Source organism: Acipenser ruthenus, chromosome 19 (genome assembly GCF_902713425.1).
Source record: "Acipenser ruthenus chromosome 19, fAciRut3.2 maternal haplotype, whole genome shotgun sequence".
Classification (NCBI taxonomy): Eukaryota; Metazoa; Chordata; class Actinopteri; order Acipenseriformes; family Acipenseridae; genus Acipenser; species Acipenser ruthenus.
Genome location: NC_081207.1, coordinates 19,507,839 through 19,621,871, shown reverse-complemented (window position 1 = coordinate 19,621,871; position 114,033 = coordinate 19,507,839). Strand labels below are relative to the sequence as shown.

The 114,033-nt window shown below is 39.9% G+C and overlaps 3 protein-coding genes across 11 annotated transcripts in view; 1 reads left to right on the top strand and 2 right to left on the bottom strand.

Moving 5' to 3' along the window:
• Positions 1 to 12,929, bottom strand: part of LOC117424245 (transcription initiation factor TFIID subunit 4-like) — a 90,217-nt gene extending 77,288 nt beyond the window's left edge. The window contains exons 1-2 of one of the 2 annotated variants that reach the window (XM_034040424.3): positions 11,474 to 12,929; positions 2,528 to 2,730 (exon numbers count right to left, since the gene is read on the bottom strand). In XM_034040424.3, coding sequence (XP_033896315.2) covers positions 2,528 to 2,730; positions 11,474 to 12,842 — 1,572 coding nt within the window. In that variant the 5' untranslated portion in view covers positions 12,843 to 12,929. The remainder of the gene's footprint in view (positions 1 to 2,527; positions 2,731 to 11,473) is intronic. The other variant, XM_034040423.3, reaches the window with a different exon arrangement.
• A 7,027-nt stretch (positions 12,930 to 19,956) lies between these two features.
• Positions 19,957 to 35,587, top strand: LOC117424550 (protein LSM14 homolog A-like). Of its 4 annotated transcripts, XM_034040984.3 has the most exons (12): positions 19,959 to 20,291; positions 23,916 to 24,079; positions 24,563 to 24,695; positions 25,823 to 25,942; positions 26,350 to 26,451; positions 29,276 to 29,455; positions 29,720 to 29,806; positions 30,651 to 30,821; positions 31,171 to 31,342; positions 31,887 to 31,925; positions 32,346 to 32,577; positions 33,051 to 35,587. In XM_034040984.3, exons 1-12 carry the CDS (start codon positions 20,171 to 20,173, stop codon positions 33,069 to 33,071), a joined length of 1,542 nt encoding a protein of 513 aa, XP_033896875.1. In that variant the 5' UTR covers positions 19,959 to 20,170; the 3' UTR covers positions 33,072 to 35,587. The 4 variants fall into 4 exon arrangements, with proteins under 4 accessions (XP_033896877.1, XP_058848557.1, XP_033896875.1 ...); XM_034040986.3 differs by lacking the exon at positions 25,823 to 25,942 and having other exon boundaries at positions 19,957 to 20,291; XM_034040985.3 differs by lacking the exon at positions 26,350 to 26,451 and having other exon boundaries at positions 19,961 to 20,291.
• Positions 35,588 to 51,091: 15,504 nt separating this feature from the next.
• LOC117424582 (granule associated Rac and RHOG effector protein 1-like) lies at positions 51,092 to 108,939 on the bottom strand. Of its 5 annotated transcripts, XM_058992569.1 has the most exons (15): positions 108,800 to 108,939; positions 86,054 to 86,406; positions 85,021 to 85,616; positions 67,808 to 68,008; positions 65,317 to 65,457; positions 65,040 to 65,135; positions 63,986 to 64,147; positions 62,073 to 62,231; positions 60,638 to 60,735; positions 59,138 to 59,263; positions 56,928 to 58,132; positions 56,254 to 56,419; positions 55,325 to 55,462; positions 54,687 to 54,765; positions 51,092 to 53,725 (listed from the first exon to the last, which is right to left on the bottom strand). In XM_058992569.1, exons 3-15 carry the CDS (start codon positions 85,552 to 85,554, stop codon positions 53,381 to 53,383), a joined length of 3,450 nt encoding a protein of 1,149 aa, XP_058848552.1. In that variant the 5' UTR covers positions 85,555 to 85,616; positions 86,054 to 86,406; positions 108,800 to 108,939; the 3' UTR covers positions 51,092 to 53,380. The 5 variants fall into 5 exon arrangements, with proteins under 5 accessions (XP_058848552.1, XP_033896950.3, XP_058848555.1 ...); XM_034041059.3 differs by having other exon boundaries at positions 85,021 to 86,406; XM_058992572.1 differs by lacking the exon at positions 86,054 to 86,406.
• Between the last annotated feature and the right edge of the window lie 5,094 nt (positions 108,940 to 114,033).

Here is a 114,033-nt window from a genome sequence, read left to right as displayed (position 1 = left end):
AATACAGTGGCTTACATATTACAGAAACCATATGTCTAAAGCTATGGCCAAAAGTTTTACATCATGGGGCTCCCGAGTGGCGCATCCAGTAAAAGCACTCGCTAGAGTGGATGTCGCGAGTTCGAATCCAGGCTATTCCACAGCCGACCGTGGATGGGAGCTCCCAGGGGGCGGCGCTCAATTGGCCGAGCGTCGCCCGGGGGGGTAGGGTTAGGTCGGCCAGGGTGTCCTCAGCTCACCGCACACCAGCGACCCCTGTAGTCTGGCCGGGCGCCTGCGGGCTTGCCTGTAAGCTACCCAGAGCTGCGTTGTCCTCCGACGCTGTAGCTCTGAGGCAGCTGCACGGTGAGTCTGCAGAGTGTAAAGAAGCGGGCGGCTGACGGCACACACTTCGGAGGACAGCGTGTGTTCATCTTCGCCCCTCCCGAGTCAGCGCAGGGGTGGTAGCGGTGAGCTGAGCCTACAAATAATTGGGCATTTAAAATTGGGGAGAAAACAATAATAATAAAAAAAAAATAATAATAGGCAACGACTAAATTAAAAAAAAAAAAAAAAGTTTTACATCACCCTATAGAATTAACAAATTTTGCTTCATAAAGTCGAATGAAATCTGTTGAATAATGTTCTTTAACATATTGAATTACATACCGCTTTGTAGTTTCCCATATACTTCACAAAAAGCTTACAAATTGAAAAATGTGAAATTTCAAAATGTAACATGAAATACTGTACTACTATTATGGCTTTCGTTAGTAGTTTATTTCATGACATGATGCAATTATGTCTCAATCCTAAAATTCTAGGTGATGCAAAACTTTTGGCCATGGCTGTATATTTTCTTAATTTTTAATATGTTTATTAAAATCTGTGCCGACTATCTGGCACACGCGTTGTTCTGCAGTAAGGGGGCAGCAGCCTCGTAAGAGCTGCCTGTCAATCATGGCAATGACACGGAGAGGTTGGGAGGAAGGTGTGTTGGCTTTCCCTCTTTCCGAGTGGTTGAGACGCAGGCCTTGGGGGGGTTGCTCAGCCCATAAGAACCGCGCTTGGTTGTGCATTCGGGTGTCCATGACTGGGGGAAACCCAGTGACGCTAGCTGAGGAAGCGAGCGTAAACAAACACCAGGCAGGAATGCCAGTGGTAGGAACGAGAGAATAAAATCAGGCAAGCATGGCTGAGGAAGACAGCCAGCCTTAAATAACCTATTAATTAAAATATATGGTTACGTACCCGAGGGGACGTGTAGTGATAGGGGAACATTGGCCACCCCAGTGTATAGTGAACAGCGAAGCGCAGTGGGGGCACTGCGTAAGCACTTTTCTTTTGTAGTTTTATTACTGCGTTTTATTTTCCCTTTTCATTTCACCTTTTCATTATTATTTTTGAGCACCTGTGAGTGCGCCTGCATTTACCTGTGTTGGTAACATGTGGTCCTGATTACCGTTGCCGGTATACAGGCCACAGACAACAGCGCCCTCTGCGGGCTAAAATAAATAAAAAAAGGAAAATAAAACTGGGCACCTGCACAGTGTTTTCAAGTACAATCTTCTGTCTCCCGTGTCAGTGAATACCCCCACCCTTCCACAATGTTATACTAAATCAGAAGTGTGGCAACCAGTAAATGTTGGTAGCTAAACTACGAGGCCACCAAAACATTTGGTTTGAGAATCACGGCATGAAATCATTGAAAATAATAAAATAGCCTTCATTATTTTTGTAACAGATTCTACTGTGTAGATTTTAACTACACCTTCTCTGGAAGTAGTCCTTAACCCTTTGCGGTCCTATGTCGGACCTGGTCCAATATTGCAATTATTCCTATCGAGTCCAATGTCGGACCCTGTCCGACATCATAAAAAAAAACACAAAAAACGGGTTTCTAGTCGTTTTTTCTCCAGAAAAAGCAGAGAAAACCATTCAATGGCCGAGTGGGAGCGACAGGAGCCGAGACAAGCCGGAAAAAAAAAAAAGGGCGTATCTCATGAATAGTCATACTTGCCCCTGGCATCAGACAGGGGCGGCCATAAGGAAACAAGCTAGCTGTTACTGAATCAGCACACAGAGAATATCACGGACATTTGCAGAGCTTTTTTGAGATGTTATAGTAATAAAATAATGACTTGGATCGCATTATTGAGGAGTTTGGTGATAAAACAAGTGATCAGGAGATGATTGATCGGTATGTACGACTATTATTATTATTATTATTTATTTCTCTTTCTGTGAAAGCGATAGCGAACGAAAGGGTGGGGCGGGGCTGGAGATGCCTAGTGAGTGCTTTGTTGATATGCAGGGCCTTTTAAACCCGTTTGACTGTGGAAAAAAAATACTTTTAAACAGCGCGTCTAAAATTAACTGCGCGTGTGAAAATAAATTGGACCCGACGCGCCTGACACACACTTAATAAATGGACAGCAAAGGGTTAAATCTTGTTGTTCATGCCTTTGGTGTCTCCACATCACTCTGTGATTAACAGCAGAGACCAAGTGACTTCAACTATTCTGTATGTCACAGTGAATGTTCTTACCTGTGTTGTTGCCAGTCGGAAGGTGGGCCCGCTGGTGGGTGCAGATGGCCTGGGAGAGATGCTGTTTTGAGCCTGAGCTTGCGCTTGGGCTTGGGCTTGGGCCTGTGCTTGAGCCTGTGCTTGGGCATGAGCCTGGGCCTGGGCCAGCGCTTGCTGAGGAACCATGACCAGTTGTCCAGTCTCTGTCCGGACCAGAACCATTCCTGGAAGAGAAAGGATGCATTTTAGATTCAGCTAGAATAGATTTAAAATATTAAAGACACACTATTAAATATTCAGTTATTTATACTGCATTTATAACAACAAAAAAATAACGTACTACTGGGGTTTTGATTGCAGGGGCACTTCCCAGGTTCCATGATTTTGCATGGTCCACCATGCAACCTTTTACTCGACAGCACATAAGTCTGTGGTCTCAAGCACTATAGATGGGTGACCGGAATGGTGTTTTATTTTTTTCCCATTCATTGGTTTCAAACTGGAATGTCAGCCCTTCCCTATATGTCATTATAACACTTGTTCAGTTTAAGTACAATAAAACATGATTTTTTTTAGACACTGCTGCAAGGAGCATGGTAAAACAGCAGAAAAATGGCATATAAACTGTGAGATTCGAAAGACTACCATTACTTATGCTATTATGTTGTTCTTGTCTTATTAAAGGGTATGACTTTGTTCCAGCCAGTTTCTTAATGGTTTAATTGACCCTGCTGAATGGAATTCAAAGGAATTAACTGGAAAAGTGAAGGTTAATGACCTCTGTCTTATAGTCACAATCAGAACTGCAGCCTTCAGTCAATTCAGTCTGCACAAAACAGTATGAAAAAGTCTCCTGAAAGTTGGAGCTGGGCAGCTTGCATCTTGACATTCAATTTGGTATCGTGCATGTCACAAACTTAATTGAAACAGAATATAGTGCAGAGGCTGCAATTACTACATTTTAGGTGCTAGTAGGCAATGCAGATATAAAATAAATATTTAGGTCTGGGTACTGGAAATGAGGTAACTAGTCAAACATAAAACACTGCAGTACTATGCTTTTTCTGTCTGGCATGTGTTTCTGTTTCACCTTGACAGGGAACTACTCTGTATTCTTTATATGAAGCCTTTAAAACTGTCCGGATCAAATTTAACAGGTGCCAGAACATGTATCACTTTCCACTAATGTCTCTGGAGCACCCACAGTTAAATGTATGGCTTAAATCTTCATATAAAAGTAAAGAGATTTTCAAAGACGAACAATAGCGTATGTTAAAGCAGGTTTCTCTAGAAAAAAGAATCATTACCTAAAATAGTTTCTGCCCAGCATGAAATCTAATTGTTTGTTTCATGCAAAAGCATTTAAAAAAAAGAAAAATCTAATTAGTGAAATGGTAGTCAGGGTGCCGCAGTCAAAAAGAAGGGGCCTTCTAGTATGTTGCACCATGACTCCATTGGATGATTCTCATATATACATTGAAATCAACTGCCTTATTTAGAAGAAACCTTTGTTAAACAAACATTCGGCAAAAATATTGGATTTTATCCCAACATAAATTGATTCTAAGGTAATTTCATAATTACATCTACTACAAACAATTCCAGCTCTACAAATCAAATGCAATAGCAATTCTTAATTGAAATAATTTACCTTGTTTCCATTCCCATTTCAATAGTCTGCTTCGATACAATTGTAAGCATTTGCATTTTGTACCAAGTTGCAGAAAAGAAAAAAATAAAGTAATGAAGCTTAAAGACTGGCATAAGGTAATGCAAGGTTTGTTGACATAAGGGTTAAGCCTATAGTTGGATTGACAGGATTTATTTTATTTCAACCTGACTTTTCAGGTTAAAATTACAATGATCTAGACAGCATTCAGAACTGGGCAGACAGACGGCAAATGACATTGAATAAAGAAAAGTGTAAGGTACTGCACGCAGGCAATAAAAATGTGCATTATAAATTCCATATGGGAGATACTGAAATTGAAGAAGGAATCTATGAAAAAGACCTAGGAGTTTATGTTGACACAGAAATGTCTTCATCTAGACAATGTGGGGAAGCTATAAAAAAAAAAGGCCAACAAGATGCTCGGATATATAGTGAAAAGTGTTGAATTTAAATCAAGGGAAGTAATGTTAAAACTTTACAATCCATTAGTAAGACCTCATATAGAATATTGTCTTCAGTTCTGGTCACCTTGCTACAAAAAAAGGATATTGCTGCTCTAGAAAGAGTGCAAAGAAGAGCGACTAGAATTATTCTGGGTTTAAAAGGCATGTCATATGCAGACAGGCTAAAATAACTGAATCTATTCAGTCTTGAACAAAGACGACTACGCGGCGATCTGATTCAAGCATTCAAAATTCTAAAAGGTATTGACAATGTCGACCCAAGGGACTTTTTCGACCTGAAAAAGAAACAAGGACCAGGGGTCACAAATGGAGATTAGATAAAGGAGCATTCAGAACAGAAAATAGGAGGCACCTAATTTATTTATTTATTTATTTATTTTAAAAAAAAAAACAGAATTGTCTGGAACCAACTCCCCAGTAATGCTGTTGAAGCTGACACCCTGGGATCCTTCAAGAAGCTGCTTGATGAGATTCTGGGAATAATAAGCTACTAACAAATAAACGAGCAAGATGGGCCGAATGGCCTCCTGTCGTTTGTAAACTTTATGTTCTTACAAGCAACCAAACATAAGCAAAGGCCTGACATGGGAAATTATAAAGAACTCATGTTTCAAAATCATTTAAAATGATTTATGAAATGTTATGGAAATAGTCTTTAGGAATGTACTTCACATCAGTTAAAAACCAAACGACACCTGCTGTAGAGTCATATTCGCTTGCAACATCTAGATTCAGTCTTGGCCCCTCCCTACCACTACTAGCCAATTTATATTAGTTCTGCATAATATTTCTACATTTGTCCAGGTCCACAGTAAATAATCCTGCCTACAAAATGTATCCTACAAAATCAATCAAAAAATCCAAAATGATACTGGAAAGGCAATGAAAATTAAATACAACACAGTCTATTAACTTTAGCAAAGAATAAAAGGCAGTACAACAGTATAAATAACCCAATTAATGACTGGCAGACAGAAAACGCCACAGCCAAACGCAGGTAATGGTTCAGGGTGGATTTTTATTTTTTTATATATAGTTTAGGACTACAAAGCAGATCAGTGTCGTCAGGCAACTCTGGCCTCTGCAATTAGTTAGACTGAAAATTAGATACAAGCAGGGTTGGCGATTTTTTCCTTGAGAAACTATATAAAATAGGTAGTAAATGAAAAAAAATAATTAAATAAATGATTCTTTTTTAATCAAGTGATTTAAAAAATTGGATTTATGATTAAATCAGATTTTTTTTTTTTATTTAAATTGATTTCTCTTTTTTTTTTGTAGTAGTACCGTAGTCATACCTCTACAGTACCTCCAAACTGTAAAGTTAAGGATGCTGGAAATGGTTTGTGAATAGTTACATTACTCAATCTTAAATGAACATAAATAAAGCAAATTTATTATTGTGGCATCCTCTAAATGTGAACTACAATATGTGAACTAGAAGAATTTAGCGATGGAGTACGCCACAGAAATCCCCCTCACTCATCCCAGTCATTCTTTTCTTTTACTTTTCTTTCTTTGATTTCCTCTTTCTGTGTCAGTCCAAACACACACATTTGCTACTTAGGACTACTTTGCGTTTCATAGTGTGTTCAATTGTTAAAGTTCCTGATTGCACCACTAAATAAACCTGGTTTCAGTGGGTATTAACACAGTAATCAATTGTCTATTTGGGACCCCATTGCACTTCAGCAAAATGTTAATAACGGGGCAAGCCAGGTCTTCAGAATACCATTTCAGTGCAGTGTCTTCACTCCATTTATGTGCCACAGAATCGGGGGGCAAGCGCCGTTCACACTTGCTGTGATCAGAATACAGCCCTAAGAGTTCTTGTTTATAGACAGTAAGAGATGAAGATGTTTGTGTTAATAAAAGGTTTTTAAAACATACTTTTCATGTATTTTCCTTGAGAAACTATATAAAATAGGTAGTAAATGAAAGTTATTTAAAATCAATGATTTTTTTTTTTAATCAATTGATTTAAAACAGCTAACCCTGGATACAAGACTCCTGTTTTGTTTTGTTTGTCTGCACAAGTTATGATGGGTAAATCTTTGGGTTGGAGTTTCTGCTGAAGAAAGTAAGCAAATTGTGGCTCTGAAAATGTGAAGTTCTTTAAATGTGCAAGTTGTACTTTGCCCTGACCTTTTTAAAAAAAAAAAAAAAAAAAATGGGCTACCTTCATTTCTGTACAAGAAATTAATGTAAACCGTACTCTGTCTAATGCAAATTAATCTGTGGTATTAAAGAGATCAGGGAAATTGGTAGAAAAGTACATGCTACACCTACAGGGCATAGTCAGCAGAAAATATCTGTGCAGACTGTGTGTGTGCTTGTTTACAAAATATACAGTTGGACTAAGAGAAACAGCAAAAAAATAAAACTTATGATATTGCACAACACGGTTGTCATAGCATCAGGAACCATATGACCAATATTTAATTTGTCAAACGCTCTTGTAATAAATATAGATCTAAAAGTTGGGAAGCTAGCAATGAGCTACTGAAAATACTTTCCATCACTTTCATGTACTGCCTCTCTTTTGTGACTTAAGCCCTGACCGCTCTTGCCCTGTCACGCTTCTTTCTCTGATATGTGTCTCCAGGTTAGGCCATTGTTTCTTTACTTCCTTGACTACAATTGAAATAAAAAGTATATGCTTGTAATAAGCTGTACTGCACAAAATCCACGTTTTCAAGTTTTATAATACATATCATTTATGCCCAAGTCCACAGCAATGTCTTTCCATATGTGTTCTTTTTTTACAAAGTCTTTGTAATCTTTGTTGGATTTATCATAAAGTAATTTTTGTTTGGCGGCACACACAATTAGAAGTGTCTTCCCAGTCATTTTTCATTGGTCAATGTCATTTAACGCATGTCAAATCAGATCAAATCGAACTTGTTTCGATTCCAAAATTGACGCATCACTGTCGTACGACAATTGGGGATCATTTCTTTCTGTTTAGACGCACATTAAATTTGGATGCATCCAGTGTGTGATGGCCTTTACACTTAAATTTTCATTATCTTTAGTGAATACAACTATATCCTCATTTTTCCTAACAGTACATTAGAGGTAGCCTACCCTTTCCTGCAACGGAACTTTCCACAGCAACACATTCTCCAGTTGATCATTTTATTTTGCATCTCCATACTTGAATATGTAGAATATCTCTTTCATACACGTATATGGATTTTTTATTAATTGATTTACCATGTTTCGCCCACATGGATTCACTCACATACATTACCAAGCCCTTCCTATTTCACGGCCGTGAAAAATGTGACACTGACCGTGAAATTCATTCTTCACCATGGAAACTGTCTATTTTGTGTACTTTTACCTGCACTTAAATCCAATTAAGTTAAGTGTACCGGTGCAGGTTCCTGATGTGATTATAAGCTTTTTTCAATTTCAAAAAGAAAACTGAACAGGATTTATTGATTGTTCAGAGACGCATATTCTCAGTAGCTTTTAGAAGCAACAACACAGGTTACGTTCTTGACGGTAAGTTAATATATACAAGACAAGTTTTTAATTTCGTGGAATATTCCATTTCATTAAAATATTATCAATTTGTTATCGTGGGGTCCCAATCAATAGATAATTCGATTAGTATTGTTACCGTTACAAGCCTAACAGTAACGTTGCAGGACGTACAGAAGAGCTTACCTCCATCGCTGTGTAAAACTCCTGCTGGATACTGTTTTACGTGATCTGCTGCATACACATTTTTAGCCTTTTTAGAGACATCCATTTTCTTGTTTAGTGTGCAATATTTTAATTTCCCGCCTAGACTGCCTATAGTCACATGACAAACACTGCACAGCACTATGTTCGTGGTGAATAGTACACGCAGGCACACAGCGGAGCTGTACAGTTTCGTTAATTTTTTTTTTTATTTCTTAAGAATATTGTAAAAATCGCGGTATTGGGCTAATTTCACTATTTCCGCGCAGCCCGTGAAATCGCGATTTACACAGGGCCTTACTCATGGCACCTTACTGTCAGCCAGTGCCATTGACTCTTACCTTAAGTTTCATGACGCACAAGAAGTTTAATGTCCACTTAACTGCTCAAATTACAATTCCCATCAATTTTTTCACTGCCATTTGTTAGTATACGTCAGTATTTCCAGAATACATATTTGGTTTGTCGTGTTCAGAAGCAATTGGAATTAGGGTTGGGATGATTCACGATAACTCGGTAATATCGTATCAAACAGAATTCACAATAAAAAAATAATTCTAAAAATATTTATTAACATTAACATTATCGGAAATGTACGATATAGTATTCATTCTGATGATTTTTAATGACAGCTGAATTTGTTTACTCTTTTTCATTTACAGGTAATTCCAAGTTTTCCATCTGATCTAGTAATATTTAATTGGTACGTCTTGTAGTGTATTAGCGCAGCCGGCACTTCCGCCCTAACGATGACTCTGTCGTTGTGAGGCTTTTGCGAGGCGAAAAGGCGGCAAGATAAAGCAGCCAAAAACAGCTTAACAAAAAAGAAAAACGCTACAAGTGTCTATTTCGGTATTCTTGGAGAAAACGGAGGTACCCTATGTGCAAAACATGCTACACTAAGGTTATCATACCAACAGAAAACAATTGGACTATTTTAGAAAATAGCAGGTAGGCTATGTGTTTTTCTTGCAGCCATGCATACACTGTAAACTCTATGTACATTTTAAATTGATTTATTATTTCTTGTGTGCAGTATACGTCCTCAGTTTAGCGAGGGACTACTGTATTTTATATTGTATAACCAGTGGAATCTAAATGAGCAAACACCATGAGAATTATAATTATCACAATTTATCATTTCAGAGAGTTTCAATATTGTCCCAACCCTAATTGGAATTTTGATTCTGAAATTACTCTCTATATAATGTGACAGTATCCTTGAAACACTAAAGTATAAACATGTTTATTACTATTTGCTTCTGCCTCAGTCCTCCAACATTGGTAAAAATATAAAACTGACATAATTGCATCTGTAATGTTCTTTAAGATGCTACCAGGACATCATTTGTATATCACAAACAAATGCAGCATCTTTTGACATTTTCAAAGACTCCAGCTGCTGGTTTGGTTTTGCTGAATGCCAGTTTTATTGTGATGGGAGGCGAATTCAAAAGAAGATCACTTGTCAAGTTTTGGACCAATAACGATCTAGAGCAGCCAGTATACTTGATGAAAAACGCATTAAAATGTGGCAAACTGTCCTTCTCTCCATCCGCAATTTGTGTTTGTTGAGGTCCTCACAAAACGGCAAATAAAGCCATTTCAATGCAGGCTGAACTGCCAGCAGTCAGGGTTTAACAAAAATCAGGAAGGGGTCTACCCATAATGAAATGTAATTTCTCATATGGTCTGCACTTCAAAGTAGGCAGGGGCGTCTACTGCATTGGAGATGGAAAGGATTACTTGGAAACATAGCTCAAGAGTTTCTCATTTACTACTGTAGCCACTGCTCTCTGAAATTTATTGCTGCAGTATCACAGCAGCAAAACGTTAATAACCCTATGCCTCAAAATGCATCCATCACAGTATGTTTAAAAATGATCAGAGTATACAGGCAGGGTGAACCAAGATGCTTTTGAGAGTGTCTTCTCGCTCAGTGGATTTTGTGAACCCCTCCTTTATTTATTTGGTATTCTATGTGTATCATTGTTGTTCAATGAGTATGATTAGCAGCAACACTTGTAATAAAGTTTAAACATGTGTTTAACAAGCTATATCTTTTACTGCATCTGTATTACTGCAGTTTGAAACCATGTAAATCCTCCTATACTTTAAACCCTAGGTCATTTGAAACCATTTCAACAAGAGTTACAGATTTGATGTGGTGGTATTGATTCAGCAAATGAACTAGTAAACAACAGTAATTTTATCTTTTCATATTTGGCAAGATTATTTTTGGTTAGATCAAAATGTTCACCCTGGAAAACCCATAACTACTTTAAACAAGAACCCACACTAGAAAACTATATTCAATACCTCTGTCTGTGGGAACTGTTTTGCACCTTCAAAAAACTGCACATATCCTTACATCTACCCCTTAGGAGTATACATATTTATAGAAAGGGTTATAGAAAACCAACTTATTTGTGTTTTAGGGACTCACAAAGTGAGTAAAATATGCCCAATACAGTACACTGACCTTTTATTATAAAAAAAAAAGTTATCAACCTGAACTGTAAGTACACAAATCCTTTTCCTTTGTTCAGAACGCCCACACTTTTTCTAATTCACTTTCCCTACTCTAGGGGAAAGGTTTGTATTACTATATTGTTGATGGGGCCAAGAATGGTTTAAAAAGTTCCAAGAGCGCCCGTGCCCTATAAAACCTTCCAAGGATTACAAGCACTACCACTGCACAGCTGTTTAAGCCATTCCTGGTTATTAAGTTAGATATCCCTGGCTCAATACAATGTTGCTACCCAATACCACAGTATTACCTGTATTGAATCTAAATGCTGCAGAATCAGAATGTCTTATTGCCATCCCTAATTTGTAACTGACTCCTGAGTAAATAAACAAACACACACACAGAGAGAGGTCTAGGACTTTCTTCCCTTCAATTCCTAGATCAGTCTCTACAATATTGACTGTTGCAGTTCTAGTGATCCAGCACATTCCAAAATACGACTGAGGAAAGTGCGGGGGGAGACACTGTACAGGTTTTGATAGGATTTTTAAGTGACATTCCATATTAATAAATATATTATGGTTAGCTACCAATGCTTACAGTTCAAAGAGTTGAGCAATTTAAAAAAAAAAAAAAAAAAAGTTTATTTCATAGCATTACTAACTCACCCTGCGGAATAGTAAAACCAGGAGGCAGCTGAATAGTGGTCTGTTGAGGTGGTCTTACAATCAGCTGTGGAGCTACAAGCCGCTGCTGAGGTGCGCCTACTCCGGGTCGAGGCTGCTGGGGATGAGCGGGAGTGGGCATAACCTGTGAAGGTGACGGGGTACCAGGTCTGACCACCCCGACAGGGGCTCCAAGTGGCGGTCCTACAATGTTCACAGTAGCAGGCTTAGCCACGGTATTGAGAGGAACAGGACTGCTTACTGCGGGCACGGAGTTCGCTATTGAACTGTGTGGCTGACTCGTGGGAGGGTTCATTACAGGTGCAGAAGTGGTAGGGTTCATTAATGAATTCACTACACACGGTTGAGTTGACATAATGATCTTAGACTGTGCTAGGGAGTCTGTTTTAGGAATACTGCTGGCATCCGCACTCTTATGGTTTACTAGTTGCGTTCCCGCAGCTGCAGGGGTACCTGCCCTTGCACCAGACTGGATCAAAGTAGAAGTTGTAGTACCATTCCCGTTCTGTGCAATGTTCGTAATGTGGCTTGGAGGAGGTCTCTGTAGCGCTATAGTAGGAGTGCCTGCCCGGTCGGCTTGACCAGCGGGGAACACAGTTTGTGTTGCACTAAAAGCGGTAGTATTTACACTAGATGCCACAGTCAAATTAGAATTGACGGTGCTACTAGTACTAGCAACGGAGTTTACTACGTTATTAAGGAGCTGTACTGTACCACTGGCTCCGGCAGAGAAATGTACACTGGCAGCAGAGTTCACGACAACTCCTCCGTTCCCATTTAAACTCTGTATCCCTGGAGGAGCAGTCCTTATGGTTGAAGCAATGTGGTTTTTCAAAGGATCTGCTGTTGCTGCTGCTCCTGCCGGCCCCAAAACAGAGCTCCTGTTGGCAGGGTTTATGCTCACCAGCGGAGGTGGCAAAGTTAAACCAGGTGCAGCCAGTGCTGCAATGTTAGATGCTCCGTGTGACTGTAAACCGCTACTATTCGCGTTTACCCCGGTCCCAGGAGTGATGGAAGCCCCTTCAAAAGGCGGAATGGAACTAAGAGAAGACGGTATCACAGTTTTCCCGGAGCTAAGTGCTTTGGAGCTGGGCTCCTGGTTTAGCACAGCTTTATGTTGTCCTTCTTGTTGTTGTTGCTGTAGTATAGTGCCCACTTGGACAGGTAGCATTCTTCCTAAGTGGTGATTAGCGGCGCCAGCGGCTGCAGTACTCCTAATTTCGGTGTGGGGAGCTGCTGGGTTGCTTTGGCCAGTTAGTTCTGACTCTAACGAGCCCACCAGATCGCTAACAGCTTTTTCGTCCACCTCGGAGAACAGCATATCTTCCAGAGGGTCGGAACCGCCCGCCATCTTTGCATTCAGAATCGCTGCTAAAATTTGTCGTAGCTACTGCGCAGGCGTAGAACAGGGAATTATGGGGATGATTCTGACGTCAGAGCGCCAAAATTCATCTTGCTGTGTGTGTCTTGATTCAGACTGAGAAGCGCTCTGTTGAGCTTTGGGCGGTTGTTGTTTTGTTAAGAAGGCGGTAGGGATCAGAAATACAACACTGTACTTGTTGTGTTGTTTTTAAGGGTCTGTTGTTTCTTCAGTTTGTAGACCTTAACAAAACAACATTGTTTGTTTATATAACACTGACCTATATTTTGCTGCTATGTTTTTATTTAATTCATTTTGAAGCGTTGTTGGCTCACTGGTATTTTGCCTGCATTGCATTTTTGTATGGTGTGAGGATTCAAATTCTGTATCACGTGTTTGACTGCTTCATCAGCTACACTTGACCTGAATCAGTTATTCGACCATGTGACCATGGGCTTCAACAGTGCGTTATTAACAGTTAATAACACAAACGTAGCCATTAAAATCACCACAATTATGAACATCTTGTACCAGTATATGGAACACCAGACTAACTACACTTTTGTTCCAGTTTTTACAACTTTTATACATTTTTTTAAAGTGATTGTGGCTAACAAAATAGTTCCTTAATTCTTACAAGTTGTGTAATTCCAATTGTTATATCTGTCTAGTTTTGAAAGAAACACCTTTTATAGTAAACTTGTATTTTTATTTTAAAACATTTTTAAAATAAATGCTTCCAGTTAGTGTTGCACTGGCTTGCTCATTTCACCTGAAGGGTGAAATTCTTCCCACTCCTTCAATGGCATCTTTTCTACCATTAACAAACCAGCTGTTTTCACAATAGACTGACATGCTGTCATCCAGTAACATACTTTGACCAAGACGACACTGCTTGGGTGAAATGACCCAGAAAGTGTAAGTGTAAACAGATAACCCGAGAATAAGACATTATTGTTATTATTATTTATTTATTTATTTAGCAGACGCCTTTATCCAAGGCGACTTGCAGAGACTAGGGTGTGTGAACTATACATCAGCTGCAGAGTCACTTACAACTACGTCTCACCCGAAAGATGGAGCACAAGGAGGTTAAGTGACTTGCTCAGGGTCACACAATGAGTCAGTGGCTGAGGTGGGATTTGAACCGGGGACCTCCTGGTTACAAGCCCCTTTCTTTAACCACTGGACCACACGGCCTCATATATATATATATATATATATATATATATATATATATATATATATATATATATATATATATATATATATATATATATATATATATATATATATATATATATATATATATATATATATATATATAGCGCTTCCTTTAACCTAAAGTAGTGCCAGATTTTAAAATGAAAATGCATGTGTGCTATAGCAGCATGTGTGTCTTTCAGAAATGCACATTTGAGACCTATATAGATAATGGAAGTGCAAAATAGGTAAGATGTATGAAATTATTTCGTTATCTACAATTAAAGACTCGTGGAAGGTGAGGGACAGTCAGGCATGCCACTGGTGTACCAACAGAATTTGCTACCAACAGAATCTGATCCCCAATGGCTCAACCAGTAAAGGCACTACCATGCTGGAGTTCAGGGTGTCATGCAGTCAGGAGCTTGCTAGTTTGAATCCTGGCTGCGCCGAGTTTCCCATCTTGCCTGGGCCCTGGCACGGCCATTGGTTGGGAGGGAAAATAATCTGGTCATAGTTCACCTCATCAGCGCTTCAAGAGGCCAGGTAGAGACTTCCCAGAGTTCAGTAACTGGTCCAGTAGGGAAAAAATTACAAATGGCCCAATGGAGGTTGCCATGGGTGAGGTGGCGTCTATATTGGTCATTTAAAATTTGTGTAGAAAAATGAGTAAAACTGATACACAGTTGGTCAAAAAATGGGTTAGAAAATTGCTTCTTTATCTTTATAGGTTTGAAGGGAGGTATAACTACAGTGTACAAAAATTGAATATCAGAAAAGTAATAATAGCCCAGACCGAATCTAGTCAAGCAACATGGATTGAGTTGAAGAGGCTGATGAAAAGAAGACAGTCTTCAAATATTGAGCACCTGAAACTGATCTGTTGAGGACAATGACAAAATCTGTCACACAAAAAGCTTGTACATGCTATGGCAACTGGTCTAGAAACTAAATCCAAATGAGGTAATTTAGTTAAAAATACAGTCGATGTGTGTCAAGACATTACTAAATCTGTTTCTCTGATTAGCGCTAATCCTGGACAACCCTACCTAACATTAGGTAGTTCCAAAATTGGTGCTAATGGGGGTCTGTGAAACCAGACAATCATTGTTCTTTATTATATAGATCTATTAGCAGCCTCCTATGGTACAAGTCTATCAAGTCCCATATGTGTTCTATTTTATCCCTGTTAGATTTTCTTCTGTAACTCAAAGCATAAGGTCAATGCAGTGCTCCATGAGCCATGTTTGGCAACTCTGCGCAAAAAGGATTCAAACATGACTTGCAGTGCATTTCAAGCAGTGGTGATTGTAAGAAAACCCTGACTGATTTAATCTCTGACTGGAAGCACCACCAAGCCCCCTTGGAAATGCAGCTGTTTTGTTGTCATGCATTCTTATGTGTGATGCGACCTACAAAATTCACAGCAGCTGTGAAGGTTTTTGACATAAACTAACAGAAAACATCTTCACAGCTGACTTTAGAAAAAAAAATACAACTACAATTTGTAAGATTCTAACTTTCAAAATGTTTGCTCTTTTGGTCTTGAACAGTGATAGGCAACCTACAAAAACACCTGGGATTTCCATTAAATTCCATGCAATTCAACCTTTCACCATTCAACACACATCTTATGTACTAGAATAAATGACAGTATAGTGGTGAAAAAGAATGTCCAAAAAAGGTACAATGTGTTAATATTATAGTTTGATAAATCTAATTGACAAGAATATCTACATTATAGTAGACTATACCCAATACATCACTGATACCAACATCTGCACGATGCAGTTATCACAAGAACTACTATAAAAAAAAGGAAGTGTCCAACTTTCAGTTTCATTTGCCCATAGTTTATTACTACTATTATTACTATCCCCAGCTGATCAAAGATCAGCACTCTTTGGGCCCGCTGCCGTGATCCCCAACTCAGTACAACAGTAGAGTCCTGACTCACCCTTAACTCTGTGACAGTGCTTTGAGTAGGTGAGCAACTGCAGCCTATGACTGAAGATGTTTGAGTAAGGAAAGGTAGAGATCTAACATGTCCTTCTACTAGAGCTTGTTTCAAGATCCTACTTCCCTATAAGGTGTTAGAAGGCCTTGTTCCATTATATCTCACTGAATTATTATCTCCTTACATCCTTGGCCATACACTACTTTCCCAGGGTGCCAGTTTCCTGTGTTTAAAATGTGTACCAGGGGTAAAAGGACATTCTCTTACTTCCTCACAACCTTTGGTCAGACAAGCAGAGTCTGTTCCTAAAACTCATTTAAAAACATACCTCTTTGAAAAGGATTTTTTTGGTACATTGCCTTAACGGTGTGAAGGGACTTTAAATAACTGACTAACAACTAAATGTTTCTCATTCATTTTAAACAATTACTTTTAGTCATATTTTCACTGCTAAAATGTGTTCAGCGCTTTGAGAGGACCTGGCCTTGGAAGGCTCTATAGAAGTGCAATGTTGTTGTTGTTGTTGTTGTGTAGAAAAAATGTTTTTGCAAAAACAAAAGTATTCGCTACCAAAACTGAATGTTGAAAAAGAAAACTGAACTATATGAAATTATCCAGCAGTTTCTGTTTATTCTCCTGCAAAAGCCTTAATGAATATCACAAAATCCCTCAATTTTCCACAATCCACACATGCTAATTACCTTCTAACAAGGCTACTCGATTAAGACTCTGCACTTCATTAAGCACCATTACAGTAATTGTTATTATAGCATCCATGACAATATGTTGCCAAAGCCTTGATTTTCAACGAGTGGAAAAACAAAGTTGGTGTTTTACATTAAATTTGATGGCAAATTGAACTGTATTGGTTGCAGTTTAAATTTATGATTTTTGTTTCACTTCATGGGGAGGCCATTAACACAGTAACATAACCCAGCTACCCCTTAGTCCAACTTGCAGGACAGTGAGTCAGTTTTATCATGTATAATACAATTTATACATTTCTGAAGATGTATGACCAATGCAACATAATTTTCTCTGTAAAATAAAGAATGAATATTCATATTGTAGTCTTCTACTAAAAAAGTAGTCACTTTAAAAAATAAATTTAAAGTTGACCCTAAATACAAACTATACCCAAGGGATAATGGTGTTCCGTGGCATGTTAAAAATGCAACTTCCAACTCAATAAAGCCACAGACTGAGGAACACTCCACAACACTGGCATTTTCAAGTGTTTTATTTATTTATTTATTTATTTACCATTTTTTGTCTGGAATAAGAATTGTAGTCCATTGAAGGAGTTATCTTTTTGCAAGCAGGGCTAGAGCATTTCAATGTGAAGTGTTTCATCAGTAAGCCTTTTAGAACAGGTGTCACTAATTAACATAATCTCAGCTGTGCTTTATTTGTCGTTCTGTTATGAGTAAAAACAAAACGGCTGACCTCTGTAATATAATAGAGATTATGTCATAATGAATTTAGTGTCAAGCCATCGGGGATGCATCAAACTTCAATACTGCATTGACTTGCAAGACTTTGGACGGACATAACTCCAGGGTCAGGTCCAATGTGGTGCAAATTGAGGTCTGTTCTTCTTTGTAAGGAGGTGAGAGCACTACAACACCCTCTATCAATTTCATTCCACTTGGAGGAAATAAGGCCCTCAACAACCCTGAATGTTTCAGGTATTGTTAACACTTGAGGCCCCAAATCCAGCCAAATAAAACCTCTTTATATTTCTAGGCTTTTAGCAGATTCACAAGGCAGATCTGCATGGGCTTGGCTGGTGTACTCGTAATATCCAGGTCCACTGCAAATGGCTCCTGCCACTTCACCAATAATTTGCACTCCGAGCTTACAAGGACTACAAGATTCTAGGCTCCCGAGTGGCGCACCCAGTAAAGGTGCTCCGTGTGGAGTGCAGGATGCACCCTATAACCTGGAGATCGCAGGTACTAATTGGATAAGTAGTAGATATTTGTAAAAATGACACACAGATGGAGAATACACAGTCTGCTTATATACCCCCATATCATTATACACTCAATAACTTGTGCCAAAAAATGTCCACATCTCAATTGGGTATATGCAAAACTATGAGGTATGGCCTAAGTACTGTACGTACATATGGCCGTCAATGTACACTTTCAAAAGTAAAAAGGTAAAAAACTGAATCAGAAAAAGACTTGTCTTCATTGAGAGTTGGTAAAAGCAGATGGATTTGCCTAATAATACCCAGACAAGTAGACATAACCTCGGTAGCCATTTAGAGACTGAAGCAACATGATATATGATGGCTGCCAGCCGGTCCTGTGGTTTGTTGTGGCATGCTTGGCATTTGGGGATGGGCAGTACTGGATACTGATCTACAATATTCAGTGCATTCTAAAATTATGGAGATAATGAATGGGAGTGTCAAAGCTAACGTTGAGTATGTCTGAATTATATTTTTTGAAATGATCATGCTCGTTACATGCAAATGTCGCCTTATGCACACTTGGCTGAGTGGGGTATACCCCTCCCTCCTTTTGTTGTTTTGGGGAGTTAGACCAAGTGTTCACTACAAGGCCATTGCTTGTTGCAAATGAAAACAAAAAAAGAAATTAAAAGGCAACTGGCTTATTTTCAAAGGTTATGGGTTAATGTGGTTATACCTTATGAAATAATTCCTGAAATCTTACCTGTTGAGCACTTACAATTGTTATATATACCTCACACATGCAGTTTTGAAATACACATATTACAGCAAATATATATTTAAATAAATGTTATCTTGTACCATAGTAAGAAGGCTCTGTACGTAAGCCTTACAAAAGTTTCAGGTAGTCTTGCCCTTTCACCTAAGAATGCTATTGTCCCTACGTCTTCAATGCCTTTTATCCTGTCATTAACCAACCAGCTGCTTCCCCTAAATATTTAAGATGAATTGCTTTTCCATCATACATTATAAGCCTGTCTATTTCAGTTGGCTTGAAGCTTGTATAAAAGGTTATCTAACTCCTTATCTTCACTCTCCTACTGGTGTCTGGTTAGTAATAATGATCTGTTACAGAGTTGTCAGTATTTTCTGCACAGCATTAGTTGTTTGCTTCCCTGAGCTAAAGCTAAGAGGCAGATGCCAATCACATTCTGCCTAACACAGGTAGTAGATGTATTTTATTTTTGTATCCAATTATTTAATTTCATCACTGCAGAAATTACAGTGCAAATGAGTGACATATTGAGGAACACGAGAACAAAAAAAAAATACAATAGACATTACCAGGGGTTGATACATTACATTCAGATTGCATTAATGACATGTTAAGGAGAGGAATAACATGAAGAAATTGTAAACTGTTTAACCTCGTTTAACAAGGAGGTATTAGGTTATCAAATCATGTGACTTACATGCTAGTTTAGAATTGACCATTTTAGAGAAGGCAGTAGAAGTACCAATAGGGGTTTGTTATTCTGTTCCCCCGAGATTAAAAAAAAAAAAAAAAAGCTAGGCTGTGTCTTTTGTGGGGGACTATGAAAGCCGAGTCTGTAAAATATTTTATCTAAAGAAAAAGAGATACAGGTCCGCTGGTAAGTGCAAGTAATTTGAATGTACAGTTGAAAACAAACCTCAATCCAATCTAGAAAAATTGGGACATAATTCAATGGCATTGTTCAAAATTACTAATTTCGTTAATACAGTAATCCGTCGCATATCCGCCATGATCAAGCTCTTCAGCAACGATAGTTTATTACTGAACAGAGAATATTAGTTCAGGGATTGTAGATCCCACCAAAGTTTTCGTACACTGTGTTGTATGTGTTTCGTACACTGCCAGTAATGTTACGTGAGTTGTTCAGTGTGTCGATATGTAATAAATCCTGCTCGCCTGCGGGGAGCGTATCAACTTCAACCTCGATCCCCTGCCTGGTGTCACTCAGCAGCGGATGCACGCATCCATACGGCAGACGGTTACCCAGTAACAATCATGAATACCCTTTATCTTTCTAAACAAGGGATTTATGGGAGCTCCTTAACAAGGCAGCCATGTTGTTGTAGCATCTCTGAGGGTAGGGGCGACAGAGAGACACTTAGAGACCTGAAAAACTAACCGATTCCGACTCCAAATCCACATCCATCCGCTGCCAGAGGAGACTAGCAGCGCCCGGAACAACCATGAGCGGGGGGACCCCATATATCGGCAGCAAAATCAGCCTCATCTCGAAGGCTGAGATACGCTACGAAGGGATTTTATACACTATCGACACTGAGAACTCGACCGTCGCACTCGCCAAAGGTAACCGGGGGAGGAGAGAGTGAGTGAAGGGGGAGAATAGTAAAGAGAAAGGGAGGCACGGAAGGCGACTCAAGTGCAAAAAAATATAGAGTCAGTAAATATAGTATTACTTTAGCATCTCAAGTGTTTACAAACGCTAAACGAGCGACATACGTACGGTAATTGAATTCAGATTCTCGCAAAATAAGGCTATATGGTCGTTTATATCGTCACAGTACTACCAGTAGCCATTTTCAATGTTCACTGTGTAGAGTACTGCTGCACAAAACAGTTTATAAACCAATTGATGTGTATATTTACTCATCTTAAGCGATAAAGTTTGACAGCTTGCAAATTAGGCAACGTACAGTAACACAATGTATAATGTTGCATACTGTTAAGTGGGCTGTAGTGCTACGACCAGCAGATGCTGTAATTCAACCTATTTAGGTAAAAATAAAAAAATTGCAGTCAGCATTTTTTTTTGTTGGATTTAATATTCGTAAGCTTTGATTTGAACCGATACTTTACGGTACATTTTATTAAGTAGCTGAAACAATTAGGCTACACGCGAGGCTTTAATTTTCTTTGTGTACTCATTGCATTCTAGCACTACATATATTCAATGTAGGCCTCGTCAGTGGATAGTTCATCCGAGTTAACGGGAGTGATTTGCTGTAACTAAAATGGCGGTAAACATTAAAATAGAAGAGAGTTCTGTGTACTATTAAGACTTTAAAGGGTTCTAATCGCTTTTACACATTTGACACCTAGCGCAGCTTGTGAGTAGCCACGTTGTTACTGAGAAGCGTATAACAAAGTGCTGATCCGTCATGGCAGTTCGCGTTTTACCCGTACGTTTTCATTGTGCATTTGTTAATTTTGGGTATTATTATGATGTAAAGTAATGACGAGTTGTGAATTCCTCCTCTGGGCTAGAGCAGTGTTTAGCCTTGCCCTTGTTTTGCGCGTTGTATTGCGCTCGTATTATTCCCAGTGATATAGCATTTTGTTTGTGCCAGAGCGAGTTAAATTCATATACGGTTTTATATACAGGGTCCTTAGTAAGTTTACCACATCAACGCACCCTGTAGTTAGTATTTTGGCCAACAAGAATTTCTCATTGTTTAAGAATGCAGATGGCTAATAAAATATTTACATTTTTTTAGTCAGGAAAAGTATATTTAATTCTGTTTAGGGAGGAAATGTCAAACGCTAATTTTACTCCACCAAATTACTTTAAATAAGAGCGACTGTTGTACAGTAATACGTTTTATTGGTTTCAGACATGGCCGTATACAGCTTAAAAGCTGAGTATTTGTCGTACATGAATAATTTTCTTGTGCACCCAGTCCATATAATTTGCAATGCAGTGTTGTTTACGCTGGATAGTAGAATAATCTATTTAGCTTAACTTAATAGTTTTTCATAATTATGCATCTATCATCGCCATTATAGTCTCTTAAAAGTTCAATTTAGTTGTAAACACAAACTGGACAGCAGCATAGTCTAATCTATATTTTTTCTTTAAAGCAGTGGTTTTCAAACTGGGGGGCTCAAGTATGCTCAAAATATTAATCGCAGTCTTACATTTTCACCAGGTACTCGCTAGTTGTGCCACATTCTGGTTTAAAATCAGGGAGTAAGTGTGGTGTCAGTGTCTTTAGCACAGAGGTGCAAACCAAAATTAAAAAGGCAAAGGGGGTTCCAGTGCAGTTGGTACATTTAAAAGCTATGAGGAAAAAAAAGTATACCAATCTACACTGTTCTGTTTGCTTCTTCTGTGGAATACGAGTATACCGCTAGTAACTTTGACCTGATTTCAAGCAATGTTTTTATTTCATATTTGTTGGCGCGCTGGTGTCAAATGAAGAGGGACATCAGTTATGTTTGCGAATTCCTTCTACAGTAACATTTATATTTACTGTAATAACCAGTGCAATTTGATATTCGTATTGTATATTTGAGTAATTAAATATATGAATAAAACATTTTTAAAAAGAGATTGTGTGGGGCTCCCGAGTGGCACATCCGGTAAAGGCACTCCGCGTGGAGTGCAGGATGCGTCCTATAGCCTGGAGGTCGCCAGTTCGAGTCCAGGCTATTCCACTGCCGTCCGTGGACAGGTGTTTCCAGGGGACGCCGCACAATTAGCCGAGCGCCACCCGGAGGGGGGGGGCCTTTGGTCGGCCACGGTATGCTCGGCTCACCACGCACCAGCGACCCCTGTAGACTGGCTGGGCGCCTGTGGGCCTGCCTGTAAGTTGCCCAGAGCTGCGTGGTCCTCCAACGCTGTAGCTCCAAGGTGGTGAAAAGAAAAGGACGTGTGTGTCCGTCATCGCCTCTCCCGAGTCAGCGCGGGGGTGGCAATGGTGGGCCGGGTTGAAATAAACAATAATTGGCTTATCAAATTGTGGAGAAAACAAGAAAAATAACTGGCGATTCCAAATTTATAAAAAAAAAAAAAAAAAAATAAATAATAAAAGCATGTTGTTAAAATGCTCCCAACCTGACTTTTTTTGCAGTAAACTTTATTTAATCTAAAACTTAATTTGAAATTACAGTACCTGGGTGCTCACTGATCCTAAAAACTGTTTACACAAATGTTGGTCCAAGAAAGCAGACTCAAAATGAATGTATTTTAACAATGTGCATGAATTACTGAATAACTCTTTGACCCCAATACATTTTACAGCAGCCCTGTGTGTCTATTATGCAAATTACCTTAATTGTGTCTTATTGTTGGGCTCCCGAGTGGCGCATCCAGTAAAAGCACTCGCTAGAGTGCAGGATGCGCTCTATAGCCTGGACGTCGCGAGTTCGAGTCCAGGCTATTCTACAGCCGACCGTGGACGGGAGCTTCCAGGGGGCGGCACTCAATTGGCCGAGCGTCGCCCGGGGGGAGGGAGGGTTAGGTCGGCCAGGGTGTCCTTGGCTCACCGCGCACCAGCGACCCCCTGTAGTCTGGCCAGGCGCCTGCGGGCTTGCCTGTAAGCTGACCAGAGCTGCGTTGTCCTCCGACGCTGTAGCTCTGAGGCGGCTGCACGGTGAGTTCGCAGTGTGTAAAGAAGCGGGCGGCTGACGGCACACGCTTCGGAGGACAGCGTGTGTTCATCTTCGCCCCTCCCGAGTCAGCGCAGGGGTGGTAGCGGTGAGCTGAGCCTAAAAAAAAATAATTGGGCATTTCAAATTGGGGAGAAAATAATAAATAAATAAAAAACTAATTGGCAACGACTAAATTTAAAAAAAATAAATAAATAAATTGTGTCTTATTGGTACATTTTAATTTATTTGTTGAGGATGTACCTTTAGTTATACTGTTGGCTCTAGTTTTGTGTTAATAGTTTTCTGTTTTTTGTTCTTACCATTTTATGTGGACTGTACACTTTGTCTAGCGTATTCTGATACAATTGAACATATTAGTAATGGCTTTTAATGCAAGTATATTTGCAAATTGCTTCTGCTTATGTATATTGACATACAACGCAAACATTTCGGTGAATTTATTTTATCAGTAGTGGCTGAATTATTTTTTCTACCCAGAAGGACTGAACATTAACAGACCACATCCATTTACACTGCCAAGCCAATTACATTTTTTAACTTTATTAATGTTTGTACTTTGTTAATTTTTATATATTTCAGTCCGTTCATTTGGTACGGAGGATCGACCAACTGACAGACCTATTCCTCCTCGAGATGAAGTGTTTGAATACATAATTTTCCGCGGCAGCGACATCAAAGATCTCACTGTATGTGAGCCACCCAAACCCCAGTGCTCGCTGCCTCAGGATCCTGCAATTGTCCAGGTAAGATAACAAACACTGCTGACTCTCCATCTATGTTGCAAATTTTATTGATGGCCCTTAATTGTGATTTTACTGCAGTATAAACGTACATGTGCCTTTAGTGTGGCCTTTGTGGAAGGTTTTTCAGATTTGCTTGCTTGACTAAATTGCAACCCAGTCAAATCCATGGCTTGCTGGTATGTGTATTGGAAAGCATCAACTCATTTGCTGTAATCACATACTTCCATAGACATGGTGGTACTTTTGCAACCAGACAGAATTAATTGTATTATTTATTTCCAGGATATTTAGATACCTATTGTAACAACATAAATGTCACAATGTACACTACATACTTTTCACCAGTTAAAGGGGCATATGTAGTGAATGCTTGTGCATATTTTGTATTTAACATTCTAAGCAGCTTCATATAAAAATAAACCACAACGATGAGATCCTTGTTATAAACTAAGAAAAAAGCTATCTTTTCCTTCCTTGTCATAGTCATCGCTTGGGACCTCCACAGCTTCTTCATTCCAGTCTGTAGGATCTTATGCGCCATTCAGCAGGATGCCTGCCTACAGTCAGTTTAGCCCCAGCCCGTTAGTGGGACAGCAGTTTGGGGCTGTAGGAGTGGGTATGTATTTCAACAGAAATCTGAACTTTCTGTGGTTGAACACTAAGTTGCATTATCCTTTTTGCATCCCCATCTTTTCATGAATATACAAACTATAACTACATGACTGATAACATAATGCATCTGGTACACTTTTTTGTGATTGTTTTGCAATTAATACAATCCAATCACCATTTTGTATGAACCATCACAAAAGGGATCATGCAACTTTGTTACATGTTTGTGTAAGTTAACATATTGTGTCCTACAAATCAGTTTTTGATATAGGTGACTATTTGCTGTAGTTTAAACACATTCAAATACACTGAATAAACAAATTGACAATATAAAAAGAGGAAATTTTAAATGATCTATTTTGCTTTGCAAAGATGTACTGCATACATTATTTACTTTTATCCAATTCCACTCTCCCATGATGCCCTTTAATTAAAAACAGTTGTAAAATGTTCCATAAGATAAGAATGCACAAGGAGGCATTTCAGTTACTTTTTACATACATGAGTCTTCAGGTTCAGGCCCTCATATAGAAACTAAATAAATAATTATTTTTTTAGAAAAGACTTGGAAGCCCCTTCTCTTCACGGTTTTGACACATTGAGTCAGGTAGCTGGAAATTGGCAACCCAGAAAACCACTTGCTGGATTTATTTTAAATGCTGTCAGTAGCAATATTCATTTTACTGTGTGTGTGTATATATATATATATATATATATATATATATATATATATATATATATATATATATATATATAATATATGTGTGTGTGTATATATGTGTATATGTGTGTGTGTATATATGTGTATATGTGTGTATATATATATGTATATATATATGTGTGTATGTGTATATGTGTGTATATATATATGTGTGTGTGTATATATATGTATATATATGTATATGTATATGTGTGTGTGTATATATATATATATATATATATATATATATATATATATATATATATATATATATATGTATATATATATACATAATATATATGTATATATAATGTGTGTATGTGACATACTGTACAGCACCAATGCAGCAAAGTGGTTGATTTCAATTGTATTGTGCCAAAGGGTTTAAATAACAATCCCAAGACTTACATTTTCTGTTCCTCTCCACACAGGAAGCTCTTTGACATCTTTTGGTACAGACACTACTGCCCCTGCACCACTCTCCCAGAGCAATACAATTGGTTCTGCTTTTTCCCCTGACACACGTTCACTGAAAACACAATTATCTCAAGGTAAAAAAGAATTCATGCAAAAACTGATTTGTTCTGTGCCTTACAGATATTTGATCTTTTGGTTACACAAGATTGCTGATATTCTGAGGTCTAGAGTGATTTCCAAAGATCTAAAACACAGCTGTCATTTACAAAATGTCAGTGCTATCATGCCACCTCTTAAATTCATCCAACAACTAATAAATGACATGCAGTGGTTTTAAAGTACGAGTAATACTCGTAATATTAAGATTCTGTATTGAATTCCATTATAAAAATCCCTTTGATGCGTAAAATGTCTGCAATCTTAGTACCTTGATTGACAGAATTGTTAAATGTTGTGGCTTAATTTGATATAGAAACTTGAATATTTGTCATCTAGCATCGCTTATTTAATTATTTTTTTTGTATTAAAATTATTTATACAGGAGGATCTACTGAGACTTCCGTTCCATTTGCAGGGATGTCGTATCGGCAGGCAGCAGCAAAGCATTTGGTCAATAAGCAACAGAAGACAAATATACATAAAAGTACAAATTACAGTATTCCATAGCATAGTTATCATAAACATTAATGGTTATGTAAACTCCTTGTTAATAGACTTTGTTGTCCTTTTTGTTTTGCTAATTTTTTTAATTCCATTTATTTAATTTCTTTTTAACCTCCTAGAGTTGTTGGTAACAATATTAAGGTCAATGTAGATCATATTAGGTAATGTTGGCAGTAACTGCTAATAAATGTACTGCACAGGCTCCAAATAGTGTCTCTCAGCAAAGGTTACTGTCTGGATGCTGATGGTTCCGGAGCCCCTTGAACAGTGCAGTATGAGATTCAAACCAGTGGTTTGGAAGGAGAACATTGCTAATACACATGATTAGTGCTGAATTTGGTTTTCATTAAGTTATTTGGTACTAAAATATATATATATATTATGGACCGTTGCCATAATGCCCGGGCAGTTGGTGAAGAAGTGCCCAGCTGCGACGGGCAGATGCCGAATTAGCTTAGAATTTTATTTAAATAACTTACATACTTTCTGACAATGCTATAGCAACGGAACTAAACAAAGTATACCGAGCATCAAAAGAAACTTCTCACTAGTATAACACATTTATTTTTTAAAAAATAAGGTATATAAATGATGGACATTGACAAAATATTTTTGGCTTCTTTTTGATCACTCGTGTCATTCATCCTTGACCATGACACGCTTGAGTGACTATGACAAGCATATGCACTTAATCACCTAATTAGTGAGGCAGTTGATTGGACACTGGATATGGAGTGATTTCAGCTGTTGAATTGCAAACCTGAATAAAAGCAATAAAGAAAATCACAGAAAAAAAGCAATATGCCACGTCTGTCAAGAGAGCTGCTCCTTCGTGCAATCGGCATGTTGGAGACTGGACTAGGGCAGCATACTGTGGCTCGCCGTCTTGGGTGTTCACAGCCAGCAATTTCAAACCTGGTGAGATGATATGACCAGACACACTCTGTCAATGACAGGCCATGAACTGGGAGACCAAGAGTTAGAACACCTGCCCAAGATCGACAGATCATTTTGCAGCATATTCGTGATGTCAGTTGTTAATCAGTACAATAAAAAGTTACTGCACCTGCTCTAAAACAGAGTTTGTCATTTTTCGGTCACATCTAGTGAATTTTATCCAAATATAAGTGATATGTTTCTTTTGATGCTCAGTATCTCAGTGCACAGTTTATTTTCATCATGGGTTAGCAGTTTGGAGTAGTGGTTAGGGCTCTGGGCTCTTGACCGGAGAGTTGTGGGTTCAATCCCTGGTAGGGGACACTGCTGCTGTACCCTTGAGCAAGGTACTTTGCCTAGATTGCTCCAGTAAAAACCCAACTGTATAAAATGGGTAATTGGATGTAAAAAATAATATGATATCTTGTAACAATTGTAAGTCGCCCTGGATAAGGGCGTCTGCTAAGAAATAAATAATAGGGGGGGGGGGGGGGGGGGGAGTCCAAAATAAAATGCAACAATGTTTTATTGTTATTGCAGTAATACAGTACAGATTTCTGAGCAGAGTTGCGTTGTTTGAATGAGAGATCATTCAATATCAGCAAGAGACTAATAATCACAGTTAAGTTTAAACGTGTAAAAGCCACCCAGTAAATAGTTACCTGAAACTCAGGAAGAACGCACTGCCAAAACTAATTTCTCATAGAAATATTAATTAATCATTAATCAACAGCATAAAGTTTATATTTTTCTTATTTAGAAATATGAACAATTTGACTCGGAAGAAAACATTTTCTTATAAAAAGTTTAGCTTTCATTCTGTAGAAAATATTGTTTGATAATATTATTTCATGTCTAACATTAGTTGACGTAAGATCTCGGACAATTGGACATTTGCCTCAGCATTTCATTAAAATAAATAAATAAACGATTCAGTCGGTCTAATGATTAAATAAAGTTATTTGACTGACAAACTATTATTGAGAACTGCAGTAGATACCCAGAGGATGAACACTGCTGTGTTACTTTCCATTAGCCTTTCATTTGTTACAACAGGGCGCATTAAAGTCTTCGCCACCAGCCCAGGTGGCTGTGGGCAGTCGACAAAATGCCCGGGCAGATGCCGAAATGACATAAAATTCAAAGCTAATTCGGCATCTACCCGCTGCAGCTGGGCACTTTGGCAACTGCCCAATTTCGGCAATGGTCCATAACATTATATATAAATTAAATTAATTCGTGAAGCCCATGAAAAATGAGGTAACTAGCAGCAACTTGTTGCTGAAAGTTGTTCAGGTGGTGTAGTAATACCAGGAATTGGGAAAAGTGGCTTCACTTGAGTCAGTCTGGGGTGGGGAGATTAACGGCAAAATAGTAAGGGACCTGCATAGTATAGTTTTGACCCTCTCCCTTTTGTATTTATTTTATTTAATTTTGAATAACTTTTTAAAATGCTTCAACAAATCTCATTTTTAAAATATTCTAGGTAAATGCATGATCACTACCACATTGACTGCTTGAGCTATAGTGTTTTTATGTTGCTGACAATTGATGACAAATGTTATTTTGCATTTTATAAATGTAGATCATGGTACAGTCCCCTGTAATGTGGTGGTTATGTTCTTGGTGGGGCTATTGTTTGCTATTCATTTTTAGCATATTCTGCACATTTCTGCAGATATCCAAGATACATTGAGGTATCTGTGGTTACGTATGAATGTCCCACTTCATTTTTACTCGTACGATATCCGTGGTGCAAGTTACTTAAATGTTTTGTAGTGGTCAGTGTGTTTTTTATAGATTTTTCACATGCCCCTTATGATTAGATTGTAAGGACTTGACATAAACAAGCATGCCTTGCCTTGCAGGTCGCTCGAGCCCCCCACTTGACCCTCTAAGGAAAAGCCCGACCCTGGAACAGGGGGTACAGACTGCCCCTGCCGCTGCCCCTGCTCCCCCAGCACCTGTGAGCAGGAGGAGCCCAGCACCAGCCCGGCCTGTTCCCTCCACCAACCAGAAACCAGCAGATACCCAGGAACAGAGACGGGGTAGGAATTTACAATGCTGTCTACCGCACATTTAAGCACCTTGCTTTTTGTGGTGAGCTTTAATATGTGGATACCCACATACCAAAGATTTGGCTTTTTTGATTTAACAGTAATTTAGTGCTTACAACTTACGCCTTTACCCAATGCGCCACTCGGGAGCCCCCAGTGTTAACTTTTTATTATTATTGTAAGGTGTTTTAGCTGTAAACAATTTGAATGTATTAAGCATATTAAATATAATGCTTTTAAACCATCTTTCTACAGAGGCACAGAAAATGGCAAGGCCTGATGCAGATCAAGTCAGGAATGAAAACCGTGAGCCCAACAAGAGGCAACCAGGCATATTTGATGGTATTTGTTTTTTATATATATACGAGTGTGCGTTTATGTATATGTGTGTGTGTGATTTTTTTATATATATATATATATATATATATATATATATATGTGTGTGTGTGTGTATATATATATATATATATATATATATGTGTGTGTGTGTGTATATATATATATGTGTTTATATATGTGTGCATATATAGTGCCGTGAAAGTATTTGCCCCCTGTCTGATTTTCTGCATTTTTGCATATTTTTGACACTGAATGTTATCAGATCTTCAACCAAAACCTAATATTAGCTAAAAGAGACCCTGAGTAAACAAATAACACAAATTTGATACATATTTCATTTATTTATTAAAGAAAGTTATGCAACACCCAATGCCCCCATGTGAAAAAGTAATTGCCTCCTTAGACTCAATAACTGGTTACACCACCTTTTTAGCAGCAATAACTGCAACGCTTCCTGTAGTTATTGATTAGTCTCTCTGCTAATCCAGATCCTGAAATGTTATAATCTGATCATGACTGTTAATGGATTCGCAAGACTACTGCATTTTATTTATTTAGAATAATTCTACCGGGTTTAACGATTCCGGTCTTTGTGGTGTTGCTAGGTTTCTGCATTGTACTACCATTATCTAAGACAAATAAGAATCCCTAAGAGAAATGTATTTTGCTGTACTAAGATACTCTTTAAGGCAGTGTCTGTTGTGCATTTGGCTTTACATTTTGAAATATTTAAATGAGATGACGATCCATAATGTGTATTTTTTAATCTGCATTTCATGCCCAGCATCTCATGGTGCTGTATTCGAGTATCAGTCTAATGTATTAAATGTGATTGTATATTTTTTAGGGCCTCCTTCTGCAAGGCGGGGCCGTGGTGGACATCGTGGCAGAGGCAGATTTGGTGTCAGGAGAGATGGCCCGATGAAGTTTGAGAAAGACTTCGACTTTGAAAGCGCCAATGCCCAATTCAATAAGGAGGAAATTGACAGAGAATTCCAGAATAAACTCAAATTAAAAGGTACCTATCATTCTCTTGGTATAGCAAGCGGTTTAACCAGGTCTACTTAAATCAGCACCAAACCTGTTCTTTGAGAAGACAAAAAAAAGGTTATTGCATGACTTCTGCAATGCCCTGTTTCCTAAAGTCTTAATCACAGCTGTTGCAAATTCTTTTGTAAAGCAGCAGCCAATATTTCTGCTAAATTTGTAGTCTAAATGCATATGTGAAAATACAGCAATGAAAAACTGTTCAAGTAATCAAATAATAACTTGTTGAATTAAATGATTTGCATGCCCAAAGTAGTAAAACTAGACACTCCTAAGTCCCACAGTTCTTAGTTTTTCATTTGTGCTTCTTTTAAAATGAGATGAGAAGCCTGAAAAGCCAGAAAAGGCAGTTAATGGTGAAGACAAAGGAGACTCTGGGGTTGAAACTCAGAACAGTGAGGGGAATGCAGATGAAGAGGAGGCACCGGGACCCCATTGTTACTATGACAAATCCAAATCCTTCTTCGACAACATCTCCTGCGATGATACAAGGTAGGACCGATTTTTTAAGTGTATTTATACCCTATGTTGTTACATCTGCCACCTCTGAGAGCACACCACTGACAAGTTTGCATGTATAGCCAACAAGTTAGCATTTTAACTGGTTTCCGGATTCCATAAAACTTTAGAAAACTTTGAAAGCTCTGAGACATGATCAGATCAGCATGCTAAGCCTAAACTTGCAGTTGTTTTTGTCTAGCACATTTACCTGGGTGTTTCATATTTAAAAGTTTATTGATGAATGTAAAAATTACACAAAATTAAAACATGAAATGGTATAACAACATTTTTCATTATTCACCGCATGATACTTGAAAGCGTTAAAGGTGTCTGTTAAAATGCACTTTAAGCATAGACCTTCCTTAGCACAAGTTCCAGAGTATCCGACCGGGTCTAGCTCACAGTGACTTGCTTGTGCAAATTAAGATGGTTTCGAACAGATATGTTAATCAGTGTTTTGTTTTTAAAATACAAAATGTGTACACTGAATTTAAATTGATCAACAGCAAATTAAATCCTACCTTCAATTTTTCAGGAAAGCGGCTGAAAAATCAGGAGTACCATCTTTTCCAAGGTAAGCCTATTGGTGTTGAACCGAGTGGCGCCCCGTCTTGATTATTGTCAATTATTTTGTTAGAATTGATCAAACTGTTAATGACTGAAATTGCACGTGGGAATATTTATTGTATGGTGGGAAGTAGCTGCACCCTTCATGCATAAAGACGATAGTTAATTTAATATCTGTTGTTTATGTACTTTTTAGTATTATAATAATATACTTGTATAGGTTTCACTTGCACCGAATCTACCATGTATCAGACTGGTTTGCCAACTGAGGGAAAAGGAAAGACAATTTATTGAACAGGGAGGCAAAATTCAAGGCAATTTAAGTCTAATGCTAATTTTTTTTTGTATTGGAGTATTCTGATTGTAAAACGTTAGCACTTTTGAAGGGTTCACATAAGTTATGACCTTTGTCAAATCAAACTTTCAGGGAGAGGCGACAGACCTGGGCAGAAGAAAGGCGGATGAACGCAGAGACCTTTGGTATCCCATTGCGACACAATCGCGGTCGTGGAGGTTTCCGAGGCCGTGGAGGAATGGGGTTCCGTGGGGGGCGGGGCCGCGGCGGGGGACGTGGAATGTTCGGAGCCCCGCGTGGTGCTTTCCGTGGAGGATTCAGTAGAGGACGTGGAGGAAGAGAGTTCTCAGACTTTGAATACCGGGTAACTTTCTCCTAATGCCTTTACACTCTCCTGAAGAGCTTGGTTTTAACATGTGTCTGATCCCATCATCTTGGTACTGTTTTTGAAGTCTCTTGGGGGAATAAATGGCAAAAGTTGTGAATATTGAGTACATCTACCAACCTTCTTTCAATGATTTATGGCTATTTTCTTTTCTCATCCATTGCTGGTTCCTCCCCAAGGGCCTTTATAACCACTGTGTACAACTGCATTTGCCTAATTTGATTGTACTTGACCACAAGATCAGGTGACTTGTCGGTGAGCTGATGGTTGAGCTGGGATTTAAATCCCATATCTTGTCTAAGCCTGTTTAACACTGCAACAAATATGCTTTCTTGTATTAACTGTTAAACAAAAAATGGTAGATAGAGACCTGGTCTTGTCTGAAATACATGCATTACTATGTCTACATAATTCTAACTTTTTTATTATTATTTTTTTTCCCTCTCTTGTAGAAGGACAACAAAGTTGCATAGTATACTGGAAGATAGATCCAAAAGAAATTCAGCTCTTCATGGTCCAGAGAATTTTGTTCAGTTTAACTTTTTGACAATAAGAATGAAGAAATGTTTTTGCTGTATATTTGTCACCAGCACTGGGGTAGTCTGCTTGACTTCAAAGGGTTGTAATGCAGTTATTGTTTTTATGATAAAAGGCGGTCTTTAAAATGTTAAGCTACATTTTTGAATATCAGCAGAAGGATAAATACATTTATTCTGTATAGATACAGTACTTCAGTAAAACTATTCAGTATTTTTGCATCAATATTGAAGTTTTTTTCTTATTAAAAATGTATTTGATAACCTGTTAGTTGTAAAGAAATGTATGCAGAAGGCCGTTGATACTGTGATGAAAGTACTTTGATCACTGAAATAGCTTTATTTTTGGATATATCCTGTAATGTACCTTAGAAGCACCACATTTCTGTATATAGCTACTGGCTTACATCTTTCTAAAAAAAAAAAAAGTTTAACTTCAAGTGTCATTGTTCCCTTTATAAAATAGCCTGGTTCTTATAGGTTGAGGTTATTCGGTACGTTGGTCCAAAAAATAAAAAAAGATCATGGATGTAGTTTGTGGATACTAGTAGCTATTATGATAGGTTCTATAAAGGTGTCTTTGTTTTTGTTTAGTTTCTTATAGCAAAACAGTGTAGAAATGTATGCTTCTGTGGAACCCTCATATTTGGTATATGATGATATTGTGGACAGAAATTCATTTAACTAGGTTTTGAATTTTGGCAAAAGGCTTATTCACACTGCATGCAAAGGGGGCAATATGGTGCTCACACTGAAAGTAATTAGCTATTGGTTTTGGCTAGCAAAGTATGAGTAGTTGCCTTTTTATATTTGCATAGTTTTTATTGTGTTTATGTAACTTATCAGTAAAATAAAATTCCTGTTAAATTAATTCAGGTGTTTAGTTTTCATGTCTTCTGTTAGTCTTTCTAACCAGGTAAAGAGGAATTCCTATAATTAACAACTGGCTTGCACTGCTAAATTTATTGGCCCAGTTCTACTCCACTTCCACAGTGTTTTGGTGCTCCAAATGCTTAATTCTTGAGCTTTGTTGTAAAAAATATGTAGCTGCCTTGGCACACAGTGTGAATGGGCCTTTAGAAGTGGTATTCTCTTTGGCTTTCAATTTAAGTTGGATGTTGGGTTTAGTTGCGGTACCCTAAACTAACTGTATAGTAAGTATTGGTGGAAAACGAAAGATTGACTTTTAATGTTAATGTGAGCCAGTTTAGTAAAACACTATTTGGATGCAGCTAGTGACTGTTTTACCAGATTAGCAGACCTTTTGTAAGTAGATAGTTTTTATTAAAAGTAGCCTCTGTGGCACATAACAGGATTTTTTCAAAAAGAAGTGTAGTACAGATAATAGTTGCTTATGAAAAGGTCTTCAACATCTGTGGAAAGATGCAATTAGCTTTAATTGGTAGGACAATGCTATGTTAATGGGATCAGAACATACTGCATAACGAGACTTGACAAATGTTCCTTCTGCCGCCGTGTGTGATTTGAATGATACAGCCCTAAGGTTTTGTCTCTTGTTTTGTTACAGTTTGCATAGGTGTTCTACTTAGACATTCAATACTTGCTTTGAACAAGTCCCCTAATGTTTGGAACTGCTTATGTTTTTAAATATTACAGATAAGATAAAGCACTGGTATTCTGAGCTGCCCATAAAAATGGTTCTGTCCAGCATCTGAATTCTTCTAAAAGTATGTTGAAGCATTTGTTATGTGGTCCCCCCCCCCCCCAAAAGACCACTGGAATAATAAAGGGATCCAAAGATATATTTAAAAGAAAGAAGAGAAAAAAGTTGTAATTAAATACTTTGTGTATAACATTGTCCTCAAAAAAGTTGGTTCAGTAGGGGGATTGGGGTGTGGTGGAATATATGCATCGTGGTTGACTGGACACTTGAAATAAATATTTTAAATAAGTTTAATAGCTGATAAAAATTAACTAGACAGACTTAAAAGCACTACAAGGAAAACTACGCTAGGTAAGGAAGAAAAATAGGGCAGCTAGTAAAAATGTCCAGTAGTTTAGTAAATAAACAGCTTGACTGGATTTAGTAGTGAGCACATGAAACACTGCATGTTAACAACCATGCCCTGTGAGTTGCCACAATCATGATACTGAACAACTTTGAGGTTTTCGGCTATAGAGGCTGTATGTTGTCGCAATAACTATGTATAATATTACTGAAATGTCCCATGCTAATTTAAGCAAGATTTAGAGCTGTAAATAATACCAAAATGCTGTATGCTGTGAAGAAGATATGAATATAAGCGTTTCTTCTCCTAAACGCTGGATGAGTTGCCAGATGTGTTGGTGTTTTTAAAAAAAAATAAAAAAAATAAAAAAATAAATAAAAACAGAACAAGAACATTTACAGCATGGTGTACTTTCGGTGTGCCTCACCAGACTGACAAGTGAGGTTTTTATTCAGTGCTGAGAATAAACAGTTGTTCAATGTGTTGACTGTCTTTTTGTAGTTTGTTTACATGACTGGAAATGACCGAGCTGCAGTACAAACCAGTGGTCCTCCAAAACTGGTCACTGGGCACCCATGGTGCTTCCAGACCCCCCCCCCCCCCCCCCCCCAGTCCTGCTTGCCACCCTTTAACACTTGCATTTGTTTTTTCTAGGCAGCAGGCACATTAATCTGCCTACAAATCTCAAGCATTACTGCTGAAGGAGGAAAGATTTTGTAATAAGTTTGAAAAACTATTTGTGTTTGGGCAATCAAGGTGATTTATAGTATCGCACCAGAGCCCACAATGACTTTGTTTTAGTAGATGTGGCCCTCGACAAGTTTTTAGTGAGGACCACTGGTATAGACAACTGCTGCAAAGAGATTTTGTTCTCAACATTTTGATCTTCAGGTATCTTGAATATAGCAGCTGATGCACCTCACCCAGCAGCTCAACACATTTTATAAGTGTTCTCTCTCTTTTTTTTTTTTCCATAAATGGAATTTGAACTAATTTGGGGGGAGGGGGTGTTTGACGAGATCTAAACAAATGTATATATAAATAAACCTTAAAGCATTGGATAAAGGTGTAATGTCATTGTTTTGTGGGTTATTTGCCTATGTTCTTAAAGTTAACCCAAGTCACTGCTTCAAGTTATTGCAGCATAAAAAACGGGACATAAATGGAAGCAGGGTAAAAGTATGTTTATAACCGCTGGTAGGAAGCACTGTTTTCTTCCAGTTAAAAATGTTTGTAATAGTTCCCAGGTAGGATGTATAACACTATTGGACCAGATCCCTGTGCCATCCCAGGTAACTATTTAGGGAAGTGATGTGTGTTTGTCACATACTAGTCTTACCAAAGTAACCACACTTGAGTGCTGTACTGTACATCTGCATAATTTTTTGGTTGTTCTGCCGAAAGGCCAATAATAATAATATTATATTAGAACTGACTCAGTCAACAGGTTTTAAGCACTGTACTGCACTTCCTGCCTGGTGAGCCTATTTGTACCGTTTCATGCAGTGATGGGCAGACCATTACACTGATTTCTGAGATGGGATGTGGCATTTTTATTCAATTTGGGGATTAAATTGGGGATTCGTTACTAGGGATAAAAGGTTTTTTTTTAGCCAATCGACTTGAATGTTTTCAGGTCATTGACATAATTGGGATTACTGATGTGTCTATTCCAGTGCCATGGTTTAATTACAAAGTCATTGCCTGTCTAATACATACATCTACAGGATGCAGCATTGCCTTCAAAGTTTCACCAAACTTGAAGGCTTCCTCACATTCTTAAAAGTTAGCTGATGTTGTGTCTGAGATTTTACAAATAACTTTTTGGTAGCTTCTGTACCATTTCCACTGCTCACCTTATATAGGTCAAGTTCAAGTTTTCATTCCCAATACAGTACAAATTATTCAAGTTGCAAAGATACGTTGGCTATATCTGCACCAATTACAGTCCCCTATGCTTCCTTTGCACATGCTATGCCATCCAGCTTCACATGAACTGTAGGAATGGTAATAGTATTGGGGCTCTCAATAGAGATGAACACTGCTGTATAATGTTGTTCCTTGAGAGGCATTAGAAAGTTAAGATGTTTCCATGAATACTAGCTCCAGGTCTCAGATAACAGCAAGAGAACATTCAAAGAGGAGGTTAAATGTCTAAGAGACACAAATGGCAAAATCATAGATGAAGAATTCCATTACACAAGAGTAGATGTTAAAACTTGCTGATTTGAACTCTGCTCTCGCCAAGATAAGCACCAACTAAGACGTAGCTTTACAGTAAACTAATGTGATCCATATGTGTCTCCATCCATTTACGTTTCCTTCCATATGATGATGTAGATATCCTTCTGTCTGGTGTTAATGGCTGAAGTGTAATGCTGGCTCCAGGGATCAGCTTATTTTGCCTCCCTGGCGCATCAGCACACGCAACGGCTGCGATGCTGGCTCCGGGGATCAACCACAGTGCAGCCTCCCCAGCGCATCAGCATGACAACCGTCTGGATTGAGCCAAGTAGGGTACATCTCTGGGGTCTTCAAGTGGGCACCTTCCATCCTCAGTGTTTCGTCTAGCCCACGACACCTCAAGAGGGCTCGACGGTGATTCTGGCGTCCCAGCATCACCCCCCTCTGTCCCCCACTCAACTCAGCCCAGCTTACTTACCTGTACATCAGCGTTTCTTTCTATTGTGCTTGAGATCCCCAGCCAGAATCTTTCCGTCTCAAACACAGCCAGTTGCTGCTCCTCTATGCTGCTTCAGATAAGTTCTTCACTGTGCGACGCAACTCTTGGCCACTGAATCCGACGTCTCTGAGAAACCGGGTTGTAGAGTGTGCCACAAATCCTCGACAACCCACCTCCACTGGGTAAACCCGAACTCTCCATCCTCGCTGTTCCGCTTCAGTGGCTAGTTGAGCATACCGCAGTTTCTTCCTCTCATACGCCTCATCTACAGCATCCTCCCATGGCACTGTTAACTCTACCAGGTGAACAAGGCGTGCTGATCCAGACCACAAGACAATATCTGGTCGAAAGTTAGTGGTGGCAATCTCAGGTGGAAAAATAAGCCATTGACCAACATCTGCCAGCATTTTCCAGTCTCTAGCAGCTTCCAGTTGTCCTGGGCGAGGATTGGTTTTAACACCTTTTCTTGGTGGTTGCTCTCCTGGGCGGAGGAATGTTGTCTTTTGTGTGTAATGTTTTGATGGAACAGGTGGCAACTTATTGGTCCTGTTACGCTTGTCTTCCAATGCTAAGGCCAAACATCGCAGCACCTGGTCATGGCGCCAAGTAAACCGTCCTTGGCTAAGAGCCACCTTACATCCTGTCAAAATGTGCCTTAATGTTGCAGGTGATGAACACAAAGGACATGAGGGATCCTCTCCTACCCAGAGGTTTAGGTTCTGTGGTGATGGAAGAACATCATATGTTGACCTGATGAGGAAACTGATCCTGCTCTGTTCCATTGACCATAGGTCTTGCCAGCCAATCTTGCGTTGTTCCACACTCTCCCATCTCATCCATTCTCCCTGCTTGGCCTGGGAAATGGCCTTTATACACCTCATCCTCTCCTCCTGCTTTTGCACCTCGTTGACTACCAGCTTCCTCCTTTGAGCTGGGGCTGCCTTGTGCCATGTAGGAGGAGCTGAACTAAGTCCAAGACCCCCTCTTCCATGCTGAACTTGCCCCATGATATCAACAATTCGAAGGGCAGCCTTTGCATCTTCCACAGCTTTCTTTGCCGCCCACTTTCTTCCAGTTTTCAACACAGGTGCTGCCTCCCTTACGCATTTGTCGCGTGACTCAACTAATGTCATTTCCAGTCTGACCTTGGCGCACTTAAACTCCTTGGTTAGAGCGGAGACTGGTAGCTGCAGTATTCTTTTACCATAAAGTCCCACTCTGCTGAGGCAGCCTGGAACTCCCAACCATTTCCTGATGTATGAACTGATTAAAGCTTCCAGCTTCTCTACTGTTGTCAAAGAAACCTTGTACAGAGTCAGTGGCCACAGCAACCTCGGCAGTAGACCAAACTGAAAGCACCAGAGTTTTAGTTTGCCTGATAGAGCGCAGCTGTCTATGCTCTTCAAACCTTCCACTGCTTGTTGTCTAACTTCTCCCACACGAACTGTGTCCTTTAGATCCCCGTCGTACCATCTCCCAAGACTCTTCACTGGCTTCTCAGACACTTCTGGTATTGCCTCACCCTTAATGAAGAATGTTTTATCTACTACTTTGCCTTTAATTATAGAGATGCTCCTTGATTTAGTGGGCTTGAATTGCATTCGGGCCCATTCAATGTTATTGGTTAATTTGCCCAATAACCGATTAGTACAGGCTACTGTTGTAGTCATGGTTGTCATGTCATCCATGTATGCTCGAATTGGTGGTAGTCGCATTCCAGAAGCCAAGCGCTCTCCTCCTACTACCCATTTTGATGCCCTAATGATTACTTCCATTAAGAAAAAAAATAGCAAATATATTAAATGATTACTTTTCACAGGTTTTTGCAAAGGAGGACACGGACAACATGCCCCACATGTCGACCTGTTCCTATCCAATTTTAAATAACTTTAGCATAACAGAGGGACTAGGAGCTCTTAAAATAAACAAATCCCCTGGGCCAGATGAGATCCTCCCAATAGTACTCAAAGAAATGAAAGAAGTTATTTACAAACCGCTAACCAAGATCATGCAACAGTCTCTTGACACGGGTTGTACCGACAGACTGGAAAATTGCAAACGTAATCGTAACCGATCCACAAAAAGGGAGACAAAACCGAACCAGGTAACTACAGACCAATAAGCCTGACTTCTATTATATGTAAACTTATGGAAACTATAATAAGATCTAAAATGGAAAATTACCTATATGGTAACAATATCCTGGGAGACAGTGAGCATGGTTTTAGGAAAGGGAGATTGTGTCTAACTAACCTGCTTGACTTTTTTGAGGATGCAACATTGACAATGGATAATTGCAAAGCATACGATATGGTTTATTTAGATTTCCAGAAAGCTTTTGACAAAGTCCTGCATAAAAGATTAATTCTCAAACTGAACGCAGTAGGGATTCAAGGAAATGCATGCACATGGATTAGGGAGTAGTTAACATGTAGAAAACAAAAAGTACTGATTAGAGGAGAAACCTCAAAATGGAGCGAGGTAACCAGTGGTGTACCACAAGGATCAGTATTAGGTCCTATGCTATTACTAATCTACATTAATGATTTAGATTCTGATACAGTAAGCAAACTTGTTAAATTTGCAGACAACACAAAAATAGGAGGAGTGGCAAACACTGGTGGAGCAGCAAAGGTCATTCAAAATGATCTAGACAGCATTCAGAACTGGGCAGTCAAATGGCAAATGACATTTAATACCGAAAAGTGTAAAGTATTGCATGCAGGCAATAAAAATGTGCATTATAAATATGACATGGGAGATACTGAAATTGAAGAAGGGAACTATGAAAAAGACCTAGGAGTTTACGTTGACTCAGAAATGTCTTCATCTAGACAATGTGGGGAAGCTATAAAAAAGGCCAACAAGATGCTCGGATATATTGTGAGAAGTGTTGAATTTAAATCAAGGGAAGTAATGTTAAAACTTTACAATACATTAGTAAGACCTCACCTAGAATATTGTGTTCAGTTCTGGTCACCTCGTTACAAAAAGGATATTGCTGCTCTAGAAAGAGTGCAAAGAAGAGCAACCAGAATTATCCCGAGTTTAAAAGGCATGTCGTATGCAGACAGGCTAAAATAATTGAATCTATTCAGTCTTGAACAAAGAAGACTACGTGGCGATCTGATTCAAACATTCAAAATCCTAAAAGGTATAGACAATGTCGACCCAGGGGACTTTTTTTACCTGAAAAAAGAAACAAGGACCAGGGGTCACAAATGGAGATTAGATAAAGGGGCATTCAGAACAGAAAATAGGAGGCACTTTTTTACACAGAGAACTGTGAGGGTCTGGAACCAACTCCCCAGTAATGTTGAAGCTGACACCATGGGATCCTTCAAGAAGCTGCTTGATGAGATTCTGGGATCAATAAGCTACTAACAACCAAACGAGCAAGATGGGCGGAATGGCCTCCTGTCGTTTGTAAACTTTCTTATGTTCTTATGTTCTTATTCCCGGTAGGTTCTCTGTAAGATCTCCTCCACGGCTGGCCCAAAGGTATGTCCTGGGGATATAGGCGAGGCCTTATCCGCATCAGGAACTCTGGCTTGTGACAGCCACAGCTGTCTTCGAGCCACAGTCAAGCTAGCCAGGCTCCGGCCAAGAGCTTGCCCTTGGAGACCGGAGATCTGCAGCAGCGTGCTGGACAGGAGACTTCGTGGCCACTGGCTCGGGGAGCGGGGCCTCGTGCAGTACACCGTCCATGTAAGCAGTAAGCACACTCGCGGTATTAGCCAGGCGAGTTGCCTGCGCCTCTGCTGCATATGCCTGCTTGAGATGCGTTTCTGTCACCTTACATTGACGGCTCAGACACGCCGGAGGTAAGCGGTGCGACCTGTTTTAGCACGCTAGGACCCGAGGCCGGACGATCCCAGGAGGAGCGTACCTCCTCTATGAAGTCTGGAAAAGCCAGGAACTTCTGAGGGCGAGGAGCCATCGCCTGCCAAAGCTGCAGCACATCCCATAAGTGCTGAAACCGAGCTGGACAACGGGGGGGGGGGGGGGGGGGGGGGCACTGGCTTCCGAGGCTACCTTGCCCACCTGCATGTCAGAGGAGAAGGAGGCCCCATTCCTGGAGGTCGCTATGGAGAGCGTGTCCTCTTGTGCCAGCTGAGGCGCCTCTTCCCATTCACCCTGAACTCCCTTGGGGGAGGGGGGCCTCGACAGGGGCCTGGGGCACCTGTTTAGCCAAGAGCTCTAGGACCTGGGCCATCTGGGCCTTGAGGTCCATAATGTCCCTTGCCTGCTTGGAATGCTTCACCCTTCTCGCTTGCGGAGATGGGGAGTGGCTGCGGGCGGCCTGCACATTGGGGATGCCTAGCAGGGGGTCCTGGGACAGGTCATGGAGGAGGGGCTCTGGGGCTCCAAGAGCCGCCGACAGTCCGGCCATAGATGATGCGGAGCTCGGCCTCGTGGCCCTTTCCAAACGAGCTTCTTTCACCCTGGGCTGGAAAGCCTCACAGATGCTACAGTCCATGTCCCTCTTGAGGGCCAAGGTGGCATTATTATTATTATTATTATTATTATTATTATTATTATTATTATTATTATTATTATTATTTGTTTATTTAGCAGACGCCTTTATCCAAGGCGACTTACAGAGACTAGGGTGTGTGAACTATGCATCATGTTGTACGCACAAGCACCGTGCACAGAGGGTATGTTTGTCCTCTTGTGGGATATTGGCATTGCAGGCCGTGCAGGGGTGGAACCCCGACTTGCCTGACGTGGGCCTGGTGTTGTGCATGGGCCGCGCACTAAACACCTCTTCCACTGCGCTCAAACACTGGCTAAGTGCGAACGCTGTGCGCTTACCCACTAGCGCTGTAGCAGAGGGTACCTAACACCTCGCACTGAGTACCATGCAGCACCGTATGCCCATGCACTAGTGTAGCACCAAGTAGCGTGTACTATGTGCACCACGTACCGTGCAGCACTGTGCATTCCCGCACTAGCGTTGTAGCAGTGGGTACCAAGCACCGCGTGCACCGTGCGTACCAAGCACTGCGTGCACCGAGTACTGAGAGCACTATGTGCACCGTGTACCATGCAGCACTATGACTGTGCACTGATGCTGAGGCGCTGGGCAGCGTGTGCCATATGCTCTGAGCACTTATGCACCGAGAGACCTAAGTATCAACGGCTATGCGTGCACCACGGTACCGAAGCACCGGGGGGACACAAGGTCGAAGCCGCGGTGGGCGTGTTGAAGCAGACAGCTGTGTTGATCCGGACGGACAACACGACAGTGGTGGCCTACGGTCCCCAGGGTTGCATCGCATGGCCTTCAGGCTATTGACATGGGCTCAGCTTGCTGCCCCTACAGGCGACGCACATTCCCGAAGCGGTGAACTTGGCAGCGGACCTCCTCTCCAGGAGTGGTCCGCATCTGTCAGCGTGGCGACTCCACCCTCAGATAGTGGAGCGCATTTAGGAACGGTTGGGGAAGGTGCAGGTCAATCTCTTCGCCTCGGCGGAGATGACACATTGCCTCCTATGGTACTCCCTCCACCGCTTAGGCGGTCCACTCGGCATAGACGCCCTAACGCACAAATGGCCCAAAGCGTTTTTGTACGCTTTTCCGCCTATACCGCTGCTCCCGGCTTTTCTCTTGCCCAGGAGAGTCTGGTTTTCGACCCTGTGCCAGCTGGCCCTGGGAGATTCCACTTCAGTCAAGCAGCCCTCGCAATGCTATACTAATATAAAAGGATGTTTCTATAAATAAAATAAATAAATAATGTGCTGCACAAAGCAGGACGCATCTGCTTTAATATCTTATAAAACGTGTTACAGTCTGTGTTACATCACTTTCCAAACCGAAAACTACTCTGCCAGAAACCCCCCAAGGCCCCTCATTAAGGGATGCCAGATTTGAAATGTAAAGAGCTTGTTTTTCGTCTGTACTTGCGCATGCGCAAGCTCCTTTCCTCTACGCTCCCCCCTCCCCCCGTCCCAGTGGGGTTCAGGCACCAAGGGAGGGGGCGAGCTTTCTATCAGAACCACCGCCCCCAGTTCAGAGCCAGGCTCCAGCTTTGATCACAACGGTGCGATGCTGTTTTCACAAAACGCTGACAACATGCTAAATTTACACAACAACAACAAAAAAAGAAAGATAACTATACAACTAAAATAAAAAAAGATTGCTTACAGTGGCATTCCCCTGTTTTTAATGCAACAGTGTGTTTGCTGCATACCTCCTGTTCCTTGTTCTACACTGTAGCAGCACTGCACGGTGTATTTGTATTGAATCTCACCATATCTATGAGCTATGGCAGCATCATAAACACTGGTATAATTCAGGTAGCGTGTCCAATGAAATGCATGGTAATTCTGCAGCTTTCCCATGGTTATACACTACACGTCTTTGGACTTCACAATGCGGACCTGCTGTATGCGTTATCATGCCTGAAAAATACAAAATGTACCATATGTTAGCATCGTTCTGTGTGTGAATAAATATTTTACACACTGCTGAATTATGTAATTCCTATTTGAAAGCAACTACTTACTGTAGCATTTTTGCATCCCTGTTACAAAAAAACAGCAAATCAGGGCTGTACCAGTATTCAAATAGAGACGTGGTTTTCACCGCTTATACCAGGTGATGGTTCTATTAGAATGACACAAAGCAGTCATCTGTCGCGTTCTCTTAACGAAGCGCTGCAGGGGCCTGTCTAAAAACACTAGCTGACTTTTCTCTCATATAGATGGCATTGCATTGTTCTTCCCTGCCAAGACTTTACACACTCCAGCTGGTTTACTGTGACCCCCCACCTGCGGACTCCCTCCCTCCCTCAGCACCCTGGAATCAGCACAGCACTGTAGTATTGCTGCTCTCACTGTGTCAGGTGCAAAACAAGGCAACACTTGAGCTACATTTAGATGTGTTTTGTCTCAATGAGGAGTCTGTTTTTTTTCCCTGACAGATTTTGCAATTAACCCTTTAAGATACATAAGGAATTGAGCGCTTGTTGTTCAAATGGTTTCTTCTTAAATATGTTTGAGAGGGACTCGAGTATCAGGAGGAGGAAACTGACAGTTTGGACGACCAGATCCAACCTGTCGGTACATTTGAAACCATGTTTCGTGCACCTCGCTGCACAAATAAGAAAGTTAGTATCATTTGTATTTGTGGGACACATATGTCCCTTGTACCTGAAAGGGATAAGCTAAGGCTTGAGGAAGCATTCTTCTGAAGTATTTTTGGTCATAGCCTTTTGCATTTTATTCATAAAAAAAGCAAGCTTGTTGTAACAGGCAGTGTTATATGATTCCGAACAGAGTTAAAAAGCTTGGCTCTTTCGTGCAGTGTTCAAGGTGTGTGGTCGCCGCTTCGTGCCCAGTCTGTGCCCCACATGGGTGTCTGGGACCAGCGTTCCCAGTACTGCAGCGTTCTCTTCATGTCTGCTGCTGTAGAGTTCATCACAGGTTGTTTATTAAATCATCCTCCTACAGCGCATCGATCCTCTCTCATTGCTCATTACCGCCAGGCAGTGCCGGTCCGACCCATTAATGAGGCTTTATTGACCGAACACATGAGTTACCGGCCGTAACTTATCACAGTCACTTTGGTTTCCTGTGAGAATTTCTATTCTCTCCTCAGAACAATAAGCTGAACTTAAAGAGACAGGATCCGGTTTCTGACAGTGTTCCCTCACAGTGCATTTGGCTCTGCTGCACAGTACCTATCCCCTACCTATCACAACGCCCAGCTAAAATATCATTCAATATCTTATCTTTTTATATACAGTACCGGCACAAATTATGGCAACAAAAAATGATTTACAGAAAGACTAGGGTTGAGGATTGTATGGCCCATGTTTCCACACTCAGAACACCTACTTACTAAACACCCTGGTATCCTGAATACATAATCATCTCTTATTTAAAAGATATGCTCAATATCTGAATGAGCGAGATAAGTAGAATGGTCCCCTAAAATATTCTCCTTCTTCTAGGAAAGCAGCATCACTGGGGCATGATAACTTCACTCAGACTACTGAATAAATATTGCTCCACGTGCAAAACAACAACATGAATGCACCTTCCTCCAGCAGGTCCTCAGTGTACTAATGAGAAGAAGGGAGATTTGGGTTGCAATCAAGTCACAGCACAGACAGGGATGATTGCCCGGGCAAACCTTTAAATCCACTTCAGAGAATAGGAGAGTCTTCAAACTATCACAATAAAGAAATAAATAACCCTCGGTAATACCCTTGTGAAAGCCATCGCCACTCACCCTGCTCAATTACACCACTTTCCATCCACTCTCACGATAGGTATCAAACACGATGGGTATCAAACACGATGGGTATCACACACGATGGGTATCACACACGATGGAAATCAAACACGATGGGTATCACACACGATAGGTATTAAACAGCCAATACTGCCTGTCTGCAGACAGCTATCTTTAGTCAATGTTAAGGGGTTGCACGAAGGTTAAACTCAGGAAGGTTCAATCTGGGGTTAGAGATCACCCAACCTCAGTGCCAGTGTGGTATAAATCCTCTAGGCTCCAGGCCAGTAGGTAAATCCTGCTTGATTAGTAAGGTGGGGAGGAAAGGTTCCTGTCTTGTACCCCAAATTCCTGCAGGACAGTAGACCAGAGATGAATATATGACTCCCGTTGCATAGCAGTTTGATCCATTTCTGTTTTTTTTTTTACTATGAAGCTCATAGTAAAACCTGAAATGGGTGAAACTGCACTGCAATAGAATACTTCCATCCCTGCAGTAGACAGACCAGCATTGCTATTTAAACAACACATTGAAATACTGTCATTTTTTAGATCCACTTTTTAGATGTTGCAAAACTTAGAAACAATTCAGTTCTAGTCTTAAGGGTGTTAGGTGTCCCTTGAATCCAAACAGATGTTGGTAAACATCCAATAATTTGTTACCTGATTTAAAAATATTGCGAATGTTGCTTTAAAGGACTTGGACTTTTGTTTGTGATTGTTTTAAAAAATGGTAACTTTCTGATTATTCTTTTTTTTTGGCTCATATTGTGTTATAGCATGTCAGGCTGCCCTTCTAAAAGTTTACTGCAGTATTTTTCCCTGTGCTTTACCCATGATAATACTATGCATTTACCACAGTTGACCCTGGTTTGCCATGTTTACTAATATGTTTTACCATACCTCGCTATTCTTTTCAATCCTTTCAACTGTGCTTTATTACACTTTGCTATGCTTTTACTGTGGGAAACATTTATAAAGGTGCTGGCATGAACCAAGTGCTATTATCTCAGTTGACTAATCCTGAAAAAATTCTCCAGGAGTTAATCAGACTGAAGGAAACGATTGGGCTCGTTGTGACATGATGTTCTGCTCATCCCCCCGCGTTGCAGGACGTCATGGAGACGGGAAGAATGATCATGAAGACCCTTCACAAGACCGAAGTGCGAGTTCACAAGCCTTCAGTTTTATAATTGAAGAATCACACAAGTAGACTGCAATGTGTTCGCTGGGAGGAGGCTCTCAATCAGACCCTGTCGAACACATCGCTCTCAGACCTGATGCTCTTCACAACATCCAGCTCAAACCTTTTCACTTGTATTATCCTTGAGAGCCCGAGCTGAGCTGCACCTACAGGACCCTGCTGCTGCTGCTGCTTCCCTGAATTACCTTTCATTCCGTCACCTGCCGTATGGATCTCCTCAATCAGACGAAAGGCTCTCTTTGGCACCCGGAAAAGGGCAGGTTCCGGTTATGGGTCTGGCCCCTGAAAAGGACCGCTGGTTAGCCCTAGGGCTATCAGATGCGGTTGCAGAGTGCTAGGGCAGACTCCACTAGGTCTTTGTATACCTGTAAGTGGGGGTATTTCCAGGCTTGGTGTCTGGCTAGAAGCCTTGACCCCATATCTTGCCCTATGCCAGTCATCTTACAGTTTCTGCAAGAACTGCTTGATGCTGGTAGATCGCCTTCCACCTTGAAGGTGTATTTAGCGGCTATCTCTGCTTGCCATGCCCCCGTAGATTCAATGTCTCCGGGCGCGCATTTTTTGGCTACCTGTTTTCTTAAAGGCACTCAGTGATTACGCCCTCCTCAGAGGACTGTTCTCCAAGAATGGAGCCTTAATATTGTACTGGAGGCTCTCACGAAGGCCCCGTTTGAGCCCATACACTCCATAGAGTTGAAGTACCTGTCTATGAAGACAGCCTTCCTCTTGGCTATCACCTCCGCTAAGCGGGTCAGTGAGCTGCAGGCGCTGTCTGTGCACAGTTCCTGCATGTGTATTTGGGAGGATGGCAGCAGGGTGTCTCTGCGCACCAACCCTGCTTTCCTTCCCAAGGTGATCACAGCCTTCCACATTAATCAGTCTGTGGAATTGGAGTCCTTCCATCCACCTCCGTTTGCTTCAATCTGGCCAGCTCTTCATCTGTCACGGGACAAGGACCCTAGGACAGCCCCTCTCGAAGCAGCGTCTGTCACACTGGATTGCGGACACAGTGTCGACCGCATATAATGGTGCTGGCTTACCCCCACCTGGTAGGGTAGCCGCACACTCCACTAGAGGGTTTGGCTACATCTTAGGCCCTCTTCAGAGGTGCCTCGATGTCTGATATTTCTACTGCGGCTAGCTGGGCTACGCCGCATACCTTCTCCAGGTTCTACTGTCTTAATGTGGTAGACCCTGCCTTGCCTTCTGTAGGCACAAGGGTCCTTGAGGGTGTAAATTCACACCGCTAACCCCTGGGTTAGACAGTGCTTGTGCATCCCTGATATGCTGCCATTCCTTCTCCCTCGCGACGGCTCTGGTATACATTATCCCATACATAATGTCATTGGTGGTCATCTTCTAATTGAAAGGGAACGTTAGGTTATTTACCGTAACCCTGGTTCCTGAAAGAGAAGACGACCACCAACCGCGAGGTCGCATCGGTCGCCCTCACGGGTTCGATGGAAAAAGAGAAATGGCTTCCTTTGGTTGAGAGTTTTATCCCCTCAGTGGGTTGGACCAAGTGCATCATCCCAGGAAGGGGCCTATCGGCAGCTCTGGTATAGAGAGCTCAGCAATACCTACCCAATGGGCAGGCATATCCCATACGTAATGTCATTGGTGGTTGTCTTCTCTTTCAGGTAACCATTGTTACGGTAAGTAACATTTTTATTGTCTATTTAATTTTCATTTAGCAGTAAAGTTGACTCATTGCTGAAGCAGTTTGAGACATGTGTGGTTTTTAATATGTAGGTGCTGCACTTTTCCTGTTCATGGTTCTTGGAGTAACTAAGTTGACAATACAACCTGAGATGTCTTTTTTCCATCCCTACATTTCAGTTATTGACTGTTTTAAATATCAGGTTGAACAATCTGATGTTTGAAACGTTTCTGAACACTTCTTTTGTTCAGAATAATTTTCCAGGCAGTTGATTACATTTGGGGAGAGTGTTTAATTCCAAATTTGTGTGTGTGTGTGTCTATCTATCTATATCTATATCTATATCTATATATATATATATATATATATATATATATATATATATATATATATATATACTGTGTTCATATTATTATTATTTGTATTTAGTTACATATTTCAGCTAGCATGATTACTGCGTTGTCCTGTACATCCTGGGTTTTTAACAAGCCTTTATTTTTGTTCACTAGATACCAACAGATTTTGCATAGAAACCTTGTGTACTTGGCAACCATTGCAGATACCAGCCCAAATATACTTCCAGCTGCACCTACTGTAAGTTACATTGTAAAACACGTTGATTTTGTAATATCCTATAAAGCGTTTAACACTTGTGGTTTAGTATGGACTTTGGACTGTAGCTAATAATTCTCTAAGTAATCATTTAAAAAATAAAATAAATTAAACAATAAGCCTCCGAATTGGAATTTTTGGATTGTGTTGAGGAGCAAATTAATGACAAAGTTTTCACTAGAACGGAGTACCAAAAAATATCTTGCCTTAGATTTCAGTGTCATCGTATGCTAAGTTGTATTCCCCTTGTCTTTTCAGACTCCAGCTGAAAACATGGGCATTTGTGCAGCAGGACAAGTACAAAGGGAAGAGAGCAAGAGTCTTAGTCCACCAGCAGGGAAAGAAAACACAGACACATGGGGAGGTAAGAGTGTTTAGAATAGGGCTGCCACCTTTGCAAATATGTGAAAGTTTACACATCCTACAGTGAACTTACATCTTCCGTTGACTGATTGAGCCCAATTTACATTCAGAAATTGTATTAGAGAAGGTACTGAAATAAACTGTTCAGTTAACCAAAGAAATAAACGGTGTACTGAATGCATTTAGTGAAACATGTACATGCTTTAAAATTGCTGTTTGAATATGAAACATTGTATTTTTATTTCAGGGACACAGTGAACAGTACACAAGAGTCCAACAGCACACGTTAGGAGTCCAAGGTCTTCTGAACAATTTGATTTGTCCTGGAGCTTGTGTTTTAATGTAACAGTGAATTGGTAAATTCTTGGTAAATGCCCAGGTCTGTTACATGTTAATAGCAGGAAACTAGAACTGAAAAGCACCACCTGAACTTTGTAATGTGTAAAGTTGTATTAAAGAAACATGTGTTTTTGGGTGGTTTCACATATCCTGGTTAGCTCTAATCTTGGACTACTTGCCTTGGGTAAGGATTCTTGATACCTAGGACACCACGTGTTTATTAATTTTAAACTTTGTTGGCAAAGTACATTTCAGAAAATATCATGTTGTATATTTGGTGTTCTATAGCTCCTAAAATATGGCTTTGATATTGGATTATTGTGTTTGGTAAAACAATACAACTTTGTAAAAAAAAATAGTGAGTTTTATATAAGCTGCTAAGAATCACATTTCCTGTTACAAGGACCTACCACCAGAGGGTGGAAGTGACCGGTTTGTTCTGCAGTGTAGCCTATATCCAATTAACCTATATTCTGTTTTGGTCTAAAAACATTGAATTAAAGTGCATGTGTTGACTGACCTTCCACAGGCTGACAAGGAGGAATGCTCCTGTGTAGCAAGTACTGGGACACCCACATAAAATCATGTGTAGCAGAGGCCCAGTGGGATTCTATTAGAACTTGCCAAGAACATTTTAGCCGTGACATCTTTTAATATTCTCATTACATTAGCTTTTGTTTTTACAATGGAAATAGAAATAAAAAAATCAATGAAACACATTGTTAAATGTACATCTTTAATAAAGCAAATAGTTATTTTACTTACAGAAGCTTTTAAAAGGTAAAATATAAAATGTAGAATTCCAACTTCAAAAACGTTGTACTCCCCACTTAAAGCAAAGGCATACAGGGCTGGTTAGCCTGAGCTATACTCCAACCCCCCCCCCCCCCCCCCCCCCCCAGCACTTGGCAGTGTGAGCAAAATAACTTTTATGGCAAGACTTGTAACAAGTGCAATATAAGAATTGAAGAAAATCATAAAAACAACAGGTACCAGCATTCTAACAGTTTGAAGTATATAACACATTTACGGCATCTACTAAGTGACACACATGTAAATGGTTTAAGTGTACACCTCCCATTCAGCCAGGCCAGTCTCCCAACATGCTTGTTCAGGTAACAGATCAGGACTCAGATTTCAAATTCCTCCTGCTTTTAGAACTTAATTCAACTAACGCTGCACTTGACGCACTTAAACAGAAATGTTTTTCACTCCACAAGTTTCAATTGAACCTGCTTTTTTGTTGCTTTAAAGCTGGAACAGTTTTCAGGTTCCTGTTATCAACTAAATGAAGAATAAATAAGCAGCTCTAATGTAAACTAGAGCTAGATTTTGTTAAAATGGGGGCTTTCTATGCAAGGGTTACACTTTAGCAGAGGGAACTAGTAAACCATTTGGCATGGCTGAGAAATATTAACAGTTACAGTTCGAGGTCTTTATATAAAAAAAGAGCTGCAGATGTTTGTGAGTTTATACAGACAAAAAGCAACAATACATTTGTGATTGTGCAAAGCATGTAACTATAAAAAGGTTTATGTACAGCAAATGATTCTCTGTAAACATGGTAAGTATGTTAGTTTTCAGAAAACATGGTGTCCTATCTTAAATACAGGCAACATTGGCATCTGCAAACATCACAAAAGGTTAACATTCTGGGCCTGCAAACACAGCCCATCACCATACAAACTGAAGAAATATGTTTGGGTTCAAAAACACCCACGTCTTATAATAATTTTAGTGTTTATTAGTAGCGTATTTTGGTAACCCTTAGATATATGATGTAATTAAACTCTGTAGAAAAAAATTAACATAAATGTGCTTTCTTTGTTTTTTTACTTTCTTCCTTGCAAACAAATCTGAACTTGTTAATATGCCTCTATTTTACAAACAATAAACATACAGTAATGGTAGAACAATTTTAAGAAAATACAAAAATAGGATTAATACTGTCAATACTTCTATACAAGAACATATCGTATTCAGATGAACACGTGTTAAGATTCAGTTGAATCACCATTCAGAAAGCCAATTAGAAATATGAAATAAATATTTAACTATATAAAGACTCTTTCTAAGCTAAATTTCTTATTTATTATACAACGGGGCAGCTGTACATTTTCAGAGTCAATTCTTTCTCTGTTTTATTTTTTTTATTTCGAAGCACTATATTTTTTCTGAACACCACTTTGGTTGGAAATATTCTCTGTTCCACAGGTGGTTTTATTAACATGGCACATAATTACTGCTAAAAATGATAATATGTCAGTAATTGGAAAAAAAAGGTAGTGTATATATGTCTTTCAAATTACACATCTGTTATGATTTTTATATTTCTGCTGAGCCTGCTCAAAGCCTTTATTTTATTAAAAGTGGAAGTAAATTATTTCTATTTAATATTTGAGTAATTTACAAGCTATGGAACAGTAACACAATTCTGCCAATGCTGCTGGCTCTTTAAATACATTTCACACATGCCCCTTCAAGATAAGAGTTGGCAGCTACAGCTTGTTAGCCACTTTTTAACTGAAACAGTAAATTGAAGGGTAGATTGTGAAGATGTTTTTTTGTCCTTTCTGCTGGCTTTTTTTTCATTTGTAAGATGAAATGTTTTTTCTTCAAAACGTTTGACCCCAACTCTTTCATGTCACAGGCTACCAAATTGTCAGCAAAGAAATATACACACATGTATAATAACTTAAGCAAACACTTGGCCATTATATTAGTTGGGTGAACTTAAAGTTACATAAGTTACAATGGGTAATATAGCTTATATAAAACATTGTTTGTTTAAAAATGCATATCATTGAAATGGAAAAATAGTTAGAAAATATAATAATGTATATTAAAGTTAAACTACTCAGAGTACAATGCAAATAAGTTAAATATGATTTCAATTTTATTCATCCCTTTTTTACACTTCTGGAGTCGAGTGTGGAACAACTAACACAATGGCCATAAACTTGCTCAACACTTAAATACAATTGAATATAACAACAACAAAAAAAAGCCTATTTACATACTGTATCTCTCACTGCTTTGCCACACAGGATCAGGGACACATAATGCACACCACTATATAGAAGCTAAAATGCCAAAGATACAGCTAGTATGTTACAAAGTAAGCTGAACTCATACACAATTTGGCTCTTGCCATTTTGCGTTGTATCTTTTCAGTACTGATGCAGGTAGGATGGCCTGCGTTCGTGCTTTACAGGAAATGATTTAAAGCCCTTATTCATCTGTTGTTTGTGTTGGGATGCTTGCTGTTGCTGCTGTGTCTGCTGCTGCTGCTGCTGTTGTTGGGCGTAAGCAAAGCTGGAAGAGATCCCGGTGGAGGGGGCACAGTCACTGGCCGTCGACCACACTGGTGACTGCAGCATTTGCATGGATTCATTCCACTGGCTGACAGGGTTGGTCATCTGGTACAAGGAAGAGCTCTGACTGGGCAGTGTGTTAGTGAGAGGAGAGGAGTGCTGCCAGGGGGCTTTCGGAGGCCAGGTTTTAGTTTTGCTATCCTGTGGAAGACAGAGAGAAAGATAGATTTAAAATTACAAAACTATGGTGTCAAAAAAAAAATGCCTAAGGGCTGAATTAGCCCTCGCTAGTCTTCCCAGGCCAATCCCTACAATTAATGGGATTTGTTTTCCTGGGTCTCAGGGCAACATCTCGGCACTGTTGAACGGACTTTATTATTTATTTGTTTTTTTAAACAATTATTTTTCATTATTTCCGACATGCACTGAATTGCACACAGGCAGGCCTGCAGGCACCCGACCAGCCACAGGGGTCGCTGGTGCGTGGTGAGCCAAGGACTCCCCAGCCAACCTAAACCCTCCCCTCCCCTATCCTCCCGGGCAGCGCTTGGCCAATTGTGCGCCGCCCCCTGGGAACTCCCGGCCACGGTCAGTAGTGGCATACCTTGGATTTGAACCGGCAATCTCCAAGATATAGGGCGCATCCTGCACTCAGGGCGGAGTGTCTTTACCGGACGCGCCACTCGAGAGTCCCCTTGAACAAACTTTATAATTGTCAATGTCGATTTGATTTATTGTGCTGCTATTCCACTCACCACTGTATTATGTGCATGAAACTAAACTGGTTATCGTTAGAGCTCCCAGTTGCCTGCTTTAGCACAGATCCAATAATGCTAATACAATGTACATGCCTGTTCATAAGACAGATGATGAAAAACATTTGAAATAATAATCAGACTTTGCTGGCAGTGCAGCCTCGTACTGGAATTTATTTTAGGTTTTCTATATTTTATTAAAAAAAAATAACTAAGTATGAATGTGTACAGCAACTTAAATGGTGCCTCCAAGGACGTCATAATAAAGACGTTGCATCTCAACTGACATTTTTTTCAATAAAAGCATAAAATAAGTGTTCTAGTTTTAAGCAAGTTACGTAATGTGTGTAAACTGCGTCAGTGTGATAAGTCATGCTGTGTTTTGCACCAGTCTAGGATATCCCTACCTGATTAATGTTATCTGCGGAGGGATGGAGAGGTGGGGATGGCAGGGTGCAGGCTTCATGCTCACCGCTGCTGTGTTTCCTGTACAAAACAAGAAGGAATGCAGAGTTAACTAGAAAGGCAACAACCAGCTTTCCTCATTTTACACTACAGTTATGAAATCAGCTAATCTGAGCGCTGCATTTATTTTTCTGTACATAGGTGCTGTATCCCTCTATAATACCACACAAAGATCCTATGTGTGAAGCGATAAAACTCGACACAGAGAATTACCAAAGATTACAGGACATGGTAGATGGTATTGCATTTTATTTCCTCGTTTTTTATTTATTTGCGATGCATTTTTAGTTTTTTATTCCTTACTACTCGTTGTGGAGTACAGGGATATTACTTCCAGCGTCTGTGATGAGGTCTCAGGCTGGTTATCAGGGATCATTTTTAGCCATCTTGCTTGTTTTCCAGCCATTTACATATAAATGAAGACAAAGCCCTACTGTCCTGCGCAAAGGGCAACACTGACATTGCGGGGGTATAAAATCATACAGAACCGCAGCAGTCCAGCATATAAATGTATTAGTGCCAGTCTGCGCACTCGATATACGCTCATTATCTATCATTCTCTACTCCTAGATTATCTCACCTCCTCTGTTTGACAGCAGCAACTAGATCAGGCCCTGAGAACATGGAGAACAGACTGTCTCCATTGGCAGAGGATGTTTCATCACTGGAGCTGGCCGAGTCTCCCTGAGTCCCAGACCAGCTGCTATTCATCACATCCCTATGAAGAACATGCTTAAAATAAGACTTTCCAGAACAACATGAAGTTGGGGCTGGCTTATCTTTCAGGTAGCAACCCCCTTCTGACTAGGGCGACCCAGGGCTTAAGGATAACAATATAAAAAATAGATTGTTGTGTGATCCAAAAGAAATGTGAAACACAGAGCACACAGGAAACCACAAAAAGCAAGCTGTAAGAGCCAGTGCTCTGTGCTGAACACAGTGGGCTCTATTCAGTGGATCTACTACAGAGACTTGCACATATTGTTAGAAATGTTGGTTTCAATAAGGCCCGTGAAACAATGCAACCAAGGCAGAATATAGTTCTGCCAAGGTTTAGATCAACTGAATACACCCCAGAAACTGAATTGGGATTTATAAAATGTACCATTGTAAAAGTAATAATAATAATAATAATATTTTAAGTTGCTTGAACACCACAGAATACTTTCTGGTAACCAATAGGCAGTGAACCCCAAGATGTACTGTAGCCTTGGATTGCTCAGCCAATCAGGTGTCAATAGAGTGAACAAATACTAGGTCACAATGAAAACCAAAATACAGAATATGGCAACCATAGGTTAGGAAAAAGGACACTGGAAAATCTGAAGACTGGTTTATGTTGAAAGTTGGGAGATTCTTAAACACCACCTTGAGGAAGCTATGCTTTGAGGCTTAAGGCAATATAGGTATTTAAATTGCTGTAGAGCAGGCATGTATAATGATATACTTTAATAACAGTTTCATCCCATTTCTTAAGAGAAAAAACAATCCTGGTGTTGGGTTCCTTACCCCTCTGTGTAGTACTTGGGAGGTGGCCAGGTTCTGTGAGGTTCATCGGGGGCAGCCCAGTTGCTACGCGTGTTGCTGGGGCGACGGACATGCTGTGCTTGCCTTTTGTGTTGCATAGCCTGGCTGACCCCAGCCACATAACGGGCAAACTCTGGGTCTGAGCCAACTAGATATGAAAAGAGAAACCCACCAGTCAGTTGCTGACATGTTCACCTATCCTCACTGCAATTGTCTCTTCACTGAATCCCTTAAGCCCAACTGTCTGCCACAGCAAAAAAAAACAATGGGCACCAGTCAGCTGTTGATAATGGCCTGTGTTGATATGAGAGCTGGCGACAATATTAAAAAACTATTTTCCAACAGGCACTTAAGTATTTCATACAGGACGATTAAAAAAGTCAGTAGGGCGCTTTTCAGTGCTGCTGTGGAAAAAAGCATTAAACCACTTAAAATGTCTTGAGAAAGAGTAAACTAAAATAAAATAACTTTGTATCCAGGGCTCACAACCTGGTAATTCACAAGTTTGATTGTGTACTACTGCTAGTGTTGACAGTAAATTGAACAAGTACTATACATTACTGCTTACAAACCCTTCACTATTAAACAGACATGTTTTAAAAAAGAAACATGCAACACTTGCAAGACCTAAACCAAAATACAACTACTGCACATACCTGCAGGGTCAAACGGAAGAATGTCTCCAAGCATCCCAAAGACGCCCTCGCTTTGGTCTCGATTTGGCCAGGTGTTATTTCTGGGACCTTGGGGTTTTTGCCCCAGCATTTCAGACACAACGCTGTCCATGTACGTGCTTACAAGCCCGAGGCTGTAAAAATCGGAGCTTAAATCCGGGAGCCCCGGGTTACCCCACTGACCCATCTGTCCGATGGGTGACAGTCCTGCTGCAGGTGGAGGCTGAGGTGGGAGATGCTGGGTGGAGCTGCCCAGCCACTTAGCTGGGACTCGCTGCTGCTGCTGCTGCTGTTGCTGTTGGGGTATAGGGGGCTGCGGCAGGGATTGCGACTGTGTTTGTTGCTGCTGCTGTTGTCCAATGGGCTGGAGGAGGTGCTGGTAATACTGCAGTGCTTGCTGCTGCTGCTGCTGCTGCTGCTGCTGCTGTTTCTGCGTAGGGTGCTGCTGAGGAGGCTGCAGAGCTGTGTGGGACACCGGCTGAGGAGGCTGCAGAGCTGCGTGGGACACCTGCTGGGGCGGCTGCAGAGCTGCGTGGGACACCTGCTGGGGCGGCTGCAGAGCTGCGTGGGACACCTGCTGGGGCGGCTGCAGAGCTGCGTGGGACACCTGCTGGGGCGGCTGCACTCCTGAGGGTGGTTTCTGCTCGGCAGCAGAGGAGGATGCCACTGCAGCCACCGAGTTCCTTCTCTTGACCAGTGGAGATGCCTGCTGAGACTTGCCCATGTTGAAACCCGAGAGGAAGTCTATGACGTCCTGCATCTCCTGGTCCGTGGGCAGGTTCATGCCCTTCTCGCCCAGGGCTAGCTCTCTCTGATCAATGGGGTAGCCGTTGAGCAGCTGGCCAGGGGTGCCCTGACGAGCCTGGTTGGAGTCCATGGTCCTGGGGAAGCTGCCTGTGTTGAAGATGCTCTGTAACCTCGCGTCCATGCTGTTGGGCAGCTTGCCTTTGTCCTCAGTGCTGCTGCCGGTGAAGATGCTTCGTGAAGGGGTGTTTGGAATCGAAAAGCTCCCGCCACCGGAGGTGCTGCTGCTGCAGGAGGCTTTCTTTGTAAACTTTGAGGTAAGCTTGGAGATGGTCTTGGGAAGCCCACTGGAGGACTTGGCTCCGGACGGCAGGTCTACTTGGCTTCCGTAGTCGGAGGATTCGCGCTGCAGCTGAATTTGAATGGTGGGCAGTGCCTGCTCTCTGTGGGGGCGAGGACAATAGATGAAACAGAAGCCACTGCAGTTATAAAGTTGAAAATACAAAACTTGGAAACACACATACTAACTAGGTATGGGAATTTTAAACGTCTAAACGTATAAACTCTAAAGAAGTGGTTAAACGATTATACAGATTTCTTGAAACGCTAAGCTTTTAACCCTTTGCGGTCCATTGTCGGACCTGGTCCGACATTGCAATTATTCCTATCCGGTCCATTGTCGGACCCAAAAAACGGGTTTCTAGTCGTTTTTTCTCCGGAAAAAGCCGAGAAAACCATAAAAAAACAAACAAAAAAAAAAGGCGTATCTCATGAATAGTCAGACTTGCCCCTGGCATCACAAAGGGGCGGTCATAATGAAACAAGCTGGCTGTTACTGTATCAGCGCACAGAGACTATCACGGACATTTGCAGAGCTTTTTTGAGATGTTATAGTAATAAAATAATGACTTGGATTGCATTATTGAGGAGTTTGGTGATAAAACGAGTGATCAGGAGATGATTGATCGGTATGTACGACTATTATTATTATTATTATTATTTATTTCTTAGTATATGTGAAAGCGATAGCGAACGAAAGGGTGGGGCGGGGCTGGAGATGCCTAGTGAGTGCTTTGTTGATATGCCGGGCCTTTTAAACCCGTTTGACTGTGGAAAGAAAATACTTTTAAACAGCGCGTCAAATTAACTGCGTGTGTGAAAATAAATTGGACCTGACGCGCACTTAATAAATGGACTGCAAAGGGTTAATACAATAGAAATCTTCACATTATAAGCATGGCCACAGCCAGTTTCAGGCCTTGTAACCAATAATCTTTGTACAGTTTTCACTGTGAACATTTTTTCTTTATAATGCAAAAAAAAGTCCATTCATCCCCTCTCACTAAACCAGAGATCAATTTCTGGACTCATTTAAGACAAACATTAGTAAAATAAAAAAATCACAAGGGCTTCGAGGAAAATAATTACATGTCGATCCTCCCATTTACCTCCTTTCTTTCCATCTGTTCAGGTCAAACACTGCAGTATACAACACATCCACCAGCCCCAGGGTCTTTTCTGGATCAAGACTTCTCTGCAGTAGAGACATTGTGGCAGGATCTTCTTTGAGACACCTGCAGAACAGACACACCCATCACAACACTGAGCTTTTCTTAAGATGCAGTACTATTCAGCAGGTAGGGAAAGGTCATGCTAAAAACCAAAAAATCTCACCGCATAGGATATTTAAAAGGGATGCTTTGTATGATCTAAGTGTTCAGAATATTTAATGTATTATTTGTTCAATACCCTATTAGGCATGTTTTGTATAATTCTCTAATGTTCTCTAAATACAGTAATCCATCACGTATCCTACCCGTTTATCCACCATGATCAATCGCTTCAGCAACGTTAGTTTATTATTGAACAGAGAAGATTAGTTCAGAGATTGTAGATCCACCAGAGTTTTTGTACATTGTGTTGGGCAGCAGTGTGGAGTAGTGGTTAGGGCTCTGGACTCTTGACCAGAGGGTCGTGGGTTCAATCCCCGGTCGGGGACCCTGCTGTTGTACCCTTGGGCAAGGTACTTTACCTAGATTGCTCCAGTAAAAGCCCAACTGTATAAATGGGTAATTGTATGTAAAAAAATAATGTGATATCTTGTAACAATTGTAAGTCGCCCTGGATAAGGGCGTCTGCTAATAAATAAATAATAATAATAATAATAATAATAATAATAATAATAATAATAATAATAATAATAATAATAATAATAATAATGTGCTCCGTGCGCAACCATTGCTGGAAGTGTCACATGAGCTGTTCAGTGTGTTGACTTGATATGTAAATAAATCCTGTTCTCTTGCGGGGGGCGTATCAACTTCAACCTCCGTCTCGCTGTCACTCAGCAGCGAATGCACGCACCCACGCTGCAGACGGCTACTCTGTCACAAGCATTAATACCCTGCATCTTTGGTATTTAAAAGAGGATTCATTTATCCGCCTTTTTACATATACACCCTTACTCGACAGGCGGATATGCAACAGATTACTGTATATTATTTTTCAATCTCAGGAGCTACTTCTGAAAAGACCACTAGTGGGTGTGCAACTGTAATACCTGCCCCCTGGACAACTGTGAAAGGGAAGTAAAAGGAAAACATCAATACAAGAATCACTGGACTGATGTCTGGAACGTACATGTTGTTCAATCCTTATTACACAGAGTTTATTAAACATTATAACATTTAGCTTTAAATACATACATGCTATGTTTAGAAATTCAAAGTTCATATGTATGTGAAGGGATAGAAGAGCTCTTCTGATCATTAACAACTACAACAACATTTCAATTTGCTTGCATTCATTCTGGTGCAAAAACAAATAAACAGGTCTTGTTCTCTGGACAACCACTTACATGAACATACATTGTTCTTTTAAACACCAGTGCAATGACACAGTAGAATACATGGAACTTGGGAACATTATGTAAAAGAAAAAGTTCATACCACGTTGAGGGGACTTGAACCACAATTCTGGAGCCTTCCAAACTAATCTGTGGTGCGTACGCTTCCTTGTTCTCAATCTGAGCCGTATCAACCACCACCTGGCAATAAGCAAACACAGCAAGAGAACACAGTTGAGTTTCCAGTTGGATTAGAACTTTTTTGGTTTTGTTTTTGTACCCCCTATTTGTGTATTTTGTATTCTATTAACCACTTTGGTTCAAATGGTTTTAACACTGTGTGCTACTGATATACTTTTCTGCTGTATGCTCCCCCACCCCAGCCCTCATCATGGTACATTCAAGCAGCAACTGTGTCCCATCATGCATCACACATGCATGCAGCTCTGTGGAATCAAAGGAAAGCGCTTCCTGTGCCTCAGGAAGACAAAATATTATTATTATTTAAAACACAGGTGCATCCTCCACGGAACAATTAGCTAGGATCAATCAGGATGCAAGCATGCTTTTAAATTTAGCCTTGTAAGGCAAGTTTATTTTTGTTGAGGAAATAGAAAAGGGGGGAGGCCAATTTACATAACAAGCTATGTCCAAAAAAGGATTTAAACAGTTTTTTGTGTTAGTTTTAGAACAAGCAACTAACTGATTGTACGGAGATGTCCTTCCAACTGCACTTGCAGTATCTTTAATATATTATTCCACATAAGCATAATACAGACAGATTAAAAAGGATTATCTGAATGAATTAACAACAAGAAATAAACATAGGCCTGAACACTGGCAAATCAGGGATTTGTAGCTTGTAAGAATTATGAGAGGAAACTAAATATAATAACTAGAAGTGGGTGTTTTGTAAGAAGAATGGCATCTCTGATAGAAAGTGATTGTAAAGTAGAATAAAGCAGAAGTAGTATATCATCATCATCATCTTCAGCCATTCTCAATCCACTGCTGGATGAAGGCCTCCCCATGATTCTTCCACAAAAGCCTGTCTGCTGCGTCCCTCATCCATGTTGCTCCAGCGTGTTTCCTAATTTCATCTTGCCATCTTCCTGGAGGTCTTCTTGGTCGCTTTATATCTCTTGGGATCCAGTCTAGTATCTCCTAGGTCCAGCAATGGTCTGTTCTTCTTGCTACAAGTCCGGCCCACTGCCATTTCAGTTTTCTCGCTCTTATAATAACATTGCATACATTCCTAGACCATTTCACTTGGGCAATATCTTTGTGGGTCATAGCATGTCATGGCTGCAAATCACAGGAAATCATTAGGGGTACAGCTGGTTGCTTAATGACAGGGAAGAAGGAGACGGAAGAGTGGAGCAAATGACAAAGGAAGTACAAGAATAAAAGAAAATAAGGGATTCAAACTTAAAGCTTATTTTGGTTGACATTTTAAAATTGCACATGCGAGATCTACATGAAAGTAGAGGACAGGTAAATGGAATTATGGAATTATTAAGTAGAACGCTTTAACTCACCAATCCAGCCTGACCGAACAGCAACTGCACAGCAGTTTTGCAGGCCCCTCGCCAGCTCGAAGGGCAGACCTGATTCAGGACCTCTGTGACTGGGATCTCTCCAAGAGACGATTCTCCATTCTCACCTGCCGCTTCTTTAATCAGCTGGAACACTGTTTGCTGAACAAGAAAACCAACTCATTTATAGCAGCTGCACAGGGCACAAAGTACAATACGGAATCTGAAGCCCATAATTACTTCTTAATTAACATTAAGTATGAATACATTCTGTGCATAAGAACAAAGCATCTCTTTGTCCTTGTCAGCTGATATACAAATGCCTAAGTGTAGAGAGGGGCTGTATGTTATTAACACCAGCAGAATACAGGAACCCCAGTTTCATGCAACAGTTGTGATGGTGACTAAATGTGTGCGAGTACTGTTGTGTAAAAAAAATTGCAGAAACTTCAAACAAGAACAGCAAAAAAATAAAATAAAAATTCACTTAAGGTTTGTCTGTTGCACACATGCCATTAACAAAAATGCCCTAAAAACAAAGAAAAAACAGATTCCCTGGTTAGATGATGAGCTGAAAATATCTCTTCAGCCAAAGAAGCAAGCACGGTAATTTAAGATGTTACCATAATGAAAAACAGTAATGTAGCATAAGTTTAGTACTAAAGCAGGGTCAGCTGTTGCAGGAAAAAGCTGACCAGAAAGGTGAAAATAGAACAGATAGAAATAAATAGCTGCCACTGTAATTAGGAAGTGTACTACTGAGAGAAATATATATATATATATATATATATATATATATATATATATATATATATATATATATATATATATATATAGGGAAATAAAAATGTTGTTGTACTGTAGCTTACTTGACTTGGCTCTCAGATTGTGCGAATTAAAATATATGACAATGTGCTTGCTGTGGTGTATTTAATATCGAAAATAGCCGAACGGACACACTGCAATTTAAACTTGCTTTTACTGAAAAATAAACGATAACATGTAATTATAAGAGCTGTCTGTTACATGCTGTCAGATCAGGACTTGACTAACGTGGAACATGGGAGCTGAAGCATGCCGTTTCCCATATTGCAACTACACAATTAAAAGGTGCGGCCACCAATCATACACACATTTTCAGACAGTCTTGTGTTGCAGGCTTTGATGCTTCAAAAGTCCATTTTTCTTGTTGATCTTGCCTTGCTGTGAGCAGTGCTGAAATAAAGCTCTTTCATTGCACTAATAGGAGTCAGACACTACTAGTCTAGCAGATGCTTAAACCATGCAAAAATGCACCAGAACGCACCATTCAAAAACGTCCCTGAGGGAGGGGACACCTCCCCCACCACACTCTCCCCCCTTGAGTGCTATATACATATATATATAGTATAGGGTGCTGCACAATACACGCTGGTATCAACTCCATGACACCCTATACCAGGGCTTCCCAACCCTGGTCCTGGGGACCCCATGTGTCTTCTGGTTTTCATTCCAACTGAGCTCTCAATTAATTAGACCTTTTTACTTGTTTTGAGCTCTTAAACAGTTGCAGATCTCAAGTTACCTTTAACATTTTATAAGTAACCTGAACTCTGCAACTTTTCAGGAGCGGAGAACAATTAACAAAAAAAAAAAAGTATAATTAAGCAAATTATTAGTTCAATTAGGTTTTACTTTAGTAATTGAGAGCTCAGTTGAAATGAAAACCAGAAGACACGTGGGGTCCCCAGGACCAGGCCCTAACCCTATACTATACTGTATACTATACTATGTTTTTAAATATATAGTTAAATATGGATAATATAATCAGTACAGCTTGTTTTAATGTGACATCATTTCCATCCTATACAAACAATCTGATACAGATGGCTAAATCACATCAATACCAGGTCCTACAATTACAGGAGGATAGGTACCGTTTTCAGTTTCAGGTTTTCTGTTGCTGATTCGTTAAATGAGACCCCCTTTAAAAAGTGTGATCCAATCTGCACAGGTATGGTGGGGAGTTCAGACTGAATGGGCTGAGAAGTAGTCTGCATTCGCCCAGCCTGCTGCGCCTCTGCTTCACCGCAGCACCCCTAAGAAACAAGGACAATGGAATTAGAATAAACACACAGTGAGGCTTTAAACTTCTCCAATGCAAAGAGCTCCACACACAGAAAGTCAGCCCCCCAATACCCACACTAGAGTGCAAACTGTGTCCTGATAGAGCAATACCAAAGGGCTTTCAATATTGTATTAAAATCGGAAACAAACATTGGAAATGTGAAAAAACACCATTGGGGCAACCTTTGCCAGCACCAAGCAAAGTCTTGCAACAAAGCAACTGTACGGGTCGTTGCTATATATTTTTTTAATTTGAAAGTAAAATTATATACATATACGTACATTTCACCTAAGAGCAGCTTATTTATGGAATGTGTTGCCAGTGGAAATTAGAACCTCTTCCAGCCTTCTTCAGTTTAGAAAGCTATTAAAAACTTTGCTTTATAAAAGAATATTTGGGTAACTTTAGAGAGCTGGAATGGTTTTAAAAATTTAATACACGATTTGAAAGTGTATAATTTTGTGCAATATATTTACGTTTTACAGTACTGTGTGTTTTATACTATTTATGATGTACCATGTTTTTATCACATGGTACTTCATGTTAAATTATTTTAATGTCTTTTGCCTTGTACAGTGCTCCAATGCCAACTGGCGAGTGGCGCTATATAAAGATGTTAAATAAAATAAGAGTGTTGGGAACTACAAATTAAAAGTGAAATGGTGCTTTTGGCTGATTTACTTTTGCTGCGCCAATACCCTGAAAACACGTAAACTATCCGTGCTGTATAGTCTCTCTGGCAGTTCTCGCTGATAACTTGGCGCGAGGAACTACCGTTCCTCTCAATGTGCAGTGATCAAAGAGAAGTCCTGGTCAAGGTTTCTATGAAAACATTTTATAGAATCAGCTGGATATGAACTTACCTGCAGAGTAACTTCAACAGATTTGGGGTTCAGGTGAAAACCAGCCTTCAATGCATATTCACTGTGGCCCAAACTCTCCAGGGCTGCTTTGTAAGCCTGAATAGAAAGAAGCAGATACACATCACTGTAGTTAAAACATGAAGCCTACAAATTTCCCATTCAGCTAATAGGTAAGGTTTTTGACCAGACAAATTTACTAGGAGGTTAAAGTGGTCTTGAATAGTAGGTTTACAGCTTCATATCTTCCCCTTTTTAATGATGACCAGTATTTCCTAACCTGTAAAGCATTGTCAATCTTCATATTGAGTTCCTTCAGCTGGTGCTCGGGGATGGTTGTGTTTTGAGAGCAGAAGAGCTGCTGCACCTCAATCCCAGACAGGCAGCCGTCCCGCCCCCTCTCCCGCAGCCGAGATGTAGCCTTTCGGAAACCGAGAAAGAGAGTCGCACTCAGAGAGCAGCAAACACCACACAGAACACGAATAAAACACTGTTAAATTGATATAAAAAGCAGTGCATCAGAACACCACCGCTGACTATAAAATAAAATAAAATAGGTACCAAGTTTTATCAAACAATGAATATCAACCATCCATAGAAACCTCAGATCCAAAAATCAGGAAACTGCATTGCAGGAACACACAGTAGTTGACCACGGAACTATCAGATAGAACATCTGGATAAATAAACCTGTAAATCAACAATAAATGTCACTGCTAGTTTACTGGTTTCTAATTGTAATAAAACCCTGATTAAATCAGGCATTACCTTGGTAGTTGACCATGTCTGTATGGTACTATTACCTGCCCAAAGTGGTCAACCACCAGACAGTAATGCCCTCAAAAATCAGAGTTCTGTTGGTAAACAGTGCATTGGAGTTTATTTAGTGCGTTCTGTCTGTAAGCATGTGTAAAATGAAAGGAAGGCTGTTTAAACCATTAAATGAATAGACAGAGGCAGTCTGCTACTGGCATCACACTGAACAGCACGGAGGAGGGTGTGTGGTCCAGTGGTTAAAGAAACGGGCTTGTAACCAGGAGGTACCTGGTTCAAATCCCACCTAAGCCACTGACTCATTGTGTGACCCTGAGAAAGTCACTTAACCTCCTTGTGCTCCGTCTTTCAGGTGAGACGTAGTTGTAAGTGACTCTGCAGCTGATGCATAGTTCACACACCCTAGTCTCTGTAAGTCGCCTTGGATAAAGGCGTCTGCTAAATAAACAAATAATAATGATGGAAAAGATGCACATTTGAGAACAGTGTTCAACAAATATATCTATTTTTTTACAGTGTTTATGGCGTGTGTATACAAGAATGGGGTCTGTGTATCAGAGTTTCCACAGGAAGAACCTTTTATCATTATTATTATGTATTTCTTAGCAGACGCCCTTATCCAGGGCGACTTACAATTGTTACAAGATATCACATTATTTTTACATACAATTACCCATTTATACAGTTTGGTTTTTACTGGAGCAATCTAGGTAAAGTACCTTGCTCAAGGGTACAGCAGCAGTGTCCCCTACCAGGGATTGACCCTCCGGTCAAGAGTCCAGAGCCCTAACCACTACTCCACACTGCTGCCCCAACCTTTGCACTGAACGAATTGTCCATGCCTCTAACAAAGCTCTCCAGCTATAAAAGCTGTTCCATAAGACACATCCTGTCAGGATATCTAGCCTGAGAAGAGCTTTCATTAAAGCCCCACATCATGTCAGCTCTAACAAAACATTTGGACTTCAATAATGAATGTCTCTAGCTTGATATGGGGATCTAAATCTGCTCTTTTAAAAAAGAGAGCTAAACAATGGCTTTAAAATCAATCCATGACGCTTATTTAGCATTTGCAACTGACAACCCTCTTATTGTTCCAAGGATTTCCTTGTTTATTTGGGATACAGAAATTAGCTTTGAAATCTCACTATTTGGATAGTGTAACTTGATACTTCCTGTGCTGAAGATCATCTCCATGGTCTGGCCTCACTCTGGCACAGTGGGAGCGAGACAGACACAGGACACGACAAGGTTTCAGAAGCTTGAACTTCAATCTAGCGGGGTAGGGTGCACATCTCAAATGTAAGTCGCCAAAACAAATAAGAAGTTAATTTTTTTTTTTTTAAAAGGCACAAGAACTTGAACATTGTTCATACACAAAGCCTGTAGGAGTTATAAACACAAAAGGCATTCGTAGACAAGCTAGGTGCCCAATAAGGGATGGCTCTGAATTAGCTCAATTTTTATAACATCAACACAGCATTCTCAAAGTGCAGCTGTTTAAGAACAGTTTCAAAAGCATAGATGCCTAATCAAATCCACTGTATCTGTTGTTTACAATATCAAGTTATTTGGTTTACTGTATGTGATCTGCCTTTCCTCACTTTTCCTTGCACTGTTGTTTAGGGTTGGGGTTCTTGAATTATATCCATCACCATCAGACATGTTGGTTAAGTCAGACAATGATCTAATGTATTTGTATGAGTCATCAGTCAAATTACTTGTGAAAATATTTACTCATGCAGAGATGCATGAACTCTGTTTACAGTGGATTAGAATGCAATCCATTCTGATATATGCTTTCAAGAAAAAAAGCTGTGTCTTGCAAGATGAACAAAGTTCAAAACAACTTCACTTCATACAAAAATAATGAGCGAATGCAGTTCCAAGTACTGATCTACAAATTCAGGAATGTGAACATTAAAGCCTTCTGATGTATTCCGGTGGAAGCAGCCAGCTAGGAATGCTTATATAAATAGAGAAGCCGGTCGGCATACCTCTGCAGCACCTTTCCATGACCTCACGGCCTCCTCCAGCTCTGTATTGGAGGGGTCGTTCCGCGTGGTGCTCTTCCTCTCCTGGGCTTGGGCCAGCACCTCTGTGAAGCAGGACTGAGCCACGGGCTGCACCTTCTGCAGAGCCTGGGACAAGAACTGAAAGTGGACCTGCATCACCGTCAGAAAACATCGGCCCAGCACCTAAGGAAGGGAAAAAATGAGAAGAAAAGATATTCTTGAGATATTCTGTTATTGTGACTATTTCCAACAATACGTATAAAAATCTTTAACCTTTTCAGCATCCATGTGTGACGGGGAGACGGCCCCTATGTATATTTGTGTGTTATTTTTAGGATGTATTTGTATTATGAATTTTATTACATATGACTGTGAAAAGCCGTGTTTGGTATTGTTAATAAGGGTAATAAGATAATTAATAGCTAGTTAACCCATCGGCCATAAATATAAAAGACCTGCAGTTTGGCTGCACACGGAGAAGTGTGTTCGTGAGTGGAGAATGGGTGTGCAGTTAGGAGTAACAATAATAGTAAAAAGATAACAATTCCTACGTATGCTGGTTTTGCAACCAGCTTGTTACTATTTATTGTTTGTTTGTTTGGCAAATGTGCCCTTTTGTTTTGAAAGTGTTTTGTGTTTGTTTAAATCTTTTATTTTTATTAAATAAAGCGCTGAGCGCCATAGCGTCTCAGTTTGCCATTACCCGTTTGTTATGGTTTCTGTTTCTGGTCTGACGTCACCACCAGAGCTATCCTGTTCACACCGTGTCATTGGCCTTTATAACTTAGTGCATAATGTGTCAATGCTGGGGAATCTCGACATGGCTTATTTTGGTAACAAACAAACAAACAAGCAAGAAAGCAAGCAAGTAAGCATCAATAACAAATACACCCTCCCCTGCCAAAGCTGTAAATACAAAATCTATGCAATTGGTAGCATGAAAGATTAGATTAACATGACTGTAGCCTAGGTGTGTCAATATGTTTGTATTGTATGTACTGTATGCACACAGACAGGCGCCATTGGTGCACAAAATCTTGTACTAAATAATGTCCTTACCAAGTTTCATCAGATTTGGATAAGTGGCTACAGTACTTTAATGCTGTATGTGAAAATTCATAACCAATGGCATCTTTATCAACAGATTAGTAGACAACTAGAGCCACATCTTGACCAAAAGTCCAACAACCACTTCAGATTTGTTTTTAGGTCAGATAAAATGCATTTCTATTCTCAAAGTAATTTTAAAATAAATGCATAACATTTATTGTAAAATTCTTCCCCATTTTTAAACTATATATTTTTTTGCACTATTGTGCTACTCATACACATATTGCAATGCAGCCAGTATTTTATTTAGGATATAAAAGTGTGGGGAAATGAAACCAAGCGAATAGTTTTCACACTAACTCCACATCTCTCCTATAAGCTTCCCTAATAAAGAAAGCACAGTCGATGAATTCTGCTTACCCATTCACAAGATCACTACTCTGCCAAAACGGTGGGCTTTACTGTACATACTAAATCTCATTTATAATTTTCAATGTCAGTAATGGGGGGGTCTATTCAATGCTCAAGACACACACTCATACCAAGCTAACAGAGTTCCAATAAATTAATTTAATTAAATTGCCTTCTCTAAATGGAAAGGAATTGCTTTGACAGTTTACGTAGCCACAGTTGAAGAGTTAATTAAGAATGGACAACATATGATGTGTTCTGCACTACCTTAAAATGTCAGCTGTTTACAAAGCTGACTTGTGCTGCTGCCATCTGAAATTAAATGCTACCAATAAGATGCCAAGAGTGAATACATATAATCCACAAATGGTTTGCTATTCAGACAAAATTCCTTTGAAAACCTGCACAGTTTTACACTCCCATCACAACTGCTCCGACAGCTTTCAATATTCAAATACCTTGCGTTGTCATTAACTCTAATTCCCCTGCCACAACCTCTTTCACACACATTCGGCCTAATTGTCAGTCCTGTCAGTTACCATGGAATTGTTCCATTAGTTTATTAAGAGATGTCCATCACACAAAGGTTTCATTATTGGTTAATTGGTTAAGAAATATTCATTTAAGTGAGGTACTAACTAAGCATCTCTTGACTTCAAAATCTTTAATGAACAGGGTCCCCTATCCAACAATATGAAAGCTAAAGCATACTTGAGCAGTATTAACATCTGCCAGCCAAGACCCATACTGTAGCATTGATCTCTTTGAAACTGAACTGTTCATGTGTAAAATCTTTTTGCTGTCAAACACTACAATCATTCAAACAACGATTATGATACTGATAAGTACTTTGTCAGTATTGATAAGGTCAATATAAGGACCTCATGTCAGCTTAATTTACTATTTCCAAAAATGATGCTATAAAACAGAAGCTTACAGAAACCTAATCAGTTCTCCTGTTAAAAGCAGCCTGTTTATTTAGATCCATATGGCTTAGCAGATTCAAGCTTCACTGCATTCTTTTACTTCGTAAAGATTTCCTAACAAACTATGACATTTTCTAGCACATTTGGCATATGAAGCAGTGCAATTTGCCAACGAACCATTCTTAGATTCAATGCACCATTTTAGACTTTCATATTGCATAGTAAAAAAAAAAAACAACTGTAGAAAATTCAACGGACCAAGTTTACGCTTCGTTTCTGAACAAACATATAGTAAATTAACAATCATGTAAAAAGCTAGTAACTGTTTAAATGCATTTGTACAAATACTGCAGAGTACTGTATAACTAATGTTTGTAAGGCTTCCACCTTTGAAAGACGTACTACTATTTATTATGTTTACTACTACAAATAGTTTAGAAAATCTATAACAACTTACATTGGGCATCTGGCAAGTCATACTTTTTCTCCACTTTGTTTTTGTATTGCGTTGCAATCACATACTGACTCAATTACATTATTAAACAGAGGCTTGTTTCTCACAAAAATGAATACTCTTGAGACTTGGAGATGCAGTTGCCCACATTTTTTTTTTTTTTAAATTTAGAGTGACCAATTATTATTTTTATTTATTCCCCCCCCCCCCCCAATTTAGAATTTCCAATTATGTTTTTTCTCCTCAATGCAGCGGATCCCTACACAGCACAGACATTCTGAGGACAGAATCGAGGCAGAATCTGAGGCAGAATCGCTTTTACGCAGAGCAATCCAGAGCAGAGGTGGGCGGGCTACTGATCCCCAGAGAACAGCCCTGCTTTTTATCCACTCTGAATGTGCTATGTGTCTGGCCAGCAGGATTTGCTGTTGCGTGATGAGGAGAAGGAATCGCTGCCGGTTTCCCATCCCCCACCCCGGGAGCGTTAGGGCCAATGTGACGCCCCCTTCGGCGTCCCCAGCAAAGTTCTACCTCTGCACAGTCTGGACGCGAACTGGCGCCGTCCAAACTGTATGACTCATCCTGTGCTCCCAGTGGCAGTGCTTTAACTGGATGAGCCACTCTGGGACCCCCGCAGTTGTGCACATTTTAAATAGTTTTCATCCCTATTTAATAAGAGTTGTTATTTCAAATGACAATATATAGCCTACTTACTTGATCACATAAAATATATATTATGTGCAAATATGTGCAAATTTAAAAGCAGTTTTAATGCTATTTTGACTGTGCTTTCAGTATTAGTTGTATACTTCACTTGTACCAGATGATCAGCATTATTCTACAATGTACTGCTTACTAAATACTACTGTCAATGGTTTACTCAAAAAAATGAAAAATGAAAACATTAAGATGTTATACAGAACTGCACTAAGCAGGTTTAGTTGGGTTAATTCTTAAGTTTAAACAGTTCAATTAAATAGTCACTCTATTGAATTACTAAATAGGGATGCAATGAAGTAGACCCAAAGCATATCAATTTACTGTTCATGTGTAAATTGAGATACACCCAAATCGGCAATGCAGGATCAAAATGGCCACCGCCATCTCTGACCTGTGCAGCAGGAAGACTGCTTGCTTGCTAATCCTAAATATGTAAAACAGCACAGGGGACACTACAGCATGTCTTTAACAAAGGCTTTTGCAATGGAGCAGAGGGGACAGACACACTGGTGTAGTCATGCCTTCCTGCTTTTTACTGAGCAGCCAGCCTACAGACTATGTCAAGGGCTTACAGTTCTGGTATTAGCTCCCTCCCAAAGAACAACTGCTTTCCTCATCAACATGCGGAATAACATTCTTCACTGGAACAATAGAGAGCAAGCTTGCAGCATCAGGCCTGAGTGTACACCCTAATACAGTGAGCAGTGCAGCCGGAGGAATGCAGGCCCATTCAACGAACGGGTCAGTGCACTAACTCAACGGCTTTGCTGCGCCATTGGTAAGCAATAAACAGTGCAATCTGAAGAACTACTTTGGTTTCATATCTGAGCCACAGAGTTTTTAATTGGGTACTACTGAAACTACACTCAGTCATTTTCACAACCATTTTTCTGGAGTTACTGTAAATGGGGAAGTTTACTGAACTGCCCAACATTTTGGATACTGCCATTCCATTCGCAAAATTGAAAAGTATATTGAATATTTCAATAAACTTCTACACATTCATTTTGTACTTGATATCAAATAACCAGCGTCTCTCAGAAGGAATTATTAAGCTTTTGTGCTATAACCAACATTTTCGTGCTTGAATGTTGTTAATTTTGTCTGAGACTATCAATATTGAGTACAAAATGAATGTGTAGATGTTTATTGAAATATTCAATATAATGCAGATTTTATTGTTCAATGTTGCGAATGGAATGGCAGCAGAGAGGCTGTTTTATGTGCTCTTAACCAGGGTCATTAACCCCTTCAGTGCTAGGGGGCGTATGGCATACGCACTAAAAATGTCCTCAAAGTGCTAGGGGGCGTACATCCTAAAATAAATCTCACTGTAGCGCCGGCTGTGAGCATCCGATTACTTAATTTTTATTTTTTTTTTACAGTGTGTAGAAGGGTTTAAGCTCTCAAAATATGTGAATGGTGTATCTGTCACGTCACTTAAAAAGTGCATGATTGACGTGTAAACTGCCCTATATATGATTTCTCTGTGTTACTCAATGTTGGATGCGGAAGTCAAACAAGCAAACTAAACTCTGTTGTTCTGTGGCATATGCGGTAGTACCTCAGTGCTTGGGCACGCTGTGTTTGACCAATTGCTTCTGACATTTTAAGACATGTGTGGGAGGGTTTAGTCTCTCAGCATGTGAATGGTGGATTGATCACGTCAATCAAACAGTGAATGATTGATGCCTAAACTGGCCAATAGGATTTCTCCTGTGTTGTTCAGTCTGGAATCCAGTAGGGCTGCAACGAAGGGCACATTTTAACTTTCGAAGGTTCGGAACACATTACCGAAGGAGGGTTCGAACCTTCGATGGTACTAATTTGCATAATTTACTGGTGACGTCACCATAGCTACTTGTTTATATTTGATTGAAAATCCTAGGACTCCCGAGTGGCGCATCCAGTAAAGGCACTCCGTGTGGAGTGCAGGATGTGCCCTATAGTCTGGACGTCATGAGTTCCAGGCTATTCTTTTGCTGACCGAGGACGGAAGCTTCCAGGGGGCGGCGCTCAATTGGCTGAGCGCCGGCCGGGGGGAGGCAGGGTTAGGTCGGCTAGGGTGTCCTCGGCTCACCACACACCAGCGACCCCTGTAGTCTGGCCAGGCGCCTGTGGGCTTGCCTGTAAGCTGCCGAGAACTGTGTTGTCCTCCGACGCTGTAGCTCTTGGGTGGCTGCATGGTGAGTCCGCAGTGTGAAAAAAAGAGGTCGGCTGACGGCACACGCGTCGGAGTACAGCGTGTGTTCATTTAAGCCCTCCTGAGTCAGTGCAGGGGTGGTAGCAGTGAGCTGAGCCTAAAAATAAAATGGCCATTTCCAAATTGGGAGAAAATAATAAAAAAATAATTGGCAATGACTAAATTTATAAAAAAAAAAAAAAAAAAAAAAAAAACCTCTATTATTTTACAGGTAAGACATATACAGTAGTTTGCAGAAGTATTCACCCCCTACCAATAATGTCACATTTTGTTGAATTACAAACAATGTATGCACAGTTTTTCAAACAAACTTTTTCATTCAAAGCTGTAGTGGTTAAACTGAACACTGTTATATGAGGAAGAGGTCAAATGTCGGCAAAACTTGCAAAGAAAATGTACAAAAAGAAATTTACTGGTTGCATAAGTATTCAGCCCCTTAAGTCAGTACTTGGTAGAAGCACCTTTTGCAGCAATTACTGCTAGGAGTCTTTTTGGTTAGGTCTCTACTAGCTCTGCACAGTAGGATGGTGACATTTTTGCCCATTCTTCACGGGAAAATTGCTCCAGTTCTGATAAGTTTGTTGGGGATCGTCGATGGACTGCAATCTTCAAGTCTCGCCATAAATTTTTGATTGGATTCAAGTCAGGACTTCGACTGGGCCACTCAAGGACATTAATTCTTTGGCTTGTGTGGCTTTGTGCTTCGGGTCATTGTCCTGCTGAAATGTAAATTTCCTCCCCAGTTTCAGAGTCTTGGCTGACTCAGACAGGTTTTCCTCAAGGATTCGCCTGTACTTTGCACCATCCATTCTCCCCTCTATCCTGACAAGCTTCCCAGTCCCTGCTGAAGAGAAGCATCCCTGTAACATGATGCTGCCACCACCATGCTTGACAGTTGGGATGGTGTTGACTGGGTGATGTGCAGTGTTGGGCTTGCGCCAGACGTAATGCTTGGAATTTAGATCGTAAAGTTCAATTTGTGTCTCGTCTGACCACAAAACCTTTTTCCACACGTCTGCAGTATCATCTACATGCTTTTTCACAAACTCCATACATGCTTTAAGATGAGGTTTTTGAGTAATGGCTTCTTTCTTGCCACCCGTCTATACAGGCCAGCTTTGTGTAGGGACCAGCTTATTGTTGATGTGTGAACACTGACTCCCAACTCAGACACATAACTTTGCAGATCTCTCAAGGTCAGTGTTTGCTCCAGGACTTACAGACTGAGGGTCAATGTGGCCCCCACTCTAAATTTTAGGGGGAGATTTTCTTCGGTGAGGGGGTCAATATGTTTGATAATTCAGAACCAACTACCATTTCTTATTTTTGTTTGTTTTTAAATATGCCAGCAGAGTTTACTGACCTTTTATTTCTGAAGAACAAAAAATAAAACTGTAAAGCTGTAGATACAACCAAGGTGTCTACACTACTCACTGTCACTTTTGGGGAAAATATTGGGAAATGTGTCACAGTGACGCTGGTGTATCACTGAGTAGAGGATATTCATTGTACCAGATCACATTAGAACAGAGGTTTTCAATCATTTTAAGCTGCGTACCCCTTTCCAAAAAAAGTAGTCCACCACATACCCCCATCTGAGATACAGTCATAATAAAATGAACACAGAAAAAAAAGGTCTGTACAATAACATGATACAACAAAACACACAAGCCTTGGAGTGTGTGATGGATAAAATTATAAAAGTTACAGTATTATAATGGAAAAAATATATATCATATTTACTTTTGGATAAAAATAGTCCCTCAAACAGGTTTCTAGTTGTTGGAAACATCAACATTATTTTAATGTAATTACTAATTAATTAAAATCAACGAAGCCTCCGTGCTAAACTCAGTCACTCAGAAATGACATAGGACTATTCCATGATAGCAAATGGAATAATAAAATTACAGAAAAGGCGGCAAAGAAAAGTTCACTATCCACGGCTCTCTACAGCTGACCTCATTACGAAAACATTTTGGCATTTTTTAATTCTTGGTGACTAAAACGTACAGTACTGATGCTAATTAAAAAAACAATAATAAAACACTTACCTAGTATCAGTGTGATGGATGTCCCTGCTTGTTGTTACCACACAAATCACTGATGATGGCAGGGAAATTGGAGAGAGCTTCAGTCGCAAGACATTTTTGGCGTTTTTAATCTCTGACGGTATTTCGTCTTGATCGCCCTTTGCTAGTAATGTACTAGTATTGAGCCAACAATCCATATTTGTTCACTGGATTGAAAGCTAAAAACTCTCACACCCGACGTAACGGCTTGTCAAATTAGACCGCATGGTAATACTTCAGTTTCTGATTGGCCATACATTATGTATTTTGAAATTAACCAATAGTACTTAAGTTACAATAAATTTGAATCAGGTCATTGAAAAAAATATATATATCGACTTGCAGCCATGAACGCACACAGGAAATAAAATGAGTTAAAGACTAGGCTTTTAGTTTTTTAAAATATGTATTTTTTTTTTATCCCAAAGACAGACTGTAGTAACAGCCCAACTGTTTACATGACATTTAAAACAACAGGGTCTATTTATAACGTACATATTTAATATGTAAATTAGCCATGTGTGTACTGAACGATCTGTTACAGCACAGCAGTCTGGTGTTGGTGATTAAACGTTGATTACATGATAAAAGTTTGGAATAGATTGGGAAGTGGTACTAAATAAATTGCGTTGTCTGCCATTTCAGAATTTTTCTCGCGTACCCCAGTTTAAAAACCGCTGCATTAGAAGAAACTACATTACCAACAGATACAGTTTAATAATCGTATTTAAATGCCATTGTCCTGACTGGTAAATTCTTACCTTCCAGCTGCCCCTTTAGTTTGACAATTGCCATATCAAAAATGGCATTTTTTTTGACATTTTTCATTCTTAGCCCCCAAGTAAATATTTTGAACAGTTTTCAAAGCAAGTTTTGCTTTATTTTTACAACACACGTTGATGTTGTTGATATGATAAACGCGTATCTGCTTCAGGTACTGTATTGATTTTTTTTCAAGGTTAAACGATGGCACGTGTTACACAGAACACTAAAAATAAAATGTAAAATATACTATGTATTTCGTTGGTTTTGTGGATTTGCTATATTTTAATACTGCACATAATGATATGGTTTTGAAAATGGTACTTACCAAAACCGTGACTGCACGTGAACTGTATTACATAATAATTTCCTTTATTCTGATTCCAGTGGTGTTATCTCAATGCAAGATGCATTATATACAGTGCTGTATAAAATCACATACACTGATATATATATATATATATTTTTTTATCATGCCGTTATAGGGCTACTGGCGAAATGGCCAAGAGACAGTTGGTGCTTAACACATACTGAATTATTCTGGGACAGAATTTTAGCATTTTGTGTCATAGAAAAGACACATTTCACATATTTTATAACGTTACCTTAGTCTACTTTTTTCTTTTTTTTCTACTTTTTTTTTTTTTTTTTAAATCGATGCGGTTTTCGTTTCACAAATCTACTGCACTTCCTCTATAAACTGTATTGCAGTACGCACAAGTTCACATTTCTCCCATTCACTTGCTAGATCACTCCATATCTCCAAATATCAGTCAGATGACGTTGTCGTCCAGGCTTTACTGTGAAACTGACTGTAACCAGGGAGGGTGCGAGCGCATTCTACTGGACTGGAGAATAAAACACAGGAGTTTAATTATGAAAACGCAAGTGTAAACAAACAAGTAAAAAAGATTTGCCTGTTGTCAGACATGTCATGCGTATTGGTATTGTGTCTCATCTGGGAAGGGGGACATACGGGCGCGTTAAGAGAAATTCAGCGGGACATTTTTTATTTCAGGGGGGCACTGGCGCAATGGCGCGGCCTAGCGCGAACACTGCAAGGTCATTGTTGGCTTCAGAGTGACATCCCAAACCAGTTTCCTGCTTGCCCGGCTGCTCAGTTTGGGAGGGCGACCTGATCTGGGTAGTGTCTGGGTGGTATGATGCATCTTCCACTTCTTAATGATGGACTTCACTGTGCTGAGGGGGATAATCAACATCTTTGAAATTTTCTTGTACCCTTCTCCTGCTCTGTGCCTCTCTACTACTTTATCCCTGACTTGTTTCGAAAGCTCCTTGGTCTTCATGATTGCTTTGTTGGATCACTATGTGAGTTGCAGCTTGAAAGTCTTTATATACCTGAGGGAAATTATCTACAAGTTAAACCACTTTGAGTACACACAGGCTGAAACCATTTGGCTTACTGCTTGTGCGTAAGCTTGCATTGCAGCAGCACAAACTGCAGTGGACTTAGGCAAAACAAACTTAATTTAACAGTCACCGTTCCAAGCAGGTTATCGGTCACAGTCACATTTTACTACTACTAAAAATAGTATTAATAATAATAATAATAATAATAATAATAATAATAATAATAATAATAATAATAATAATACTACGACTACTATGAACTTACGATTGTAAAGTGACCCCAGAGATTGGATGTGCCTCCATGATACATCAACAGTCGCTTGCACAGTTTGCATTCAACATTTTTGTTTTGGTCGTCTGGACATTTAACAAAAAAAATCCCAAACAGTAGAGGGGTTTCGAGACATTTCTTTCAATACAGCTTACACTATCGCTTTGCTGTCGAGATGGTGAATGAAGAAATTTGCCTCTGGTTAACACGGGCTGGAGGGGGGAGGGACGGACGGTGCTCAGTTTTTTCAAAATTACAATTATTAGTGTTAGAGTATATATTGTATGCTACCATAGCACTTCTCTTACACGGTCTTGTACATATAGAGTTGCTACGTATAAAGATTTGGTTGGATTTTAATACAACAACTTTTGTTTAAAAGTAATATACATTACACAAATAAAAAGATAGAATTTTGCATGTGAGTGACACTTAATGTGTGATTTCTAGTATTCACATATTGTCAAACGATTTCTGTTAACAAAAAAAAACAAAAAAAAAACACAGTGTGTGAATGGCGTCTGACGAACCTTCGAAGGTTTAAAACAATCTTCAAATTCCTGGCTAGCGAAGGAACCTTCGAACCTTCTAATACAGCCCTAGAATCCAGTAAGTCAAATAAACAAACTGAAGAGTTTTATATTTCGGATCGTGGTTTGATTTGAGCAAATCCTGATGGCTACAACATTTAGCAGACCCACAGGAGATATTTTTGTCAAATTTAGTTTTTGTCTATATTTAAAAATATAGTTTACATATTGACCCGACGATGTTCTGTTTTAAATGTTTATTATTATTATTATTATTATTATTTATTAATACAAATGTTGACGCAGCCATCACAGAAACATACTAAATCCTATTTTTTTTCTCCATAGATAGTTAACATATTAGCAATGCAAGACACGTGCAATTTGTCTAATGACCATGTTAGGAAATTACTTTTTTAGGGCTTCAAAGTGGCACAGAAACTGTATTTTTTCATTTTTTTCCCCACTTAATCTGCAATATCTAAATCAGTTCAGTGGATATGCCCAAGTAAATTATATCTTTGAAAAGTTCAGATTGTATACAGTGCCGGCAATATATACAGTGTCGTGAAAAAAGTATTTGCCCCGTCTGATTTTCTACATTTTTGCACATTTTTCACATTGTATTTGGTCAGATTTTCTTGTGGGTTCTAGTAGTTGTGGCAAAGTGCCCCGCCCCTGTGTGCATTTGTGTGTTCTGTGTTGTATATATGCGTGCGTATGTTAATGTTGGTGTATAGATTGGTACACGGGATATAAACGGGTCTGTGTTTCACGTGTATTTAAAAAGTGTAGATTTGTATTTAGGCACGAGGAGGGCACAAATCACTTCACGTGCTGGTTAAATGTAATATGTGAGCACGGGGTTGCACAGAATTAATTCACGTGCTGGGATTCAAGTGAATAATTAATTAGTAATTGAATCCCAGCACAACAGTATAAATAGGCACATTTTTAGTCACTCGTGGTTAGGTGTTCGGTGAGTGGAGAACGGGAGAGAGAGAAGGAGTAAAGTAAATATAAAAGAACGTAAATATTAGTGTTATCTGCTCACCGTGTTTTGTTTGTCTGTCCGTGCACCGTTTGTTTAGTGTTAGTCCGTTTTGTCTGTCTGTTTATTTTGGCGTCAAGTGCCGTGTCCAGTGTTTTGTGTTTAAAACCTTTTATTTTCTGTTCTGTCTGTTAATTATTAAATGCTGAGCGCGATCAAGCGCTCAGCCTCACCAAACCACATCTCTCTGTTTATTTATTTCCTGCATCTGGTCTGACCCCACCCACTTCGGCCGTCTTTGTGACACGTGGTGTCCTGCGTGGGATCGACAGCGCCTCCAGGACTCAGGCCAGAGCAGGAACCGCAGTTTTGGATTTAAAAAAAATATATAAATAAAAAAAAAAAAAATGGCAGAAGACGCCATCAAAGTGCGGGACTGGATGCTGGAAAATGCTGGGCTGGAGGCCCAGTCTATACCAGTAGTCGTCCAGTTCCTGCAGTTTATGGATAGGGAACGATGGGAGGCTTATGCAAGGGAACAGACCGTAAGCACCTGGGAGGAAGGTGTGGGGTTGGTCCTCAGCTACCTGGAGGCAATCATAAACGGAACAGCAGCCCAGGTAGCAGGACCACCAGCAGAGGAGTACCTGCTGTCCCCATCTCCACCAGCAGAGGGTGAGTACCTGCTGTCTCCATCTCCACCAGCAGAGGGTGAATGCCTGCTGGTTTTGCCTCCACAGCCCAAGCGGGAGGCAGAGACAGATAAAGAGGTGAAGGACAGGGAGGAGGAGTGCCGCCTAAGGGCCAGGCATCCACGGCGATGTAACAAGCCATCGCCGGGGTGCCTCCTCTGCGACCAGGATCACCTGTTCGCCCACTGTCCCTTCCGCAGTTATGGGGAGGAGCCTCAGCGTCCACAGCCCAAGCGGGAGGAGCCTGAGCGTCCACAGCTCGAGCGGGAGGAGCCTGAGCGTCCACAGCCCAAATGGGAGGAGCCTGAGCGTCCACAGCCCAAATGGGAGGAGCCTGAGCGTCCACAGCCCAAATGGGAGGAGCCTGAGCGTCCACAGCCCAAGCGGAAGGAGCCTGAACGTCCTACGCCTGAGTGGAAGGAGCCCGAACATCCTACGCCTGAGTGGGAGGAGCCCGAACATCCTACGCCTGAGTGGGAGGAGCCCGAACGTCCTACGCCTGAGTGGGAGGAGCCCGAACGTCCTACGCCTGAGTGGGAGGAGCCCGAACGTCCTACGCCTGAGTGGGGGGAGCCCGAACGTCCACAGCCCAAGAGGGGGGAGTCGGTGCGTCCGCAGCCCAAAAGGGAGGAGTCGGTGCGTCCACAGCCCAAAAGGGAGGAGTCGGTGCGTCCACAGCCCAAAAGGGAGGAGTCGGTGCGTCCACAGCCCAAAGGGAGGCAAGTCGGGGGTTCCACAGCTCTGGGACCCAAGCCACCAGCAGAGGGAAAATGCCTGCTGGTTCAGCCCCAAGAGCCGGAAGGGGAGGAGTTACAGGCCCAACCCCCTGAAAATTTTTGGGGGGGAGAGGGGCAGGAGGCTGGTGTCCCCCAGCAGCCTCTATTCATGCTGCTGAAGGCAGCACGGCGCGCACCAGCCCAGCCGCCAGGAGCAGAGGAGCTGCCTCTGCCTCCGCCACCTCCACCGCTTCCTCCACTAGGAGCAGAGGAGCTGGAGCTGCCTCTGCCTCCACCACCGCCAGGAGCAGAGGAGCTGGAGCTGCCTCTGCCTCCACCACCGCCAGGAGCAGAGGAGCTGGAGCTGCCTCTGCCTCCACCACCACCAGGAGCAGAGGAGCTGGAGCTGCCTCTGCTTCCGCCACCACCCGGAGCAGAGGAGCAGGAGCTGCCTCTGCTGCCCGTACCTCCACAGGGAGTACGGTGGCCAGAGCCCCAGAAAGGGGAGCTGCCGGCCACGGAGAAGGGGGACGAGGTCTGGAGACCACTTTCCCCAGCAGCAGTTTCGCTGCAGGAGTTCTTGTGGCCGGAGCCCCACAGGAGGGAGCTGCCGGCTACGAAGAAGGGGGAGGTCGGGGGACCACCTGCCCCCGCAGCTTTTTCGCTGCAGGACGGGACCAGCATGCTGTCAGCCGTGCCACTACCGGCAGGGGAGCTGACAGCATTTCCAGCCATGGGCCCACGGAAGCCTCCCTTCCCAGCCCGAGACTTTGTCCTGGACTGCTGGGTTTTTAAGGGGGGAGGTGGCCGTTGAGGCCATGTGTGCTGCGCACAAGGGGGGGTATATGTGGCAAAGTGCCCCGCCCCTGTGTGCATTTGTGTGTTCTGTGTTGTATATATGCGTGCGTATGTTAATGTTGGTGTATAGATTGGTACACGGGATATAAACGGGTCTGTGTTTCACGTGTATTTAAAAAGTGTAGATTTGTATTTAGGCACGAGGAGGGCACAAATCACTTCACGTGCTGGTTAAATGTAATATGTGAGCACAGGGTTGCACAGAATTAATTCACGTGCTGGGATTCAAGTGAATAATTAATTAGTAATTGAATCCCAGCACAACAGTATAAATAGGCACATTTTTAGTCACTCGTGGTTAGGTGTTCGGTGAGTGGAGAACGGGAGAGAGAGAAGGAGTAAAGTAAATATAAAAGAACGTAAATATTAGTGTTATCTGCTCACCGTGTTTTGTTTGTCTGTCCGTGCACCGTTTGTTTAGTGTTAGTCCGTTTTGTCTGTCTGTTTATTTTGGCGTCAAGTGCCGTGTCCAGTGTTTTGTGTTTAAAACCTTTTATTTTCTGTTCTGTCTGTTAATTATTAAATGCTGAGCGCGATCAAGCGCTCAGCCTCACCAAACCACATCTCTCTGTTTATTTATTTCCTGCATCTGGTCTGACCCCACCCACTCCGGCCGTCTTTGTGACAGTAGTATATAGAGGGAGTCTGAGAGAAAAACATGACACCAAAGTTTGGTGCTTCTTTCATTTGTTTGGTGTGCAAGGTAATCGAATATGCAATCTTCAGGTGTGAAAAAGTTATTGCCCCCCCTAGTTAACTCAACCCAATTAAAGGGATAATTAGGGTCAGCTGTACTTTGGTTAACAACCAGGCCTGATTTGGGCCAGCCCTGCCCAATATAAATCTGACTAACTTTGGCCCTTACCATCAGAGTGAAGTCGTCAGCACACAGGTTCTAGAGGCACATCATGCCACGAACAAAAGAAATTCCTGAAGACCTCCGGAAAAAAGTTGTTGATGCCCATCAGTCTGGAAAGGGTTACAAAGCCATTGTTAAGGCTCTGGGGCTCCACCGAACCACAGTCAGAGCCAAATTGTCCAAATGGAGAAAGTTTGGGACAGTAGTGAATCTTCCCAGGAGTGGCCATCCTGCCAAAATCTCTCCAAGAGCAGGGCGTAAAATCGTCCAGGAAGTCACAAAGAACCCTAGAACAACATCCAGGGATCTGCAGGCCTCTCTCGCCTCGGCTAGGGTCAGTGTTCATGACTCCACCATCAGAAAGACACTGGGCAAAAATGGGATTCATGGCAGAGTAGCAAGGCGGAAACCATTGCTCACTAAGAAGAACATGAATGCTCGTCTCAAGTTTGCCAAAAAGCACCTGGATGATCCTCAAGAGTTCTGGAACAATGTTCTATGGACAGATGAGTCAAAAGTGTAACTTTTTGGCCGACATGGGCCCCGTTATGTCTGGCGAAAACCAAACACTGCATTTCATAGTAAGAACCTCATACCAACTGTCAAGCATGGTGGTGGTAGTGTCATGGTTTGGGGATGCTTTGCTGCATCAGGACCCGGACACCTTGCCATCATTGAAGAAACCATGAATTCTGCTCTGTATCAGAGAATTCTACAGAAGAATGTCAGGCCATCGTCCGTGAGCTGAAGCTGAAGTGCAGCTGCGTCATGCAGCAAGCCAATGATCCGAAACACACAAGCAAGTCTACATCAGAATGGTTGAAGAACAAGAAATTTAAAGTTTTGGAATGGCCTAGTCAAAGTCCAGACCTAAACCCCATTGAGATGTTGTGGCAGGACCTGAAACGAGCAGTTCATGCTCGAAAACCCACAAATGTCACTGAGTTGAAGCAGTTCTGCATGGAGGAGTGGGCCAAAATTCCTCCACGACGCTGTGAGAGACTAATCAATAACTACAGGAAGCGCTTGGTTGCAGTTATTGCTGCTAAAGGTGGCGTAACCAGTTATTGAGTCTAAGGGGGCAATTACTTTTTCACACAGGGGCATTGGGTGTTGCATAACTTTCTTTAATAAATAAATGAAATATGTATCACATTTTTGGGTTATTTGTTCACTCAGGGTCCCTTTTATCTAATATTAGGTTTTGGTTGAAGATCTGATAACATTCAGTGTCAAAAATATGCAAAAAAGCAGAAAATCAGACAGGGGGCACTGTAGGTTTCCTATGTTTCCTTTAGAGACCTGTGAGAAATTTGACTTTTAAACAACTCAGTCCCAAATTCAAGAAAAACCTCTAGCACTGGGGGTGGAAAAACCCCTAGCAGCAAAGGGGTTAAACTAGAAAATGTAAAACACAAATATAGTATAGCTTATAAAACGTACAATTTGTTACAATTGACAGTGGGGGGGCACCAGTGCCATCGTTACTGACCTTTTCACTAAATTAACAGGCATTTCAAATTACAAAAATTAACAGTCTAGTGTAAAGCCCAGATTCACAAGTAGTTTTCATCAACAGTGGATCAATGGACAGCACAGAAATACAGAACCGTTCAATCTGTTACTTTTGACTGCTAGAGTTTTTTCAAGCTAGATCACTTCTGTCTCTCTTTTCTATTCACAAGACTACATTGATTTTCACATGCCATCCAGAAAACTACTGCTGAAGCCTTCCTACTGTAAAAATCAAGCCAATATTCTTGTTAAAGGTAATCGGACAACCAAGAATGACATACCTAATTTAGTTCAGCAACAAGACTGCTTAGTGCAACTAAAGACAATTCCTACAGGTGTCTTTATAAACAAATCTTACCTGGTCGACATGCATGAAAGATAAATCTGTCCCTTTGTGTTTCTTTTTTAGCTCTCATTCTATGTTAGACCTCCCTGTGCTTGTTTTACAACTCTTCATGTAGTTCTTACATCACCTTTCATTAAACTGGACCACACAAACAAAAACTGAGATAAACTATGAAGAAAAAAATAAAAATAAAACTTCTTTCTTAAATTATTAACTCAAGCTAAGCCTACAGGTGTATTCACAGGAAGAAAAAACATTGTGTGAATGCGTACCTGTGTCTGTAATTCTTTCTCTGCATGTGAGGGAAGCACAGTGCTCCACTTAACAGTTGTGGTAATAAGCTCCATAGTGAATGATCACATCAGCCACACCTGCACATGCAGACAGTACATCTCAACAGTAAACTACCTAAACCCGCTCATCCACACAAACATATTTCATTGCTTACCTCAATGTCTTGCAGGCTGAACTCGTTTTGGTCTTTGAAGTTGGCGGCTCCCGCACTTAGCTCCATCAGCATCTTGGCTATCTCAGGCTTTATTGCTGCCGTGAGCCGGCTGGCTGCTTCCATGACATGTTCCTGCACGTCTTTCAGTTGCATAGCTGCTTTGGAATAGTGTGAGTTCCTGAAAACACCGCTGAAGAGGTCTGTGAGGAAAGTGCTGGCCCGGCAAAACACGTTGAGAGCGTCCAGATACTTGGAGATTCCCTGCTGGATGTCGGCGATGGGGGTGGTGTGAGGGCCGCAGTTGCCCCCAGCAGTAGCTGTAGAGGCCAGGGAGGATGGAGAGGAGGAGGTGGAGGAGGAGGAGGAGGAGGAGGAGGAGGCGGCGGTGGTGGTCGAGCCCAATGGGGCGCTCAGGGTTCTGCTCAACTCCGGCATCTGATACTGCTGGTGCTGTTGCACTTTCTGCTTAGACCCGCCAAGCAAAAAGCGCCGCTTGTAGTCCATTTTACTTTCCTGCGCGCTGCAACAATACATAGGTGTTGAGCTGGCTCTGATTCCCCGTGGGTTTTGAGATCACAGCCTCAAGGGTAATTCTTCTGCAAAAGTAAAAAGAAGATAGCTGTAGACTGTGTGCTCAATTTCACAAAGAGGCATTTCCGAAGGCAGCAGTCCTTGTACTGTGTGTGTGCAGAGAGAAAAAAATGCAGCTGCTTTGCTGACCTAGTGTTATTTTCTGTGCAGCCCTGCTGCAGATCGCAACTACTGTAACAGTCCAAGTATGCCCAGGAATAAGTAGCTGAAAAGTACTTCCTGTCGCTTCTATTTTAAATCAAATAGAAGGTCATTAGTGGGTGACTAATCAGATTTCAAGATCACTGTTGAAAAGTAAAAAAAAAAAAAAAAAGAAAAAAATCCTCAAATGTTTATTTTTCAGTAACCATCAGTTCTGTTTAATCTTCAGCTTTCTCAAGTTCTAAAACACTGGTCAACAGCGAGGATATAAAATAAAACACAAAAACAAAAATAGTCTTACAGTGCTGAGGCTCTCCCCTGGAGAAAGTCACCAAGCTCTCTTTCTGCGTTTGGAATCACGGAGAAATTGTAGGTTAAATACTTTGACAGATCCAGTCCGTCAATGCTCCTTTTCACATAGTGCAGCAAAAGCTCTCTGTTGCTTTGTCTTGACTTCAAAGGAGTGTGCAAGACCGAGTTGTTAAAAACTGATGCGACTTTGTTTTCGCAGGCCTCCCTCTCCTTTCCTTCTCCTTGCTGAGGTAGTAATAATGTTCTAGTGGAAACAAGTGGCGCTTCCAGATTGAGTTTCACCCCAATTGTCGTCTGAAGTAAGAAAGCACACATGTATTTGTAAGGCCTCTAGGTCATTTCCTTCAAGAGAAAAAAACGGAAAAATAAAGTTGCAAAGGTTACAAAACAATGGGTAGCGGCTATCTAATTGGAATTTCTTATCCTGCTTCTCTATGGGGACTGACTGTCCAACATATACAGTACCTCACTTTAACATACATGCTATACATAAAAAACAATCTTTGGATGATGCAGAGACTCATTTGTGCCCTTCTGGACTCATTTGTGCCCTTCTGGCTATTTCAACACCCCCAATTTAAATGAGAAGGCCTGCACATTACTGTTTGCGTAATAATATGCAATTATTATATGCAAATGTACCAGCTACCAAACTGAAAAAAACATTACTGTAACATGAAGAATGACTTAATTTTCTGAATAAATAAAATCTGACTTACAGTAAAGGGGCATGAAGCAATTTTTTTTTTAAACTGGCAAAAGATTACACTGAACAATAAAATGAACTTTTAACTGTAACTACAGTAGTACATTATTACAGTATACTGTTACAATTTTGCTTCAAATTAAGTGTTTAAGAAATGGACCTCCTATTCATTTTGTAAAATAAATCAAACACAAATTTTACAGCTCACTAGGTGAAGCCCTCAATGTCATTAGCACTATCTTGGGGAAAATTTCTCGTGGTTTTACTTTGCACTGCAGATGTACTTTTAATACAGAAAATCATTCCAATAGTGGAACGAAGAGTAAAAACATCCCAGAAAAAGAAAATAGATCTTTGTTTTGTCGCAATGTAACAGTCAATTGTTTTTTGTAGTATGTTTAAAATGTAGTGTTTTTATCTTTAACAAAGGGTTTGTTCACATGTAACAAAGGATATATGGGATTTTGTGATGCAAGCATTATTACAATTGCACCCTTTACACCAACACAGTTCATAGAATGGTCAGTTTTGAGAAACGGGGAACAGTTCACTGAATCATCGAGTAACAGAGAAGAAAGACAACACATGAGCTAACAAGAATGACACCATTTCCAGTACCAGCATTTTATTTATGAGAAGGACCTTTGAAAATGCTGTACAGTAAAATGACATTTCCTCAGTGCTTTGTTCTAGGGCTTGGTTTGCAACTGAAATGTGTGATTCTCTGTAAACACACACGCATGCTGCTACACAAGGACAGACTGACACAGTATCGCCTCATGCTTTAACATCATTATGTAAATTCACATGCCCACAAGATAAATGTGCATTTCGAGGAAAAACACCACCTAATTTGCTTCAGAAAATAACTGCAATAACACATTATCAAAATGCCATCTACTGTAATGGTGGATTTAGAAAAAAAATACACTCAAAATATGAATCCAAGGTTGCCTTTAGGTTCCATCTAGTTTACAACCAACCAAAATAATTTTAAATTTTAAATAGCTGCTTTTCCGAGGCTCCAGTGATGCATGGTCTGGTACAGCATATCCTGGACTTTGCTAATCATGTGTTCAGCTGATAGATTTATTTGAGCCTTGCAACTCTGCTGTTTCTTTGTGATTTATAAAAGACACTGGGAAAGCTGACTTCTGTAGTTTACACAAAGAATACTTTTAAAACGCTGGAAAAAATAAACTGATTCTGTGGCAGTTTCCCAGTCTGCTTGGGGAACTGCAGCAGTCTGCAACGTTAAACTTTCTTTTATCAACAATTCCCACATCCCCATGCCAAGAAGCAATAGTGCGCAATCTGTGTTTACAGTCAGAGTCAGTGCTGCTGCATTCTACTGACCTAACACTGTGACTTCATTCCCTTTAAATGTCATAGCACAGGGGCAAAGCAGGGTCTGAAAGACGCAAGAAGAATAACTGATTTACAGTATGCTTACCTTCCAAGAGATATCACTGAACGTTTTTCAAAACTGCACAACACTTGTAGGAAAGATAATGCCAGAAAACTGCATATCGATATCTAGTAGTACACTCAAAACAGCAGACCACAATTATGGATTGGTTATGCTAGGTTTTCTGTAAAGTTACTTAGTGTAGAAAGTGTTACATTAACAGTGGTTGGCTTTAAATGAATAGAGATTATTGGACTGGATTGGATTGAGAAACTACTAGACTTATATTATGTATTCCTCAACAGTTGAGTAAAACTGGCACTTTGATTGGAATGCAATAACCAATTTATACCTCAACTTTAGTTTTTAATGAAATTTAACTGATAACTTAATATGAGAATGATATTGACACTATCTGGTAAAATCCTAAAAACAGATGCCAGTTTACCAAACTAAAACATAAAAATAATTATAATCCAGATTTTTTTTCCTCCCCAAACTATAGCTAAGAGAGTTAAGCCCTGCGCACACAGCCCGACTCATCTCATCTGGCCATACAGAGTCTGGATGAATCGTAGCAGTGTGCGTGCCCTTAACCACTTCAACTCCAGATGTAAAAATGAAACCCATTCCCAGGTACCAGATTTTGAAAATAATAATAATAATGTTTTCAAACCTGTAACATATGATGAATAAAACACAAATAAATGACCTAAACTGTGTTTTTCATTAACCCTTTATGATGCTGTGTACTACATACCCATATTCAATATAGGAGTTAAAAACATGTTGCTTTTTTTTTTTAATAATGAAAACAAAAACGCTGCTAATAACAATAATAAATCAGTAAGCAGTAATTATCAAATAAAAGTCAAACAGCATCAAAACGTGTGCCATTATCGACTTGCTCTGTGCCATTTATTGAAATGTTCATTACAACAGAACCCGGGGTTGCCTTCGCAACCAGTGCACATTTTTCTTGTGTCTTTTGTTTTCATTTGAAATAGCAGACCCTGTACTTTTTTTACGTTGTCTGCTTAGCTTGTGTTGGAGGGATAGTCACAAATGCGTGTACACAGCTACTTTGCAGGCACTGTGATGGATCTGGCTGCCGCATTGCCTGTACCCAGTGCTGTGTTTTGACAGTATTTTGTCACAGCACTGCCATTTCAAATCAAACAGCTTCCCGTTTGCAGCTGGCTTACCTGTAAAGTAGCTGCATGCTCTTTTGTTTGTACAGTTTGTACTGTTCTTGGCTCCACATCCTCTTCATCATCATCACTGAGTGATAAGTCAGCATCACTGTCGCTGGTATCGAAATCCTCCGAACCAACTTCACTCCTGTTGCTTATTATAGAAAGACCACGTACGTTGCCATGTTTAGCTTTCGCTAAAAACTACATAAACTACAACTAAACAAGTAAAACTAATAATAAAACAAAAAATAAAATTAAAACACTATATATATATATATATATATATATATATATATATATATATATATATATATATATATATATATATACTTGTAAAAGTTGAATGGCTTCCTGCAATATATCTCAGTCTTCTAAACGCCCACAGGTAGATTGGAATCTCTACACAACACGCAATTAGATACAAATGTCACCTGACCCTCCCCCATCTTTCATTGCACATTCCACAGTACTAGCACTGCCTTAGGGAATGAAACCTGAAACACTAGACTGAGAAACTGGTCATAGAATAGAATGGGAAACTTGACGTACGCACGTATGGCATGGTACTGTAAGTGGGTTTTCATTTGACGAACGTGCGTACGTCATGGTGTTGAAGTGGTTAAACCCAAGATTATGCAGATTTCAGTCAGGATGTCTTCAGATTTGAAGATTGAAGATTGTCGAATCTTTTTCAGACGCAGTTTTGTTCCGATGTGATCAGTCTGTCTGTGTGCAGCACAACACCAGCTGTCCTAACAACCAGTGTTCTACCTCAATCACTATCCTAACACAATTTAAAAGCAACACTGGCACCACAGTAGGTCTCCCACTGCAATAGGAATTTAATACAGCCTGTTCTTGTTTTGGGTAACATGTACAGACAGTTACTACAAATAACTATAAGGAGAGGTCTTCAATGTTTAGATTAGGGCGAAGCGCCGCGTATTAGTTATTGTTTTATATTCATATTATTAAACCTCGTGAGGATGCGTGACTGATCAGCTAGTGATTTACTTAACTAGCTGACAGTCACGCATCCTTACTAAACTCGTGCAGACTATGGCCTATGGTAATAAGATAATTAACAGCTAGTTAACCCCTCGGCCAGAATATAAAAGCCTGCAGCTGTCCGTGCTCAGAGGGAGAGTGTCCGAGGCGAGACATGTTTTGTGGAGAGAGAGAGAAAGAGAGAAAGAGAGAAAAACAATTGCTATATATGAATATACTTGTTTCCCTTATTGTTTGTTTATTTGTTTGGCCAACGTGCCCTTTTGTTTAGTGTTTTGGTGTTTGTTTTGTTTAAACCTTTTGTTTTGTGTATTTAATAAAAACGCTGAGCACCGTAGCGCTGCAGTTTCTCCACCGCCATTCCTTGCCTTTGTTTACTTCCTGGTCCGTGACGTCACCACCCACACGCCACTCAACAGCTCGGTCACAAGGCTACATTACATACATGGTGAATTGAGCAATTTTCCATTATATCTGACATATAAAAAAGGAAAATGCATTAAACAGATTAGCCATATTACAAGCAACTTGTACTCATTTTTATCTTGTACAATTTAACCTTGTGGTTTAGCATCGCACATACCAATAATCCAACTATGGGTTATTATACTATTATACTGTAGATGAAGTACAGTCTGAATCCCTGGCTAGGCAGATTATAAGATACTGTAGCAGATTCATTAGCTAGGTTCCCTATGTGTTTGCAAATCAGCAAAGCAATTAAAGACACTGAGCAATAGAAATGGGATGCCATAGATGCATAGTATGTATGACTATATCCATAACAGTTTTCTTTAAACGCATTTACAGTCCCTTTGAATGTTAGGGACTCTTGAACCTGCAGGCACTTGAAACCTGTGCTTGCTAAAGGCTGTTATAGCACACTCATCACCTAAACAACATGTAAAGCCAGTCATTTTCCACTAGTATAGAAAAAGATGATAAAAGTGGAATCGTGAAATGAAATCCACGTTTCACTGTTCAATGATGGAAATATTGTACAGATATTTGAGGTTTTTTGAGGTACAGCTATTTCCAGGTATTACTATGAGCTAGTCATACTTGAGTCTTATTAGGCAACCGCCCAGAGGAAAAGCCCACATTAAAACCTGGAACACCTTAATTTGCCATGCAATGAGAATCAACTTTCCACCAATGCTTTGTAACTGAAGGAGAAGCTACTTGTTATACTGTGTTATCGCCTACACCGTTGTGTATAGATCAGTACAATAGACCCCACTTTGTCACTGAACTTCAAACTCACAGCATCTCCCAAGACCCTAGACCAGGCGGGCAGAGCTGGAATTCTGAACTCAAGACTACATTCAACTTCATATTATGCAGTGTCAATGTTTTCTAGACATGCATCATTTTGTTTCCACTGAAAAAAAAAAAAAGGAAAAGCATTTAACATGTCAGTGAATACTACTCCAATTATAAAAATGTGTTTATTGCATATTAAAGCCTGTTAACAAAGTTAAGATTTACTGCTATATGCTGCATTGCTGTTGAGAGAGCTATATGTTGATGATGATTCCAATTCCAGAAACAGTAGATATAATAAACAACTATAAATACACTCCCAGCCATGGGACGTGTCCGGTAATTAGTACCAAACAGCCAATAAGACAGCATTTAAGGACACTTTTCACCACAGTTTTTTGTTGATTTAAAGAAATAAATACCATTGTGTTGTCTGAGAAAGCACCTTAGCCATGAAATGTGTTTGTATAGCATGCCACTCCAACATTGAGAAAGACCTATTGTCAACAATTGTGAAATAAGTTTCTTTTAGTTTTGCTACAGGTACATATTTTACCACTGAGCTTTTTACAGTTATGGATGAGCCAAAAAAAGCATGCTTCTGCTATTCCTATTTGCAGCAGTAGCAGGTTATAAATCTTCAGGCTCTGTTAAGCTTAACAATCAAATGCTGTTTTTGTTCCACTGTTAGCATTTCACAAGAACCATATTATAGGCAGACATGTTTTCTGTATATGCCCCTAAACAAACTCTGAAGTGGAATATAGGGCTTTCAACATCCCCATCCCCCCCGAGAAGGTTTCGGCTCTTTACTGAATAATTTGTCTCCAATCTCTCGGACGCTTGGAATCAGGCAGGTTACAGTAGAACCTGACTAGGGTTGGTACATCCCGGTTCAAGTACAATGGCATCCACACTGCAGTCTTCAAACAAATCTGTACTTCATCTGCTTTTTCCAGCCGAACGTAATGGGGCTTGCAATCCAAACAAACACCTCCTGGCAACAAAGACTGAATAACCTTGTTCTGAAAACAAAATTCTTGGTCCTAATGTTAGCGCATGACTGATGAGGGGATGAGAAGCATTAGGGATGTGCTTTCATCATTTGGTCCAGAAGACTGTATATGGTTTCACAAAAAATGCCTATGAACAGTTTTGTCACAATTGGATGAGCAGTTCCCAAGATACAGCCTTCAGCAGCACAGCCAGTAGCCTGATAAAAGTAGATTCTCATGACATTTATTTACAGGATGTTCTTCAAGCAAATACCCTGTGGCTGTGAAGATATGACCTTTGAACGTATGGGAACCATTGCATATCCTGGCTGTGTGGTCCAGTGGTTAAAGAAAAGGGCTTGTAACCAGGAGGTCCCCGGTTCAAATCCCACCTCAGCCACTGACTCATTGTGTGACCCTGAGCAAGTCACTTAACCTCCTTGTCTTTCGGGTGAGACGAAGCTGTAAGTGACTCTGCAGCTGATGCATAGTTCACACACCCTAGTCTCTGTAAGTCGCCTTGGATAAAGGCGTCTGCTAAATAAACAAATAATAATAATAATAATAATAATAATAATATGTACGTCTCAATCAGCAAGCATACCTTTAATTGCATTTAATTGGGTTACTTTATGCTCAAAGATTACAGAGCAGTTGCCTAAAAAGACAACTGCATATCTTCCTTTACAGCTTCTACCCCTAAAGAAAGTCAAGCATATCACACTGCAAGAATCTAAAAAAGAATAATGATAATCTCGGCTTCTATAAGCATACTGTACAGCTGTTGAGATTAACTGTTCCTTATGACGGAAGGCAAAATCTGGAGAAAAAAAAATATATATATATATTGCCTAGCTGCCTCCTAAATAGTATGGTAGTATTTAGGATGCTCACTATATCCTTATGAATCTGAAGGTATTTGTGCTGCATAACAAACCTCTACAGTATATGAGAATCAGTATGTTTCTACAGTCTGCCTCAGAGCTAGCTAGTAAACATTCACAACTTTAACAAACTCTTTGAGGTTGGTTAATAAAACTACTAATCTGCACCATGAAACCAAGCTGTAATAGTTTCAACAGCAAATTAGGACTGCCTACAATACCATCTGCAGTCTACAATCCTGAGATTGGAAAGCTAAACAAAGATAATTGAATGGATGTAGAAAAAAGTATGCTCCCTAGCCATGGTTTGATCTTAAGTGTGCTTCAATGTTTAACAAGTGTGGAGTAGTGGTTGTATCTTGTAACACATTATGTGTTACAAGATTATATAACTGTTTCTAATGTTAACCGTGCAGGATGATCCCTTTTGTCCAACAGTCTGGAAAAAGATCAAATCCAAGGACAATCTTCAATGTACTTTAACACTACAAGTCAGTGGCAACGATCCAAACACAAGATACTAATGAATGGCCTTCCTACATTCAACTTGGTTGAAGCCATCTTTGTAATTATAAAAAGGCAGTCAACGTGGGCTGGATAAAAATGGTGTAGTGTTCTACTTTGTGCTGGATCCAACATTTAAGTTATGTGACAGATTTATGAAGATCTTTGTACATTATGTTAGTGTATTTAATGCTCTCCATTTTTGCAAATCAAGCTGTTTGTGTTACAAAACTAACACATTTCAGTATTCAAGTTAACCTTTCGAGTGGCTTGTTACTAGTTTTGTAACATTAACAACTTGACAAAAGACAGCCGTGCAGGTGTCTGCACAAAAAGCTCGCTGCTTTAGGACAAAAAAATCCACTCCCGACTGCATGACTCACCCTGCACACCACACGGCCATTCCTTTACCAGGTGAGCTACTCAGGGATCCCTCTCAGAACAGGTTTAAATAAATCAGTTTATTCTTAAGGTTTAAACGTTAAAGACAGTAAATCTACACCCCCATATGACTAAATCTCTCAAGCTACACCAGCAGTGATCAACCCTCCCAATTTTCAATCAAATCTTAAATTAAATGCACACTGGGGGTTAAAGTAACACATCAACAATTAAGAATACTGTACCTCATTATCACCAGACTCTTTCTTTTACTGGTCCTTTTTAAAAAGTAACAAGAGATATGTGCCACGAAGTCTACAGGCCCAAAGCAAACACGGCTCATGTTTCAGGACTCTGATATGTTGTATTGTTGAGTTATGTGCTGAGGTCACAATTTTCCTGTATTGACGGCTTCAGGTTTATTTTTAGAACTGACACATCACAAATTAAAATGTTACGATAGTACGCATGGTTGCCATGGATGCAATGAACAACCATGCCTGTTTCACGCTAGTGCACCTTAATCACAGTGTGTCTCATTCAGGTTACACAGAAGTTTAGCCTTATGTACAATTTTCTGTGTGAGACTTTCACAGTCCAGCTTGTTTACCTGTACAGGACAATAGCTTCCTTCCAGGGGTGTAACGGTATAGAAATGTTAAAGGTATGACAATTGTTGTTAAACGGTGGCTATCACAGAAAACTACCGTTTTAGCTGAAATGTTTATTTTGTCATCTAAAAATAAATCTTTGCAAAGTCTTTCTTTGAGGGCATTTCGTTTCCAGACTTATGTTTCCATGGACACCGTGAATCAGGATGGACCAATCAGTTGCGAGTTTACAGGTGATGTTGGCGATGAAGGCCGAACTGTACAAAAAAAAACAAAAAAAAAACACACAAACACGCACGTACAAATATGCATACATATACTGTGATTCTTTTGTTTAAATAGGCACAGTACTAAAGATGATTAAAGACAAAAGTTCTATATTTTAGAAGACTATCTAAATTCCTTTTTTAAGAAGTTCAAGTCAAACGGAAATGTATGATCAAATTTATGTACATTACGAATCTCTTCTTCCTCCTCCTCCTCCTCTTCTGTCGATGTCACACTTTCCGTGTCTTCCCAAAACACAGCCATATTTTCTTTGTATATTAGGTAAGAGCAACAGTGGGGGGAGGAGGGTATTTTCACGATAAATGTAATGCTATAAAAGTACTATTTTACCTGGGAAAGGGAACTGACGCTTGGGTATAGACGCACTGGTGTGGCACTGTCTACAGCGCATCAAGGCCTTTAGGGTGCTAAAAGGCATTGGGCAAACATAGATACACAGTATAAAAAATGTAGGCATTAATGAATGGATGAACTCTGCGTTTGCTTCACTTTGAAACCTTTTACTCTTACGCACTCCCTAGTTGTATAGTTGGTTCATCGATCCAAGTGTCTCTCGTGGCGACACGTTCTGGCAAAATTGAGCTACAACAGTATTACATTGAAAGTCTTAAATTGAGTGTATACAATCTACGTTAATTTTATTTTATTTTTTTTTTTTTTTTTTTTTTTTACACAATTATTTTTCTGATTTTCTCCCCAATTTGAAATGCCCAGTTATTTTTATTTCAACCTGGCCCACCACTGCTACCCCCGCGCTGACTTGAGAGAGACGAAGACAGACACAGGCGTCCTCTGAAACGTGTGAAGTCAGCTGTCCGCTTCTTTTCACTCTGCAGGCCTGCCATGCAGACACCTCAGAGCTACAGCATCAGAGGACCACGCAGCTCTGGGCAACTTACAGGCAGGCCCGCAGGCAGCCGGCCAGTCCACAGCGGTCGCTGGAGTGCAGTGAGCAGAGGACACCCTGGCCGCCTTAAGCCCTCCCCCACCCGGGCGGCACTTGGCCAATTGTGTGCCGCCATCTGGCAGCTCCCGTCCACGGTCGTCAGTGGAATAGCCTGGACTCGAACCGGCGACTTCCAGGCTATAGGGTGCATCCTACACTCCACGCGGAGTGCCTTTACCGGATGCGCCACTCGGGAGCCCCCTACGTTAATAACTTTTACCCTTTTCCAGGGTCCTACATAAACATTAATGTGATTTCTACAGTAAGTAGTCCTACTTTAATTTAATACAAATTAAAGCTAGTTAGCCGTGTATTGCAGTGTTTTGTGCAGACTGCAAGCACCAGCCAAAAAGGGAAGCTTCTCCAGATTTCCTATAGTAGCTCATGCTAATCTCCTAAGGAAGTGGTATGTCGGTTTGTGCTAATTTGTTTTAATAAAATGAATAAGAAATATCCAAAACCATTTGTGTATATAAATGTAATTTGTAGACCAAAAGTGATTTTGATAAGTAATTTCCATGTTTTTCCATTTCATAAACCTATTACTTGATATTTATGTACTGAACTTTTACTTTCAAGCTACGTTGTTCAAGTAAATGTCAATACATTGTTTTTTTCTTATTTGTATTTATTTTAATCAAGCAACAAGTTAACAGAATTGAAAAAATATTAAACGAAAGAAAAAAATGTTCGAAATTGCGCATTCTCGGTTAATGAGAAACGGCGCCTTGAATCTTGGAAGACTAAAAATAAATGTAAGGACTGGTGGTTCCATTTATATTTTAAGAAACTTAAAATTGGTCTTCAAGTTAAGCAACACCGTATGATCCAGTCTTGTAAAACTCGCTGGAATTCAGTATATGAAATGTTTGAGAGGCTCAGTAAGCAAATGTATGCTATAACCGCTGTGCTGTCAGATCGCTCAGTTATAAAATTATCTGATGCTCAAACGCTTGAGCTGCACGATGGGCACTGGCAATTAAATAGAGGATATCTTACCTGTCCTTTCTACTTTAAAATGCGCTACAACAGCCATGTCTGCTGAACAGTCAGCTTCCACTTCAAATATCTTTCCAATTTGCAACAGTCTTCTCAAAACTCACCTGAAAAGGTGAAGCTGCTGTCAAAAGTAGGAAAACAGCTGATTTTAAGTCTGCTGTTCGACGTTCTCTGGAGAATCGCATGAAATCCAGTGATCCCGCCATAATTACCAAATCTGCACTTGTGGCATCCCTTTTGGATCCACGCCACAAGCACCTGTGGTTTCTTTTGCCCGATATCCAGGTTGCTGCTAAATCAAAGCTTGTGGGACTTGCGTCCTTGTGGGAAAGTGAGGTAGCTCCGAGTGCTGTGGCTGGACTGGCTGAAATCGACTGAGCCAGCAGTGAAAAAAATGTGTGAAATGGAGAAGAAGAGTGCTATCGTGATGCTTTTAGTTGAAGATTACGCTATAAAAAACAATGAGAATGCAGTAGAAAATGAACTGGAGAATGCAGTCCATTGGAGTGGTCGAAGGTCAATGCACAACGCTTTCCAAGTCTTGAAAAACTTACAAAGAGTTACATGTGCATTCCAGGAACTTCTGTGCCAGCAGAACACGTTTTCCACTGCTGGACTTACTGTAAATCTGCTGCGCACACAACTGACACCAGAGCACGGCAACATGTTAATTTTTCTTAGAGTTGATGCAGCTATTTTTTTTTAATGTGGTTGTTTGTTTTTGCTTGTTTAAACTCACAGGGACTTTGAAACGTCGATTTTTTCAATTCTGTTAACTGTTGCTTGATAAAAATTAATATCAATAACAATAAACAATGTATTGTCATTTACTTGAAAAACACAGCTTGAAAGTAAAGGTCCAGTACATAAATATCAAGTAAACATGGAAAAAAACATGGAAATTACTTATCAAATGGAAGAGTAATGTTGAAATGGAAAACCACTTTGATCTACAAATTACATTTATATACACAAATGGTTTTGGATATTTCTTATTCATTTTATTAATACAGATTAGCATAAACGGACATACCACTTCCTTAGGAGATTAGTATGAGCTACTATAGGAAATCTGGAGAAGCTTCCCTTTTTGGCTGGTGCTTGCAGTCTGCACAAAACACTGCAATACACAGCTAACTAGCTTTAATTTGTATTAAAAACAAAAAACTACATCTTAAGTGACAGTAAGAGCAGACAAAGCCATAAAAAAGTGAAATTGTCAGGTAAGACCGCCACTGCGTTCTTACTTCACCCATGTTCTGACAAGGCTTTCCAGCACACACTGCTTAACTGGTACAGTAGGTGGGTTCACTTCAGACAGCATAGGTAGTCACCACCACTGGGCAGGTCAGTGGGTTGCTGAGGATTCAAAAGTTCTCTGAAACAGCCTAATATGCATTAGATCAGTGGTTCTCAATCCTGGTCCTGTGTCTGCTGTTACTTTTTTTCAAACTCAATGTCTTTATTGAACATTCAATTAAAACTAACAATTGGCATCATCAAAGCTGTTGAATGATTTGAAAGAGATAGAGATTTCAAGTTATGTATGAAATTGAATAGAACTTGAAATCTCCAACTTATTATAAGCTGAAGAATATTTTAAAAATGTGATTAACCAAATCGTTAGTTTAATTGAGTGATTTAATTTTGAACAGAACAAGATATGCTAACCTCAGTATTGCAATTTGTGTTTTGAACTATGAAAACGGCCACTGAAAAATTGCTGAATTTCAAATAAGGCAAGCTGTTGTTGAATGCGGTTCTGAAATGAGTGGACTGGTTTTTTTCACAAAACACTGGATTTTTAATTTGATGTACAACCGACTGCGAGTCTGAGATTTTGTGTAAATTTCTATATGTAGCTTGTGTAAGCGTGGGTATTTATTAAGGACTTTGATGCAACGTTAATCAATGAAATAGGTTTTATTTAACCAGAAATAAATTCTACGGTCCCCTGCAACAACAGCTGAACCTTGTTTACATTGCCATCTTGTGCGTCTGTCTCCAGTCTAGACCATAATAGCAAAGCAGGAAGTAACGTCATGTCAAATAATGCAGTAAGTAAACAACTTTACTTTTTAGACTAAGTCTCCCTAGCAAAAGCAACAAGGTTTATGCAGTATTATAAAAATAAGTTACTGATTCTCTTAAATTATAAAACATGCGGTTCACCTATTACCATAAACACACGTTGCTGCTATACGTTGTTCAGCTTTATATTTCTGTTTACACTAGGATAAACAATTGATAAGTCTATTACTTTTTATTACAGGTTTGTAGTTTGTTATTATTTTGTTTTTTTAATGCAGCCCTTGCTTTGTAAAAGAGAGGTAGTGCGTAGCTGGTCTCTGGCTTGCAGTTCTACACTCTGGATCACTCCTCACCTCAGCTCAGACATAAGTTAACAAGAGAATAAACGGAAACCGAACATTCTAACATTTGACTGAAGTGCGCAGGCGTATTTTCATAGTTATGAAAAACCTAACCACGCATGCGAAGAAAAGCCCATATATCTCGGTAATTGCTTGATTGATTTTCTTGGTTCCACAAAAAGGCACTCCTCGTTAACGAGTTCCACCAGCCTACCAAAGGAGGTATTTAAACTCGCAGCCATTTTTTTGTTAGTTGAGAGCAAAAAATTGTCTGAATAAATTTGTAAAAACTAATTTTTACGCCATTCTGTAACTTTAAAACTACAGAATGGATTTTCACAATCTATACCAAAAAAAAATACTCTGTGACACGGACACCAAGCGTTCCAAATGGCGCCCCGATCGGTTTTGAAACAGCCAAGAAAACATACCCCTCAAAATCGGGATTAAACAAGAAACTGTCTGTCACTCTTACCATAACGCAGGGGCAGACAAATCGGTAGTCCGGGCGCCCAGGACTACCAAAAATCGGGTCCGGACTACCGAACTATAATGTTCCAAAGCCCGCAGGACTACCGGCGGCTTCTAAAGATTTTCTTTTCTTAAGCAGTTACTTCAAAGATCTTCTTTTTATAAAATATAAAGAAGATCCCGTTTAGTACACGCCTACTCAGGTGAAGCGGTAGCTACAGTAACCAGCAAATCCAATCGTGATTGGTTCATACCTTAAGATTCATGACATTCAATTTTTTTTTTTTTTTTTTTTTTTAAATTGCACATTAGTTGCTTGCAAGATCAGCGACATGAGAGATAAACAGACTTTGGCCGTATCTGGTTATATGTGATAAAAAATAATGGTCCGATTAATCTGTTAAATCGGAGCAGCCCTAGTAGAAACCTATAAGGGTCACATACCACTGTAGGTTTGTTACCTGGAAGCAAAAAAAGTATTACAAAGGAGATATCAATTCACTTATACAGGTACTTTATTTCAAAAACTCATTCAGAACACTACAAGGACAAAATGTTTTAGAAACTATTCAAGGGTAGCCAATTAAATTCTCTATGTCAATGTCAATCTAAAATTCAGGTTTTCACAGAGGTCAGGGCATCAGTAACAGTGCCTTTCAGATCCAACTAAAACTAGCTGTCAGGCCGGCAGTGAAGACGTGTAGGGGGGGCACGCCTGGTCACGTGCACCCCCAGATTTCTGCCAGGCAGTGGCTTAGCCACTGCGTTAGGATCGTTCACACTGAAACGTGTAAGAAATAAAGAAATTGCAATATTGTTATATTTTTCGCCTCCCATTATGGTCTACCTGTGTGTTCACACAGGACGCGGGGCGGATGTGGCACGGGCGGCGCCGATTTTTCTTTTCGCTCACAGAGCGAACTTTTTACCAATAAGAATACATAAGCAAGCTGCACTCGCTCAACCCCACACACAGATGCATGTAACATATTGGCTATGACTACTGTATTGCCAGGGTTTATTATTTAAAAATACGTAAGTGCGCAGTTTATTTCAAACTTTCAAAACTTAATAACATAACCAAGTGTCTAAGACCCTTCACCGTTATATTTGTTCTCATGTGAGACTTTCACTTTTTCAGTCAGTGAAAATATGTGAATTTGATGTAGCTCTGTTAAAATGGCAAAAAGACAGCTACGTTTGGAGTTTTTCTACAACAAAAAAGCTAAACCACCAACGTCAGAGACATCAACAGAAACCGAACGTGACTTCTGTAGTTCAGAATGTTATTAACAGCACGAGAGTGTGACGATACTTCCATTTCAAACGCTCAGGTTAGTGCAGGTGCAGCTGTCTGTCGATAAGAGACCCTTGCCTGTAAAGTGTTGTTTGCAGCTCTCTTGATTGTGACAATCTGGCGTAGAACTGTTTGAGATGAAAGATCTGGTAATGTTAGAAAGCTAGCTTAAAGTTTACATAAAAATGGTTAAAATCGGGCATCGGGTTTGAGCACAGTTTCGTTTTTTTTTTGTTTGTTTGTTTGTTTTTTTTGGGGGGGGGGGGCTGTGCCCCACCAGTTTTTCAAGCCAGGAGTCGCTAATGCAGGCCAGGGAAGATAACAGTCTGATTACATTATATTTTTCAATGGAGGAGCTTTTCATTTTAAAAAGCGATATCCATTGTTACTTGCATTACCCTCCTGGTACTGCATGACTGCCCTAGCAGGAGCTTGTTTACTTCACAGAATGTAGGGATTGGAGGAAGGGGGAAATGTGCGTGCCTTCAGCCAGTAAATAAACTGAAATGTTCAAGCTGTTCCTTCCCCGCTCCCTCCTCCAAGAATTCTATAAATTAGTACTCAACCAAAAGTGTTTTTTATAGGTGAATATATTGACAAAAAATGTAATACTGTATTCAGTAATTATTACATTTTTAATAAACTAGACTATAATTGGATATATTCCAGAAGTAAAATAAACCCATTACATGTATTATGCAAAGGAGAGAAACACACTGCTGCAGAAGATGGGTGTTATTTATTTCAGTTTTAAAAATGTAGAAATTCTATTACATTTTAAGCAGTTTTGAATATTCATTCCAGAATTGCTTCTGTACTGTAGGTTCACATCCTCCGTTTTATACGTCTCTTAAAATCGTTGATTCTCTTACCATATACCCCAAGGTATCTTTTACCCTTAGAAGTCACAATACCTTGGCAATTAAAGATCACCAAACTATGGCTCTCTTGTTACTGTGTCTACCCTGTGAGCAAATGTCCACCATGGAAAAGATGAGTATAACGCAAGAATGATAAACTACAGTACATATTTATGATGCTTCTTTATGAAGTCCTGCAAGGAAAATATCCTATGAAGCAGCAAGTCTCAAGTTCCTTCGTCTTGCACAATCTCGGTAACAGAACATCAACAAAACTATGAACAGAAGTGAAGGCATCTTACATTATTGCTGTAGTCCAAATCATTTTCCTTTATTAGTACTTTTAATTCTTTTGAACTCCATTGCCTGATGAGAACAGTATGTGGTCTTGGAAGCTTGGAACCTTTAACATGTCAGTTAGTCTAATAAAAATCACCACCTGCTGCTCTACTTACATACAAATAAAATAATTTGATTATTGTGTAACAGTAATTCCTACAGTGCTTTCCTCAACATGTCTGCTCTCTAGTCACCTTCTTCTGATAATCCTCTGACAATCTGATTAAAGGGTTACATAAAACATGCTTAGCCAGTCAGTAACAAGCTGAACCCACAATGAATGCCTGTTGACAGAAAGAATTGTTTTGCATGGACAGTGGGACTCTGCAAGTGTATTACAGTAACCAAAGCATCAGATTTTTGTTTGGAATGAATTAGCACGATCAATGATGTGCTTACTCAATCCAAACACATCATCTGCCACAATTTTCCCCCCAATTATGAAAAATCATTAAAAAAAAAGTATCATTATATTACTGGACTTATGTAGTAAATATTAAAATGTAGGGAAATGGATAAGAGAAGGTTTTACACAGATGACTGTTTGTGAATTTTTAAGTACAGTACATGAATTCAAGAATTAAACCATTTTAAGTTTTAAGCCTCAACTAAAAAATAAAACAAGAGTGGCACGCAATTTTGTGCTGAACACATGCATTTGTTTCCCAGGTAACCCGATCATCAGCGGCACAATGCTTTTTCTTCTGCTTCAGCAAGATTCCTTTAGCTCTGTATGAGGACACTACAGCACCACACCTTGCACCTGAGGGCACTGTGCTAATTAAAAGCACATTTGTAAAGTGCTCAGTGTTAAAATATGTCAACATATAGGAAGTTCCAAATTAACAGTATCCATTAATAACCTGTCTTGCTTAACTGCAAATATTTTCAAGCACCGACAGACAAAGACCAAGCAGCTACCCTATGCTGTAGGTGACCACAAGTAAACCTTTCTTCTGTTGTGACTACTAAAATGTAGCCTACGGCTTATTTTACAATGACAAATAGAAGATGTTGGTGGGACTTAGTGAAGAATTAAAATGTGTTAAATTTGTAATCACAGATCACGATTAGCACTAAGCTTGGACTACCTCGTGTTACCTTCGGGTTAGGTCAAGATTTATTTAAAAGGCACCACGGCTTCCATACACCTCAACAGCAACAACTTGCTCACAAGTTCCCTTTTTGCTATAGATTTCCATTTTCCACACTTTAGTTTTGGGTAAAGCCCATTTATTCTGCCTTACACCAAGCGTTTCTTGTGCAGCAGGTATTACTGTGTATACCAGACCCCTATACTGTTTTGACATTGTATCCTTTTACTCCCGAAGTTGTAATTCACTAATCACTTCTCGAACAGTTAATAACGCCTCATTGTCAACACAGAGAACTAGTTCAGAACTCCCAGTGCAGTAAAACAAATGTGCTTAGACAACAACTACTGTATGACTGCACATTGTAACCCATCTGATCTGCACGAGTACAAGTCCAGAACACAAGCAGCGTGGCCTAGATGTTACAGAAGTAAGGTACAAGTAAATAGAAGATAAACAATATGAAGCAAAATTATAATTATTCCTTTAACGGACTGTAATAATTTTCTCGAACACACATAGAATACCGTTTTGGAAATCAAACAGATTTCTCAAACACCGTTAAATCTAAGATATGATAAAAGTGAAGACTGGTGCCAGATCAAGATAGTTATTGTGCTCACCATACCTACGTAGTGTGACAGATGGACGACACAACGAGCGCATAAGAGACAATTTGAATGACGACCCTCACGAGGCTTCATTTTTAAATCAAGGGAAGTCAAATATTAAAAATCTGCAATATTTAATTTCATATATTCAGCGACCTGAAAGGATCCTCTGAACATTGAAATAGTTTAAGCACACACATTGCTCTCTGTTTGCCAGGGCAAGTCATCCTTCACTAATCAGCGGGCTTTTTTTTTTTTTTGTTATACTGCAACACAGCTTTTACAAGTTTTGTTCTCAAATCCAAAGTTCTGTAGTAAGTATAATACAATTATTCTGTGATCCGTGTTATTCCTTCAATAAATCCAACAAGAGTCCATCAGACGGCCTCATGCAATCAATTAGCTAAATGCTACCGATTTCCTCAGGATGACAACATGAACTGATAAGCTGGCTATTCAAACACGTCTCGTGTACTGTATACCCTGGCCAACCCTAGTCTTTAATAACAAACTTTCATGTTTATGTTAAAACACCTCCAGATACACAGCAAGACTCTGGAACGCATGTCATTCTGTTATTAGTACTGCAGTTGTGTTGGCACTGCACAGAAAGACTCAGGGTGTAATTATATGCAGCTTAGAGGAACCACAGAACAATAAGTACCAAGAGGTGGAGGGACAAACCATTCTTACACTGTCGAAGCAAGGACTGACACAATAATGGGCTTCTGAACAGAATCCCTTAAGCATGTACTGTGCAGTACGTAACAGGTTTACCACAGAACACCAGTCACGGACTCCTTGACAACTGCACGGCCAGTTTGTTTGTCATTTAAAAATAGCAGCTTTATTTACCAAGCACCAAACATACTGTACTGTAGGTGTGTATCATCTGAAGCAAGTTTAACAGTACTACTCCGTTTATAGACTGCTGAGGATCTTTCAGCCAATAATAGTCACCTGCTGTATGCCACCACACATCACAAAAAACCCCTACAACATCGACCGTATCATATTGAGTTTTTACCATACTTTATTCTCAATATTGGTACGGATGATCTGATTTTTTTTTTTTAAAAACTACCTAAGGCACCTCTTGGAATTCGCTTTAACCGCAAATTCAATTTTCAAATTTTTCAATCACAATTGGCCACCTACTGTAACAGTATTGCCTTCATCAATCTTTTCCTTCTTGTCAATGAAAATCACAATGGACTAAATATTGTCTGGTCATAAATAGAAAATAAATATATCTGGATTTATTAAGTTGTAATTAAAAACAGTATATATTACAGTGTATGTGTAAGGGTTATATTGATACTTCTTGTAGTTTGTAAACCATTCACTTACTGTACACAGACTTTCGTCATCCTATAACCTCAGTATACCATACAGAAATTCAGGAGCATGTAGTTAATAAAGGCTTTACCACACTTTTCCCAACATGGCAATTACAATAACAACCACAAGCCTTCTTTGTTTGAAATTTTAACATGCTAGCAATGCTGTCTTTAAATCACCAATCACAGCCAATTGGCAGCCATCTTGAAAATGCACCTGTTTCTGAACAAACATCTAAACGCTTGGCTAATACTGACTGCAGGTATTTAAAATCTATGTATTCTCAAGAGGCTACTACTTACAACATTTTACATATTGTCCACATCAAAACAACAGGGCTTGCGAAAAGATATTGTAAATGAGTCAATGAGTTAATACTGTAAGTAACAGGACAAGAGTTTTTGTCAAGGACACCAGAAACACTGCTTCTGTTACATTTGGGAGTCTCGGAGTGGTTGTGAACACAGCCGGGTGCTTATGTTGTCCATGGTCCCGGGTACTCTGGTAATGTAAAAGTGAGACATTAAATTAAAAAACATTTTTCCTAGTTACCAGCCTGCTATACAAAATGCCTAAACAAACCCAGATGAAATACAGACAGCCACATACATTCCTGAAATACTGGATTCGCATTTCACATCTCACTAATGCTACATTTTTAACTGCCACCTGGACTGATCTGACAGTGATCAATTTCTCCAAATCAGCCTCTACAAATAGCTATGACGGAGGACGCGATCCAATGAGTGTCCTTACAGGCGGCATGTCAAACAGTCACCAGAAATAAGCAATCAAGCAGCACGATGATATTTGTCACCTTTATTTCTACACTCTCATATGCAATATTAAGATTTCTGTTTAACGTTCGGTTACAGATGGAACTCGCTGGCCCGTCAGCTAAAAGTATATACTGCAACAAGAGAAGGGATCTACTTTTAAATTTCATGGTGCAGATGGAAACTGAAGCTTTATTTCAACTGTACGCACCCAATGAGAACTGAGGGCACATCCTGAGATCATGAAGCTACGCAGTAATACATTACTGTCAGCAATGTACAAAAGCATTCAAAACAAAAGTTATTCTTCTTAAGAATGCTTCTAGGATTCAAGAAAATAAGTTTACATTTTATTAGTTTTCACTTGAAGAAAATATATCAAATAATATATTAAAATATATCAAAGCATGTATTTCTTTAGCAGTAGAAGTCGATATCCAAAGACGATATGTACTATTGTACATTTAAAACTAAAGCATACTGTCATTTGTGACAAGACAGATATTTCCTACATTTCCTAACATCAGTGACCCAAACAGGAAATACATTCCACCTGACCTCAGCAAATGCAGACTGAAATCTTTTCACCATAAAACCTAGCTGAAGTTCCACACTGCAGTATAACAAGTATACAAGCCACACTAAGCACAACATGTTGACAATACTTAATAAAATATTGCTGTCTGGATCCGGTACCTTTCATTTGCTGTAGCTTTCAACTTTAATTAGAGAAAAAGACACTTATCTGTTGGTTTTTCCATTGTCAGTAAAAACAGACTTTGTTTCATCTTTTTGTAGTTTGCTTTGTTATTGATTATTTTACACCAAATGATGGTTAAAAAATATATATATTTTTTTAACTAAAGCAAAAACTTCATTAATTTCAAGCAACAGAATTTGACAGGACCACTTAATGTTGCTGCATAGCATTAATTAATAGCTTTCACCAGCTAAGTTTACAACAACCTGCTGATCTGTCATTTGTGCTTAACACAGTAACTAGCACAGGAGAATACACAACAGTATCACTGTGTTTACAGTTTTGATGGGTGAGGCTGCATGTGATCTATCGCCCATTCAAGGTTTCTCAATGATTCATAAAAGGGGTTTTATATCTGAACCAGCAGGGTCATATCCTATTTACCAGAGTTAGCTTTAGTACGACTACAAGAGCAATGGTGCTACCTAAACACACACTCATTCATTTAATTCATCTAATATCAGTTAATAAACACGTTTGAAAATACCTCAAAAAGTAATTTCTTAACGTGCTACTAAAACAAAACTGAGCATTTCAAAACAGCTCCAAATATGGATGCATAAAGTTGGTGAAGTCACCAATTGCAACCTATTGTGCTTTGGCATGTGTGCTGCTGCAATCAATGAAATGCGCTTATTCTTTACACAGTGTGTGAACCAGAATCATTTAAGCAACAAAAACAATTTAGAAATTGTTTTTTATTTGGAAAATATATTTTAAACACTATTGCAGTGCCACGCCTACTGTAATCAGCACAATACATTACATACAAATACATTATTATATATTTCATGTTTACCTGTCGCTTTGAAATACTGTACAGCCCGTACTGCACCCGGTTTAGAAAAAACATAGAAGCCACAGAAATGTCTATTTATGCAGCGGATCACTATGTAGCAGGAAGGTGCACTGGATTCTCCGCAAGCGCAGTATGGCAGTTTCACCGAAACTCACTACACATTGCTAGGGACACTTTGTAGCAAGCTATTAATACGCCCTTTTAACGCCCCATTAAAAAAGAAATTCACCGAAGGATTTTCTCCCTTCTCCGTAACTACAGCGAGTGATGCAACACAGTTCGGCAGCGCTACAGCTTACATACACACAACAGTGATCTAAATGTCTTTAAAAAAGAAAAAATTGACACGACATGAATATGAAAAAAAGAAATACGAACGGTTATGTTAATCGTTAATCATTTTACATTAAATACCATGGGAACACCTAATTCGTACTGTACGTGTTTTGATCCGCTTTTTCTTTAGCACGATCGCGATAGGCGCACCAAGTGAATCAACTAACACAGACTAAAAATGCCACCGCTCTTTTATTTTGTAAATCAAACCAAATACACGCTTGTATTTGAAAAGATCACGACTCGTGCTGTACTAGCACTAAGTAGTACTCACAATAGCCTGCTGCACATAATGTACTGCACCACTGAGTGATTCCCTGACATCAAATCTGCGACACAATTTATCGTGCACTATACAGCCCTAAGCTCCGCAAATGCCAATTTTACAGTCAGAGATATTATATACCGTTACGATTACACTAGACGAAGTTTTATTTTTTTTGTCGCCCGTTCAACGTTTTTAAAAATAGATATTAAACACATCTCTTACCAGCAACGTTTTCCACCCTCCTGACATCAAATCCCTGTCTGTGTACACCGGAACTGACGTTTCTCCATATCAACCAGGTCAAGTGGCCTTCAAGAGAGATTCCCTCCTCCGTGGGCGTCTGGACTCGGAGTGGAACTTAGTGTAAACATGTCCAATGAAATTGGAAATAGAGTGACTGCAAACGATTTGATTAAAAAATAAACTTTAACTTGAAAGATCTCGTTTTCTCAATATTATAGAAAAAACTGGATAACAATTATAATTATAATTATAAGCTATAGTAATTATGGCTTAGTTTATTTATTTTCGAGAACCAACTGCAAATGTAAACTTGGAAATTTGAAAGAGGGATTTAAAAAAATAGGTTTATCCTGTGGTTTACCTCGAGAAATTAAATATCCCACCAAAATATTTTCATTTTATGTTTTATGGTGTTGAGGGTACAGTGGAATTTCTATTATTTAGATAAATAAATAAAAAAAAAAGATTACCAAAAAAACAATACAATATACTGTAGTATAATACTATGGAAGCCCATTCCCACCACAAAATGAAAAAAAAAAAAAATACTATCTCAGAATTCCAACTTACTAAGTCAGAATTCTGAGATAGGTTTTTTTTTTTTTTGTGGCAGGAATGGGTTTCCATATAATACAGCATTTTGGACACTTTCTGGCTTTTTTTTTTATTATCACTAGAGCCAGAAGTTTGCCGAAATGATCCCATCATTTAATCTGCAATTTTCATTTTTAGCACAGGGCCTGGTGTTACCTATTTTTTGTTTATACATTCACTGTACTTCAGAAACTTTTAAAATCCTTAATTGGTCTGTTTCCATATTCCGAAAACATAACTTGCTGCAGATTTTCATACCTAACTAAAGCCCTTTTCACTCTGGCATGCTATACCTGGGTCAGAACTTTCCCGGGTCAGGACCCGGTGTCATGCGGGTCAGCTACGCGACTTCACACTGCTTTTGATAAAGCAGGGTTGACCTGTGTGACAGATGCAAGTACACAATACGTGTATCAATGCCACGGAAGCAGCTTGTTATAGATGCTTCCATCCAAGCTTCTCTGGATTGAAACGTCAGCCCAAATGTTGATTAGAGCAGATTTTTCTTCATCCCTGCTGCAATCTGGTTCATGGTGTGTCTCAAGCAACACAAATATAGCTAAACAGAATAAGCAGAAACGTTTCATGCGGAAGTGAAACCTTTATGCAGGCGTGGCTGTTTGGCATTTCGTCGGGTTAGAAACGGCCATCATGCATTTTGTCTCGCTCAACCCGGGTCAAAGCATGTTGACCCACATCAGGACCCGGGTAGGAGTGCCAGTGTGAAAGGCGCTTAAGACTAACTTAAGCTTTAGACTGTCTTGTACTTACTGAGTCATTTGTCCATGTCAGACCCATGTAACTATGAAATGGAAGTGCAAAATAGATAACATTTATGGGATTATTTTGTCAGCTCTAATCACTGTAGTAATTGACAGTCCCTCCCTACATAATATTAACAGTATTGTGGCAGGTGTTCCAGTGGTTAAAGAAAGGGGCTTGTTCCAGGAGGTTCCAGGTTCGATCCCAGCTCTGAAGAAAGGGACTTGTTACCAGGAGGTTCCAGGTTCGATCCCAGCTCTAAAGAAAGGGGCTTGTTACCAGGAGGTTCCAGGTTCAATCCCAGCCATTGACTCACTGTGTGTGACCCTGAACAAGTCACTTAATGTAATCTCCTTGTGCTCCGTCCTTCAGATGAGATGTAAAACCAAGGTCCTATTGTAAGTGACCCTGCAGCAGCAGCAGCTGTTCACCCCCAAGTCTCTGTAAGTCACTTTGGATAAAAGCATCTGCTAATAATAATAATAATAATAATAATAATAATAATAATAATAATAATAATAATAATAATAATAATAATAATAATAATAAATATTGATAATATGCTTAATAGACCATGTAAAATGGATAAATAAAGCATTATAGCTATTATAGATCAAACTGTTCCAACATTTACAAATACTTGAAAGATTATATTTTCATTACCACAGTTGACAACATTTACTGCAGGGTTTAAAATATGACTGAGGGTTCGAGGACCCCATGATAGGACACTAAAAAATCCCTGTAGAAGAAATGTGCTGAATACTTTATATTGAATGAGTAAAATATTTATATTTTTAAAGTCATTGTATTTAATTTTGTACTTAACTATTAATCATGTTTTATTATGGCAGGCATGTGGTACTGGTCAGGAAGCAGTAGTCAGGTGATCTAGAAGACAAAAAAAAACATGACAAATTAACAACTTAAAATAAGTATTATTACTTGTTTAGGAATCTGTACACATATTTAGCCCATAAGATAAGTCCCATCAAATCCTATTCACAAAGCTTTAACATAAGTCTCTTTTGCTGGAGAAAATCAGTTTGATACTTATTTGTTTGATATTTATTAAACTGTTCTAGACTGTTGTTGGTTACAGTCCATGCATATAATATTACTTTGATGTTACATTATCCATTTAACAGTCTTTAAAAAAACACTATAAATAACTCAGAAGTTAAAGCTTTGTGAATAGGGCATGGTTCTCCATTTAGAAATGATTTACTGTTTGCAGTCAATTTTAACAGACCCTATGTTTCTTGTTTCTGTTTTTGGACTCTTTTTGGTTATATCACGTGGGAACTTTAGGAATGATGTTTGGACAGTGTTATGGCAAGTATATACAGGAGCAAAGCATAGTGGTAGGTAGAGTTGGTACTGGACAAAGCAACATGTATATACTGTAGTAATACTAAAAGAAAACTCAGTGACAATCATTTGACTAGAAGTCTTTATCAGTGTCTTCAATCACGTGACTTGATGTATGTCAATGTATTAGATTTCATAAGAGTCATTCACTGCTTACAGGAACACCGATGAAGACATGAATCCTTGCCGCAGAAGCCCCCCACCATTCCCCTCCATTTGTCACCAGTTTTCAGCTTGTGTTACAGTGGCTGTTTAACAAGGCCAGGAGGGCATGGGATGTGGAGAATGGAATGTGAGGCTGCCGCAGAAGAATGTGCGATAGAAGGACTTTTGTCAAGACAGGAAAATATTCAGCAATGCTGGTTGAGAACTGTAATTGAAAATGTGTTATTGAGTCCCCAAATTCCCTTGCTGTGGGCTATATTTTACTGAAATGTCAAAACAAATATAAAATAATAAAAAAACCAGGATGGATAATGACCCTAGCTGTAAAATTAATCTTGGAACCTCACAAGCCTGTCTAAACAGTTCATTGTATTGCTATAGAAAAAACATGTTGCTGTGACAGCCGGGGTAAGAGGCCTAAAAGAGTGTCACCAACCAACAAGACATGAAATAAGACCATTGTTCTTGTACCAGAGATAGAGTATTACATCATTCTTCTTTCTTGTTTAGTTTTTCAGGGGAAGCATCTCATACAGACCCACAGTTTTTGTGAAGCATATTTTCTTGCATGGTGACTCCCAAGATTGATAATGTTATAATATTATGATAGCAGTCTGTAAAACATAATTTTACTCAACTCGTTCAAACATCCAATATAATATAATAATATAATCCAGTATAATATATTCACAGCCTTCATTCTCTACCTAATATTTGTTACCGCGAGTAGGAGAGGCAGAGTTCTGCCAGCTCATAATCCTCACTGGGGTTGACTGAATCCCAATTGAAATCGATTTGATTTCAAAGTTTGACTCAAACTGCTGTTGATGGAATTGAACAAGTCTGATTTCAAATGCTTTCAAGTCAAACCCAGAATAAAACAGCATTAAATGGTGTATCAATCTTGGCAGTCACCGACATCTCAATAATTCAAGCTATAAATCACTGCTTACTAATATTTGTGTTTCCTACCAATTTAGAACAGCTCGTAAAAGTTCATTTCTTCTTGACAGCATTGTCAGGGGAAAAAATATTCTCAAAATAGCGCAATGTTGTGTTTGTTTTGACCTTATCAGCAAATTCTAGGTCTTGGCTGTGAATAGAGATGTGACCTCATTTACTTGGGACACCATTTGACCATGGAGCCAGCTGACAGGCAAGGGTGAGAGAAACTAAACTTATGCCTCTCTTTCAAAGAAGTGAAAATGGAAGACATGTGAAACATGGAAACAGTAATACACAGCACACAGGGAATTCCCAGAATATGGTACTATATAATTGTAAAGTGAGTATAGCTAACAAAATAATTCCAGGAGTTTTGCACAAGGGTTAGCAACCCTATATTTCATTTTAAAACCTAATTTCTTGCACTACATAAGTTAAACAAATCTGTTTGCAGGCCTTGTTTTCAAATTGTCTTGCACATGGTCAATTCACCTGGACAGTGAAACAATCACCACCTCTTCCAGACCTTCTTTCTTCTCACCAACCAGTTGCTGCGTCTATTGACTGACATGCCTGCAGCCAGTAACATGCTTTGACCCAGAAGACACTGCTGAGTTGAAGTGCAAGTGATCTCCTGAGAGAAGGGCATGGAAACAGAGAACTTTCATTAACCTAATGTAACAGCAGCTGTCATGTCTAAACATGCTATAACATGTGTTTCTTTCAAAACTGCAGATTTGAAACCTATATATTGAATGGTAGTGCGCAGCAGGTAAACTATTTTGTGAGCTAAATCCACTTTAAGCAATAGGGAATACCCAGAGATAAGGTACAATAATACTGTTGCATAATGTGAGGTTATTCACGGCGTAGGAGGATATAATTAAAGTGTTTGTAGCTAACAAAATAATCCCATAAATCATATGAACAAACAACACACACTGTCGGGTAATCCTGTGCTGTTGTATCATATCAGTTGCAGACACTATTCTCCTGTATCGGCACCACTGTAGTGCAGTATTTGTTCTAAACCCATTATATTGCCGTTGCTGGTAATGCTGTAGGCTGCTAATGAATCTACCTTTGTTTCAGGGTGATACATTCTGGTACCCTGTGAGGGGGCATGTGGTATTACAATGGCTGGTGGTGGTAGTGCTGCTACACGCTTTGTAAAATAAAAGCACCCCCTCTTTGCAAAACCACTAAAGATTTTAGTGAGCAAGCCGTACCCCACGAAGAACAGCACCCCAAAATGCAGCCCATTATAACCAATACAGAACGCATGGGGGCAAGTCTTTGGATGCCCAATTTAACCCCCTTAAACGCCTTGCTCACTAAATATAAGACGTATCCCTAGATAGGGTATCGCCCCTCTT

What these genes read in the sequence shown, in the direction of transcription:
- LOC117424550 (XM_034040984.3), top strand. Translation starts at nt 20,171, where the DNA reads ATGAGCGGGGGGACCCCATATATCGGCAGCAAAATCAGCCTCATCTCG. An exon ending in GAAGACAAATATACATAAAA is followed by an intron (nt 26,452 to 29,275) that starts GTACAAATTACA and finishes CTTGCCTTGCAG; the next exon opens with GTCGCTCGAGCCCCCCACTT. An exon ending in GAATAAACTCAAATTAAAAG is followed by an intron (nt 30,822 to 31,170) that starts GTACCTATCATT and finishes TTTTAAAATGAG; the next exon opens with ATGAGAAGCCTGAAAAGCCA.
- LOC117424582 (XM_034041059.3), bottom strand. Translation starts at nt 85,554, where the DNA reads ATGTATTGTTGCAGCGCGCAGGAAAGTAAAATGGACTACAAGCGGCGC. An exon ending in CTGTTGAAGTTACTCTGCAG is followed by an intron (nt 64,148 to 65,039) that starts GTAAGTTCATAT and finishes CTTGTTTCTTAG; the next exon opens with GGGTGCTGCGGTGAAGCAGA. An exon ending in TCTTCCGTTTGACCCTGCAG is followed by an intron (nt 56,420 to 56,927) that starts GTATGTGCAGTA and finishes TTTCATATCTAG; the next exon opens with TTGGCTCAGACCCAGAGTTT.